Raw genomic sequence first — 144179 nt, 5'->3', positions numbered from 1 at the left:
GAATATTGCGCGAAGAAAGTTGCTGGAATCAGGCACTGCGTGGGCTTTAGCCCAGAGTTGTCATCGTCGTCCGTTAATTCTATGTTCAGCGGCTGCCGGCAATAGCATACCTACCGTCCCAGTGTCACAGTTTGAACGATTTCATAAATCTTCACTTTATGGAACCATGTGAACTTCATATACGATCAAGATATATTCTGCATGTCCAGTTTCCGGGTCTAAATTATGAAGGGGGCCAACGGTGCGACAAAACTGTATAATCACAGTGGTATTTCTTGGCCCTTGAAGCCGACACGCATTATAATGTCACTTTTTTTTGGCTTTGGAAATTGGCAGCAGTTGACAGTGAATACTGATGTTACTGAAAGACAGAGTTAGAAAGAAGGGAAATGCAGGAATGACAATATTATTTTACTGAATTGTCAAAGAGGTCGTCATGTATTGTGGACATGCCAACATTCCTGTATATGCGCTTGAATAAGTGTTTTGTATAAAACAAAGAAAATGTGGTGCAGCCACCCTTATACAAATGAGGTGCACAGTGGAGAACAATGTGGCCTTCACCGATTGCAATAATTAATCTGAAACGATACGTATAAACTTATGCGATGTGAATAAGTACAAAAGCTTAAGCGCACGCTAGATAAAACTGGGTGTTTCTTACTGCAATACAGTTTGAATGAGTGAATTCTGTGGTTTTACGTGCCAAAACGACGATTTGATTATCAGGCACGCCGTAATGGGGGCCTCCGGATTACTTTTGACCCCCAGTGGATCTTTAACGTGCCCCCAATACACGGGTCACGGGCCTTTGTGCATTTTGCCCCCAACGAAATACCGCCGCCGCGGCCGGGATTCGATCCTGCGACCTCGTGCTTAGCAGCGCAACACCGTAGCCGCTAAGCCACCGCGGCGGTTTAAACGCTGAAACGCAAGGCGCGAAGAAAATTACACATAGAAGGAAAAGAGACCGGCCAGAGCATAGACAACAGAATGAGGAAAGATAAGATGTTAACAATAACAAAATTGTACATGAATGGTTGTAAGCGTATGAATTGGATTAGCCACGGTGGCTCAGTTGCTATGGCGTTCTGTTGCGAGTCAACACGAGGTAGCATATTGAGCGCTAAGTGACCTTGTATCTTGTTATCCTCCTCTGTGTGATTATTCTTTCAGGGGTTAGAAAACATTATTTGGTAAGTACCCACAAGGGCCCACCTTTACTAGGTTTGCGCATTCGCTTGGTTTATTCGTTAATCTTGACCCTTTTTTTTTGCTTTAAGGTAGCAAAAAGTCAAGCGATGGGATCTACAGAACGCCGGTTACAATGGACGGAAAAACTTTATTATTTATCGAGGGAGGGGAAAAGGGGAATAAGGGAAGTGGTTGGGTGAAAGGGTCCTTAGTCCAAGACACCAGTGATCATTGCTACCCTCTGCGCCTGGTCCAAGAGGCCCCTTTGGGCCTCCAGCTCCGGCTGGGCGAGGAGGATCTCCCACGGCTCCCTACTGTAGGTAAGTATGTGACGCGAGTTTGCTTCCTGTGGTCTATTCGTGCATTCCCACGTCACATATGGTAGTGTGGGATTCATGTGGTGTGCTCTTCCTAAGTGGGGATAGGTGTGTGTTTGTATTCTTCTGTATGCGCGGGCTTCTTGTACGCCCAGTTGCCGATGCGGGGGGGGGGGGGGGGGGGGCAGGTGCTCTCGTGTGCGACGTTAGTGCTCGAGGATGTCTCGGGCCGTAATTGGGCTATCTTGGCAAGGGCTGTGGTTCCTTGCTCGGTTTGTGAGTTCCCGAGCTAGGGAGTGTGCCCTCTCATTGCCTGGGATGCCCTCGTGTCCTGGACACCATATGATTGCATGTTGTTCTTGGAGTGTGTCGCCTAGTATTCTTAGCGCGATTCGTGGCACCGGTTACAATGCTGGGACAGTCCGCATTGGCATATGGACGGCTGGATCTTAGTATGCATCAACTTCTTTCACTTGCCAGATGTTTTCCCTTTAGATAATATATGACAAATGAACTATATAAAAAGAAAACAATAAAATAACGTCCTATGATTGCTTGTCATATCCCGACTGAGATTTTTTTTTCGTCCGAGAAAAGAAAACTCACTAACAGCAACCTAACAGGATCCACTGTTTCCTGACGCTATGCAAGTACATCTGGACCATGTGTCAATCCAGTGAATTCGCGTCGCAGCGAATTTCGGTTTGCGTTGGCCCTTGTTGGTTTTTAAAACCAATTTTTATTCGCGCACCCTCTCCCTTCTTTTGTTGACCAAGGCTGTTGCTGCTATCTTGCCAAATAGCTCATGCACAGGAAAGAACGTGACCGATGGTGGGATCGAACTTCGATAAACACCACCTTCAATCAACATCGTACAATAGGCCGATGGTGTAACCTTTAGGCTACAATCATGTGCATGTTCCTCTCGTGCCAAAGGTGACTATCTCCGTGAGGCAATTGGTACGTGCCTCACGTCGCATAATACGTGCACGCCAGTTTCGATTAGGTGAAATGCGCAGGAACGAAACCGGAAAATAACAGACAACCTAACCACTGCCTTTCCCGTCGTACTTCTGTCTGCGTACGCATCTCCTCCCCATTTCTAACAGCGGAGCTGTTTAAGCCGGCCGTTATTCCGTTAGCCGTCCACAAAAAATGGGGGCCGATCCTGGCGGTTGTGCAGAAAGGGTCCAAGCGCAATGGCACATACCCCTGTGAACTAGCGAAGCTGAGCCTTCCTAAGTCTAGCTAAGCATGGTTGCGGCTACTTAAGCTTAGTCAGTGATCGATAGCCAATTGATATCCAATCAATAGCTAATCGACAATCAATAAATAATCAATAAATTCCGGAAAATGCTGAGGGTGACCTGGTATTGCTTAGCCTAGCCCAAGTACGTAGCCAATACCTTGCCATAGCCAATCGATAGCCAATGAATAGCTAATCGGTAATCGATCAATAGTGAATAAATTCCGGAAAATGCTGGGGATGACTTGGTAGTGCTTAGCCAGCCCAAAAGCCAGGACTAGCTAGGTGCCCATCAGCTCCGCTGTCTCTTTAGCATTGCGCCTGCAGTGCAAGCTATGCAAGTTTTTTTTTTGTTTTTTTTTACTTGTCGAACATCAAGCATCGCCTTCGTTCTGGTGATATCATTGCATCGACGTCTCAGTGTGCACAAGGTTCACTGGTGTGCATTCGCAATGGCTGCCCGCTCGCATTGTGGCATAGCTTGCGAATGGTGTTGCACCTTAAACAAAAAAACAAAAAAAAAAATCAGTGAACGACATTATACTCCTGACCTGTGCGGTGCATAAGCATAAACATTGCATGAGATGACACGTCACATTGCATGTCAAGGCGATTATACGTATCACATTCAGCTGTATTTAACTACCTGCTTCAAAAAAGGTTTACATAGATTCCATCGCGTGCTTTGGATCTACATAATTTCTTGTCGTCCTGTTTCGGCATCACATTTAGCAGTATTTAACTACCCGCCTCAATAAAGTTTGACATAGATTCCAACGTGTGCTTTGGACATACATATATTTTTTGTCCTGTTTCTGCGACATACTAAGGCAGCGTCAGCGTCTTACAGAGCAGACGTTGCCCTGTACTTTCGCTCCCGGTATGAACACATGTCATTACCTACTTCCTTGGTGCCTCGTAAATGCACACTTGCGGCGGCTGAGTCTGCCATCAACGGCACAATTACAAATGAAAACGTTGGAGGGGTCTATTTATTGTAGGTGCCCGAGTATATGCATTACGCACGTTACATTTATTACTGTAGGACATGGGACGCAGCGTTTATAACCGAGATCATTGGGTGTTCGTTAAAAGCAAAAGATCTTAAAGCTGTGGCAGCAGAAACACACAAAGAGAAAGGCACAAAGCGCAGCACAAGTATGACGGACACACCGGAGCTATACGTCGCTGCCTTATTTACTCAAGTGTATTGACTACGTACGGGAATTAGGATTGCCAGAGGAGTACCGTTCGTTTTAAATAGTTATCTACGAATGCTGTTGCAACAGAAATTACACAAAATAAGCACTAAACCACTATTGTTTTAGTGGCTTATGGCGTTGAGCTCCTAAAGCCAAGAGGTCGCGGTTTCAATTCGCGGCTGCGGCGGCTGCATTTCGTTGGAGGCGAAATGAAAAAAAAAAAACAAACAAAAAAACGTGCGTGCACTTAGTTGTGCGTTAAAAAACTCAGGTGGTCGAAATTAATCCGGAGTCCACAACTACAGCGTCCCTTAGTCATATGGTTTTGGTGCGTCAAACCCCAGAATTTAATTTTAGTAATTAACAATGACAAGATAAGATGTAAAGTTGCTATTAATGAAAAAAAATTAGGTGCCTGGTTATCAGAAAAATTGCAACCTTGCTTAAAATGCATTGTTATACTTTCTTGGAGAGTCAAGTAACCATACATGTTCTGACAACATATTATTCATTTATAGCTTTTTTAAACTAGCTGAATGCGCGTGGTTGCCTTTTCCGCCTAATCCTTTTGCCATGCTGCTACAGCCTGGAACAACCTTACCGTTTATGTTTATGGAGAGTGTTACTGCGCAATTTTCCCAATTAAACATTGTTGGCTTTTGTTCAACGTACTTATTTCTTCGTGTATTTCTAGTTTGCCTAATTTGGGTCTATGTATTTTTTTATTCTTTAACACTTTCCTCGTGTGTTTCCTTAATGCGTTCAGTTATGCATTATGTGCATTATGAATTTCCATAACCTTCATGTAATACCCCTATCAAGGGGCCTTTCAGGTATTAAAGTCAAGTGAACTACGTCAGGTAGCGAACTAATTAGAACTTTTTATGCTTCAATGCAATTTTTAGGCTCAATGTTAAAATTTCTTTTAAGTGCAATCTTTCCAGTGATGTGTTCGTTCTTATAAGCGCGACACAGTGCGAAACTTCTGTATTTCGATGGAGGCGAAATGCAAAAACGCGCGTATGCTTGCATTGTAATGCATATTAAAGAATTCCAGGTGGTCAAAATTAATCCGAAGCCCTCCACTACGGCGTGCGTTATAATCAGAACTGGTTTTGGCACGTAAAACCCCAGAAAAAAGAAGAAACTTCTGTGTGCGCCAAAAGTGTGTGGCGCAACAGGTATGAGGGACCTGTTTAATAACTGATCAATAAGTACATGAACGATCTCGCTTAATATCTACCTATATTTTCAGCGCTATTGTGCATTTTGCTGTGTGCCATATGACAGTATAGTCCACTTGTCCTACAGGTACCAACCAGCCTTTCACTTATAGTCACTGACTATAATGAATTCTGCAGGAAGCCTACATGTGCTTTATCACGCCTTATAGAAATGCAAATGGGAAGTAACAAAGCCTACCACACTGCAAAAACTATTACACCCTTAATTTGCTTTTAAGGGTGTAAATTATTTTACAGTGCACTTCAAGCGCTTAATTACTGAAACATGGATCATTAGTCAAAGTATAAGCGGGCAGAATACCTGCACCGCACGTCTGCAAATTGATGACACCAGCGTTACACTCAGTGAAGCGCCTGAAAAGCGAAATGCACAGTAGTTTTTCTTGACCTGAAAAACGAAATGCCCAGTATAATTTGTTTTCGTGAGTCCGTTTTCATTATGACAGTAGTACATGTATGAGGAGCCTCTACAGCAGTACGTCTCGCACACGACATTTGGAGTGAGGCCGTGCCGTGCAGTCATAGAAATAAAACTACACAGTTTGCGCCGATAACACGGTGCCGTAGATTTTCGCAATGGCCCGAGAAGAAAACGCCTTGAATGTGAGTGGCGTTCAAAGCGTCGTTCTTCGTGGCAGGCATTCCCTTAGCCGCCAACCGTGAGGACTAATATAGAGAGATAATCTTGGTCGGCCGTTTGCCAGTCGCCGTAAGGACGTGGGCGAAACCACGACGGTTTGCACACTAGACAAGAACACTATTAAGAACTACATGTACGGAAAACGCAATCCGGCATTACATCACGAAGAGAATGAGCAACGCCGTCGAGCACTTCTACGACAGCATTTCGCCTAAACACAGACAGTGCTTGAATTAAAAGCGCGTCTAAAGTTTAAGGGGTACATTTAGGATAGGTGAGCAACGCCGAAGGCAGATTAAAGCTGAGCAAACGCGCACAGAGAAGAACGAGAAGTGATCATGTGCACGCAGAGCGATCGAGCCTTGAAGTTAGCATGAATGTGCGCCACTGCCTAAACCCAGAGCGCTGCATATGCTAAGCATTTAGAAAAGCCCTTCACCTTAGAGCTGCGCAGCCGATATGCCTTCGAGACCTGAAAAGTGTATAATCTTTATTCGACAACTTTGACAGGCACAAGGAAACAGAAAATGGTCTTGTTGTCCCCCTTCATGCTCCATTCCACGTTGGCGTCCACCTGCGAAGTAACATGCACAGATCTGCGGGTTAGTGTCTATAAACGGACCTAGAGATAAATACACAAGTGTATTTGTGCTCTTCCCTCGGACGGATGAGGAAGTTGCGGCCAGTAATAGAACGAGGAAATCTGGTCGCAGCAGAAGTGCACAATTGCAACACAGGCACAAGTACGGGTGAATGCAATCTGACTTATTACAGCTGGGATTTTGAAATGGCATGAGATGCGTTTTTTATCACCGCTGGCTGGACTGAAAGCTAGTAAATGTATACGTTTTGTGAAGCAGACGAAATTAGTAAAATTAGTTGACTCCGCAAATGGACTGATCACTCGAAAATATCGCCAACAATGTCATTTTCGCAATGCCGATTTCACGCCAACGCACTTCGTTAACGCAATATGTGTAGTTTTCTGGTTTTTAACTATGTGTGTATAAAAAAGCCAGAATGAATCACACGTTAGTCGATCAACCCTAATGTGGGATATTTAAAATTTGAGTGCGACCCGATAACGACCATTTTACAACGCAGTGACACCAACTTCATCGTCACGACCTGATGCCACAGCACCTCATAATGCCCCTCGCAACAAGCTTTTGTTGTAATTATATTGTGAAAAGGTTCATTGAAGCAGAATGGGCTGATAAGTAGGTGTAAACATTTTAATCGGCTTTTTGTCAGTCAAACTTTTTCTTTTCAGTCATCGGAATGTTTTTGCTTGCTTGATATAGCTTTGCGAACATAAGTGAACATAACGTTTGAATATACTTTGACTCTAAAGAAAATAAATCGTTACACAAGAGATCATTCACTTCATAGGGTACTTACTGTTCAAACAGCTTAAAAAACGTTGAGTACCGGCATTTTCAAAATGAATGTCGTATTAGCAACCTCACACAACTATTGATGGAAAATAATCTATGCGTTTACGGATACACAGTTATGTGAATTAGACCGTTTATTTTATCATTATTGCCGTATTAGACTTATTATTCGACGCATGCTTGTTTTTCTAATAGTGATTTAACAGGAAGCCCTACCTTCAAGATATTGGTCTGAAACATTTTAAAATATATAGGTAAAAAAAAACATACGTGGAAGAGCTTGGAGCCTGTTTCCTACGAGCAAATTTTTTTTATTATCCTGGGTATCCTAAGAGTCAATTGACTATTTTCCCGCAATTGTTGCTGCTATTATTATTATTATTATTATTATTATTATTATTATTATTACTATAATGAGGTAAGGATGTCTTCCATCAAATGGATTGCTTCTCCCCAGAAGTTGCTTACTGGGCACCAAAAAACAATTTCAGTTCTTTCAGACTACGTGAAATTGAGCCCTGTTAAATCGGGAGATCAAGCGATATTCGCGGTGCTCTCTTCTTGCAAGCACAGACCTCAATCGAAGCCGACATGGGCCGCTATTTTGTAGCGATGCCTTTCTGGTGCTAATGACTTTTCGCGCTTATCGCGCTTTGTCAGTGGTCAGAGCGACGGTCCACTCGCGTTATCAACGGGATCAGCCGGCCGTGAGGGGTGGATGATAAGAATAGTACAGAATAAGTCATAAGGCATCGCTACAATATACCGGCAATGCATTATGAAGAGTAAAAAGAGGGCAAACAAAGGCGTGACCCAGTTTCGTTACGCGAGGTCAGTGAAAAAAAAAAAAAAAACGTAGTCGTACCGAAGGAAAGCTGGAGAGGACATTCAGCGTGGACTTCAGCGTGTAAGGTTTGCCGACTTCCAATGGGCATGTGAGGCCGCTGTTCTTGCAGGCATTCTTGCGGAAGCCAGGGAATGGCAGCCACACCTTGTTGCTCAGCTCGCCTCGGAGCTTCATCTCCAGCTTTTGGAAACTCTCGGCTGCGCATGTCCAGAAAAGATATATGAGATCATTAGAGACTCATTTCAGCGCATGGGTCTCACTCGGCTAAAGCGCTGATCCCTGATGCTTTTGTTTAGAGGGTAATAAGAAAGCTGTCATGCGTACACATAAGTAAATGCAGCCCAACAAAACTGCTACAGACTATCTCGATAGTATTAGACTCAAGTCAGGTGATTTTTTTTTCTGTTCCAGTACTGAGCACACGCATGCTGCTGAACACGACTACTTATGATAAAGACTTTTCTAACTTTGTGTGCACTAAAAAGCCTTTTGCGAGAGGGGACTTGGTAACCACGGTCCAAGTAATTTTTGAATTGCAAAGGGGCGATTCTAAAGAGGCGCATGGCAAACATCCAATTTCATGAACACAGCAGGACTCAGGAGAAGTGAAGCGGCGTTTCCTGCACAGAAAAAAATTTGTTTATGCGACTACCAGGTCGACTCTTGTGAATTAATGTATCTATGTGTCGCGGGAGATTCACTGCTATGTTGAACTTTATTAATGGGGGAAATTTTCTATACCAATGATTGCTTCGCTTTATCACCGTCGAACCACTTCTCCGCAGAACAGTGGGCAGACCTTTTTGTTATAAGAATTGGGATATCACACAATAATTTACTTCGTTTAGGGCCTCTTTGGCGAGTCTATCGGCCTCCTCATTACTCTTTAAGCTAATTTGGCTAAGCATCCACTGAAATACAATATTATGTCCCTGAAATGATGCATCTTGCATGGTTTCTGCAATGCAGGGAACTATTTCTCCATTCTTGAAAGCTGCTCGCGGATTCATGACGATTTGAAGCACCGATTTGCTGTCGCTACAAATGACCCAGTGTCTTGCTTCTGTTCTTTTGCAGATCACCTTCACTGAGCACTTCAAAAACAGCACGCAGCTTGGATGTTGTTGAATAAGATCGATGTCACAGTTTTTGCAATCACTTTTCACAAAGCTATGTGGTGAAAAGGCAGAAGCTGAATATTCTTCAGTACAGGATCCATCTCTATTTGCCGGTATTTTTCCACTTTCTCTTGTATACGAATGCCAAAGCACCTGCTGTACAGCCAGAAAGTCACCATGTCAACTCTCTTGCGCATGCCGTTTATATCAGGGATGACAATCAGGTATGGAAGTGTCCAAAATGGCTTTGATGGTGACCATCGTTTGCAGGTCGGTACAATTTCTCGGAATGCCTATACACTATCCTAACGGCGTGTGCCAGTCCGTCCTACTAGCTCTCCCGATATAGGATAACCATCATACAGCGTAAAAATTTTAAACAGATGTCTGGAAGTTTCTCTTGCACGTAGTACTGCCAAAAAAGTAGTTGTGGAGCTTCCCCGTATACCAGGTGACTCTAAGTAGAACATGGTACCGCATAAGCATATCCGTAGTCTATATTTGCCACGAGCAAGTGGCGCCTTCTTTCACTGGATGCTGGAAAGCGATCAAGCACGGGCAACGAGTAACTCACCATGGCACGTATCTGCGTGCCTTGGTGAGCGTACACATCATACAAGAAAGGGAGAAATAAAAGAACTAAGCTCGACAGTAAACCCAAGTGAGTCAATATTGCTCAAGTTCCTGGTTCAAATGCAATGCTCCTAACTTCATTGCTTGACTTTGTGCCAGAACTCTTCCACATTGTAAGAGGTGCCGTCTCATTAATATTAATTGCTTACGAGGAAGGATCGCAGGTTGCTTTCGTAAGATCGAACAAGCGTGCCAGTTCACCACTTAAATTTTGATAAAAGCTACACGTTGCAGCTTTTGACCTTGGTAACATGCTTCTGAAGTGAGTATCGTGAAAATAAAACATCGCAAAACAAAAGAATGGCCAAGAGAAATAATCCAGAATCGTGCTTCACAGGAATTCCTAGCCTTCTTAAAAAAAACCAAAAAAACCATCAACCTCGAAATAATAGGCTGGTTAGTTCATGCTCAATATTATAACGTTAAAACGTATTTGTGTTTGTATTTGTAATTTATGAAGCACATAGAAAATTATAGGTAATCTGGGTTTGCAGGGGTATGTCTGCAATTACATCTTGAGCAATTTGTTTCATGAAAAGTGTTTGCCGAGACATGCGACAATACAGTGAGGGTTCTGAGCCAACAATACAATGCCAATACGCCTAGCGGACTGTTTATATGTTCACGTAGTAGCGTGCTTTATTGCAATAGTAATTCTATGAACATTCCAGGCATATTTTTGCCGTCACCGTGATGTTGCGCATTTAGTCCAAGTGCGCTAAGAATTAGCACTTCGCGCGCCGTACGCTGCGGGTGTTAGAGAAAGCTTACGAGCGTGAGCCGAGAAGGATGGCAGCTTGATGCTGGCCATCTTCCTGCGTGCCCAATTTTGAAGGTCACGTGATTAATCCCACGTGTTAGGGGAGGAGAGCGCTCGTCTCCTCGTTTAGTCCTGTCGTGGCTGCACGTGGCTCTACGCGCGGCTTAGTGCAAACGTGGCGCACGCGCCGTATTTCGCAGGTAATCTGTGGCGGCTAGAAAGTTTCGGGTGAGCCGAATTGGTTGGCCATTTCATGCGCATTGTATAGACCTTTTCACAAACCGACGTTTGAGTGGCGCCATTGCCCGACACGGGCGACGTCTAGAGTCAGAACATGTCATGCCGCCACTTTAGACTGTGAGCCTTGCGAGAGCAGGCCCGCCACACTTCGGTTGTGCGATCTTCGCCGCGCATTATTTCGATTGCTTTCTTCCGCTTCGCTTGTCTTGTGCCGCTTGACTTGTTACATATTTCACGTGCTCGCGTGAGCACTCAGTGTGGTGTGCCATGGCAACAGCAAGCCCAGCCAGTGGATGTGGTGTTTCGTCGTCGGTAGCCGCGGCAGCCGCGTCTGCTTCGTCGAGACCTGGCGTGCTAATGAGCGGTATATTTCATTGTTATTGATAGGCACATGTGACCGTATCGTCGATTGAATCTGATCACCATTACGTTTCGCGGTTGAGGGTTGCCTCATTTAGCGAAAGCAGGCGCGTACGTAGCTGTCGGGCAATGCTTGGAACCAGGCGCCGGCGGCCCGACGACGCGTGTCAGTGGTTGGTAGATATGCGGTGGTTACTCCATACGCTTCCGACGCAACTGAACAGCTCAATCATGCAAAATTTATTAGATCTGGTGCAGTGCAGGGTGCTTATAACCAAATGTCAAAGCATAAGCGTGGCGATCGAGCAGCGCATTACCTGCAGCGAACCTACGCGCGACAGTGATCACAGATGCCAACGCCACTGATACAGCCCACGTGCTAGATTTTTATTTTTAGTATTTAGTATTTATTTATTTATACATACTGTCAATCCCAATAGAGATTATAACAGGACTTGTTATAAAGATATATTTGTTTACCTATTTTTTTACGTTTGTTTACCCGGAATGGCTTTTCTTTCGAATGTCTGAACTTGAAACAAGCTTCGCTCACGGTGAACCTTAACGTAGATCGTGCGCGAAGTTTGTATTGAAGATATGGCGTACGGCAAGAATTGTTCGTGTGCGCTATCTCTGAAGCGAAATAAGCCGATAATATTGCAGCGTTAGGGCTATCTCTGCTCTTTCTCTTGTTTCCCTTACACCGTCTCACTGTGCTATGTTCATAATAAAGCAATGTTGAGGCTTAACAATTGTCGAATAAATGCATGTGCATATGACTGTAAACCACTACTGACCGTGAGTGAAAAGCGCTTAGTGGTCAGCGAAGCGGTCACTGCACGCACGTAAGTATTTCACTTGATCGACTGTGCGAATAATTTATTTTTTTCGTTACTGTTATTCTTGCAAGCATGATGATATTGTCGGTGTATCAATGCGAATATCGTTTTTCACGTTCTTACTTGCGCGGCCTCATTTAGCGCGTTTCTACGCCACGCACCGTTAGCGCATTACGGTTCCCGAACTGTAGCACTGGAGCTAGGCCGCGCTGCTGAGGTTGACACGTTAGTTTTTGCATTCTCTTGCTGCCCAAGCGCATAGACAACGCTCAAAGATGGGTGAGCTCGATGCAGCACCACACTGTTGAAGTTATTAAGTTTATGGGCAGGGCCGCGCAGGGTGCATGTGAACGCAGAGATCATGTTTTGGTGGACACAGGGTCTGCATACATCTTCCATAGGACATGATTTTTACAGATCGTTGCGAAGTGTATTTATCGACTAGTTCTCTCGCAGAGTGCTTCAATTTGTCTTATACCGGTGTCAAACGGCCAGTTTTCATAACGATCGAGACCAATTTGGATCGGAATGTTCGATCGCCATTGGCTCCCCTCCGCAGATTGAGCAAAGAAGCCAATCGCGACCAAGAAATTTGACCCAGGTCGGCCTCGATCACGATCAAAAGTGCGCCGTGTGACCCCCGTATTAGGCACTACAATGAAGTCATGTTTGAAAGAATAACAAACGTAGCCTCTTCCACTACATACGAGAAAATATTGCATCGAAGAGCTGACAATTCTCGCAGCCTATTGGAAGTTGTGCCGAAAAAGGCTTACCAAAATGCGTTATTTTACTGCTGTGTGCATTGGTTCACATTAGACTGAAATTCCAAGTCCTCAGGTGATGTAGGAAACCGGCGAAGCGTGAACATATCACATCGGCAGTGGTCTCGCGGAGTGCTGTGTTGTGGACACACTTAGTCCCCAAAATCGTTATTTTCCGCTGTTTGTTCGTGCACCCATAAACTTCACAGTACTGGCCTGTAGCCTTTTGATGAGTATATATATGCCATTATTTTCGAGCGTAAGTTATTCGTGACAAAAATAAACGGAAACATCGAAGGAAAGCTACCACTCCGCAATGCAAGTGCAAGGCAAGCTCACAGTCCAGATCGAACAGGCAACACTGGCACATACTCTCCACGCCAAGCCGTCGGAAGCGCCCTCGTGAAAACGTCTATTCCCGCGCAGCTGCTGCTGTTAGAGGTCGTGTAATCTAATTTGCGGAGATGCGGTGAAACGAGCGACAGCACGAAGCGCTCGCTCCTCGATGCTGGCACTCTTCATCACGCCAGCGTTTTTAGCGAGTGCTTGCGGTCATTGCCGGTCATCTAGCGAGATATGTTCATTTATATCTGTGTTTGGCATCATGCTTGTTAATTTAGTTAGTATGCGAATGTTTCCTGCTATTTATACGGCCAATGAAACTAAGAATCTTAGTTCATGTAATTGCATAATACTACTTTGCTATATCGCTATTAATTCGTCGCCTCTTGGGCAACACTGCGACTTTTTTGTTGTGACGCCATGTCGTGTTTTAATGTGAACATACGAAAACCGAACATATGCGAACATACGAAAGTGAACATGGTAGCTCAGTGCGCGACATCACCAGAATTTTTCTTCCAGTATTTCTTGTTACGCTATTTTACTTTTAGCACTCAATGCAGTTCGTTTTTCTAGTCGAAAATAATAGACAAGCAAAGTATCCCACGCCTTCGAGCTACGGCCAGTGAATCCCTGACATATCTAAAAAAAAGAATTACAAGAGATCTTGGAAAGCATAAATCATCTGCCGCTATCGCTTTTTTTTTACGCTGGTTCGCTACTCACTAATGCACAATGTATTCGTGCAGATAGCGGGGAGTGGAGTGAGGACGAGGAGGCCTATACTGCACTTGCTTTAGTAAAGAAAGCAAGATGCCGTCACGATCTGGTGAGGTGAAGAGATTACACGCACAGATAGAAACCACCTACTGTAGCAATTACGTCTGTATCGCTTCACAAGAAATGAAACTGGAGCTTTCAGTCAAGGGGTATACAAACCGGCGACAAAGTCAACTTCAAGCTTGAGTGGCTTGCCCTTCTTGAAATGGCACGGCAGTTGTGGGCAGGGCTCAATCCGGATCTGCGAGAACTCGCCTCCTGCAGGTGGACAAAAGAACGTGCTCAAGTTCTAGACAAACCCACACACGTTAGAGGACTTCGAACGCCTGAGCCTCAACCCTGTGCGTCACTGCCGTATGGAGCAAGTTCTTGGTCAGTTTATCGGTGCCGGTATTAGGAAGAACTCTGAGCCGGAAACAAAAAGCCGCGAATAGTCATGGCAACCTGTATGAAATGTATTATAACCTGATACTTCAAAGAAAGCCATGGATATGCTTGAAATTACGGTATTTTGAGTACGGTTGCTTCTTTTAAGTGCTGGAGTTTGGGCTACTGTGCTTCTTTTATCTGTATTGCTATCTACTTTTTTTCTATTTTTCCGACTCGTTGCGGCTCACGGCAAAATAGCACTCTATGAGTGCTAAACTGCCTGTTATTAAGAATTGCGCTTACTACCACAGATATAGACTCAGCATTTGTATTATGAAGTCCTAGCCAACTTATTTCTACCTCCAGTTATTCTCCCCCCCCCCCCAGTCGAGATTTGATATAACTTCATTAAAAGATTTCTGATTAGTGATGCCCACGTTCTGTAAACATGAATAAGTTTGTTTCCAAATGCACGTTATCAATAGGCCAATTTCCCTATTTCTCATCAAGTAGTCGCATGCGCAGTTTGCACCATACTGCCTCCTCTGACTGCTGTGCAATTTGATCCGCATTACAGAATCATGATAACTGCATTATCGTGCTTTGTTTTAATATATGTCTGCGTTTTTAATTTGCCTTTCATTGTATTACTCTTTTTTAAAAGTACGAGTTTAAAGCAAAAGCTAAACCTTTAGGTGGCACCGGCTGTTCCTCATCGCATGGCGTAAAAAAAAAAAACGCAAAAAAAACATCGCAAAACCCTGAATACAACCAAAGAGCATGAGCACATGCGACATGCGATGTGCTGCACGTGAGCCATCCTCTATGTTTTACCTTTCCTGGGATCTTACCTTACTCTGCAGCAGCAGATAAATGCACATATTAGCCTCACGCAAACCAAGTCAGTTCACCTGTCTTATTGGCAATAAGATTTTTTTGTCAAATAAAATTATCTCACTATTACCACAAACAGGGATAAGGGGGGGGGGGGGCAGGTGCTTGATTATTACTTCCTCCCCACCCCCTATGTGGGATGTACCTATGGCTTCAAAAAAGAGGGCAACAAGAGTGATTGCCCTATAGGTCATTGGCACTAGGCGTCCAAGAAACCGCAGCTTTCCTTACTCGTGGAACTATCCTTACTTTCTACTCAGGTGATACGTCGAGAGGACAAACCACATGACCAGTAAGCGCGAAATAGTCAAAATGCAACCTTTTTGCGGGCAAAACACCAAAGAGACGTGTGTTAGGCTTTCTTTCACGCAATAACACATTGTCGCAGGTTTGCACCGGCGCCTATTGGGAGCTTCCACTTCAGTCACTGGACGAGAGTGTGGTCCCGCTAAATGATCACAGGACAAAGATTTTGTAAAAACACGCACTGGCAAGTTGTTATAGCAACCGTATTAACTAAGGCTGCCGGCAAATGGAGTTCAGTTCGTATGCGAAGAGAAAAGCTTTTTGACATTTCACATTTTTCGAAACATCGGAGCACGAATGTTCGACAGGTCCCACTCACCACGAGGCAGCTTGTATAAATACTGCAGATATACTGTACGTACATTCGCTATGTAGGTAGGTCGCCGCACTTGGAACAAAGCGCGATACCGGCATTTTCGTGACGTGGCTGTGCGAAATCGCGGCTCTTGGACTTCACACTTGTTTGTGGAGTTGTCAGTCTGTCATTCTTGTGAGTCTTGAGTTTCAGTTCCTAACATCGCGGTGCTCCAGTCTTGCATTCCACCCATCTCTCTGACAAAACTGGCGCTCAACTACACACCATATTTTTTTTATTAGTCGCAAAATCACACGAGAACCGTACCCTTGCGCCTTGTCTCGGAAAATTTTGAAAGGAGCTTTTAGAAGTTGCTTTGCATAAACGATCTAACTGCTGTCCATTACGATTTATAACGCGGCACATTCTCATTCTTATGTCGGCCCCGTGACGAGCACTGTGTGAACAAACCGTAAAATGGCATGAATTAGAAACGATAAATCGATATAGACTTCCAGACATTGTAGAGCGAAAGTTCTTTTGACGACATTATCTCGGTAGAACCAATATTGCTCATTACAGGACAAACTCAAGTCCAAACATCCCTTTCTGAATTTCGCGCCCGAATCGCATCTAGGGAAGTTCCAATGGGGCGTCACGAATACCACTATTTGTGTAGCAGTTTACAGTCCATTCTGTACAGCAGAAGCTCAGAAAAGCTGCTGGCATGAACATTTTGTTAAATTTCAAACGCAACGTCGATTTATGCTATCAATAATCAATTCGCAACCATTAGCGAGGCCTTGTGAAATTGATTGGGTATAACGTCCCAAAGAAAAGGTGGTTGCGAGATATACGCCATAGCGGAAGTCCCCGAATTTATTTTGGCCACCTAAGGCTGTTTAACGAGCGCAAAAGCTCAGTGCATGAGCGTATGGTGGTGGTGGTGTGCTGTAGCTACATGCGGGATTAGCCTGGCGATCGAGGCCGGCTATTGCTCCGCGCCTGAGCGTCTCTCATTGTCATTGTCACCATCTGTCGAGCAGTTCAGTCTCTCAGAAATGTGGGAAGAAGGCGTGAAGCTTCCTTGCGGGTTATGGCAAATCCTTCGGGAAACGAAAGGTGTTGAAGACACCGCAAAGGGGAGGCATTTCTTTTCTAAGTTCTCAGGTAGAGCGTCGATTTCACCCCGGTAGCTCGGGAACGACCACATAGAGTGTTCGATGTCTGCTGTCTCATTTCACAAAGTACAGAGCGTAGGATCTCTACGTCCCGTCTCGAATAGCCATGCAGGGGTATATGCAGAACCTGTGCTTACTCGATGCAGTAGCGAAGCTTCATCTCGACGAAGCCACCTGGTTACGCAGAGTACATGTGGCGGAACCCAAAGCGATACAACGTGAGCATGGATGTCCGATTTCGTGACTTGATTGCTTTTCGGTACTTTGACTTTAGGTGGATGTAATAGCGTCACCTTCGTCATTTCCAGCAATGCCAATGTGAGAGGGGACCCACTGAAACTTGAAGTCTTTCATGAATGACGGTGAATTGTATGGGAACTTGCTTGTTAGATTAATTTCTTCTACAATCTCACCCATTTTAAGCCGCATATTTAATCTTATTGTAAGTTCCGGTGCTTTCGCTACCAACTCAAGGTTGCGAAGGTCATACGTGTCTGGAAGAAAGGTGTCAAATGTTTATGTGAAAATTACCTCTCGATTTCTGTTCCTTCCCTTCCTTCACAAAGTTCTAGAGGAATTTACCGAAACAACACTACACAAGTGCTACACGAAGTGTAACATATTAACTTCTCAGTTTGGTTTCCACTCAGGATTGTCGACTGACACTGCCATCGCATGTTTCCCGGATAACATTAAATCTTACATTGATCATGGCGACATTTCAGCTTCTGTATTTATAGATTTTTCTAGGGCTTTGATTCTATTGATCATGACATTCTTTTTTGAAGCTTGAGTGTTAAGGTATTGTTGGGCCAGCGCTATCTCTGCTAAAAAGCTTCTAACGGAAGGCCACTTGCTGTTGTTGATGATTATTTTCTAATCCCTCATAAATTATTAAAGGTGTTCCCCAAGGATCTATTTTAGGAACCCTTTTGTTCTTAACATACAATAATGACTTGCCTTATTGCCTTTCTTGCTCTAAGTATATTTTATATGCAGACAACACCACCATCTTTGCTCACAGCCCTCACCTTAATGATTTAATTTCCATTTTACAAGCAGATTTAAATTTCCTTGTGCAGTGGTGTGCATCAAACCAGCTCTCCATTAACCCTTCTAAATCATCTTTTATGCTTTTTCATTCACCAACCAGGAAAAATATGTCGCCTTGTCAATTCATCAACAACCAGGCTCTTACTTCATCTAATAATGTTACTTTTCTCGGAGTCGTTGACACTCATCTTCGGTTTCATGAACACATTGCGTCAGTCTGCATTACAATATCTTTGGCATACGTGCCCTCCTTAAAACCTGATTCTACTTCCGCCTCCATGTCCTCACAACACTATATTACGCCTTTAAACACAACTATTGCATCTTATCATGGGGTCATACACGCTCCGTTCACCTCTACCCATTGATTAAACTCCAGAAACTCCAGAGTTCGTATTATTAAATTGGCTCCACGGTTTTCACCTTCCTTTCCCAATTTTGTTGATCTTAACATTTTGCCTTTGTCTAGCCTTTATTTTTATAATATATGCATTATATTTTTTAAATTTAAAACCATGTCCTCACTTTCGTTATTTTCCCACATCATGTGCTCTCTAAACCAAATTCTACTCACTTCGCTACCCATCGTAACTTGCTCTTGCCTAGTATCTGTACTAATTATGGTAGATCCACTTTTCTTTTTTCTTCAGTAACATTTTGGAATAGTTTACCCACTAATATGGAATATGTAGCTTGCTTGCAAATGTTTAAGAAAATGCCTTAAACAATTTCTGTTTTCAAACTCTAAGTAATCCCATCTACCAGTGAACGTTATTCATACACTTATTATTTTCTTTTGTAATATATTTGCTCTCTCGTTTCCTTTGGTTTTTTACTTTGTAGTTTTACTCGTTTTACTTGCACAGGAGGTCCCGCCAACGGTGATTAAAACCATGGGACCTCTTTGTGTATATGCACAACTATATATCTATAGTTTCTAATGTATGTAATAAACTTGAATTGCATTGAATTGAATGGTAAACCGGGACAGAATTATTGCAATGCCTCCTTCGAGTCAGTGAGGGATAAGACAACATGTGCAGGCATTTTCTTTGGCTTTCTTAAGACAGCAGCTATTGCCACATCCTCGACAGCCGTTGGAGACCACTCGGTCCAGCCGGCCAGAGAGAGTAGCTCTCAAAGAGGGTATACAAAACGCAGCTGCGCAGCGGTCGGCATCGGCTTTGACGGAACCATCTGTGCCCACTTGGAGGTGATTTCGGTAATTAGTGGTCAGGTGTTCCAGAACGAGGGACTTTGCTTCTGCAGATGAAACAGTATTTTTCGAATGCAGTGTCGGTGTTCTTAAGCTGCAGCTAATATCTTTGATCGCCCAGGGCGGGTCTAGCTTTTGCCTCTGTCTTGAGCAGTGCTACCCTAAGGTGCTCGGTGTGTTCAGCGATGCATGAAAATGTGAATGTGCCCTGCCACCTATACGTTGGAGAAGGGCTTTGCCGGGTAATGACTCATTTAGTCGTAACAACTGAGTCAAGAGAGTTTGAGAAGCAGGAATTTGGAGTGGGCATGACTCAGTATGGTACAACACCTCTTTGTTCGAAGCTGGCTGAGGAACTCCTAAACATAGTCGAAGGCCTTTCCGGTGAATTGCTTCTAGGAGCTCGTACTGGCTGAACGATGGCGACATTATAGGAAGTTGGAATAGTATCCTTCTGGTAATCAAAGCTGAATGTAAGCGTACAATGGACGTCGGGGGCGACTCTAGCTCATGCCAGCGATCCGCTGAAGCGCATGGATCATCTGTAATGATGATGTCGTAACGTTGTCAACAGCGCGACGCAATTGTAGCCTGTGGTCCCGAGTAATGTCCAGAAATCGAACACTGGTGACTTTTCTAATGGAGTAGCCACCTAAACTCAGCTTCAAATATGTAGCTTTTCGTTTGATCCCGGGAAATAAAAGAAATGACGATTTCTCCGTTAATAGCCGTAGGTCAAGTGTTGACAAATGGGCTGGTAACTCATATGCAGATTTGAACCGCACACATGGACATCTTCACTGAAATTCGAAGGCCTATTACGCTTGGGAAACTATCCATGGCAATGTTAAAAACTAAGAGAGATATAACACTTCCCTGTGGCATGCCGCAAAAAATACGTACTTCGTCACCTAAAAATGTTCACAAGACGAACGTGTACGCGGCGATCATTCAGAAATGTGTGAATAAAACGCAAAAGATGTCCATTGACGCCTAGCACTTGTAGCCGGCTGATAACGGCTATTTGAGACACACCATTGTATGCCTTCAAAACATCCATAAAACCGGCAAGTGTTGGGAAACCTTCCGTACTACAGTGTCCTACATGGCTAAGCAGGTCCGACACGTTATCTTGAGCGCTTAGAAGCTGCCGAAACGCAGTCATACACAATGGGAGTTTCAGGGCCTGTTCGACCAGGTGAGTCTTGGACATGCCATCTTTATTAGCTTCGCTACACAGGAGGTCAGCGACACCGTTCTGCATGAGTCCGGAGCAGCTGGATATTTTCTTGGTTTGAGCCACTGGCATGACCCATGAAATTTTCTATAAGTGTGGGATGTCGCCTGTGACCAACACTTGATTAAAAATTAAAGCAGCTGACGTCGTCGCTGCATCGGTATAGGTGCCGCGTCGATGTGAGCATCTGGTTAGTGATTAGGTCTCGTCCCATCGCATAGCGACGTCGGAGGTTGCTCAAAGCTAGCTCCAGCTCTCTCATGGTCAAAAGAGTATCCATCGAAGACCATAGTATCAGCGGAAATGGGTTGTTTGTGTCAGCTGACCTGCACGAGCGCCCAGTTAATCATTTATGGTAGTGAACACGACAGTGCGTGCCACTCGATGCGGGCACACCCCTATGGCGAGCTGCTAGCGCACTCTAGTAATTTGTGGGTTTAGCAGACGCACTCGGGCGTCGTGTGCTACCGTCACTACTGCACGGAGTCTAAAAATGACGGAACGTGCGCTCTCGTGCGCAGGCGCATTGAATTACGGTCTAACCGTAGACTGTAGGAGACGACACACGAGCGCAATCGATGAGTATCCGTTTAGCCTACAAGCTACAAAAATGCGCTATAGCCGCTCGTCATAGTGCATGGTCTGCCTGTACCGAGCGGCAGGTACACCCGTGTTCATTGTTTTTGTGACAGTGAATGTACATGGAATCCGCCCACATCAGAAAGGAATTGTAGCGGTTAGGGATAGAACCTACGAACTTACATTAGAGCCACTTAGCTACGGCAGTGGGTTATCAAAATCAGGCTTCACAGGGAAGCTTGTACAGAAATTTAGAAACGGCATTACCACTGGCGTGTTTAGTTTTCATGTTTTTTTCTGTCATAACGAGCCTCCGCTCCAGGTAAAACACAAAATTGTATTTCCAAAAGTGTAATCCACCGATATAGCTTACTGTTAGTTTTATCGTTTGGCTGCCTTTCTATAGAACGGCCGCTGTAAGAAAACTCGCATCACGGACTCGTAACGCCACTCTATAGCTGACAAACTCCCCCCGCCTCTCGAATCGTCGTCTACGAATTATCGGCCCTCCCATGAAGTTCCGACTACCAGAAGGTGTCTCCCACTACAATGCAACATAATTGTGTCGCTTGTGGCTGGCATTCACAAGGACCCATTCATTCTGATTGTGATTTTGCATCTTCCCTCGCTATGACGACAAGCACCTTCTACTCCGTACCACGTTAGATCACACCTACTGGATTCAAGGTAATTCACAGTGACAAAAGTACTCGCACTGTTGCCAGCCCGAAAAGCGATACGCAGTTCCTGAAGTCGACAGACCTCAAGGAGCGATCATAATTTCAATGTGCCTCTCCGGATGAAGTGACACCCTTAGTGTTTTCTTTTTATTGTGATAGCAATTATATGGCCACTCCAAGCGCATTTCTGCTGTCGGCATCGCCGTCGCCGTGAGGTTCCGTATAAAGTCCGACGGCGATAAAATCGTCGAGGCACGCCGTGCGCTGTGTGTGCGAGTGAAAGCGTAAGAGGGTGAGCCGGCAATCGCGGCTCAATGTAGCGCACGTGAGGGAGGAAGGCAGGCCGGAAGCGTGCGTTCTCTCGCGCGCGAGGCACTGGGTCGACGCGACGGAGAGGAGGGGTGCGTTCCGCTCCGTCAGCTGTTGCTCAGAAAGCGACCGCGCGGGCGCCGTATCTTGAAAACGATCTGCGATGTGGGTTGAAGTGCGCGCCCGCGCGGGCCTCATCTTCAAAGCGATCTGCGATGGGGACAAAATGCATGCGCAAAGTGCCGGTAGCTTCGTATGGGCTATGCTTTGACGTTTAGTTCGCGCTGAAGCGAGACGAGAGACAGCGCGAAGATCAATTTGCCCACTGCTGCTGGCGCGCTTTCTCATTCCGGCGTTTTCACAGCGAGTTTCCGCGGTCATCGAGCGAGATGTGTTCATGTTTACCTGTGCGCGCGTGACACCGTGCTTGTCTATTTAGTTAGTAAGCGAACGTAGCAATTTGGTCGTGCGTCGGCTTAACGTCCAAGAATATCCTTCCATTTTCTCTATCTCAAGTGATCCTTTAAAACACTCACGTTTAAACTGTTATAGGCAAGTTTGTTAGAAATGGCGGCTCTGATGTGGCAATAGTCTTTGTTGCAGCCAACAGCCACTTTAGCCAATCATGCCCCCACTGTGTACAAGTGAAAATTATGCCACTGCGGTGCTACTGCCTTGGGTGGCTATATACGATGGTACCCTGCGGCTTCATCATTTGCTAGGTAGATACCACAACCGGAGCTACAACCGATGCCACAGCCGGAGCCACAGCCGGCGCCACAGCCCGAATAAGACCGGCAAGTGGTTGTGATGCTTCGGTCTCTCACAGATACCCTTCTTATATTCTTAAGCAAGTTGCATACTCTGTCAGCGCGAAGTGCAGTACAAGTGCTGGATGCTCTTAATCCAGTGTTTGCAAGTCTCGAGTAAGCCCCATGGCTCACCCGCCGCCTCCTATTCGCGCAACGACCACTGGCCTTTGGTTCATCCCAGATGTCTTGATCACACGTTACCAGCTATCGGAGTTTGGTGTCAGGGCGCTTCGCTGCACACACAATACTCACTCTCTTCCTCTTTCTATTCCCCCACTCCCTTACCTCCAGTGTAGGGTAGCAAACCGGACGCTAATCTGGTTGATCTCCCTGCCTTTCCTCTCTTTGCTATCTCTTTCATGACACGGTTGAAAGCAATGTTAAGCACTACAATTCATAGCTTTTAAAACTTCGTTTGACGTATGGTTGGTCTGATGAAAACAGCGCAGTTACCATAATGTCATATATATATATATATAAAGGGTTAGGAGCTTGAACACCACCACCACTGACCTTGGCTTGCGAAAGCTTACATAATTTTATACCATCCACGCCACTGCGATGCAGTTGTAACACAAAATGGAATGAGTAATTACTCATTGTCATATAATTTCATTAGTGGTGCTAAGGGTATGCGGATTAGCTGTTACCGACATCATGCATATGATAATGGTGGCGCTGTAATTTAAGAACAGCAAACCCGGAGTTTATCTGCGTATTGGTGACACGCTTGGGAAATCATGTGAATTATTGTAACGTTAAGCCAAAGATTTTTGAGACCAAATAGGTAAGGCTTCAACCAGTTTTTGCGGTCAACCAGAATCGGTCACACGGCGGGAGTGTTCATCACTTTCACGGCGAGTATTCCGCAATAGCTGACCGATTTCTGCATGGGGCCATTGTATAACTGTGTAAACGTTTCGTGGATGGCGTAATGATGCGTTAACGTTAGAATATCTTAAATGCTACACATAGCTGTAATCAGCATTATTAACTACAAGAATATCGGTACTGAGACAACGTTTCACAGAAGTCAGCGCTAGGGAATGTGATAGAACTGCTCCACATAAAATGTTCGTGCGCACAGTGCGCGCAACGTTCTTGGCTACAAGCAATACTTCGGCCATCCGAGCAAGTATATACACTTTCCGCTCGTGGATTTCACCGACGTTGGCCAGCGTTAGAATATTTTGCCGCAGCCCGTAGTGGACAAAAAACAAGCCGTTCAATATATGTATGCTTAGACCACCGGCGACTGCGGTAAAAGCACAAGCAGTAATTATGCAGACTCTGCAAAGCATTGATCCCAACGAAACCGGTCCACATCAGTGTTGAAAATTGTCACGCTCATCAATTCAGCAACTTGTTGCTCGCCTAAGTTGGCCGGAAGCACTTGCAAACAAGTGATTCAGCTCGAGGTGCGGAGACACACAATGAAACGCGACATCAAATTGTCGCCTTTCCTTGCATCTACGCGCCCTCTTGCCGTTTGTGGCCTTCGCTCTCGGCGAAGAACCGCCCGGCTGCGTTGTGGCACTCGAAGTTTTCTCGTCGCGAACACAGTTTCGCCAAGAGGGGGCTGAAAGTTTCCGTGAACGGACGCCCCACAACCGCGGGAAACCGCGGTTTCCTACTTCGCACAGTGGCATATATGTAGTACATTAAGAGTGCCTATGTATTTATATACGCACCGCATTTCTGGTGTTCAACGACGTCGAACACCGCCAACGCGAGGCCAGCTGAGACGGCGAGCAGCAGGGCGGCGAAAATCCAGCGTCCGTCAGCCATCGCGACTCACTCGCTTCTGAGCTAGCGTCGTCCTTCGGTGACGGCCACGGCAAGCAGTCGTCTAATACGCGAGGAGTCACCGCCGTTGCCGCAACGGCAGTCGATTATCGGCCTTTGAGCGGCGGGCATGCAAGGAATACGCGAAAAGAAATAAAAGAAGCAGTGCACGCACAAAAAAAATACAGAAACAACAACCAAAGAAAAAAAAAAGGGGGGGGGGGGGGGGAACTGCTACTAGTGTTCGCTCAGGTGACGGTCCACTGCGCGTGCGCCGAACGCTAGCGCGGTGGAACCAGTTTCCCATACGATGCCTATCGCTTGCCCCGAAGCTTTGCTGCTTCTCTAAGCGTCTCGCGTGTCGGAGCTGAATCAGACGCCCTTTCTCCCCTTCTTTCACGTTTTCTTTATTCGTCCGTGCGTTTGTTCTACTGTTTCAACTTCTCGGCTTTTCGTTCGCCCGCCTCGAGCGGTGAGTCACTGTATTCGTATTCCAGTTGGGCGAATGAATGCGTTAATCTGAGATGCCAGCAACGAGCCGGAATGCGGTCGACCACTTGATATCTCAGCTGGGGCGAAGATGATGGTGCTTGCTGAGAGCGCATCGTGTGCCGTTGAACTGTCAGTGTCCTTACGTGGACAACTCTTGCGACATACATCTGCGGGCGCTGTAATAAGCGGAGAGGACTGAATCGCCTGTAAGAGGTGGGCCATCAGAGGGGCATCATCCTTTACTAAAGAGCCTGTACACTCTGGATGAATTCTCGCGGGTCACTGTTTTTGATGAATAAAGCCTTAAAACAAGGTGCTTTATAAAAAGGATCAACGACCAGTCTGACGCTTTTTAGTCCGATCTATACGTGTTATTTTCAGCTTGGTTGGTTTTATTCGGGAACTTTTTCTGCCATTATTTATTCTGCTGAAAGCGGCACATAAGGTGTTATCGCACTGACTCTGACGCCGTTTCTGCTCAAGTATAAGAAGAGCAGATTGAGAATTTTGATGAATCGTATAAGTAATACCTGTGATATTGTGCTAATCCCGTATTGAGGGTATAAAAAATGTCTGAGATTTTACGTGCAAAAATTGTTATCTGATATCAGATCACACCCACACTCACACTATGGTGTGTAGTGTGAGTGTGGGGGGTGGGGCTAGGGGCTCCAAATAATTTTTGACCACCTGAGGATCTTTAACCTGCACCCAACGCATGGTTCACCAGCGTTTTCGCGTTACGCGCCCATCGGAATGCCGCGATCGAACCCACGTCCTCGAGTTCCGGAGCGCAACGCCATAGCCACTGCCGAGGCGGGTAATGCGGTAGAAAAGAAAGAGGCAATACCGGGCCAGCTTTCCCATTAACCTTTAGGCACAGGAAATACGAGTATCTGTGACAAATTTGATGGGAAAAATTGGCGGGGCTACGAAATATTGCAAAGAAATAACCATAATATTTGCGATCGCGTTTGATTCCGTATGAATGCTATGTGAATGTGGTGCGAATGAATCAACGGCTTACTAGTGTTTTACTTTCTCTCATTCTGATTACCTTCCTTTAACTATTTGGAGTGCATAAACGCAATGCATTACAAAATGTCACAAACTGTTCAAACGAGGTATTCTCTCTCTGTCAACTTTGTTCTTAAAGCAAAGTGAAAAGGCACAGAGAGTGTTGAGGCTGTTCAAGACGAGTTTGTTATTCTTGCTGCAACGGCAAAATTTTTCCTGTTTATATTTATTCTAATTACTAAGTTAAGGCTACAAACCGTTGCCATTATATTCCGCCAGGGTCTCCTATATTTATTTTCAGCTGAATAATTTGAAGAAAACCAAGCACACTGCAGTATAGGCATACGAGCACAAGCAGTGGGTGCTCATAAAAAAAAAGAAGAAAAAAATACTTGACTTTGACCACCAGCCGACTGCTAGGCAGCAGTTTTCTTATAGGCTGCGAATGCACACTTTTGTCTCCGTAAAATCTGACAAATCTAGTGGTACATGCGAAGCTGGCTGTGCAGAAGCCAATATAGATCTTGTAAACTCAAATTGGAGGCTCTCGAACAGCCTTTGTTGAAAAAACACGAACAATTTCTTTTTTTTTTTTACTTTCCGTAAGAAGAGCGTGCTTCTTAGTAGCTATCGTGAAAGCTGACCTTGACGTTGCCTCATTTGGAATGTAAGAGCCCTCTTACACCACGGCGTCGTCGTCACAGGGAAGGGCGCAATGCAAATGCAGGAATGCCACGCCGTGAGCGGACTCGGCAAATTTTACGAGATGCATGGGCGGGATGACTAAGTGAAAGCTAAGGGAAATATACAGCACACTTTGACACGTTCGTAAAGTGGCCTTGGGTCATGTTTTGTGCGCTTCATGGGCGCATAGGCGAAATGAGCGGAAATTTTGCTGTTGCCCGGCTATCTGCAATCGCAACAATGCTCCTCCCACAGCGATGAAACACTGGTGTATTAAAAATGCTCGCTGGGTGGGCATTTGCAAATGATCACCCGTAAATAACACTAATGGTTCCAGCACAACCGCGCACTACTTTAACAGATGTATCGCGGCAACTGAGCCCCTTCTCTCCCTTTGTCCTTGCTGCGACGTGCCTTTTCCCGGGAACGGTTGGACTCAGCAGAATTTTCTGATGCCAAGATTCTCGAGCCACGGTTGCATCCATCGCTGCAGCGAAGAAAGCAACTCGATCGTAGCTGCCATTTCGAGTAGCCCCAGGCGTTTTAAATGACCGCCTGTAAACGCGCTGTGGAACCTCTCGCCGTGTGGGGGGTATTCATTATCTGCCACAATACCTTCAGAGGCGATAGCCTCTCAGAGGTATAGTTTTCCGGGGTAGAAGGCAGTGGTGGCAATCGCCAAAAATGTTGCCATCATCACAGAATCAAGCGCTTCTAAGCAACGCATCTATAAGCGGCGATTACATCAACATTCCATGCCGTCGTGGTATGCCGATCGTACACAGCACTGCGCAGTAGCACCGGTGAATACGATACGAAGGCATGTAATGATTTGTCAGCCGAGGAACTGTGGCAATGGAATAGTACAGATGATTGGAAAACACGCACCGCCGTTGCGTCTGATAATTGGGGTAATTAACGAAATTGGGGTAATTAACGCTGAAGCTTGTTTATTGGTTTGTTTTACAGCGATTAGCTGGTCTGGTGTCAAGATAGAGACAGCTAAAGAGTTATGACAAAAATTAAATAAAAAGCTGCTGAAGCATTTGCGTGCCGTTGACACTCGTAAAAAGAGCCCGTTGCAAGGAAAACATCACAAGTTGTAGCGTAAAAGATACATTTTCTGTATACTACTAGAGTGCAAAAAAAAAAAAAACGTTTGAAAGACAGACTACAAGCAAAACTTACCGGTTCATGCAGAAAAGCCAATTGTTCCACGCGCTCAGGAAGGAGACGCTCCTTTCGCGAAACAACAGAACATCTCATTGTCGGTCAGTCTTCGGCCGAGAAAGCGAAAACAAAGCTTGCAATGCCCATTTTGTATCGGCATTGCTTCAAAAACATTTGTCATTGTCTCACATGTGATAATTTGCGGCAGAGAACAGTAATCAGACTAATCATCATACCATATGAGGGAAGCAGCGCACTGAACAGGACGAAGCGGAGAGCACACATGGAAACACGACACTCGCTGCCACTCGCAACTATATTTCAAAACATATACTTCATATTTATATTTCCGCGCACCCTCTGGCGTCAAAGATATGCAAAACAAGATTGAAAGCGCGTTTAAATTTCTATACCCACGCACAATCGGGCGTCAAAGATGGCAACATATCTAACATGGTGTGTTCAATCGTTGCCACCCCTAACACATTTCTTTTTATTATTGACAAACTTATTCTAATGCTCTCCCCAAAAGGTGAGCTCTGGATGGCTCCAGATGGTTCACTGATAAAACACTCTCTTTCTTTTGTTAATGTGGAAGGCTTCTACTATATCCCTGGTTAGTTGATCCTTATCGTGAGAAAGAACTGCAGTGTCGCTGAAAAGCGGCAAGCAGCCTCATTGCGAACAATGCCCTTTAAATTGGGAATGAATGTTTCCCCCCAGTGAATGTTTTTGTTCCAAATGTCTTGTGTTTACATACCATCTTGTTTGGCCAATGTATACTTTTCCACAAGATAGGGGCAAATAGTAAACAACGGATGATCTACACTTGACAAACGCTAGCCGTATGCTTTACCGCGCACTTAAATCTATTTACTTTTATTATTGGTGAAACTCCGGCCTGGCACATAATTTACTGAGCTTGTTAAGTGCTGAAAAAAGTTGGCCATTATAGACGCCTTTCTTACTGTTTTAGTTTTATTAGTTATTACAGTTAGCACGAGTTAAGTCGTAGGCACGGTTTGAGCGGTGAATTAAATTTTATGCGTAAGTGTCAAATGACCCATTGAGCGAAATGCAGCTCCACTAACGTGAAACCTGAGGATGTGCGAAGTATGCAGTGATGCACCTCTAATGGGCTCATACTGCCTTAAGCAATGGCTCATAACCCCGTAAACGCGGCATCCCCATTACGATGACAGAAGAGCAGTGAAATTCTACGCTGGAATGATGAGTGGCAACGCAGTCAGTTGTGGAAGACGACCACAACGACGAACGCGGGAGCAGTAGCACGAGCGCGTGCCGAGCGCGAGCACGGGCCGCTTGCTTACCGTGACGACGACAGGAGACGCCGACAGCCCGAGCGCATAAGGTGCTTCGCACCTAAAAACTACTCCTGCACCGTACCTGCTACCCACGTTCTTTAGGTTATGCGCAATCTTGTGCGCATATATTATTGACACAATTTTGTGCCTGCTGTCCTTCTCTCTCTTTTTTAATATGATCCTTCTGAAAGTCATTGCGCACAAATCGAAGCAACTTACAGGGTGGTCTACACAGCCCATGTGTTTGTATCAGGCAATATTTAGCCTGATAACTTGTTGGCTGAAACTTTCATTTAGTTTTTTTTTTTTCGGGCACGACTTAGCTAAGGCACGCTGACACGAAACAGCTATGCCACTTTTTACGACCTTTGAGTGTGCCGAATTGTAGCTATTCAAAGGCATTTCCGATCGCGGGCTGTATGACCAGCAAACGTGCGTTGGTTCACCCATACGGTATGATGATTAGTCACCAACTCGCCCACCTTTCAACATTCCAGAGAGTAATCAGACTTTGCAATTCGGTTGCTCCGAAATGTTTCGTTCGTTTGGAATACTCATAAATACCGAATAGTTTCTTCTCGAGTACGATTACTTAGTGTGTAACATTCGATTCATAATCGAAACTTCGGATTTTCACCCTGCCCTACTTTGAAGCTATTCCCACAGCTACTAAAGTGCTGCACAAATTCGTGCAGCTGTACTGGCAGCGTCTGCTTTAAAATGGGCCGCTAGGTGCCTAGTATGTTGCTCACAGCCTGTTGCTCACAAAAATGCTAGAATGAAATAAATGTATAGCAAACCTGAATAAATCCAGCAGGTGAGGTGACTATTTGTCAGCGCCCCATTTCAAAGGGGATGCCAATAAATCATCATCATCATATTCAACCCTCTTTCTTACTACACAGCGGAAACCTCGTGGACACACTTCAAGCAATCGCGTCAAAACCGGTGTCCAAAGCTGCGACATGGCCTCCATGCCTACTTGTTTGTGCATCGCGCTGTGCTCACGAGATGTCCCGGCGATGCCACACAGATGCTCATGCGTGCACGGTATGAGCTATTTATTATTTATTATCTGGGTGTGGTATTCATTTCGCTGTTGACGTCAAAGCGATGACATGCACATGAGGAAGCCGATCATAAAAATGCTCAAGCCGCAACTCGATGTCGCCGAGTCGCCGTGATTTTATTGATCGTTTTCAAAAAAGTAAACGATCGGGAAGGTGGTGCTGCGAGCAGCCGTCCCGATCAGATGCACGTTCGCATCGCTCCGACGTTTTTGAAGCTTCGGGCCCGGAAGTTCGATTTTGGGCTAGGCTCCCAAAGATGGATGGGCCGCCACCTGCATGTTTCTCGGCCCCCAGGAGGACAACGTTGCAAACGTTTCCACGTCGACGACTGGCCCAGAAAAACTAGCTGGAATCATCGGACACGCCCGCTGCCGGTGCCAACATGGCTTCCGAACAGCTGCAGCAAGACGTACGCTGGGGCAGCATTGCTTCAGAGCGGCGGCACAGATAACGTGACAGAATCTTCCGAAGTGCTTGACGCTGATGCGAGCATGATATATGGGGATGACGAATCCAGTCAAGTGGTTGCGGCGATACCTGTTTCCAATCTCTTTTCTGTTCTTGCCACGGAAAACGTGCCTGGAAAGAGCCATTCTCAGGTAGGATCTTGCAATTTCCCATCTGCGAAATTTGCCAAGAAATCAAGGAAATCGTTCGGCGCTCCCCAGATGGCTCAACACAACGAACGCCTCGTGAGCAAACAGCACGGCGGAAAACTTAGCAGCTCCAACGCAGCTAAAAGCACCCGCAACGCGAATGCACTTTTTCGAATGCAGGGTTGCGCGTCAGCTTCCACGGCCACATTGTCAGACTATGTCACTTAGCTGATAATGAGCATACTGTAGAGGATGATTGGCAATATGTTCGGCGAGAGAACAAAACTACGTCCGGCGATGCAATCAGTGTAAAACACACTGTGATAATTAAGCTCACTCCGCATGGAATACTAAGCACCTTGCCAGCACACTGGCTGCACTGAGCCATTGCCGATCAGCGACAGATAATTCATTTTCACTCTGGCTTTCAAGTACGCCCTCTTCAACGAAGCAATCAGTTTGCTGTTTACGTTTCGTACACTCATGCTGGGGACCGTCTTCTCGGATTTCAGTGTCTCATAATTTCCGGAAGGGAAACACCAATACAGGCTTATGAAACAATTCGCCCGGGCCAGATCCGCTGCACCATCCATCGTGCCAGCGGGCTTACAAGGGAACAGCTTAAGCCAAACCCAAGTCGTACTCGTGCAGGATAGTGAATGCCAGGCTCATGGGTAAGAACGGAGCAGCTCTTATCACGTTTGAGAGCTCTAAACTGCCACGCAAAATCCACCTATACAGCACTCTCCTACCGGTAATACCTTACCACACTAACGCTGCCATACGTGAGACCTGTCACAAAATCGGGCGCCACAAAAATTGGTGCCTGGTAATCGACCAACATCGATGCTCGCTCTGCGGTCATCCTGCACATGGCAACCTCGAGATCTGCCCGGCAGTACCCCTATGCCGCAACTGTGGAGATCAACATGTAGCCACAGACCCGAAGTGCCCTGCTCGGCAACTCGCTACTAAAACCGTGACGAACGGCATTCTGTGCCGTATCCGACTGTCACGACGAAAGGAGCGTCAGCAACAAGCCGAGCTTCGTCGAGGCAACCAAACGTTTACACCGACTACACGAAAGAGCCCTGCCAGTACACAGCCGTTATCCTCGGAGCAATATGTGTTTCCTCCCAAGGACTTTCCTCCGATACAAAACCAGCCACTGTCCAAGACAACAGATAGTAGGCGTAAAGCTAAGGGGCAAGACCTTCGCAAACGATCCACCGAACCTGAGAGCTTTTGTCTAAGGAATGGCACTCCTTCATCTCCACAAACAACACCCTTTGAAGAACAGGTGACGGTACCCAAGTACAAGCGCGCACATAGGGCCTATGCTGAAGCCCTCTGCAATACACGACAAGCTGCAGAAATGCATCCTGATACTGTCATCTCTCGCACCGTACGCTTAGACATTGACCAGCTAAGTCAAATAGTCGGACTAGTTACTACCGAAGTTATCAAGCGCATGCTTCCACTCTTGGTAACGCCGCAGATTTCTCGAAGGCAAGAGATCGGATTTGGGCGCTCATGAGCCTCAATTCCGCGCACCTTCCAGTTTAACAATGAGGGTTACGGTGCGAAACATCATGACATTTTGCTTTGGATTCTACTGCTTGGTTCTTACAATCGAACTGCCGGGGAATCCAGCGCTAACAAGCAGAACTTCAGAGGAGACTGTCCATCACGCCCACGCTTCCGATAGCTATCTTAATTCAGGAGACTGGCTCTAATAGCCCTAATCTAGTAGAGTGCAAGCCTTACTGCACCCCTTCCGTTGAACACCAACGTCCTGGGCGAGGATTGCAAAGGGCCCCTTCAGTAGCCAATGGGCAAGCATGCGTTCTTGTCCTCTCACGTGCGGCTCACACAGAGCTTGATACTTTCGCGTGGTGCACGCACACGCAGGAGGTAGCGGGAGGGCGCCTAACCCTCAACGGTGACCAACAAGCCTTGGTGTTTTCGGTTTATGCCAGGTCCTTCAGAACTATACGACATATCAAGTGGATATATCTTGGGTGACACATTACTTAAGAATGCATCCACAGGATTGCGTTATAGTTGGGGGCGCTTTCAACGCCACGCACACATGCTGGGGCTATCACCGGTCACATGCTCGGGGAAGAAACCTATGACAGCACATTGCCAAAGCCAAACTGACCATTGCCAACAAACTAACATTACCCACTCGCCTTGGCGAACATGGAGACCAACAAGATACTTCTGTGGACCTGACACTTGTTTCTCATCCCAAAGAACTCGTATGTACGCGGGCTCAAAATGTCGCGGGCAGCGACAACTACCCAGTGGTTGTGTCATAGACCCCTCGAGGGCGACAATCTAGGGAACTTCAACACCACCATCGCATATAGGAGCACGTCTCATGGGACTATTTCCGGCAAGCGTTCGGTGACGACCATGTTCTTCCCACATTAGACCAGATCATCAGTCAAATTGACAATGCTGAGAAAAAAGCTACACCAAAGCTTTCAGTTAAATTCGATGCCCCGAAGCCGGACTCCCATCTTTTGAGTCTGTGGAATTGTAGGTTTTGTGCTCTCAAGGCATATCGTCGATCTGGTCGCACAGCTCGTCGTAGGCGCACGCTTTTTCGCATTACTCAGGAGGTTGAGCGGTATACCATGCAACTCGCTCTCCGAGAATGGCAGCTGCTGTGCTACTTGCTTAATGACACAGGTAACTTATAGAAGGCCTGGCGCATATTTCGCGCTATCCTCGTACCCAAGCGACCAAATGCACCCCCCCCCCCCCAACGCATAGCTCTGAAACTGAACGTTTCCCCGGCTGAGCTAGCCGTACAAGCAGGGAAGGTCTTTTTTCCCCAACCTGAACATGTGGGTGCCTTGCCTGCGGACCGCCCATCAGACACATCACACGAATACGACCTCCCTTTCACGCTGGACGAACTACAGGCAGCACTGTATGACTCCAACCACAATAGCGCCCCAGGACCGGATGGAGTACATCCTTCAACGCTTCTGAGCCTTCCCGAATCGTATAAACTCGCCCTGTAGAAAGGGATGAATGAACACTGGACCAACGGTGATCTTCCCCCAGCTTGGAAGAAATCAGTGGTGATACCGATTCCAAATTATGGCAAGCCAAGTCGGTCATTACAAGACCTGAGGCCGATTTCCTTAAAGCCTAACGTTTGTAAAGCGATGGAACGCATGGCTCTAAGTCGACTTGAATGGTACATAGACAAACACAATATCATCTCCCCTATGCCAGTAGGATTTGACCGAGGGCTCTGCGCGCAGGATATTCTCAGAAGGCTTCATAAGGACGTTCTCGCATACTCTAACAGCGCACAGCTCCGGGTAGTTGCTGGAGTCGACGTCAAAAAGGCATTTGATTCCGTGCCACACACTACTATACTTCACCGACTTCAGGCAGTAGGGATAGGTGGGATCCTGTGCCGTTCCGTGGAAGCCTTTCTTGCGGACAGAACATTCGCGGTGATGGTTGGGGATAAGCTGGGTGAACCGCGGCTGCGAGCCGAGGCCGAACGCAACCTTAGACAGTTTTAGTATAGCGTATAGCAGCAAACACAAAGAGAGCGTTAGCGTTAGCGTTGCGTGCTTCACACTGCGCGTGCGGTCTACGTAAACGGTGCTGGAGCTCTTACGTACGTACGCTATTTTCGGGATTTAGCGTTCAACGCTAACGCACACAAAGTACGAACGCTAACAAATAGCGTTGTCGAATATGGCGGCACCCATGGCTCCCGCTTCACCATGAATTCTCGTGATGGCTGCGCTCTCGCTATCGTTGAAATGAGCTTTCGATTCCTCTAAACTCACCTGTGATTCTAGTTATGAGCGCATAGCGCGTCCAATTTCTGAGATCGTTTGCGGCAGGTGTCCCTAAGCCTGACGAGACGCGTCCGCATAGAAACAACAAAATAGTTGCTGATGGATTTCCTTGGCTTGGATACGTTTGCCACGAGGCACCAGACGGCGCCCTGTCTTCGATCGTCTTCCTTACGTTTGCGTTCCCGTACGTTAAACTAAAAGTCTTGAAGGGAAGCACATCATTGTGTCCCGCAAAGCTTTAGCACATCATTGCGTCCCGCAAAGCTTTTACGTTTACACCGACTACACGAAAGAGCCCTGCCAGTACACAGCCGTTATCCTCGGAGCAATATGTGTTTCCTCCCAAGGGCTTTCCTCCGATACAAAACCAGCCACTGTCCAAGACAACAGATAGTAGGCGTAAAGCTAAGGGGCAAGACCTTCGCAAACGATCCACCGAACCTGAGAGCTTTTGTCTAAGGAATGGCACTCCTTCATCTCCACAAACAACACCCTTTGAAGAACAGGTGACGGTACCCAAGTACAAGCGCGCACATAGGGCCTATTCTGAAGCCCTCTGCAATACACGACAAGCTGCAGAAATGCATCCTGATACTGTCATCTCTCGCACCGTACGCTTAGACAATGACCAGCTAAGTCAAATAGTCGGACTAGTTACTACCGAAGTTATCAAGCGCATGCTTCCACTCTTGGTAACGCCGCAGATTTCTCGAAGGCAAGAGATCGGATTTGGGCGCTCATGAGCCTCAATTCCGCGCACCTTCCAGTTTAACAATGAGGGTTACGGTGCGAAACATCATGACATTTTGCTTTGGATTCTACTGCTTGGTTCTTACAATCGAACTGCCGGGGAATCCAGCGCTAACAAGCAGAACTTCAGAGGAGACTGTCCATCACGCCCACGCTTCCGATAGCTATCTTAATTCAGGAGACTGGCTCTAATAGCCCTAATCTAGTAGAGTGCAAGCCTTACTGCACCCCTTCCGTTGAACACCAACGTCCTGGGCGAGGATTGCAAAGGGCCCCTTCAGTAGCCAATGGGCAAGCATGCGTTCTTGTCCTCTCACGTGCGGCTCACACAGAGCTTGATACTTTCGCGTGGTGCACGCACACGCAGGAGGTAGCGGGAGGGCGCCTAACCCTCAACGGTGACCAACAAGCCTTGGTGTTTTCGGTTTATGCCAGGTCCTTCAGCACTATACGACATATCAAGTGGATATATCTTTGGTGACACATTACTTAAGAATGCATCCACAGGATTGCGTTATAGTTGGGGGCGCTTTCAACGCCACGCACACATGCTGGGGCTATCACCGGTCACATGCTCGGGGAAGAAACCTATGACAGCACATTGCCAAAGCCAAACTGACCATTGCCAACAAACTAACATTACCCACTCGCCTTGGCGAACATGGAGACCAACAAGATACTTCTGTGGACCTGACACTTGTTTCTCATCCCAAAGAACTCGTATGTACGCGGGCTCAAAATGTCGCGGGCAGCGACAATTACCCAATGGTTGTGTCATAGACCCCTCGAGGGCGACAATCTGGGGAACTTCAACACCACCATCGCATATAGGAGCACGTCTCATGGGATGATTTCCGGCCAGCGTTCGGTGACGACCATGTTCTTCCCACATTAGACCAGATCATCAGTCAAATTGACAATGCTGAGAAAAAAGCTACACCAAAGCTTTCAGTTAAATTCGATGCCCCGAAGCCGGACTCCCATCTTTTGAGTCTGTGGAATTGTAGGTTTTGTGCTCTCAAGGCATATCGTCGATCTGGTCGCACAGCTCGTCGTAGGCGCGCGCTTTCTCGCATTACTCAGGAGGTTGAGCGGTATACCATGCAACTCGCTCTCCGAGAATGGCAGCTGCTGTGCTACTTGCTTAATGACACAGGTAACTTATAGAAGGCCTGGCGCATATTTCGCGCTATCCTCGTACCCAAGCGACCAAATGAAACCCCCCCCCCCTCCCCCAACGCATAGCTCTGAAACTGAACGTTTCCCCGGCTGAGCTAGCCGTACAAGCAGGGAAGGTCTTTTTTCCCCAACCTGAACATGTGGGTGCCTTGCCTGCGGGCCGCCCATCAGACACATCACACGAATACGACCTCCCCTTCACGCTGGACGAACTACAGGCAGCACTGTATGACTCCAACCACAATAGCGCCCCAGGACCGGATGGAGTACATCATTCAACGCTTCTGAGCCTTCCCGAATCGTATAAACTCGCCCTGTAGAAAGGGATGAATGAACACTGGACCAACGGTGATCTTCCCCCAGCTTGGAAGAAATCAGTGGTGATACCGATTCCAAATTATGGCAAGCCAAGTCGGTCATTACAAGACCTGAGGCCGATTTCCTTAAAGCCTAACGTTTGTAAAGCGATGGAACGCATGGCTCTAAGTCGACTTGAATGGTACATAGACAAACACAATATCATCTCCCCTATGCCAGTAGGATATGACCGAGGGCTCTGCGCGCAGGATATTCTCAGAAGGCTTCATAAGGACGTTCTCGCATACTCTAACAGCGCACAGCTCCGGGTAGTTGCTGGAGTCGACGTCAAAAAGGCATTTGATTCCGTGCCACACACTACCATACTTCACCGACTTCAGGCAGTAGGGATAGGTGGGATCCTGTGCCGTTCCGTGGAAGCCTTTCTTGCGGACAGAACATTCGCGGTGATGGTTGGGGATAAGCTGGGTGAACCGTTGCTGCGAGCCGAGGCCGAACGCAACCTTAGACAGTTTCAGTATAGCGTATAGCAGCAAACACAAAGAGAGCGTTAGCGTTAGCGTTGCGTGCTTCACACTGCGCGTGCGGTCTACGTAAACGGTGCTGGAGCTCTTACGTACGTACGCTATTTTTGGGATTTAGCGTTCAACGCTAACGCACACAAAGTAGCGTTGTCGAATATGGCGGCACCCATGGCTCCCGCTTCACCATGAATTCTCGTGATGGCTGCGCTCTCGCTATTGTTGAAATGAGCTTTCCATTCCTCTAAACTCACCTGTGATGCTAGTTATGAGCGCATAGCGCGTCCAATTTCTGAGATCGTTCGCGGCAGGAGTCCCTAAGCCTGACGAGACGCGTCCGCATAGAAACAACAAAATGGTTGCTGATGGATTTCCTTGGCTTGGATACGTTTGTCACGAGGCACCAGACGGCGCCCTGTCTTCGATCGTCTTCCTTACGTTTGCGTTCCCGTACGTTAAACTAAAAGTCTTGAAGGGAAGCACATCATTGCGTCCCGCAAAGCTTTAGCGTGCGGAACACGCTAACGCTAACGCAAGCATTTTACGCTATACTAAAACGGTCTTTTATCTCCCTTCGTTTACTGGACTCAGTCGTTTGCATGAAACAAACAATCTGCATACTCGACATGTTAATTGACGAGGATGGAGGAGCCAAAAGCTGGCTTGGTTGCACAGTTTTCAGTTGCCATCAGGACTTACACCTTATGTACCGTCTCTCTGCGCGTGTGTGGGGAATTAAAGAAAGTGGGCTCCGTCAGATAGCCCTAGCTCGCGTCACATCAAAAATCCCATACGCATATCTTTACATGCGACTTAACGCGACCCAATTCCTTCAGCTTGAGCGCATGAATGCGCCTGGTTACTGGCCTACCACTGTACTGCCCTATTGCTGACCTACACGCATGTAGCAGAATCAATGACCTGCAGGATGTGACCGAGCAGCAGTGGACGCCCAGCGTGTCCGTCTCTCCACAGCGGCGGCTGGCCGTCAGATTCTGCGGACATTAGGCTACAATGTCTATAATCTAGAGCTGCTCTGATCACCTGCCCCATCAAGGGAACTTATCGATCTAGTAGATGGTATGCGACTACCAAAAACATGAGTTCCGCTAATCCACAAAGGCGTAAAGCTGCCGCAAAACGCCACGCGAAGATTTCATGCAAGCTATCCCAAGAAGGGGCCATTCAACTACACATAGACGCCGCTCAGTATCTAAATGGTGCCTGCATAGCTTGTCATGATTCCGAGTCAGATACAACTGCAGTCCAGCGGCTTCCCGAGGAACATACTGTCACTAATCTTGAACTCATAGCCATACGCCTTGCCATCACTCACATAGTAGAAAGACAGGATACCGCTCCTTGCACCTATTAAGTTTATACTGACTCGCAAGCAGCCTACACCGCCTGTCGCTTAGGGGGAGCAGACTATGCCATTCTCAAGACCATTCGTGCTAAAGTCCGTCGCCTGCGGGGGGAGGGCTACACCCCAATTGTCAAATTGATTCCTGCACTTGAAGGAATCACTAGAAACGAAAAGTCACACGAAGCCGCGCGCACTGCAGCTCTTTCCGCACCTTTGTGTGGATACACTGTCGTTTCCACTTTCTGGGCCCCTGCCGCCTTTGAAAACTTGATGTCGCCCCCTATGGATAGGGCCTTGACATGGCACCGCGCACAGTACTACCGCCGGAACGTTCTCCAGCATTTTGCCAACCCTGAGAACCTACATCGCCGCCCACCCAGCACATTTCGAAGGATAGAGGTGGTTCCTTCTTCGCCGAGCCCAGACCGGCCAGCTTCTGTCACCAGCAAGGCTACACCTCATAAACTCGCACTCATCATCATCATCATCATAATCAGCATCATCGTCAGCAGCAGCAGCAACAGCAGCAGGCTGCTGCTGCTGCTGCTGCTGATCGCAGGGAGAGGCCTTCATCCTCCAGTGGACATAAATATAGGCGGTGGCGGCGGCGCCGCCGCCGCCGCCGCCGCCTATATTTATGTCCACTGCAGGATGAAGGCCTCTCCCTGCGATCTCCAATTACCCCTGTCTTGCGCTAGCTGATTCCAGCTTGCGCCTGCAAATCTCCTAACTTCATCACCCAACCTATAGCTTTCTGTCGTCCTCGACTGCGCTTCCCTTCTCTTGGTATCCATTCTGCAACTCTAATGGTCCACTGGTTATCCATCCTACGCATTACGTAGCCTGCGCAGCGCCATTTTTTTTCTTAATGTCATTTAGAATATTGGCTATCCCCGTTTGCTCTCTGATCTACACCACTCTCTTCCTGTCTCTTAACGTTAGGCCTAAAATTTTTCGTTCCACCGCTCTTTGTGCGTCCCTTAACTTGTTGTCTAGCTTCTTTGTTAACCTCCAAGTTTCTGCCCGCCTGTGCTACCTCGATGACGTTATTGTCTCTTTTCACCAACTTTGCCACGCACCTCGAGCGTCTCGATCTGTACCGCCCCCCTCACGCAATACTCCTTCTGGAGCCTGTGAGGTATATGAAATAAATAAATAAATAAATAAATAAATAAATAAATAAATAAATAAATAAATAAATAAATAAATAAATAAATAAATAAATAAATAAATTCTTTCTGCAGCCCCAACCTCGAAGAACAGTTATGGGCTGTCCAACGGGCCCGCGACGCGACGGAGAGGCTCGGCCTTTCTGTCCCGACGTGGGAGCGGCCTGCTGCGCGCTAGCACGCGCCATAAAGGACACTAATAAAGTTCTTCATCCATCCATCCATCCGCAAGGCTGGGCTTCAGCTTAGTTCATCAAAATGCCTCTTCGGCCGCCGGCAACTAACTGTGCTCGGATACATCGTCGATTCTTCCGGCGTCCATCCCGATCCAGAGAAAGTTCGCACCGTCAAGAATTTCCCCGCGCCGGACCTGGGTCAACGACGTTCGAAGCTTTGTGGGCCTCTGTTAATACTTCCGCACTGGTAGCACTTTTGTTTTCAGTGACAGTGGTAAGCTCCCAGTCAGGATTTGGCAATGCTTGCCATATGCATTCCAACCCAATTTTATTCTTATGTAAATTTCCTTCTCACGACTCGCGCTCATACCCCATCTCCAAGTTACCGGCATGCCCGGCCAGAGGTACGGACGAACGTCTTCTGTGGAGCTGCTCTGCCTTTGACACGATCCGAGAAATGAAACTTTCACTCTCTGGGCAGGAACCGACCTGGCACCCTGCAGCATTTGCTCGACCCGCCATCCCACATCGGGCCCAAGGACTCACTCTAGCTTTGGCGTGCTTTTCTGGATTTTTGTCAGGCAAAAAAAAAAAAAAAAAGGCCTGGCCGCCTCTTTACAGAGCCGACCTCGGGACCACTCCATCTCGAGGAAGAAAACACCGGTCCCCCTGCCTCACCCTCATATGGTACCTCTTTTCTGCCCCAAGGTTTTACTTATTAAATGCAGAATTGAAGACGTTAACAAAAGAAAAGGGATCTGGAAGAAGCCAAAGTATGATGATAGAAATGGTTGATCAGGTTATATTTCCTGCGCAAAATGTGTTCTCAGCGAAAGGGTTTCGCATATGTAGGGATATCTTTTACGGCGAAGCTGTCAGTAGAAAAAAATGCGGCGAAATGCGTTGAACTAGAAAGCGTGCCATGGTAAGTGCCCGCGTGACCGACAATTATAAGGGCCCGAAATTCAGGGCTGGAGAACTAGAAGTCTGATCAGCATGAGACTTTGCAGGAATACGGAGGACCTTCAAGAGTCCTGTACTGACATTAATGTGACGTTGACATCTTAAAATCAACATGTTATGTACTGACGTGCAGTCGAAATGATCGACATTGGTTTAGACCTCTCTCAGGAACGCATGCAGATGCTCGACTTCGCCGAATGGCACGCGGTTATAGACTAGCCTCGTGAAACTCATTCCCGTTCACGAACACACGCTCACACACAGAAACCCCTAACTTGTAGCTCTGTCTTCCTTCTGGACTGCCTTGGTGTAAACATATTAAAAAAAGAACCTCTATATAGCATATCGTCTGTGGCTAGGTATGTCTAGAAATATCACATGGTCACATCGATTTCTTATTGGAATGACAGAAAGCCCCGCCAGTCACAACTACGGCTGTGATGAGGAAATTGTAAATGTTCTGTATTTGCCAACATTACAGTGTGGAGAGAGAGAGAGAGAGATAGAGAGAGACGAAAGAAAGACAGGGAGGTCAGCGAGAACAGAAAATCCAGTTTGTTACATTGTACGGGTCGGGTGAGGGACAAGTGGAATATAAGTAATAGACCGACACCATGTTTTTAAACAGCGGTAGACACCGTCGATATATTTTAGGTCTTATATAGCGACCTCGCATAGCTAGGCTCCGCTCACGTTCGCCGCCCCCGCTTGTACGCCAGAATGGCTTTTTTTTAATAGGGTTGGGGGTGGAGGGTTTTCACAATTTCAATATGAAGCGCATGGTAGCGGGGGCGCCGGATTAATTTTGACTACGTAAGCTTCTTTAACGTGCACCTAAGGAAACATTCTTGCATTTCGCCCCCATCGCAATACGGCCGAACGAGACGGTAGGCCCAGCTCGCAGACCGCCGCAGTGACGGCCGACAGCGCACGGGTGGCGGCTCGGCGGCGGAGTGCCTACCATGCGAAACTAAATTCCGACGGTGTAGGTCTATAGAGGCAAGCTCTGTGTGCCGGGCTAGGGAAACTGGACAGATGCCCACTGTAAAAACAAAAGATGTTAGGAGAGGGGCGACAGCGCAGGCATCTGCGCTGAAGGCAGCCAGCGGGATAGCTCGCTTTCTGTAGTCTACGGGCCTGTGAGATAGTCTGTGAGAGTGATGCGTGTCGCCTCAGACATTAAAGTGGAGCTTTCTGTGCATGCGCAATCACGCAATACACCATCACATAAAACATGTCCATGTAATGTCGGCTTATAGGCATCTCTGAGGCACACAGACGTCTCAATGGAATAGCGAGTGGTATTCAGGGTGTTCGAGGTGTTAACGCATGATATTCAATATTTTTTTAATATTTGGTCAGTACTCATTATTGGGCCGCTGGGTCTCTGCCTATAGTGTTGGCCGATCCCCCAGAATGAGCATGTTCTACTGTGAAACAACGGGCATAGAAACATTAAAAATATTTAAATATTTGTCATACTTCTCTCTGCATCGCAATTCTACCCTCGACAAGCGTCATACCTTACCTTCGTCCTCCTAACACAGCGTTAAATGTAGAGGCGACGAGGACGCTACTGCTGCTACTTCGCTAACTACAAGCTTCGCGTCATTTATAATGCTACATTGCGTGTTGCATCTGCATGGTTTTTTGCTCTGGTTTACGTACCCCCAATAGTTCTTTCCTTCTCTTCTTGGATGCCTTTTCTTCCTTGCTCGCACGTGGGGTCACAGACCGGAACCCTTTCTGGTTAACTCGGACTTTTTTTTTACTTCCTAGGTTAATCGTGTGCTTCACACGAAATTAGCAAATCCAATAGCACTCACTGGAATGCTACTACTCATGCAACAAACAAAAACGCATCACCGTGAAACTGTGGAGGAATTGAGTAGGTAGCTTTCTTCAGAGATTACGACTAAGAAGTGCCTCCGGCAGAATCGAAAGCGGAGAAATCTCATGGCTGGTAAGGTGCTGGCAACGTTTTGAAGCGAAGATCAATAGCATCGTGCCCAAACGATGGCCTCAGAGATAGGACGGCGTGCAGGACTGATGAAAAAAAAGTAGCTTTCAAAATATACTGGGAGATTGAAAAAAAAAAACGTGGAGCTTTCCGGGGAGTCGCAGGACGAAGATAGGAGGCGGCATTGAGGTTGAAGGTAGGTGCTCAGAGAGGAAACGGGCAAGCTCACATGTACAACTACAAATCTATGACGGAAACTTCATCACAGTAGGAAAGATTAACAGATCAGATCAGATCGGCTGAACTTTCGAAGTTCATCAATAAGCGATGAGCAAGTGACAGTCAGTACGCTAATATTGGAAGGACTCACGAAGGACTAAAGAGCAGAGAGTGCATGATGTCAATGAAAAAGAGACTATAAAGGCATTCGCAGGAACAAAAGCTTTTCGCCTCATTCGTGTTTGTCACGTTAAAATAAAGAAGCAGCATTATGCTTCACTTTTTTTTTTTTTTGCACATACTGGATAGACCGAGGTAAAGAGGTTGCGGAGGTCCGTAGGGCCATCACATTATACAATCTCGCACCAGGTTTTGTTTCATAGTGAATAACAGTGTGAAATGACGAGAACGAGAAGGCGACAAACACATGCGCTCAGTGTCGCCTTCTCGTCCTCGTCATTCCGCGCTGTTATTCATGCACTATGAATCAGAACCAACACACCAACAAGCCTTAACTAGGTTTTGCTCTTTCCCACAATCAATTACAACTAAATTTGTACAGGCGGCAAAAGCGCCGATTTTGAAGAGATCCGTGCAACACTCTCCAAGTAGACTGTGAAATGCGCCGGCGATTGAAGGGCATCTCCTAGCGAATCTCTTGCAACAGACAGTTTTTGAATGAGCCTCGTGAGGTTTCAGTTATCGGCAATCAAACGGCTGCCCGGCCACGAAAGGGGAGGGGGGGGGGGGGTCATCGTCACCTTCCTCTTCTTTTCGTCGTTTGTACTGCACGCGAAGTTAACTCGTATGGCGATGGCTGTGTTGCTCCATTCGTCATCACACTGATCTTTAGTGTAGGTCTGACCTCTAATATCAGTCCTACACGCCATGCGATCTCCGAGGCCATCGTATGGGGTCGATGTTATTGATCTCCGCTTTAAAATATTGCCACCGCCTTACAGCCATAAAGTTTCTCTGTTTTCGATACTGCCGTAGGCACTCCTTAGTCGTGACCTCTAAAGAAAACCGGTCAACAGCCGTAGTGTGCAAGGGTGCGTAACAATAAAGAAAAGTGCAGCTTATTTCGAGCACTTGAATAAAAGGACAGATGGTGCTTCTTTTTTTTTCTAGTTTTTTTGCTAATTACAGGTTCATTTCTGCGTGTAGGTGTATAATATTTGGCTCAGGTATCGATATTGTGAGGGGCATCAAATAGATGAATCAAATAGTCACGGTGATAGTCATCTTCTTCGTTAGTCCAAGGAGGTGGCTCGTAACAATATAAACACTCTTTAGCGAGAAGGATGCTTTACTTAGAGTCAAAAACCTCCACAAAAAAGTCCCGAGCATACCAGCAGTATTGGTGTTTCTTTAACGCATAACACACTGAATTCGACATCACTGTGTAGCTTTGAGGTTGCTTATATTATAATAATGAGACGCATTATTTGATGCGCACGCTTATTTATTGTGCCTTGACCTTCCACAAAGCGGCGGTGGTGCCTTCTAGTGAAGGTTTAAAAGTTAACATTGTCGGAGGTCGTTGGGAGAAAGAGAGAAGTGTTATAAGAGAAAGGCTGTCAGATTTCCTTAGTATACTAGCAATGTGACGGTGTAGGTTTTCTTCTATGTCTTTCTGGTCAAAACAAATAATAACGACTTAATGCTGAAAGAGACAAGTATCTTCTTTGCCTGTATAAACTGTCTGTCAGTTTTTTTTCTTCGTAAGTTGCCGAATTATGGCATCAATTGTGTAATGTGCACAGAAATGCCAATCTCTTGTTTTATTTTTTTAATCACTAATATGGGTGCTGGTACACTTGCGCTGCGCTGCCATTTTCCGTGTTGATTGCCATGCCTCAAAACACTTTCACGCCATCTTAGTCGCTTTTTTTTTGTTTGTTCTGAGGTCCATATCCCTGTACTGTAACGGGAAGGAATGGACTTGAAACCTGTTATTCAGGCTGAACCCGACTGGCGTCACTACACGACGGAAGGGGAGAAAGGAGACTGAAGGCTTAGTAAACCGACATACAGAATCTACTCACATCAAGCACAAATACACGCGCAGGGGGAGTCCTTTGTCCGGCAGTGGACCTAAAATAGGCTGGTGACGATAACTATGATTGTCGGAATATACGCAATGTAGGGCGCGCAAACGAGCTGTAGGTGTGATTATAACGCTTCTTTTAATATAAACATCTAAGGAAACACATTTCTCTCCTGACAATACTAAAAGGTCATGCCTCTAGGGCAAGCCATTATAGCGGCCACGTAGCATTACCCAGGTAGGCAAGAAGACAGGCAGGCAGGCAAGCATACGAAAAGCGTCGGATGAACAGCTTGCTTCTCTCGCAGTAAAAATTCTGCAGCACCACGTAATCTCTCTCCTGGTGCTAACGTACCAGCTTCCACCCAGAAGGAACCCCGCGAGGTTTGTGTTCTCCGCAAGTAATGCCCCCATCGAAATGCGGCCTCCGCGGCCGGGATTTGATCCCGCAAAATCCTGCTCAGCAGCGTTACGCCAGAGCCACTAAGCAAATGCGGTGGGCAGGTAACGCTATCCGTGCATGGGAGCTTTGAAACCGGAGCTTTTATTTGAAGCCAGCGCCATGCCGTGGCTGCAGACGTATCCTGATTGGCCTTTTGGTTCGGAGCAGGATGTCGGCATCGAACAGCAGGTCGTCCCGGTGGTTGCAGCTCGACACACTGAAGTTCGTGAGCACCTTCGCCAACAGTACTTTCAGCTCCAACATGGCGAACTTCTGGCCTACGAATTCATTGAAAAATAAAACACTTAGCACAGCACCTACACCTTTGTACGGAACACCTTTGGCTTTGGATCATCGTCACAAAAATGAAAACAAAGAGCAAAAATAACAGGCTCAGTAAACAGTTCTGCCAAGACAGGATAACGCGAGACCGAACTCTTGAGTGCAGGACTCTTGCCTTCGCATCACATTACCTGAACACGTTGGTGACCTTACACACCACGTACTATATCACGTACTACAAACAATAACTGAATCGTTATGGCACTGCGCACTTTATGGGGTGTTATACACAGGCTATAAGCGTACTTTTGCCCGGTGTTGAATAGACCCGCGTACTACGATTGCGTGCCGCCGTTAAAACTTCCCTGGAGTATTTTTCAATAAAACCTTTCATATCAGCTACCCCCTTTCTAGACAATATTGACTGACTTATTGGGTGTAATGTTCTAAAGCAATACAGTGGTTATGAGACGCTGTAGTAAAGGGAGGGGGGCTTCGGAATAATATTGACACACTGGGCTTATTGAACGTGCGCCGAATGATCGGCACAATAGCGCTTTCGCATTCCGCCCTCATCGGAATGCCGCGGCCACAGCCAGGAACCGAGCCCGTGACCTCGTGCGGAGCCGCACATCACAACTACGGAGCACAGCACAGTCTTTGTACAACACAGTCATGCACGAGTTTTAATGAGAAGCATTCTTTGCCTAATTGTAGGCACTTCGCGGTAGGCAGGTCCTTGTCTCGCCTCGTTTTATAGCAACGAAAATAATGTGCGCCCGATGGTGGAATGGAACCTTTGCCACCGATTACAGGAGCTCGCCGCTGTATTAGGCCATAATCGCACGCATGCTTCCCCCGTTCCAAAGCCAGCCAGCCAGACATTTTAAACAATTGGCGCGTGCGTACCGTGCTCCTTCCGCGTATTTCCTCGTGACACTTAGCCCTTAGGGGCACAAAGCGACGGCACGTACGCGCTCTCCACTATCCATTAGGCAAGACGGGCAGGAATGAAACGCGTCACTGTCCGTCACTTATAACACCCAGCCGTATGACTGACAGTTGCCTATGTAACGGCGCATTCGTTCAACTTACATTGGAGGGCACTAAAAGCGCGGCGCGTTAGCGAGGCAGTCCCGTGGTATTTTTAGAATTTCGCGCACTTTAAAGAAAGGCTGGAAAAACATTATACAGGGCATTTATCTTAGCACAGGTGAAATAATCCGATGTTTCTGAACAAGCGTTACAACTTTTGCATTGAAGATTTTTCGCTAGAGTTAATAATTAAAAAGTTAATTAGGTAATTTTTGTTAACTACCCAGCTTGGCGGATTGTAAAAAAAATATCATGACGTGGTCCACACGGTTCAGAACAATACTGCGCCAATAGGACACGCGTAGCACCTATGTTTCTATTTTTAATGGTTGGCTCAAGTTAGCTGAAACACCCTGTATGTGCGAGGTTCGCCGTTGCCTATATACGACCGACGTGTCGGTTTCTGGGTCGCACATAATATCGCAAAAAGGATCTAAAAGTACCACTCCTGGTACATTGAGCTTGTATGAGGAAGTCGGCGGTTACCGGTGGAAAATTGGAAAGGCGTCATGTCGGCGTTGCACGGTGGTCATGCTTATATTTTCGTCAATATGTCTGCCTCGAAAATCCGCTTATCTCGAATTTTTTCCAGTTTTTACTACTTTGAGTTAACGAGGTATATATATATATATATATATATATATATATATATATATATATATTGTGAGACAACGTTTATGCAGTCACTCTCATTTATTCTCTCCAGCGAGAGCCCACCACCAGGCCCCAAAACGGTGATGATGAGAATGTACAGAAGAGAATATGAAGCGTATGAATAATGCTCACACTAATTTCCCCGCGCGCGCAAGCAGCCAGCCAGGCCGCGATTTAGCCAGGTGGGAGGCGCCTAAGGAATCGTTTGAGACGCGCAACGTGAACGATCTCCGAACCATAATGACGATGGTCGGAAGAAACTTCGATGGGAGTAACGCGATAGTTCACTGGGGATGTGTGTTCATTAATAATGTACGGACCAAGGAAACGCCATTCAAATTTCTTACACAAACCGGGTGTACGAATGGGCGTCTTCATCTCCAGCACTTCATCTCCAGCACGAAAGGAGACGTCTCGACGAGAGATGTCGTAACGTTGCTTGCGGTCTAGTTGACTGACTTCTGTGTTGAAGCGAGCACGCTCACGACATTCGTCAAGTCGTGAGACGAACTGTTCTGGTATACCGGCTGAGGTGTTAGTTGGGGCAGTTAAAAAAGCGGCGTCGATGGTGAATGTCGGCGAACGGCCGTAAACCGGCCGTATAGGTAGAAAGGTGAGTACCGTGTAGTTCGTTGGATAGCAGTGTTGTGAGCAAACGTCACAAACGGTAAAAGTTTGTCCCAGTTGTCGTGGCTTGGCCCGATATACATTGATATCATATCTGTTAGCGTGCGATGAAATCGCTTTGTTAAGCCATTGTCTTGTGAACTGTGCCACAAGCTCTGAGTACTTCTTCGATCCGTTGGGACATGAAAATCTTGCCGCGATCACTCAACCGTACATGAGCTGCCCCATGACGCAACACAATGGCATCCAGAAAGAAGCCGGCAATGTCTGAGGCCGAACTAGAGCGTAGAGGTGCGGTCCCTGCGTACCATGTGAGGTGGTCGACAGCTATCACGATCCATCGATGACCTGCTGACGTTATGGGCAGAGGTCCGACCAGGTCGATTCCAACGATGGCAAAAGGTGTCTCGGGACATGGGATGGGCTGTAAAAGGTCAGCAGCAGGCAAAGTCGGTCGTTTCCGCCATTGACACTGGACGCAAGAAGCGACGTACTTGGCCACGAAGGTAGACATGCCCGCTCGAAAGAAACGGCTCCTAATGCGGTGGTATGTTTTGTGGAAACCCAAGTGGCCAGCAGATGGGTCGTCGTGAAAGGCTTCAAGGATTTGTGTGCGCATTGAACGTGGAAGAACAGGTACCCAGCGGTGGCCGTCGGTGTTGTAAATGTAGCGGTGCAGCACATCGTTGTCGAGCTTAAATAGTCGCAGTTGTCGACGTAATCAGGCATTTAGTGCAGAAATAGTACCGCACAGGCGTTGGATGATGCTGCTGCAGTATGGATCACAACGTTGACACGAGGTGAACTGAGTTCCGCGATTAGAAGATGACGTGTCAGTAACCGCTAGAGGTAATAACGTAAGTGGAGACTTAGTATCATTATCAAGTGGCGAGCAATGGAGAGATGTGCTAGAAGTTAATAGTGGCAGGGGGCAGTGAGACAGAACGTCGGCATCTTGAAGCTTTTTCCCAGACTTGTAGACAACGTCAAAATCGTACTCTTGTAATCGGACCACCCAGTGACCAAGGCGTCCAGACAAATTTTTCATTGACGACGACCAGCATAAGGCATGGTGGTCGGTTATGACTGTGAAGTGGCGTCCATAAAGATATGGTCGAAACTTTTGTATGGCCCAAACTACTGCGAGGCATTCCTGCTCTGTTATCGAGTAGTTCTTTTCGGCAGCCGTTAATGCGCTACTGGCATAAGCAACGACTCTTTCTCGTGTAGTGGTATCACGCTGTAGAAGGACAGCACCGATCCCATGGCCACTAGCGTCGTTGTGCAAACAAGTTGGTGCGTTCTCATCGAAGTGACGGAGGACAGGGTCGGTTGTTAGGGCTTGCTTAAGGGCTTGGAAAGAAAGCTCGCAGTCGTCTGTCCAAGTGAGAGCAGTGCCCGACGTCAGCAACTTGTGCAGCGGTGACGCCTTGGCAGCAAAATGACTGATGAAGCGACGGAAGTAGGATGCCAGGCCCAAGAAGCTTCTTAATTCTTTTTGATTTTCGGGGCGAGGGAAGCGAAGCACGGCAGCAACCTTGTCGGGCTCTGGTGGAACGCCATCTTTACTGATAAGGTGCCCCAACACTTCGATGTTCTTCCGGGCAAAATGTCATTTTTTGTGTTGAGTTGGAATCCAGCGTTGGAAATGCATGTGAAAACTTCGTCCAAACGCTCAAGGTGCTGACGAAACGTTGTAGAAAACATAACGATGTCATCTAAATAACACAGACAGGTCTTCCGCTTAAGGCCGCATAAAAGTGTATCGATCATGCTATCGATATTGATCCTGCACCGTACCTGCTACCCACGTTCTTTAGGTTATGCGCAATCTTGTGCGCATATATTATTGACACAATTTTGTGCCTGCTGTCCTTCTCTCTCTTTTTTAATATGATCCTTCTGAAAGTCATTGCGCACAAATCGAAGCAACTTACAGGGTGGTCTACACAGCCCATGTGTTTGTATCAGGCAATATTTAGCCTGATAACTTGTTGGCTGAAACTTTCATTTAGTTTTTTTTTTTCGGGCACGACTTAGCTAAGGCACGCTGACACGAAACAGCTATGCCACTTTTTACGACCTTTGAGTGTGCCGAATTGTAGCTATTCAAAGGCATTTCCGATCGCGGGCTGTATGACCAGCAAACTTGCGTTGGTTCACCCATACGGTATGATGATTAGTCACCAACTCGCCCACCTTTCAACATTCCAGAGAGTAATCAGACTTTGCAATTCGGTTGCTCCGAAATGTTTCGTTCGTTTGGAATACTCATAAATACCGAATAGTTTCTTCTCGAGTACGATTACTTAGTGTGTAACATTCGATTCATAATCGAAACTTCGGATTTTCACCCTGCCCTACTTTGAAGCTATTCCCACAGCTACTAAAGTGCTGCACAAATTCGTGCAGCTGTACTGGCAGCGTCTGCTTTAAAATGGGCCGCTAGGTGCCTAGTATGTTGCTCACAGCCTGTTGCTCACAAAAATGCTAGAATGAAATAAATGTATAGCAAACCTGAATAAATCCAGCAGGTGAGGTGACTATTTGTCAGCGCCCCATTTCAAAGGGGATGCCAATAAATCATCATCATCATATTCAACCCTCTTTCTTACTACACAGCGGAAACCTCGTGGACACACTTCAAGCAATCGCGTCAAAACCGGTGTCCAAAGCTGCGACATGGCCTCCATGCCTACTTGTTTGTGCATCGCGCTGTGCTCACGAGATGTCCCGGCGATGCCACACAGATGCTCATGCGTGCACGGTATGAGCTATTTATTATTTATTATCTGGGTGTGGTATTCATTTCGCTGTTGACGTCAAAGCGATGACATGCACATGAGGAAGCCGATCATAAAAATGCTCAAGCCGCAACTCGATGTCGCCGAGTCGCCGTGATTTTATTGATCGTTTTCAAAAAAGTAAACGATCGGGAAGGTGGTGCTGCGAGCAGCCGTCCCGATCAGATGCACGTTCGCATCGCTCCGACGTTTTGGAAGCTTCGGGCCCGGAAGTTCGATTTTGGGCTAGGCTCCCAAAGATGGATGGGCCGCCACCTGCATGTTTCTCGGCCCCCAGGAGGACAACGTTGCAAACGTTTCCACGTCGACGACTGGCCCAGAAAAACTAGCTGGAATCATCGGACACGCCCGCTGCCGGTGCCAACATGGCTTCCGAACAGCTGCAGCAAGACGTACGCTGGGGCAGCATTGCTTCAGAGCGGCGGCACAGATAACGTGACAGAATCTTCCGAAGTGCTTGACGCTGATGCGAGCATGATATATGGGGATGACGAATCCAGTCAAGTGGTTGCGGCGATACCTGTTTCCAATCTCTTTTCTGTTCTTGCCACGGAAAACGTGCCTGGAAAGAGCCATTCTCAGGTAGGATCTTGCAATTTCCTATCTGCGAAATTTGCCAAGAAATCAAGGAAATCGTTCGGCGCTCCCCAGATGGCTAAACACAACGAACGCCTCGTGAGCAAACAGCACGGCGGAAAACTTAGCAGCTCCAACGCAGCTAAAAGCACCCGCAACGCGAATGCACTTTTTCGAATGCAGGGTTGCGCGTCAGCTTCCACGGCCACATTGTCAGACTATGTCACTTAGCTGATAATGAGCATACTGTAGAGGATGATTGGCAATATGTTCGGCGAGAGAACAAAACTACGTCCGGCGATGCAATCAGTGTAAAACACACTGTGATAATTAAGCTCACTCCGCATGGAATACTAAGCACCTTGCCAGCACACTGGCTGCACTGAGCCATTGCCGATCAGCGACAGATAATTCATTTTCACTCTGGCTTTCAAGTACGCCCTCTTCAACGAAGCAATCAGTTTGCGGTTGACGTTTCGCACACTCATGCTGGGGACCGTCTTCTCGGATTTCAGTGTCTCATAATTTCAGGAAGGGAAACACCCATACAGGCTTGTGAAACAATTCGCCCGGGCCAGATCCGCTGCACCATCCATCGTGCCAGCGGGCGTACAAGGGAACAGCTTAAGCCAAACCCAAGTCGTACTCGTGCAGGATAGTGAATGCCAGGCTCATGGGTAAGAACGGAGCAGCTACTATCACGTTTGAGAGCTCTAAAATGCCACGCAAAATCCACGTATACAGCACTCTCCTACCGGTAATACCTTACCACACTAACGCTGCCATACGTGAGACCTGTCACAAAATCGGGCGCCACAAAAATTGGTGCTTGGTAATCGACCAACATCGATGCTCGCTCTGCGGTCATCCTGCACATGGCAACCTCGAGATCTGCCCGGCAGTACCCCTATGCCGCAACTGTGGAGATCAACATGTAGCCACAGACCCGAAGTGCCCTGCTCGGCAACTCGCTACTAAAACCGTGACGAACGGCATTCTGTGCCGTATCCGACTGTCACGATGAAAGGAGTGTCAGCAACAAGCCGAGCTTCGTCGAGGCAACCAAACGTTTACACCGACTACACGAAAGAGCCCTGCCAGTACACAGCCGTTATCCTCGGAGCAATATGTGTTTCCTCCCAAGGGCTTTCCTCCGATACAAAACCAGCCACTGTCCAAGACAACAGATAGTAGGCGTAAACCTAAGGGGCAAGACCTTCGCAAAGGATCCACCGAACCTGAGAGCTTTTGTCTAAGGAATGGCACTCCTTCATCTCCACAAACAACACCCTTTGAAGAACAGGTGACGGTACCCAAATACAAGCGCGCACATAGGGCCTATGCTGAAGCCCTCTGCAATACACGACAAGCTGCAGAAATGCATCCTGATACTGTCATCTCTCGCACCGTACGCTTAGACAATGACCAGCTAAGTCAAATAGTCGGACTAGTTACTACCGAAGTTATCAAGCGCATGCTTCCACTCTTGGTAACGCCGCAGATTTCTCGAAGGCAAGAGATCGGATTTGGGCGCTCATGAGCCTCAATTCCGCGCACCTTCCAGTTTAACAATGAGGGTTATGGTGCGAAACATCATGACATTTTGCTTTGGATTCTACTGCTTGGTTCTTACAATCGAACTGCCGGGGAATCCAGCGCTAACAAGCAGAACTTCAGAGGAGACTGTCCATCACGCCCACGCTTCCGATAGCTATCTTAAATCAGGAGACTGGCTCTAATAGCCCTAATCTAGTAGAGTGCAAGCCTTACTGCACCCCTTCCGTTGAACACCAACGTCCTGGGCGAGGATTGCAAAGGGCCCCTTCAGTAGCCAATGGGCAAGCATGCGTTCTTGTCCTCTCACGTGCGGCTCACACAGAGCTTGATACTTTCGCGTGGTGCACGCACACGCAGGAGGTAGCGGGAGGGCGCCTAACCCTCAAGGGTGACCAACAAGCCTTGGTGTTTTCGGTTTATGCCAGGTCCTTCAGCACTATACGACATATCAAGTGGATATATCTTGGGTGACACATTACTTAAGAATGCATCCACAGGATTGCGTTATAGTTGGGGGCGCTTTCAACGCCACGCACACATGCTGGGGCTATCACCGGTCACATGCTCGGGGAAGAAACCTACGACAGCACATTGCCAAAGCCAAACTGACCATTGCCAACAAACTAACATTACCCACTCGCCTTGGCGAACATGGAGACCAACAAGATACTTCTGTGGACCTGACACTTGTTTCTCATCCCAAAGAACTCGTATGTACGCGGGCTCAAAATGTCGCGGGCAGCGACAATTACCCAGTGGTTGTGTCATAGACCCCTCGAGGGCGACAATCTCGGGAACTTCAACACCACCATCGCATATAGGAGCACGTCTCATGGGACGATTTCCGGCAAGCGTTCGGTGACGACCATGTTCTTCCCACATTAGACCAGATCATCAGTCAAATTGACAATGCTGAGAAAAAAGCTACACCAAAGCTTTCAGTTAAATTCGATGCCCCGAAGCCGGACTCCCATCTTTTGAGTCTGTGGAATTGTAGGTTTTGTGCTCTCAAGGCATATCGTCGATCTGGTCGCACAGCTCGTCGTAGGCGCGCGCTTTCTCGCATTACTCAGGAGGTTGAGCGGTATACCATGCAACTCGCTCTCCGAGAATGGCAGCTGCTGTGCTACTTGCTTAATGACACAGATAACTTATAGAAGGCCTGGCGCATATTTCGCGCTATCCTCGTACCCAAGCGACCAAATGCACCCCCCCCCCCCCCCAACGCATAGCTCTGAAACTGAACGTTTCCCTGGCTGAGCTAGCCGTACAAGCAGGGAAGGTCTTTTTTCCCCAACCTGAACATGTGGGTGCCTTGCCTGCGGACCGCCCATCAGACACATCACACGAATACGACCTCCCCTTCACACTGGACGAACTACAGGCAGCACTGTATGACTCCAACCACAATAGCGCCCCAGGACCGGATGGAGTACATCATTCAACGCTTCTGAGCCTTCCCGAATCGTATAAACTCGCCCTGTAAAAAGGGATGAATGAACACTGGACCAACGGTGATCTTCCCCCAGCTTGGAAGAAATCAGTGGTGATGCCGATTCCAAATTATGGCAAGCCAAGTCGGTCATTACAAGACCTGAGGCCGATTTCCTTAAAGCCTAACGTTTGTAAAGCGATGGAACGCATGGCTCTAAGTCGACTTGAATGGTACATAGACAAACACAATATCATCTCCCCTATGCCAGTAGGATTTGACCGAGGGCTCTGCGCGCAGGATATTCTCAGAAGGCTTCATAAGGACGTTCTCGCATACTCTAACAGCGCACAGCTCCGGGTAGTTGCTGGAGTCGACGTCAAAAAGGCATTTGATTCCGTGCCACACACTACTATACTTCACCGACTTCAGGCAGTAGGGATAGGTGGGATCCTGTGCCGTTCCGTGGAAGCCTTTCTTGCGGACAGAACATTCGCGGTGATGGTTGGGGATAAGCTGGGTGAACCGCGGCTGCGAGCCGAGGCCGAACGCAACCTTAGACAGTTTTAGTATAGCGTATAGCAGCAAACACAAAGAGAGCGTTAGCGTTAGCGTTGCGTGCTTCACACTGCGCGTGCGGTCTACGTAAACGGTGCTGGAGCTCTTACGTACGTACGCTATTTTCGGGATTTAGCGTTCAACGCTAACGCACACAAAGTACGAACGCTAACAAATAGCGTTGTCGAATATGGCGGCACCCATGGCTCCCGCTTCACCATGAATTCTCGTGATGGCTGCGCTCTCGCTATCGTTGAAATGAGCTTTCGATTCCTCTAAACTCACCTGTGATGCTAGTTATGAGCGCATAGCGCGTCCAATTTCTGAGATCGTTTGCGGCAGGAGTCCCTAAGCCTGACGAGACGCGTCCGCATAGAAACAACAAAATAGTTGCTGATGGATTTCCTTGGCTTGGATACGTTTGCCACGAGGCACCAGACGGCGCCCTGTCTTCGATCGTCTTCCTTACGTTTGCGTTCCCGTACGTTAAACTAAAAGTCTTGAAGGGAAGCACATCATTGTGTCCCGCAAAGCTTTAGCACATCATTGCGTCCCGCAAAGCTTTTACGTTTACACCGACTACACGAAAGAGCCCTGCCAGTACACAGCCGTTATCCTCGGAGCAATATGTGTTTCCTCCCAAGGACTTTCCTCCGATACAAAACCAGCCACTGTCCAAGACAACAGATAGTAGGCGTAAAGCTAAGGGGCAAGACCTTCGCAAACGATCCACCGAACCTGAGAGCTTTTGTCTAAGGAATGGCACTCCTTCATCTCCACAAACAACACCCTTTGAAGAACAGGTGACGGTACCCAAGTACAAGCGCGCACATAGGGCCTATTCTGAAGCCCTCTGCAATACACGACAAGCTGCAGAAATGCATCCTGATACTGTCATCTCTCGCACCGTACGCTTAGACAATGACCAGCTAAGTCAAATAGTCGGACTAGTTACTACCGAAGTTATCAAGCGCATGCTTCCACTCTTGGTAACGCCGCATATTTCTCGAAGACAAGAGATCGGATTTGGGCGCTCATGAGCCTCAATTCCGCGCACCTTCCAGTTTAACGATGAGGGTTACGGTGCGAAACATCATGACATTTTGCTTTGGATTCTACTGCTTGGTTCTTACAATCGAACTGCCGGGGAATCCTGCGCTAACAAGCAGAACTTCAGAGGAGACTGTCCATCGCGCCCACGCTTCCGATAGCTATCTTAATTCAGGAGACTGGCTCTAATAGCCCTAATCTAGTAGAGTGCAAGCCTTACTGCACCCCTTCCGTTGAGCACCAACGTCCTGGGCGAGGATTGCAAAGGGCTCCTTCAGTAGCCAATGGGCAAGCATGCGTTCTTGTCCTCTCACGTGCGGCTCACACAGAGCTTGATACTTTCGCGTGGTGCACGCACACGCAGGAGGTAGCGGGAGGGCGCCTAATCCTCAACGGTGACCAACAAGCCTTGGTGTTTTCGGTTTATGCCAGGTCCTTCAGCACTATACGACATATCAAGTGGATATATCTTTGGTGACACATTACTTAAGAATGCATCCACAGGATTGCGTTATAGTTGGGGGCGCTTTCAACGCCACGCACACATGCTGGGGCTATCACCGGTCACATGCTCGGGGAAGAAACCTATGACAGCACATTGCCAAAGCCAAACTGACCATTGCCAACAAACTAACATTACCCACTCGCCTTGGCGAACATGGAGACCAACAAGATACTTCTGTGGACCTGACACTTGTTTCTCATCCCAAAGAACTCGTATGTACGCGGGCTCAAAATGTCGCGGGCAGCGACAATTACCCAATGGTTGTGTCATAGACCCCTCGAGGGCGACAATCTCGGGAACTTCAACACCACCATCGCATATAGGAGCACGTCTCATGGGACGATTTCCGGCAAGCGTTCGGTGACGACCATGTTCTTCCCACATTAGACCAGATCATCAGTCAAATTGACAATGCTGAGAAAAAAGCTACACCAAAGCTTTCAGGTAAATTCGATGCCCCGAAGCCGGACTCCCATCTTTTGAGTCTGTGGAATTGTAGGTTTTGTGCTCTCAAGGCATATCGTCGATCTGGTCGCACAGCTCGTCGTAGGCGCGCGCTTTCTCGCATTACTCAGGAGGTTGAGCGGTATACCATGCAACTCGCTCTCTGAGAATGGCAGCTGCTGTGCTACTTGCTTAATGACACAGGTAACTTATAGAAGGCCTGGCGCATATTTCGCGCTATCCTCGTGCCCAAGCGACCAAATGCACCCCCCCCCCCCCCCCCAACGCATAGCTCTGAAACTGAACGTTTCCCCGGCTGAGCTAGCCGTACAAGCAGGGAAGGTCTTTTTTCCCCAACGTGAACATGTGGGTGCCATGCCTGCGGACCGCCCATCAGACACATCACACGAATACGACCTCCCCTTCACGCTGGACGAACTACAGGCAGCACTGTATGACTCCAACCACAATAGCGCCCCAGGACCGGATGGAGTACATCATTCAACGCTTCTGAGCCTTCCCGAATCGTATAAACTCGCCCTGTAGAAAGGGATGAATGAACACTGGACCAACGGTGATCTTCCCCCAGCTTGGAAGAAATCAGTGGTGATACCGATTTCAAATTATGGCAAGCCAAGTCGGTCATTACAAGACCTGAGGCCGATTTCCTTAAAGCCTAACGTTTGTAAAGCGATGGCTCTAAGTCGACTTGAATGGTACATAGACAAACACAATATCATCTCCCGTATGCCAGTAGAATATGACCGAGGGCTCTGCGCGCAGGATATTCTCAGAAGGCTTCATAAGGACGTTCTCGCATACTCTAACAGCGCACAGCTCCGGGTAGTTGCTGGAGTCGACGTCAAAAAGGCATTTGATTCCGTGCCACACACTACCATACTTCACCGACTTCAGGCAGTAGGGATAGGTGGGATCCTGTGCCGTTCCGTGGAAGCCTTTCTTGCGGACAGAACATTCGCGGTGATGGTTGGGGATAAGCTGGGTGAACCGCTGCTGCGAGCCGAGGCCGAACGCAACCTTAGACAGTTTTAGTATAGCGTATAGCAGCAAACACAAAGAGAGCGTTAGCGTTAGCGTTGCGTGCTTCACACTGCGCGTGCGGTCTACGTAAACGGTGCTGGAGCTCTTACGTACGTACGCTATTTTTGGGATTTAGCGTTCAACGCTAACGCACACAAAGTACGAACGCTAACAAATAGCGTTGTCGAATATGGCGGCACCCATGGCTCCCGCTTCACCATGAATTCTCGTGATGGCTGCGCTCTCGCTATCGTTGAAATGAGCTTTCGATTCCTCTAAACTCACCTGTGATGCTAGTTATGAGCGCATAGCGCGTCCAATTTCTGAGATCGTTCGCGGCAGGAGTCCCTAAGCCTGACGAGACGCGTCCGCATAGAAACAACAAAATGGTTGCTGATGGATTTCCTTGGCTTGGATACGTTTGTCACGAGGCACCAGACGGCGCCCTGTCTTCGATCGTCTTCCTTACGTTTGCGTTCCCGTACGTTAAACTAAATGTCTTGAAGGGAAGCACATCATTGCGTCCCGCAAAGCTTTAGCGTGCGGAACACGCTAACGCTAACGCAAGCATTTTACGCTATATACTAAAACGGTCTTTAATCTCCCTTCGTTTACTGGACTCAGTCGTTTGCATGAAACAAACAATCTGCATACTCGACATGTTAATTGACGAGGATGGAGGAGCCAAAAGCTGGCTTGGTTGCACAGTTTTCAGTTGCCATCAGGACTTACACCTTATGTACCGTCTCTCTGCGCGTGTGTGGGGAATTAAAGAAAGTGGGCTCCGTCAGATAGCCCTAGCTCGCGTCACATCAAAAATCCCATACGCATATCTTTACATGCGACTTAACGCGACCGAATTCCTTCAGCTTGAGCGCATGAATGCGCCTGGTTACTGGCCTACCACTGTACTGCCCTATTGCTGACCTACACGCATGTAGCAGAATCAATGACCTGCAGGATGTGACCGAGCAGCAGTGGACGCCCAGCGTGTCCGTCTCTCCCCAGCGGCGGCTGGCCGTCATATTCTGCGGACATTAGGCTACAATGTCTATAATCTAGAGCTGCTCTGATCACCTGCCCCATCAAGGGAACTTATCGATCTAGTAGATGGTATGCGACTACCAAAAACATGAGTTCCGCTAATCCACAAAGGCGTAAAGCTGCCGCAAAACGCCACGCGAAGATTTCATGCAAGCTATCCCAAGAAGGGGCCATTCAACTACACATAGACGCCGCTCAGTATCTAAATGGTGCCTGCATAGCTTGTCATGATTCCGAGTCAGATACAACTGCAGTCCAGCGGCTTCCCGAGGAACATACTGTCACTAATCTTGAACTCATAGCCATACGCCTTGCCATCACTCACATAGTAGAAAGACAGGATACCGCTCCTTGCACCTATTAAGTTTATACTGACTCGCAAGCAGCCTACACCGCCTGTCGCTTAGGGGGAGCAGACTATGCCATTCTCAAGACCATTCGTGCTAAAGTCCGTCGCCTGCGGGGGGAGGGCTACACCCCAATTGTCAAATTGATTCCTGCACTTGAAGGAATCACTAGAAACGAAAAGTCACACGAAGCCACGCGCACTGCAGCTCTTTCCGCACCTTTGTGTGGATACACTGTCGTTTCCACTTTCTGGGCCCCTGCCGCCTTTGCAAACTTGATGTCGCCCCCTATGGATAGGGCCTTGACATGGCACCGCGCACAGTACTACCGCCGGAACGTTCTCCAGCATTTTGCCAACCCTGAGAACCTACATCGCCGCCCACCCAGCACATTTCGAAGGATAGAGGTGGTTCTTCTTCGCCGAGCCCAGACCGGCCAGCTTCTGTCACCAGCAAGGCTACACCTCATAAACTCGCACTCATCATCATCATCATCATAATCAGCATCATCGTCAGCAGCAGCAGCAACAGCAGCAGGCTGCTGCTGCTGCTGCTGCTGCTGCTGCTGCTGCTGATCGCAGGGAGAGGCCTTCATCCTGCAGTGAACATAAATATAGGCGGTGGCGGTGGCGCCGCCGCCGCCGCCGCCGCCTATATTTATGTCCACTGCAGGATGAAGGCCTCTCCCTGCGATCTCCAATTACCCCTGTCTTGCGCTAGCTGATTCCAGCTTGCGCCTGCAAATCTCCTAACTTCATCACCCAACCTATAGCTTTCTGTCGTCCTCGACTGCGCTTCCCTTCTCTTGGTATCCATTCGGCAACTCTAATGGTCCACTGGTTATCCATCCTACGCATTACGTAGCCTGCGCAGCGCCATTTTTTTTTCTTAATGTCATTTAGAATATTGGCTATCCCCGTTTGCTCTCTGATCTACACCACTCTCTTCCTGTCTCTTAACGTTAGGCCTAAAATTTTTCGTTCCACCGCTCTTTGTGCGTCCCTTAACTTGTTGTCTAGCTTCTTTGTTAACCTCCAAGTTTCTGCCCGCCTGTGCTACCTCGATGACGTTATTGTCTCTTTTCACCAACTTTGCCACGCACCTCGAGCGTCTCGATCTGTACCGCCCCCCTCACGCAATACTCCTTCTGGAGCCTGTGAGGTATATGAAATAAATAAATAAATAAATAAATAAATAATAAATAAATAAATAAATAAATAATAAATAAATAAATAAATAATAAATAAATAAATAAATAAATAAATAATAAATAAATAAATAAATAAATAAATAAATAAATAAATAAATAAATTCTCCAGCCCCAACCTCGAAGAACAGTTATGGGCTGTCCAACGGGCCCGCGACGCGACGGAGAGGCTCGGCCTTTCTGTCCCGACGTGGGAGCGGCCTGCTGCGCGCTAGCACGCGCCATAAAGGACACTAATAAAGTTCTTCATCCATCCATCCATCCGCAAGGCTGGGCTTCAGCTTAGTTCATCAAAATGCCTCTTCGGCCGCCGGCAACTAACTGTGCTCGGATACATCGTCGATTCTTCCGGCGTCCATCCCGATCCAGAGAAAGTTCGCACCGTCAAGAATTTCCCCGCGCCGGCCTGGGTCAACGACGTTCGAAGCTTTGTGGGCCTCTGTTAATACTTCCGCACTGGTAGCACTTTTGTTTTCAGTGACAGTGGTAAGCTCCCAGTCAGGATTTGGCAATGCTTGCCATATGCATTCCAACCCAATTTTATTCTTATGTAAATTTCCTTCTCACGACTCGCGCTCATACCCCATCTCCAAGTTACCGGCATGCCCGGCCAGAGGTACGGACGAACGTCTTCTGTGGAGCTGCTCTGCCTTTGACACGATCCGAGAAATGAAATTTCACTCTCTGGGCAGGAACCGACCTGGCACCCTGCAGCATTTGCTCGACCCGCCATCCCACATCGGGCCCAAGGACTCACTCTAGCTTTGGCGTGCTTTTCTGGATTTTTGTCAGGCAAAAAAAAAAAAGGCCTGGCCGCCTCTTTACAGAGCCGACCTCGGGACCACTCCATCTCGAGGAAGAAAACACCGGTCCCCCTGCCTCACCCTCATATGGTACCTCTTTTCTGCCCCAAGGTTTTACTTATTAAATGCAGAATTGAAGACGTTAACAAAAGAAAAGGGATCTGGAAGAAGCCAAAGTATGATGATAGAAATGGTTGACCAGGTTATATTTCCTGCGCAAAAAGTGTTCTCAGCGAAAGGGTTTCGCATATGTAGGGATATCTTTTACGGCGAAGCTGTCAGTAGAAAAAAATGCGGCGAAATGCGTTGAACTAGAAAGCGTGCCATGGTAAGTGCCCGCGTGACCGACAATTATAAGGGCCCGAAATTCAGGGCTGGAGAACTAGAAGTCTGATCAGCATGAGACTTTGCAGGAATACGGAGGACCTTCAAGAGTCCTGTACTGACATTAATGTGACGTTGACATCTTAAAATCAACATGTTATGTACTGACGTGCAGTCGAAATGATCGACATTGGTTTAGACCTCTCTCAGGAACGCATGCAGATGCTCGACTTCGCCGAATGGCACGCGGTTATAGACTAGCCTCGTGAAACTCATTCCCGTTCACGAACACACGCTCACACACAGAAACCCCTAACTTGTAGCTCTGTCTTCCTTCTGGACTGCCTTGGTGTAAACATATTAAAAAAAGAACCTCTATATAGCATATCGTCTGTGGCTAGGTATGTCTAGAAATATCACATGGTCACATCGATTTCTTATTGGAATGACAGAAAGCCCCGCCAGTCACAACTACGGCTGTGATGAGGAAATTGTAAATGTTCTGTATTTGCCAACATTACAGTGTGGAGAGAGAGAGAGAGAGATAGAGAGAGACGAAAGAAAGACAGGGAGGTCAGCGAGAACAGAAAATCCAGTTTGTTACATTGTACGGGTCGGGTGAGGGACAAGTGGAATATAAGTAATAGACCGACACCATGTTTTTAAACAGCGGTAGACACCGTCGATATATTTTAGGTCTTATATAGCGACCTCGCATAGCTAGGCTCCGCTCACGTTCGCCGCCCCCGCTTGTACGCCAGAATGGCTTTTTTTTAATAGGGTTGGGGGTGGAGGGTTTTCACAATTTCAATATGAAGCGCATGGTAGCGGGGGCGCCGGATTAATTTTGACTACGTAAGCTTCTTTAACGTGCACCTAAGGAAACATTCTTGCATTTCGCCCCCATCGCAATACGGCCGAACGAGACGGTAGGCCCAGCTCGCAGACCGCCGCAGTGACGGCCGACAGCGCACGGGTGGCGGCTCGGCGGCGGAGTGCCTACCATGCGAAACTAAATTCCGACGGTGTAGGTCTATAGAGGCAAGCTCTGTGTGCCGGGCTAGGGAAACTGGACAGATGCCCACTGTAAAAACAAAAGATGTTAGGAGAGGGGCGACAGCGCAGGCATCTGCGCTGAAGGCAGCCAGCGGGATAGCTCGCTTTCTGTAGTCTACGGGCCTGTGAGATAGTCTGTGAGAGTGATGCGTGTCGCCTCAGACATTAAAGTGGAGCTTTCTGTGCATGCGCAATCACGCAATACACCATCACATAAAACATGTCCATGTAATGTCGGCTTATAGGCATCTCTGAGGCAGACAGACGTCTCAATGGAATAGCGAGTGGTATTCAGGGTGTTCGAGGTGTTAACGCATGATATTCAATATTTTTTTAATATTTGGTCAGTACTCATTATTGGGCCGCTGGGTCTCTGCCTATAGTGTTGGCCGATCCCCCAGAATGAGCATGTTCTACTGTGAAACAACGGGCATAGAAACATTAAAAATATTTAAATATTTGTCATACTTCTCTCTGCATCGCAATTCTACCCTCGACAAGCGTCATACCTTACCTTCGTCCTCCTAACACAGCGTTAAATGTAGAGGCGACGAGGACGCTACTGCTGCTACTTCGCTAACTACAAGCTTCGCGTCATTTATAATGCTACATTGCGTGTTGCATCTGCATGGTTTTTTGCTCTGGTTTACGTACCCCCAATAGTTCTTTCCTTCTCTTCTTGGATGCCTTTTCTTCCTTGCTCGCACGTGGGGTCACAGACCGGAACCCTTTCTGGTTAACTCGGACTTTTTTTTTACTTCCTAGGTTAATCGTGTGCTTCACACGAAATTAGCAAATCCAATAGCACTCACTGGAATGCTACTACTCATGCAACAAACAAAAACGCATCACCGTGAAACTGTGGAGGAATTGAGTAGGTAGCTTTCTTCAGAGATTACGACTAAGAAGTGCCTCCGGCAGAATCGAAAGCGGAGAAATCTCATGGCTCGTAAGGTGCTGGCAACGTTTTGAAGCGAAGATCAATAGCATCGTGCCCAAACGATGGCCTCAGAGATAGGACGGCGTGCAGGACTGATGAAAAAAAAGTAGCTTTGAAAATATACTGGGAGATTGAAAAAAAAAAAAAAAAACGTGGAGCTTTCCGGGGAGTCGCAGGACGAAGATAGGAGGCGGCATTGAGGTTGAAGGTAGGTGCTCAGAGAGGAAACGGGCAAGCTCACATGTACAACTACAAATCTATGACGGAAACTTCATCACAGTAGGAAAGATTAACAGATCAGATCACGATCGGCTGAACTTTCGAAGTTCATCAATAAGCGATGAGCAAGTGACAGTCAGTACGCTAATATTGGAAGGACTCACGAAGGACTAAAGAGCAGAGAGTGCATGATGTCAATGAAAAAGAGACTATAAAGGCATTCGCAGGAACAAAAGCTTTTCGCCTCATTCGTGTTTGTCACGTTAAAATAAAGAAGCAGCATTATGCTTCACTTTTTTTTTGCACATACTGGATAGACCGAGGTAAAGAGGTTGCGGAGGTCCGTAGGGCCATCACATTATACAATCTCGCACCAGGTTTTGTTTCATAGTGAATAACAGTGTGAAATGACGAGAACGAGAAGGCGACAAACACATGCGCTCAGTGTCGCCTTCTCGTCCTCGTCATTCCGCGCTGTTATTCATGCACTATGAATCAGAACCAACTAACACACCAACAAGCCTTAACTATGTTTTGCTCTTTCCCACAATCAATTACAACTAAATTTGTACAGGCGGCAAAAGCGCCGATTTTGAAGAGATCCGTGCAACACTCTCCAAGTAGACTGTGAAATGCGCCGGCGATTTAAGGGCATCTCCTAGCGAATCTCTTGCAACAGACAGTTTTTGAATGAGCCTCGTGAGGTTTCAGTTATCGGCAATCAAACGGCTGCCCGGCCACGAAAGAGGGGGGGGTCAACGTCGCCTTCCTCTTCTTTTCGTCGTTTGTACTGCACGCGAAGTTAACTCGTATGGCGATGGCCGTGTTGCTGCATCCATCATCACGCTGATCTTCAGTATAGGCGTGGCCTCTAATATCAGTCCTACACGCCATGCGATCTACGAGGCCATCGTATGGGGACGATGTTATTGATCTCCGCTTTAAAATATTGCCACCGCCTTACAGCCATAAAGTTTCTCTGTTTTCGATACTGCCGTAGGCACTCCTTAGTCGTGACCTCTAAAGAAAACCGGTCAACAGCCGTAGTGTGCAAGGGTGCGTAACAATAAAGAAAAGTGCAGCTTATTTCGAGCACTTGAATAAAAGGACAGATGGTGCTTCTTTTTTTTTCTAGTTTTTTTGCTAATTACAGGTTCATTTCTGCGTGTAGGTGTATAATATTTGGCTCAGGTATCGATATTGTGAGGGGCATCAAATAGATGAATCAAATAGTCACGGTGATAGTCATCTTCTTCGTTAGTCCAAGGAGGTGGCTCGTAACAATATAAACACTCTTTAGCGAGAAGGATGCTTTACTTAGAGTCAAAAACCTCCACAAAAAAGTCCCGAGCATACCAGCAGTATTGGTGTTTCTTTAACGCATAACACACTGAATTCGACATCACTGTGTAGCTTTGAGGTTGCTTATATTATAATAATGAGACGCATTATTTGATGCGCACGCTTATTTATTGTGCCTTGACCTTCCACAAAGGCGGTGGTGCCTTCTAGTGAAGGTTTAAAAGTTAACATTGTCGGAGGTCGTTGGGAGAAAGAGAGAAGTGTTATAAGAGAAAGGCTGTCAGATTTCCTTAGTATACTAGCAATGTGACGGTGTAGGTTTTCTTCTATGTCTTTCTGGTCAAAACAAATAATAACGACTTAATGCTGAAAGAGACAAGTATCTTCTTTGCCTGTATAAACTGTCTGTCAGTTTTTTTCTTCGTAAGTTGCCGAATTATGGCATCAATTGTGTAATGTGCACAGAAATGCCAATCTCTTGTTTTATTTTTTTTAATCACTAATATGGGTGCTGGTACACTTGCGCTGCGCTGCCATTTTCCGTGTTGATTGCCATGCCTCAAAACACTTTCACGCCATCTTAGTCGCTTTTTTTTTGTTCTGAGGTCCATATCCCTGTACTGTCACGGGAAGGAATGGACTTGAAACCTGTTATTCAGGCTGAACCCGACTGGCGTCACTACACGACGGAAGGGGAGAAAGGAGACTAAAGGCTTAGTAAACCGACATACAGAATCTACTCACATCAAGCACAAATACACGCGCAGGGGGAGTCCTTTGTCCGGCAGTGGACCTAAAATAGGCTGGTGACGATAACTATGATTGTCGGAATATACGCAATGTAGGGCGCGCAAACGAGCTGTAGGTGTGATTATAACGCTTCTTTTAATATAAACATCTAAGGAAACACACTTCTCTCCTGACAATACTAAAAGGTCATGCCTCTAGGGCAAGCCATTATAGCGGCCACGTAGCATTACCCAGGTAGGCAAGAAGGCAGGCAGGCAGGCAAGCATACGAAAAGCGTCGGATGAACAGCTTGCTTCTCTCGCAGTAAAAATTCTGCAGCACCACGTAATCTCTCTCCTGGTGCTAACGTACCAGCTTCCACCCAGAAGGAACCCCGCGAGGTTTGTGTTCTCCGCAAGTAATGCCCCCATCGAAATGCGGCCTCCGCGGCCGGGATTTGATCCCGCAAAATCCTGCTCAGCAGCGTTACGCCAGAGCCACTAAGCAAATGCGGTGGGCAGGTAACGCTATCCGTGCATGGGAGCTTTGAAACCGGAGCTTTTATTTGAAGCCAGCGCCATGCCGTGGCTGCAGACGTATCCTGATTGGCCTTTTGGTTCGGAGCAGGATGTCGGCATCGAACAGCAGCTCGTCCCGGTGGTTGCAGCTCGACACACTGAAGTTCGTGAGCACCTTCGCCAACAGTACTTTCAGCTCCAACATGGCGAACTTCTGGCCTACGAATTCATTGAAAAATAAAACACTTAGCACAGCACCTACACCTTTGTACGGAACACCTTTGGCTTTGGATCATCGTCACAAAAATGAAAACAAAGAACAAAAATAACAGGCTCAGTAAACAGTTCTGCCAAGACAGGATAACGGGAGACCGAACTCTTGAGTGCAGGACTCTTGCCTTCGCATCACATTACCTGAACACGTTGGTGACCTTACACACCACGTACTATATCACGTACTACAAACAATAACTGAATTGTTATGGCACTGCGCACTTTATGGGGTGTTATACACAGGCTATAAGCGTACTTTTGCCCGGTGTTGAATAGGCCCGCGTACTACGATTGCGTGCCGCCGTTAAGACTTCCCTGGAGTATTTTTCAATAAAACCTTTCATATCAGCTACCCCCTTTCTAGACAATATTGACTGACTTATTGGGTTTAATGTTCTAAAGCAATACAGGGGTTATGAGACGCTGTAGTAAAGGGAGGGGGGGGGGGGGGGCTTCAGAATAATATTGACACACTGGGCTTATTGAACGTGCGCCGAATGATCGGCACAATAGCGCTTTCGCATTCCGCCCTCATCGGAATGCCGCGGCCACAGCCAGGAACCGAGCCCGTGACCTCGTGCGGAGCCGCACATCACAACTACGGAGCACAGCACAGTCTTTGTACAACACAGTCATGCACGAGTTTTAATGAGAAGCATTCTTTGCCTAATTGTAGGCACTTCGCGGTAGGCAGGTCCTTGTCTCGCCTCGTTTTATAGCAACGAAAATAATGTGCGCCCCATGGTGGAATGGAACCTTTGCCACCGATTACAGGAGCTCGCTGCTGTATTAGGCCACAATCGCACGCATACTTCCCCCGTTCCAAAGCCAGCCAGCCAGACATTTTAAACAATTGGCGCGTGCGTACCGTGCTCCTTCCGCATATTTCCTCGTGACACTTAGCCCTTAGGGGCACAAAGCGACGGCACGTACGCGCTCTCCAGTATCCATTAGGCAAGACGCGCAGGAATGAAACGCGTCACTGTCCGTCACTTATAACACCCAACCGTATGACTGACAGTTGCCTATGTCACGGCGCATTCGTTCCACTTACATTGGAGGGCACTAAAAGCGCGGCGCGTTAGCGAGGCAGTCCCGTGGTACTTTTAGAATTTCGCGCACTTTAAAGAAAGGCTGGAAAAACATTAAACAGGGCATTTATCTTAGCACAGATGAAATAATCCGATGTTTCTGAACAAGCGCTACAACTTTTGCATTGAAGATATTTCGCTAGAGTTAATAATTAAAAAGTTAATTAGGTAATTTTTGTTAACTACCCAGCTTGGCGGATTGTAAAAAAAAATATCATGACGTGGTCCACACGGCTCAGAACAATACTGCGCCAATAGGACACGCGTAGCACCTATGTTTCTATTTTTAATGGTTGGCTCAAGTTAGCTGAAACACCCTGTATGTGCGAGGTTCGCCGTTGCCTATATACGACCAACGTGTCGGTTTCTGGGTCGCACATAATATCGCAAAAATGATCTAAAAGTACCACTCCTGGTACATTGAGCTTGTATGAGGAAGTCGGCGGTTACCGGTGGAAAATTGGAAAGGCGTCATGTCGGCGTTGCACGGTGGTCATGCTTATATTTTCGTGAATATGTCTGCCTCGAAAATCCGCTTATCTCGAATTTTTTCCAGTTTTTACTACTTTGAGTTAACGAGGTATATATATATATATATATATATATATATATATATATTGTGAGACAACGTTTATGCAGTCACTCTCATTTATTCTCTCCAGCGAGAGCCCCACCACCAGGCCCCAAAACGGTGATGATGAGAATGTACAGAAGAGAATATGAAGCGTATGAATAATGCCCACACTAATTTCCCCGCGCGCGCAAGCAGCCAGCCAGGCCGCGATTTAGCCAGGTGGGAGGCGCCTAAGGAATCGTTTGAGACGCGCAACGTGAACGATCTCCGAACCATGATGACGATGGTCGGAAGAAACCTCGATGGGAGTAACGCGATAGTTCACTGGGGATGTGTGTTCATTAATAATGTACGGGCCAAGGAAACGCCATTCAAATTTCTTACACAAACCGGGTGTACGAATGGGCGTCTTCATCTCCAGCACTTCATCTCCAGCACGAAAGGAGACGTCTCGACGAGAGATGTCGTAACGTTGCTTGCGGTCTAGTTGACTGACTTCTGTGTTGAAGCGAGCACGCTCACGACATTCGTCAAGTCGCGAGACGAACTGTTCTGGTATACCGGCTGAGGTGTTAGTTGGGGCAGTTAAAAAAGCGGCGTCGATGGTGAATGTCGGCGAGCGGCCGTAAACTAGGTAGAAAGGTGAGTACCCTGTAGTTCGTTGGATAGCAGTGTTGTGAGCAAACGTCACAAACGGTAAAAGTGTGTCCCAGTTGTCGTGGCTTGGCCCGATATACATTGATATCATATCTGTTAGCGTGCGATGAAATCGCTTTGTTAAGCCATTGTCTTGTGAACTGTGCCACAAGCTCTGAGTACTTCTTCGATCCGTTGGGACATGAAAATCTTGCCGCGATCACTCAACCGTACATGAGCTGCCCCATGACGCAACACAATGGCATCCAAAAAGAAGCCGGCAATGTCTGAGGCCGAACTAGAGCGTAGAGGTGCGGTCCCTGCGTACCGTGTGAGGTGGTCGACAGCTGTCACGATCCATCGATGACCTGCTGACGTTATGGGCAGAGGTCCGACCAGGTCGATTCCAACGATGGCAAAAGGTGTCTCGGGACATGGGATGGGCTGTAAAGGTCAGCAGCAGGCAAAGTCGGTCGTTTCCGCCATTGACACTGGACGCAAGAAGCGACGTACTTGGCCACGAAGGTAGACATGCCCGCTCGAAAGAAACGGCTCCTAATGCGGTGGTATGTTTTGTGGAAACCCAAGTGGCCAGCAGATGGGTCGTCGTGAAAGGCTTCAAGGATTTGTGTGCGCATTGAACGTGGAAGAACAGGTACCCAGCGGTGGCCGTCGGTGTTGTAAATGTAGCGGTGCAGCACATCGTTGTCGAGCTTAAATAGTCGCAGTTGTCGACGTAATCAGGCATTTAGTGCAGAAATAGTACCGCACAGGCGTTGGATGATGCTGCTGCAGTATGGATCACAACGTTGACACGAGGTGAACTGAGTTCCGCGATTAGAAGATGACGTGTCAGTAACCGCTAGAGGTAATAACGTAAGTGGAGACTTAGTATCATTATCAAGTGGCGAGCAATGGAGAGATGTGCTAGAAGATAATAGTGGCAGGGGGCAGTGAGACAGAACGTCGGCATCTTGATGCTTTTTCCCAGACTTGTAGACAACGTCAAAATCGTACTCTTGTAATCGGACCACCCAGCGACCAAGGCGTCCAGACAAATTTTTCATTGACGACGACCAGCATAAGGCATGGTGGTCGGTTATGACTGTGAAGTGGCGTCCATAAAGATATGGTCGAAACTTTTGTATGGCCCAAACTACTGCGAGGCATTCCTGCTCTGTTATCGAGTAGTTCTTTTCGGCAGCCGTTAATGCGCTACTGGCATAAGCAACGACTCTCTCTCGTGTAGTGGTATCACGCTGTAGAAGGACAGCACCGATCCCATGGCCACTAGCGTCGTTGTGCAAACAAGTTGGTGCGTTCTCATCGAAGTGACGGAGGACAGGGTCGGTTGTTAAGGCTTGCTTAAGGGCTTGGAAAGAAAGCTCGCAGTCGTCTGTCCAAGTGAGAGCAGTGCCCGACGTCAGCAACTTGTGCAGCGGTGACGCCATGGCAGCAAAATGACTGATGAAGCGACGGAAGTAGGATGCCAGGCCCAAGAAGCTTCTTAATTCTTTTTGATTTTCGGGGCGAGGGAAGCGAAGCACGGCAGCAACCTTGTCGGGCTCTGGTGGAACGCCATCTTTACTGATAAGGTGCCCCAACCCTTTGATGTTCTTCCGGGCAAAATGTCATTTTTTGTGTTGATTTGGAATCCAGCGTTGGAAATGCATGTGAAAACTTCGTCCAAACGCTCAAGGTGCTGACGAAACGTTGTAGAAAACATAACGATGTCATCTAAATAACACAGACAGGTCTTCCGCTTAAGGCCGCGTAAAAGTGTATCGATCATGCTTTCAAATGTTGCAGGAGCATTACATAAACCGAAGGGCATGACGTTGAATTCGTAAAGTCCATCAGGCGTTGCAAAGGCTGTCTTGTCCTTGTTCGCTTCGTCCATGGGTATTTGCCAGTACCCAGATCGGAGGTCTAGACGAGAAATATTCAGCGCCCTGGAGGGAGTCAATGGCATCATCGATTCTTGGCATCGGATATACGTCTTTGCGCGTGATCTTATTAAGTGCTCGATAATCGACGCAAAATCGTACAGAGCCGTCTTGCGGACCAACACAACCGGAGACGACCAAGAACTTGACGATGACCGAATGATGTCTCTTTTAAGCATTTCGTCAATGTTGTGCGCAATGATTTTCCGTTCTGCGGAAGACACGTGATACGGGCGGCGGCGTACAATAGAACTGCCTTCGATTTCAATGCGATGCACTGCGACGGAAGTGCGCGTCAGAAGTTTGGAGTTAACGTCAAATAAGGCGCTGTGTTTTTGCAGTAGATCCAAAAGGTCTTTCTGCGCAGCAGTCAGTTTGGGATTTACTGCGTCCTTTAAAGCAGCGGCAGCAGCATGATCATCAGTTGTGGTAGACAAAGGTGGTGATTCGGTGTGAAGAGGTACCAAAGAAAGAGGTTCGGTGTCAGTAAAGCAAATCACAGTGGTGCCCTGGGAGAGCACAACTGGCGAAGTAGTAGGGTAATGAACAGCGACGAACGCTCTACCGTACTGAAAACGCACCAGGCTAGGAGTAATGCTAAGCCCACCAGAGATGCCGTGACTGCTGGGTGCAAGGAACACATAACCATTAACAATAGTGTCGGAAGTCAGCGTTAAAACATGCTCATTGGCCGCGGGAATGAAACAGTCGGTAGACGTGACGAAACGTGGGCTGTGAGCATCGACAGCGGACGAAGATTCACTGTCCATCATATGAATAGTGCGCTGAGGACAAGAGATGAAAGCTGAAGCGGAGGACAGGAAGTCCCATCCAAAGATCATCGCGTAGGTACACGAAGATAGCACCACGAAGATAGCGCTGGCAATATATATATATATATATATATATATATATATATATATATATATATAATGAAAAGAAAGCAAACCACGGGGCCCGAATTTTGTTAGTCATAGCATAAGAAGCCAACAAACAATGACACCATGTCCTTGGCGTCATTGTTTGTGGGCTTCTTATAATATATTTATCTCTCAAGGCCGCCCCAATTTTAACAAATTTCAGTTAGCAACGTCGAGAGGGTATGCCCTTTTAATAACATGCGTATTTACGGCACTTCGCCGTAAAGTCTTTGATGCGCTATATCAGAATTTTGGTCAGGTTTAAAACACTGCTATAAAGCAGCAGGTAAGTTACGAATAAATGCCGTAAGTATACATGTTATAAGAAGGGTGTACCTTTTCCACCTTGCTAACTGAAGGTGACATTAGGGCAGCGTCGTGAAGTGTAATCTTTAAAAATTACCAGATCCCTCAGTTTAATAATTTTTTCTCGCGGTATGTGCTCTGCATGGCGAACGCTTTTCAAAGGCTTTATTGAAGCAAGTTTACATGTTTCTGCGCAGGAATGTTACAACATATTGCCTTATACGTTGACGATGTGGTCTATTCCTTCCGCATTGGCGGCTATACTGCGGCTGGGAGGAGACGATTGAACACCTCCTCTGTGGCTGTCCCCGTTACAGTGTGACAAGAAAAGTGCTCTTGACTGCACTTGACAAACTGGACGATCACCTCTTGACGGAGGAAAATGTTCTAGGAGACTGGTCCGGACCGGTTTTGGCACTTGAGGCCTTAAATGAGTGGCTCAGATGCTTAAGGACTTGGTTGTGTGACCGACTTTGAAAGTTGTTGCGTGTTGCATAGCGTTATTGTGTGCATTTTTTCTACACATTTTTTATCCCGTCTATCGTATTTTATTCTCTTTACCCCTTTCCCCAGCACAGGGCAGCCATCCAGTATTACAATGGCTAAAATTCCGGTCCTTCCGTGTCTTTTTTGTCCTCTCCATGAAAGATTGCATGATTTCCTTTTGCTGAGCCCGCAAAGCCGTTTGTTTCGTCAGTATATTGCATCATGCTTCAGCCACTAAAGAGAAACATGCGTGCGCATAATATCTACGCAAGATGTGTGCTGGTGAGAGTAGGTGCGAACAAAGACTTGCTTGAGTCACTTAGTGTGAATTGTCGAGTGAGGTCTCTAAGTGTCTAAAGCGCGGTACTATGCTTTCAAAACAATGCAGAATTCACATGAAGATGAGCACATAACGCGTTAAGCGTTAAAACTGCAGCTGAGTTGAGACGGAAAGGAGAGGGGGGGCTTGTTGAGGTGTCCTCCACAGGTAATACGCACCGTGGAACGGCCAGTCTACATGTCTGACACTATTACTCAACACGGCTGAAAGAACGCGTTCAATACCAGTACAAGGTACGTATGTGTATACGGGCCGGAAATATATGGGAACGTGCTTTTGAAAACGTCGTTGTGTAGGAAACACTGCCGGTGCCTGTTCATTGCAGTGGACACCGATCAGCCTATGAAACGAACGGCGCCCTCCCCCCTGAAATCATATTAGAGCGTTCTCGTCATGTTGAGAAGCCTGATTGATTGATTGATTGATTGATTGATTGGGTTTAACGTCCCAAAGAAACATGGGGGCTATGAGAGATGCGCCGGTGGAGGGCCCGGGCTAATTTTGCCGACATGCGGTTATTTAACGTTTACTCAAGGCATGATACACGAGCGTTTTTGAATTCTGCCCTGATCGGGAAACGGCCACTGTGACGGCGACTCGAATCACTGACTTCGGGGCAAAACTTCACAGTCACAGAGCCATCGTGGTGCCGTATGTTCAGAATGCAATACACACCAATACACACCACTACTAAATACTAAGGGTATTTCAACACAAAGTACTGCAGAAACAAAGATGTCTAAAGTGGGAGTCACGTAGCAAACCTACGAAAAATATGAGGCTGCAGAACGCTGAACTGAATGAATCGCTTTGCTTTTGGTGATGTTATTAGTTGACTATTTTAATACCAGTGCATTTTGTTTGTGCTAACAGGCTGCCCCCAAGGCCGAGATAGGAATAAACCACACACTTTCGCACTTGTTTTGTCGTCTCTGCAAAAGGTGTCTATGTAATTCTGGATAGCTTAAAGGTAAAATTTTGAAGGTAGTACAATAATACGCGTTATTTCTGGATAACGATGCGTGATACGAAATCTGTAAATATAAAGCTACCGCCTCGAAGAGGCTTGTGACCTCAGTAGCTTCCTATCCTCAATGATGATACGTTCTGTGGAAATTGTACGTACTTCACAAACAATTATTGTTTTATACAGGGTGTCCCAGCTATCACATAGTACGATTTAAAAAAAGAGGAACTTTATTATTTTATCTTATTTACATTTTGCGTGTTTTTTATTGTAGACTTAGTATGTTTGTGTATCTGGTGGTATGTGTGTGTGTATGTGTGTGCGTGTTATATGGGGAAAGTGAATATAGCCCTTCTATACTAAATTGTGTCTTCGGTATAGCCGGCTATAATGGAAGCCTACCTTGCCATTTGTATGGAGATGTTAAACAACAAACAGAACAAACACGTTCCCAACGTCGGCAAAACATCAATGTCACGAATGTGCGAAGCAGGATGCGAGAACCCCTTTGCGAAATCCTCGACCACGCATTAAATAAAAGCAAACAGGTTTTTTGAAAGAGGAAGGGCATGTGACTACTGTAAGGCAACGTCTTTGGAAACCCTCCGGAAAAGCCATGGTACGCGCAAACGTTCACGGTGGCTATTCTTGGAAATTTGCCATAAGAGGCGTTCGGAATGAATTCGACTTACTGCTTTAATTTTCGTTTTCTTTCGTTAGACAACAGCAAGGTCAAAGGAGGCTGTTCATACAGCCTTATCACAGAATATCTACTGCGTTGAAATGCAAAGGAAGCTGCAAGATGGCCTAATACCAACGATTATGAGTAGTGCAGTAGTACTTCAGTTTAGAGTGCAGTGCCTTGAATGCGTGTCCAGCAAAACGTACGGCATAGTGGTAAACTGAGCTGTCCAACCGTCATGCACCGAAATTAATTATTTTGGTTAATAACTTTAAAAAATGAGGGACGCTTTACATAGCAAATAACTTACACACTGAAAGGATTTCATAAAACCCGCATGTGTTCGCTTATTCACATCTATGAGTGTAGCTTGACGATGAAAGTTGATGCATGCTATACTAGCATGCTTACTGAAGCTTCAAGCACGTGCACTAAACAGAATATGTGTTTTTCTGGGCAAATGCTGCATCGCTTATGAACAGCAGTTTCAATAAAGTTCACGGAAAACTTAGCTTCGACGTACGCCCACCGCCTAACAGCGATTACAATACGTCATTGCGCGTATATAAATAAGTGGCTCATTGAGTAGGCTTGATAACTTCATTCGGGAGCCCCTACTTGAAACACTAGGTGCCGTTGGCAGTGTTTCGTCTTATGGTTTTACGATCGGTGGCATAGAATTGTACCATCAGGCCCGCTTTATGTGCAGGTCGTCACGAGAAATGCGGCAACGGGAACACGATAGCCCTCATGGGTGTTTTAGGATCAGCAGCACATTGTGAGCTCTTTCGTAGTTCCAAGTCATGCTGTTTCATTATAAAAACACAGCCTCAGTCCTTGTTTTGTTTATTCCTCGACTGAACCAAGCATTTAACTTGTCCGCGATGAGTAAGGCGCGATGAGAACCGAGCGCTATATTTTGCTTATCTACATACTTTTTAAATGGCGTGTTTTTAAAGCGAAGCTTTCTTTGGCTTTTCCCCTGGGTTTGGCGATCGTAGTCGTTTTCTCGCAGGATATATATCGGGATAAATATACACAAATTGGGCTACTCGGTGTGTGCTGATTGCTGTCTTGCGAGTAGACCAACTGGGTTCCTTGTATGGCCCGTTTGGTATCCACCGCTGGTTATGTGCCCGAACATATAAGTTCGCTCCTGGGTATGTGCAATTTGTAATGTGCCACTGGGTGTGGGCCAATATTTATTGCGATCGCGCAGAAAGGTGTGTCACTGTGACACAAGGGGTGTGAAGACCTGGGGCCATATTCTGAAACTTTCCACTTCGGCGATATTTCGTTTTCGCTTTCAGGCGCGCGCTAATTGGCTGGTTGAGCAAAATTGAATGATGTCGGGCTCAACCAGCCAATCAGATCATCCAATTGTGCTAAAGCAGCCAATCATCACGCGCCTAGCTGAAAACGAAAAAGAAATATTGCCAAAGTAGAACGTTTCAGAATACAGCCCCTAAATGTATGAAAGCAAATTTTTTTTGCCTCCTTCTCGGTATTTTGCGTTCGTCGCCGTTTCTTCGCCTAGTAGGTCTCGTGATCACCGAGAACAGCTGCGCCTACGCGTGCAGTGTCAGTGAGGGCTTAGTAGTGGGTGCGTGGCCATGGGGACCGAGGGACATTCCAACTGCCGAGGCAGTGGAAGCCAAGAAGAGGCGTCTCGCTGAGCCGGTACGTAAATAGTCTACGAATTATTCGGCGGTTCTGCGTGCAAAAACCCCGATATGAGTATGAGGAATGCCATAGTGGGGTGCTCCGGGGTAATATTGACCACCTGGGTACACGGTACACGGGGGTTTCGCATTTCTTTCCCATCGAAATGCGGCCGCCGCGGTCGGGATGCGATCCCGCTCTTTCGGGCTTAGCAGCGCAGCGTAAAAGCCACTATGCCCCCAAGGCGCGTAGGCACTTGGACGTTATGCCGCGAAGCAAGAAGGTATACTTGTGCAGAAACGAATTATGCAGATATAACGAACATGTAATTTATGGGAACGACACCATAGACAACTCGCGCACTTACTCTATAGGTATGTGCACCAAGGTAAACGCGAACATTGATAAGCGTAATTAAGCAAAACATAATATTGTTGCACAAGTCGGAATGAATCTGCTAGCCCATTTCCAACTTCTGCTACGAGAGGCCGATGGATTATCGTAGCCACGGACTATCTCACGCGCTACGCCGAAACCAAAGCTCTGCCGCGGGCAACGGCCAGTGAAGCAGCTCGATTTTTTATAGAGAATGTCGTACTGAGACATGGCGCCCCCACAGTATTAATAACTGACAGAGGAACTGCATTCACAGCCGAGCAATTGGGCACAGTTTTATGACTTAGTGGCACATCTCATCGGCTGGCAACGGCGTACCCTTCGCAAACGAATGGACTCACGGAGCGCCTCAATAAGACACTTGCGGATATGCTTTGCATGTATGTTGATGTGGAGCATAAAAACTGGGACGAGATATTGCCATATGTCACCTTTGCAATACGGCTCAGCAAGAGACAACGAGGATGACACCGTTCCACCTTCTCCACGGTCGCGATGTCACAACCATGCTCGACGCAATGTTGCCGCATGAACATGGATGCGATGGCGTCGAAACTGATGCTGACTGCATTACTCAGAGTACTGAAGAAGCCCGACAACTTGCACGCATACGTATTCGTCGGCAGCAGGAGTATGATGCATTGCGCTATAACCTTCGCCACCGAAGTCTCCTACGAGCCTGTAGAAAGAGTTTGGGTCTGGACCACGGAGTAATTTAAACAGGAGCGTCGACTCCGCCGCCGCGCAACGTATTCGCTCGGGACAAACCGTGTAACGCTAAATTATACATCGCGTAGCGCCATCTGTCGAGGCGCGTGGAAAACACTCAACATCTTGCTTCCATGTGCGCATGCGCTGAGTGGCGGAGACCGGCGGCGACAGCGGGGCAGAACCGGCAGCGCGGCACCCGTAGAGCGTGTCGTCGGCTACAAACGTGGACCCTCGGCCGTCTCAATTTAACAGCAATAAAACACAAGAAAATATATGCGCACAAATAATAAAAGCGCAAATAAACATGCGGTAGCGCTTTTATGCACGCATACGAAACATTTTTAGATGTCTTTAGAGGAAACAGACGATAAATGATGCTGTAGAGAAAGACACAACAGAACTACTTGTTTTTCACTCCTCTACGTCTGCGCGGAAGCGAAGGTGCGAAATTTTCGTCTTCCTCGCTTTGTTTACCATGTCTGCAGTATGTTTATTCATGCCTGACGGAACAAGGTATCTTGATACTTGTGCGTGATGAGACTAAGCAACAGGACAGTGTTTTGTTCCCGGCTGTAACCTCGTTATGGGAAAGGACGCGAGAACTTTTCGCTCTTTGCTTCGCCATCTGATCTTCAACTACTGCACCAGTGGCGTCAAAAAATTCCCGAAATAAGCGAGCGCTTAAAGCAATGGACAAAATACATGCGCGACACTTCCAGAAGCAGCTTATTTTTGATAGTTGCTTCAGCAAAGACAAAGGCGATGTCCTACTAGATGTAAAATAAGTGCCTCGACTTCGAAGCGGAGCCGTTCTTTCAATTTGTTTAGGGAAGCCTGGCGTAGCTCAATGATGCTGAATGCCAGGAGGAACCAGAAGACGCCAATGCGGAAGGACGAGAGGAGCTCAATTTAAACTTGTCTACAACTACACACAGTGCAGGTGCCTTTCCTTGTCCAGAGACATGCCGTAATTTAGAGAGAGAGAGAAAGGGAAAGAAAGACAAGGAGGTTAGCCAGTGTAAATACCGGATGGCTACCCTGTAAATTCTCAGCCTTGCCTTCGAGATTATTCTCCCAGTTATGCAGACACATAATCAGCGCTTCTCTTGTGAAATAATGAGCAGGAAAGACTGGCAGGAATTCCCAATTATTATGTTTAATGAGAATGTGGCGATTCTGCTCGCAAGAGAACCGGGCGACACGAAAAGCACCGCGAGAAACAAAGAAGCAAGCGAAGCATCTTAGCACTTGATGCGTGCTCAGATAAAAAAGAGTGATAAACGTCAGCTTTTGCATAAAACTTCTTTTCGCTGTCGTCTGTCATTGCTTGAGACCACCCGAACTGCCGTTATATCGCCTTACCATTTGCTATAGTTTTTCTTTCCGTCTTAGTTTCCGTAATTTGTTTATTTTCTGTTTCTGTGCCTTCTAAAGTTCCATGTAGGCCACCTGACAAATGCCCTGCGTTTGGCCTGTATAAAATAAATTAAATAAAATGATACATCACTTGTTTCTCCTGCTAACGTCACTCCGTGAACCGCAATAGCTATGTGCGCTACAGGCGTCAGGGCGTGCGCGGAGCAGGCAACAAAACGGATAGGCAAGCAGGAGATGCGAGAGAGTCCCCGCGCCTTTGCTCCTTCGGTTTGTTGGGCCTGCCTCTCCGCTGCAGAGTTTTTTTTTTTTCATTCGTAGCACCACCTGGCGAAGACGCTGTGAAGCAGGAACCGGCGTTTCAGAATGTGTCCCTTCCAGACGAGTGGAGTCGGCGCTCCTGTCTTATCTTTCTCCGTGGTCTGGACTCCTCTTCGCCGCCGTGGCCTTTCAGAGAAACTACGGAGGTGGTACTTCGGTCCGTATAAAGTCATCCGACGTCTCTCTGATGTCAACTATGAAGTCGTTTCCGATAGCCCACATTCCTCAAGGCGTCGACGGCATACACCGGAGATTGTGCACGTCGTCCGGATGAAGCCTTATTTGTCCGAATGAAATCACTGCAGCATATGCGTGGACAGATCCTGGCGTCGTAACCATAAAGCATCGGGACGATGCTTTCTTAGAAGGGAGGCAGTGTCACGACTAAAGAGGACAACGAAGGGAGGGACACGAGTGCAAGCATCTCTTTCTCTCCGAAGAAGATAAAGTTGGCGCGCACAATTATTGTTGGGCCTTGAATATAGAGCTTATGTTTGTTGTCGCACCACCGTCGTTCTGTATGCTGTTCTTCGCATCTGGCGACAATATAAAGCTTCGCTTCACATAGATTCCAACAAGTGCGTTAGATTCGCTTAATTTTTTTTCAGTCCGTCTACTCGTTAACTGTCTTTATACGTCTGCACTTGACTTGCAGTTCTCTGTATGTCTCTGCGTTTCTATGCTGCATCTGATGCACTGTCAGATTCTGCTTCCTTTGAGTCAAACATCATAATATCGGTCAGCTATTGCTGGACGCCTACCAAAAGCATATGTGTGAATGATATACGAGGAGTCGATTGATCTCTTTGGGGAACCAACCACACATTTTCGTCAACCAGTAAGCGCATCGGGAAGCACCTACCGCCCGGTTCGGTGTGCTTGGAACATAATAGAAGCGTAAAAAGCTACAACGTCTTTTTTGTTACCTTCCAAGCTTTGCTCTTCATGTTGGAAAACTGGAAACATGAGTGTTGAAAATATACATTTCCAATGATCATGCGTTCATCATCCCCCCACTTGATCATCCAACAAATTTACATTTTTATTGGTGTTTCAACATGGCCGTAACTACAGGAGCCATTACCACTGCATTGAAGACACACAGATGCCGCAGACAAAGACGACGCCCCATTCACTAAAGGCTGTTGAACTTGCAAGCTATCTCCAGAAGCTTTTCAAAAAGGCACGAATGTTTTCTCTTTGTACGTACGTGGTACATCTTGCTCTGCACTTTGAGGTATGGCTAAGCGGTTATAGACACTATCAGCGCTAGTTAAAAAGACGAAAATTCTACAAAAAGTCCTTTGTGCTGCTAAGGCGTCTTAATGTCACACAGACGTGTTGTTGTGAACAGTTGCGATTAAATAGATAATTTATCTTACGATAGCACAACTGATGTAATATTGTTCCTTTAATATACTTTGGTACTGAGATATGACCTCGGACTGACCTATGCAGTTTCGAGGACCGGCCGAAAAGGGCACGAAGGCGTAAGGGTGGCTGCGGCTGCACTTTTCGGGCAGGAACCGGTCCGGGTCGAACACCTCAGGGTCAGGGTAGTGAGCGGGGTCACGATGGATGCCGTAAGTGAACACGTAACATGTGCACCCTTCAGGAATGGTGCAGTTCCCTACGGGAAGGAAGAAGACGCATGAGCAAGACACGTGGGAAAACGAGACAATGTATTGATCGTAAAAAGGGAGAGGCTCAGCAAGGACCTAGCCGGTGTAGAGCGGTACCCTAGGGATGCGCTGTGAAATTTCCTAAAGCACTTGTTCATGTGTGCATCGAAGTTTCCCAGCATGAAACGTACATACAAAATATTAAGTAAAAAGAGTACCTGACGACATGAATTCCCTAGATTTAGGGAAATTTCCTTAGGGTTGGCATCACTGGGCTCCAGGCTCCTCGCCGTCGCAACGCGCTGGCTCAGTGCCTGCTATATGGCGCAAGGCCTTTGCACTTGGATCCATGACGTCATGCTACCGTGCCCGACTGCCACGAAATCTAACGGGGATGCTCCCGATTAGGCTGCTGTGATTTTTACGTAAATTTCTGTCCAAGCAGCATGACGTCATAAAGCAGAGTGCATAAGCCTGCGATGTAGGAGGCGTTGGCTGGGTGCCCGATTCTGGCTGACGTAACAGAACGTCGTCTCGAGGGGCGCGGCTTTGCGCTCACTGCAGCCGGCCAGTTTCGGTTTCGCGTGCTCTGCTAGCCGAAATTCGTCGTGCCACAGTTGCGCGGATACTCACATTTTTTTCAGATCGAAAAGTTGACATGACTCGTACGGAGTGCTCGCTTCAATTTCCCAATTAGAATCAGTCCGCTCATAGTAAACGTTTAAAATGTAATGAATTAATTTTTGTTAATCAGCGACTAATTATCACGTATCACCTGTCATCCCGTGTTCGGCACCACTGACCGCATGTCTCTGAAGGAACTACCATTTTATTTCCAAATGGATATTTTTAAATATTACTTAATATCATCGTAGAAACACCCGGTATACGATAAGGCCTGTGTTCCTCCATGAATGTAAACATGGGAAAGTAAACACAAGTACTGTTTAAAATACTTGTTACAGGTCTTGATAGAGAGAAAAACGAACTAGCACGTACGTATCACAGCAAGACAAACGGCAGCATTTCATTTTGTGTGTTGATGAGTCCATGATTTTCGACAGAAGAATTAGTTTCAGCACAGAGAAAGAATGGATTTCTCTTCCTCCGTGACGGACAGCGGCATCAAATAAGCAATTCCTGGCGCAAATTGAAACTCGCTCTTTGCTGTTTAATCAGCCGTTCGAGGTGTCTATGATGCAAAAGCAATTACTCCATGCAAACATATATAGGATGAGAGCGCAGAAGAGAAGAAAGCGAAGGCTTGAGGTACCAATCTTTAGCGGCTCAGTCAACGATCTTCCGACCCAAGGCACAATAGTGAAAATACGCATCGTTTCCTGAAAAGGAGAAACAAAGGGTGTAAAAAACACGCAGCAACACGTAACTGCAAAATAGAAGAAAACTTTCACATGCCCCGTTTTACTGGTCTTACTTTTGCTCACGAAATGAGTTCGCGCACTCGCCACAGTAAATGCCAGCAAACAACTTTCTCTATTTGAATACTGCGTTATCAAACTCACACATTTTCAACAGAAAAGCGCCGATGATAACCTTAGGATCAGTGCGGTGCAGGCGTTCACGCTTCTATGTGCAGCGATCGCCCGTCCTTCGCTCAAAATGTGGTAGAAAGCAATCTGTGCCTATATGGATGGACATTGTGTTGTGTAAAGAACGGCATATGTGCCTCGCTGGCGGACTACATAGAGATGCGCGGTAATCTTCACTTTCCCTTGGCACTGAAGACTGACAGATGCTACTGAACAATTAAATTGGTCGAAGGATTGGTGCACTCGTTCCCGAGCTGAACCGTGTCTCGGCCTGTCGATATGCAGCATTCCAAATTTGTCAGCTTGGCGAGCTTAAAAGTGGGACAACTGACTCTGGCGCTCCGCCATTCACTGCCGATGTTTGGCGTGACTTCTACCCGTGTTCTTGTTTCGTGATCGAGTATCTCTACCGTCCTGAAGTTATCTTTTAGTATAGCAAAAGTGATAATAAAGATGTTGTTTTAGAGATTCCCTCTTGCTTTTGCGTTTCATTCTTCAGATATGACTCTTTCTGATACGTTGGACACATTGTGGGGCAAGCTCTGCGTGCTGTAGGAGAACATAACTTCACAACAACTCGAGCAAGGAGCTTTCGTGTTCGTATGTGTTAAGATGCCATGGTAACATGTGCAGAAGAAGATAAAGCTTTCTTTTCATCGCAGCAAGACGTTCGTTTGCTTTTCCCGACAATTTTTGGGCTACTAATGCATTACCAATATCTTTCTCGTAGACATTATGAGAAGTATGAAGTGTAAAATTGTCGCATTCCTGCAACCTTTTATTCAATAGTTCTTGCCTGCATGAGGACCTGCTGTCTTAGTTACCTTACAGATATTTTGGGCGATTTACTTTGCCTACAACAGTTTGCCATTTACGTTGTCTCGTATTAATTTTTTTTATGCACTGACGGTCAACACGTAGTTCTGTGTGATGTGGTCCGAGACAAAACACAAACAATTCTATGTCTACATCCATCCCAACATACGCTGAGAATGACAAGTTTTCTCTTTTTGTTTGTTCGGCAGGCTAAAATCGGTATAATTCACTCCAGAGCTGTTCAGGCACTATCGATGTCCCCTTTTCATTAGCCGTCTATTGAGCCACTTAGTCCTTGGTGTGAAAGACCGATACGGAGCCTTTCGTCATCTTTTTCTATTTATTTTTTTATTTCTGAGATTGCACGTGCCAAAACTACGATATGCTTTTGAAGCACGCCGTAGTGGGGGACTCCAGATTAATTTTGACCACATAGGATTCTTTACCGCGCACCCAATGCAGGGAACACGGGCGTTCTCGCATTTTGCCCCCATCGGAATGCGACCGCCGTTCCTCCTCTTTCGTTTACGATAATTTATTACTATCATTCTTCTTTTCTAACTGATGGGGCGCAAATTGCAAAAACAAAGCTAATGAACCGTTTAAGTGCCTGCAGTGTGAGCCTCTTTCTTCGTACAGTAGGGTCTCTGTCGAATACAATAAATGTATCTTTGTGATGGACTATACAAGAACCACGATGAAATTGGCGCTACTTTACAGTGACACCTTTCACACGCATTTTTCTAGCGATGCCAGCGAGTTGACATGATTCTAAGTACCTTCAAGACACGGTCGAGATAAGTCAGGTTGGCAACGTGGCTTTTTGTGACGTTGCTCGCTGCCCGCTTCCCGAAGACTCGGTCTAGTTCGTCGTGCACCCTTCGCTGAACGCCAGGGTTGATGGCAAGTGCGAAGAGAGTCCACGTAAGCGTCTGAGCCGATGTGTCGTGACCCTGAAATCAACGTTATTGACAGTGTGAGGCGTTTCTCTTGTTCTTTTTTTTCCTATTTTTTTTCTGTATAGCACATTCGGTTTGCACCGGTTTCTATAAATGCGCTGTCAAACATGAGGTAAAAGTTCAGTTTCTAAACTTACTTCTTTAACAAAACGCCGTTTAATGCCTTGCGAACACACCGGCTACAATTCCTAAAGCGCAATATGTGCCATAAGTAATCAGAAACTTAATTAGTAAATTCATCTATTTATCATTTCGATTTCTCGAGTAAGTAATGTCCATCTCTTCGTGTAATTTAGCTCAAGGAATAACACTGAACTATTAATCACAGACGACATTTAAAATTTGGGTGTTTGGTATAGCTTAAAAAAAAACTCCCCGTATTAATTTGGAATTGCGCCATTATTGCGATGTTTACAATGCCAGTAATTTTGACGTGTTCAGTATGCCACTGCCGATTATGAATCTAACTGGTCATTAGCCTAGAAAGATTGTTTTCGTTGTAGCAATGCCAGTGAAAATCAGTAGTACCTTTTTTTTAACAGCGAAGCTGTCTATCGCAAGGATCCCGGGATTTCTGCGTGGCGTAACGTCGGCAGAAAACTATCATCATCTATGGCTCATAACCCCGTAAGGCAGAGAGGCTACTTGCACTCAGCAAAGTGAAGCGAACAGTGCATACATTCTTTGGAATCAAGCACGCAACATACAGAAGAGCATACGTTTAAAAAAAAGAACAAGTTCAAAACAAGCCTCAGAACCACATAATTGATAAGGTGCTACCCTGCACCTACATGCAATGCGAAGCACGTAGCGCTCCCCGCATACGTTTCCAGGTAAAGATTACTGTTGCGCAAGCTGTCGCGGCGACGGCAGCTTGACTGTAACATACGAAACTGGCAGTGACGTAACTACATTTTCGTACATAAAAGATGAGCCCGCCTAGCAAGTGATTTGTGTCGTGACAGTGCTACGGGAAGGCCACGTGTAGTGAGGACTCCCGAAGAGCCAGCTGAGGCGCGGCAAATTTCTCTAATCTCTGGTCCACCCTTTGTAGGTGCACGAAGTAGCGGCGCAAAATCAAGTCACAGGCTGTCGAAACGTCTTAGGCTAATAATTAGGTATACTGCATGTTAATGTGTCCACGTGAATAACTTCAACCTGCGTCATAATTGGTAATCGTTTGAATTGTCGTTTACAGCTTCCCTGTCCAACCACCTTCGCAGCATAGATTGGAGAGCATGTTTTTTCTCTCGTTTCCTTGTCTTTATTTTTTTATCGCTATGCGGCTGTGAGCGCAGAGATAACGTGCCACATGACTTCACTTGATATCTCTGTTCCCGTCACGTGAAGGAAAATATTGGCCAGGAGCGCTACCTTAACCTAGCCTCGCCAGGCGAGTCGACAAGTGCCTTTCGAACGGGGCCCGAAGGGTACCGCAGTTGAGAAACATATGGCGTAATTTATGACAGTCGCACAGGCTTTAAGCAATAGGAGTGGCATGCGGTATCTGCGCAACGCAGAAGGAAGCAAAATGGAGATGAAAGCAACTCGCTGGAACTACGGGAATGCGCTCCGGTCTGTGACGTTAGGTTTTATAACGTCGATAGCACGGCCAACCAAAGGCTGAGTGGCAGGCACTTGAAGCGAAGCGGCTTTCAAGCAGATTTTGCGTGAAGCTGCGTGCTTCTCTGCGTGTGCATCTGAGGCGTGCCCCGGTCATTATAGCGGCAGAGCGAAAGCTCAGCTCTTCATGGTCTTCCCGCATCCCTTCCGGTATCGCCCCCTATCGTTAGCGCAAGTGCGAAGTGCACGTGTGTGACTATAGGACAGCAGTACTAAAAAAAAAAGTCTGGGGTGTTGTGTGCCAGAACCACAATGTGATTACGAGGCACGCCGTAGTTGGGATGAAATTTTACCACCTGGGGTTCTTTGACGTGATCCTAAATCTGAGTGCACGAGCGTTTTTGCATTTCGCTCCACATGGAAATGAGGCCGCCGTAGTCCGGATTGAAAGTGCGACCTAGAGCTCAGCAGCGCAACGTCATAGCAACTAAGCTACCTCGGTGCACATAATCTAAGCTGCAAGGATTTCATGGACAGATTTTATACAGGTATGCAATACGTTTTCCATGCAAAGAGCGACGATTGACACGTGTAGGTTGTATTCCAGCGCAGTAATTTGTCCTCTGCGTCAAGCAAGCATGCTCTGTCGATTTCAGTAGTATAATTTTAACTATCTCGTTGGCTTTAATTTACATAGTGGATAATTCGTTGAAAGCGCACTGAACAGCGCAGAGCGCGGACCTTGTGGAACGGCATGCCGCACCCGCAATAACGTAACTGTTGTCAATTCGTTTTTTTTAAGTAGGATGAGCTTGCTTCCCGTTACCTTTTTGCAGGCAAAGTAGTTCTGACTATGCAGTTTCAACAGTTATAAGCTTGCTAGCTTACACTAATCAACTTTTAAGTTAAGAAATCTAAGCATGTCTTCAAATGCATCTCCTCAGTCTTTAAGGTCAATCCCATTCTGTAAACCTTATTAAGTGGAATGGTGCCTCAAAATATCCATCAGCAAATGGGGCACCTTATTGCATTCATTTTGGAAATTTGTGTGTTGCCCGCCTTAGTGGAGACGCGACAATGATGAGCGATTCGTTAATTATAGGCACTGGGTCCCGTAATCTGACGCCAGAACTGACAGTAATTTTCGCACTGGCTGAATATAGAAAATCTGCATATATATAAACAAAGCGGCGTATAAATGCCGAGTGTTGGCAAGAACAGCAGGCGCAGCTTTCCTTTCAGGTATTTACGGCTTTGAACATTATCACGAGAAAATACATTTCAAAATTTACGCCGTAGTACGCACTTTGTCTTCCAAGGAAAGTTGTGCCAGTTTTGCGTCTCCCATCTTGTTTGGTTTGTTTGATAGTTTATTTGGGCCAAACATGACGGAAGAGACGCCGCACGCGAGGCCCATTCACATGAGTCGCCAAGTACTGAATGAAACGCTGTCGATAAATTAGATTCCGGGGTTTTACATGGCAAATTTACGATATTATTGTGAGGCACGCCGTATTTGGGTTTACAGAATAATTTTTTTTACCACCTTGGGACATCCAGTACACCCAATGTTTGGTACAGGAGCGTGTTTGCATTTTGTAGCCATAGGAAACAGGCCACCGCGGCTTGTACAAAACCCGTGACCTCGAGGTCAGTAGCGCAATTGAGGCTAAAGCCACTGAGCTAATAATAAACGGTCAGTGACACCATCAGTATATTGTTGTGACTGAAGCAAGGCTAGAAACATTGAGGAAGGTGGGGAGTGGGTGGAAACAACTATGCAGAAAATTTACACTGAAGTGTATACATTTATAATGATTTTTATCTCACATTTACGGAGCATGCTTACTGCCTGACATTTATAATGATTTTTATCTCACATTTACGGAGCATGCTTACTGCCTGAGTCAATGCCAGGTTAAGGTTCCCAGAAAGCACACTCGCCGTCATTCTTATCGTAATACTCCCAACGTTTTGTGATGGTTTTGTGGCATTGGGAAGGAAACCCGCACTCGTGACGTCCATCTGTTTAGTAGCTTGCAAACGGCGCCAGAAAACACGAAGGACAAGCAAAGGAACGTCAGGGCAATCACAAGGCGCACTAAGAACGTAAAATTTATGTTTTTCATCCCGCAGAATAAATTCTGGCTAACAAACAATAAACGTCAGATACAAATCAACACAAAGGTATAAACAAAACGAAAAAGAAAAACAACTTTGGCAGATCCAACGTACATGTTGGCATCTATGTGAAGCGATGCTTTAATCGGGCGATTTTTACTAAGTTCCATACGACAATTGCGTTTACACTCATTCTATGCCGCCTACAACCCCCTACAACCCCCTACAACGTACCTGTTTACTATCACAATGGTCCCAACTTTAAATCATACCATTTCTTTATTCACTACGCCTCCCACATCTATGCGGAAATTCAAACATCAAGTCATCCGGATGCACAACGTGAGGCGTCTACGCCGTGTTCTCGCGAGAACGAAGGCGACGAATGATGCTTTTCGAGAGAATAATAGTGATGGCAAGTGCATGCACAGGCAAGCACACGTAGATCTAGTTACATTTAGGGATTATGTACCTATTGTGTCCTAGTGGCACATACCCAACTCTGAATGGATGTGCACCCAATGGCACATTGGGCACATACCCGATCGATAAATCAAAGAAAATAAGGTAAATAAATGAATCGTCGAATACAACATGCTATTCCAGTAACAGGTAGGTCTCCTTTAGAAATACTTATGAACCGACGTTACGTGTTGAGGTTTCATGCAGGAAATTTTTATTTATTACGCATAACAGTGGTGATCTTACTGACACTACTTTATCGGTCAGCGTTCAGAGGTTATATAGGCCCGTTTGCTGGTACGTGCGGTCAGCGCACATATAACCTTTGTATATATATATATATATATACAAATATATCCGCGGAGATACCGAACAGCGCAGCAGAAGCCAGCAGCGGACACGCGAAACCCGGGATGGTTGGCAAACAAAAGTGTTTTAAAACTACCGAGTGTTAATGACACATCCCGCTAGGAGACGCACGTCCTTCTCACATCAAAGCAGAGAGCACGGAGCCACAAGATTCTTCCATCCTTAGTATCTCTAGAGATTCTATAATTTACCCGCCGCGGTGTCCCATGCAGTGGCTATGGTGTTGCGCTGCTGAGCTCGAGCTATAGCGTTAGGATGGAAAACTGGGTCTGTTAGCATACGCAGAGGGGAACGGCGCGTAGACGACGACACACATGAGAGAGATGCACCCACAATGCGGCACTTGAAACAAAATTTATTCCGAGAAACCGGCACCATTCGTACACAGAGCGCTGTCACACTACTTCAGTGCGCAGTGGCGTTCTAGTGAAGAAGCTCTTTTGGCGATAAAGACACCGATGCACACACTTACGCAACAATCGCCTGCTTCAGCGATTCTTTTTGACTCAATTAGTAATCTTAGTCATCTGTTTCGCGCATGCTCTGTGGTCGCCAGAAGCCATTACAAAGGGGTATGACGATTAATTGAGGCAAAAAGAATAATTCAAGCAGCTGATTGTTGACTGAGTGTGGCATTGGTGGTGGATTATCGCCAAAAGAGCCGCTTTACATGAACGTGACGGCTCAGTGGTGAACTGTGACAGCGCTCTGCGTGTAAATTGTGGCGGTTTCTCGAAATAAATGTTGTTGGAAGTGGCGCCTTGTGTGTGTGTATGTCTCTCATGTGTGTCGTCGTCTATGTGTCTTTCACCTCTGAATCAAGGTCGTGTGTTCGGTCCTGGTGCAGTCACCACCAGTTCCTGAACGAACACATGAGGTGCATAACTTCGCTCAAAAATCTGCGCTTATTCGAAAAGAACGGCTCACTTTTAGGCATATACGAATTAGCTGTCTCGACTTATTCTTTGGGCAGTCTCACTTTTTACATCTCCTGAGAGCAATGTGCGGTGTTGCAGCATCCCACTTCTCCCCTTCGACGAACAAAACACCTTGCCCACTAAGAAAAATTGTTTAAGGAAACTTAAGGAAACTTACACACTTAAGGAAATGCCTTTAAGGCTGTTTACGTGCCAAAACCAAAATATAATTATGAGGCACGCCATAGGTGGGGACTCCGGATTAATTTCGACCACCTGGGGTTATTTAACCCCAGGTGGACTCGGGAGTGCACTGTACTCGGGAGTTCTTGCATTTCGCCTGAATCGAAATGCGGCCGCCGTGGCCAGGGGCTCTATAATGAAAAACTACTGCCCCAATCTGCTTTTATTCCAACTCCTGACGTCAAATTTACGTAAACACTGACGCAAGCATCGGGTGGTGACCCGCATCGTTGTTTGAAACACCCAATCAGACACTCTTCTCGTTTATAGGAGAACTTTTGTTTGATGTCAAAGGGAATAACATTGACTATATTGACTGGTATTTCTTATATAGTTAGCTAACAAGAGGTGAGGAGCACAGAGAAATGGAGAGGGTTACGTTGGGGCCGAGCTAGCCCAGTTAAAATAGATAACCGGATGAGGACGGTGGTGCCGGCGTCGGTGATTGGCACGCTTCCGCTTGCTTAGCTTGCAGCGGCTAGTCGATAATCGCGACGGCGTGCAACGGAAGGTTAAGAATGCCGCTAAAACGTATCCTCCGCGATGAAGAATTGGAAAACGATGTCATATACGCGTCGAAAGGCTTCAGCAACGTTATACTGCCATGTAAAATGTTTTATTGTACGCAAATAAATTATTTTTCACTGGCAGCTCCGAGTAACTAGTGCCAGTGCGATCGGTGGCCAGACATCTTCTGTTCCTCTCGGAACGGAGTAGTCGCCGGCTATTAAAAAAATACAGTTTTATTTCTCATATTAATGTATATTTAATGCGTACGCGTCACATTTGAGTTGTGAGCTTTCGTGGTTTTGTGACGACGCGGGACAGAAAGGCGAAGTGGGCGAAGCCCGAAAGCTTTTGACCAATAGCGGAGGGCAGATGGCTAAAAAGGTGTGGAATCGGAAATAACTGTTTCTTTTGTTTGGTGTAATAATGGATTAAAAACAAATTATGGAACCACGATATCAATAATGCATAATCACTGCGTACGCGTCATATCAGATAGGGAGGTTTTGCTGTTTTCTTGACGTCGCGTGGCAGACAAGCGAAGCCGGGGTAGCTTGAAATATTTTTGACCAGTCGTGCAGTGCTGACTGCGGAAATGGAATAGAAACAGTTTGGAATAGCTTTACGTTCTAGCGCCCCAGCATTCAATCCCGCGACATCTGGCTTAGCAACGCAACGCCAATGCCACTGCGCCACCACGGCGGGTCACACAATTGTGTTCGCTCATCTTTCTTTTTTGTAACTTTCTGCAGATGTGTGCCTTCGGTTTATTGCTCGTCAGCCAGCATTTATTCTGCGTGATCAATTATAAGCTTTCAGTCGTTAGCCTTGTGATGACCTTGATATTTCCTTGCTTGTCCTTCGTGTTCTCTGGCGCCGTTTACAAGCCATGAAAAATTAACTAGCCCGACAATACATTTTCAGGTCCACTTACTAAGCGCACTTTTTCAGAATTTTTGTCTGTTGAACAGTATCAAACTTAATAAGGATGTGAACTAGCAACAACTGCTTTTGCAGCACCGGTGCGTGATTTGTGTGCGTGCGTGCGTACGTGAGTGCGTGTGCGCGCGTAAATCCCGGCACCTAGTTTTTGAGTGCTGAATATGCTATCAGTTTTCACTGAAATGCATATATATGGCATGCTTCAGTTTTGCCGCATGTGAAAGCAATTGTTCAAGCATGCCGACCCTTGTTCCGTCTCTCTCTCTCATCGCAGGCGCTCACCGCGAACATGAAGGTGTCCACTTCCTGCCTCATATCTTCAATGCTAAAGATGCCCTGGCGGTAGTAGCGCGACAAAAGGTCCAGGAATGCTGGTCGCTCGGCATCAGTTCCGGTGACTGTACCCTGGGTACCTGGAGCCGGCGGCACCGTCGACGCCTTGCCGTGAGAGCCATCGGAATCAAGGAAATGCTCCTCCGCCTCAGCCCTTGCAGCTAAGCGCCTGGCTGCCTCGGATTTCTGACGCTCTACTATCACCTGTTTTGAGCAGGAAGAAGGTCATGCCAAGAACAGTTAACAGGAAGAAGGCCAAGAACAGTCAACACGACAATTCTTTTTTTTTGTTTCGGGTCACGCGCGCTTCTCAAAAAAAAAAAAAAAAAAAAAAACGTTGCAAAATCCCGGCCTGGGGGCTTTCGTAACAGTGTGCCTGACAATCGCCACATATTCTGACGTTTCTTTTGGTGCAACATTTATTTGGAGGTTTTCATTCGCGCTTCCCGCGATGAACTGAGACGGCGTGCCGACTCTCGTGATGTAGAACAATGAAAGTGTCCTTCCTTATTGCGATTTTGTGCGTTTTTTTTTCCTTTTTTTTCTCACGTCTATCGCATGGGTGCTCAGGCATGTCCCAATTATCTCAACTGCTAAGTATTTTTTTTATTATGAAGTTGGCGGCTTATAATTCAAGCCGCCTTGCATCAAGGTTACGTTCTATAATGAGCCATGAACGGTTTTTATTCTTCTGCTCACCTTTTGATCTTCTCAAAAGGGTGACAAATGCACTCGAGAGTGCTACTGCTTGCACTGCTTGATTTCACAGAAGATTGCTATTTATTTATAATTCGTGGTGCTTTCAAAAGTCAAAGAAAGGTTTGGTGTTTTTATTCGATATATAGTTAGCTCTTTAGTCCAAAAGAAGCCCTATAGTTGAGTCATATATAATAAACTTTCTCATTTACGATAGAAAAAGGAAGCATGCGAGCACTGTTCGCTTCTGTCGCTTTGTTCTTAGATAGTATCTGAAAGAACATAATTTTCAAAAAGACCATGGTAACCATAGTAGTAATCTGACTAGTTGGAATTTTATCAATGTACAGGTGAAATATCTGAACAGTGATCTCCATGTCTTTAACTGGCTATAAACGTCTCAAGGTTATGTCTCATCCTCGATACAAGCGCTCGTTTCTATCCGTACGGATTCCGCCTCAAGCGGGTGTGTGTTTCCATCGTTCTGCTGCGGGATTGCGCTCTCGATGGGCGTGGAAGGTCTTGTTAGCGATGGCTGCAGCTTTGCTGGCATCGTAAAGGAAGACTGACCATTACTGTTGTGCCGTTAAATGTTGTGACCGCGATGCAAACACAAATGGGCATTTACCACACGTTAAACTCTAATGCTTCTCGAGGAAACGATAAGAAAACAGCAGATGGCAATGCAGACGCGCCGACGCAAACGTGTTCGCGGTGGTGCGATGGCACCCCCCAGGTGTTTCAGTTGCCTATACCAACAACCAAAATATTTTTCTCAAGAAAACACATACGCGCTGAAGCACAAGTGTCCTGTATGTTCTACACCTGGCCTTACTTCACCTTGGTTGTGAAGCAGTGTAGCCTCTTGACAACCTTGGCGAAGATGGCACCTCTCGCCGTGGCCCAGTACACCATGTCGATCCAAGTCCACGGCTGCAATACTCTTATCATGAAAAGCTTGATGGCGCTGCAACGGATCATGGCAAGAAAGCAAAAAAAATAAGAAAAGGACGCGGGCCGCCCCGCACTGTTTTCTGATCACGCTGCCTGCTTCCTTTTACGGAAGACGACTCTCGGTCAATCACGCGGCGCCAAATCTCGGGAGTCAGTAAACATACCTACTGATACAGCGTCGAGCGCGCACTCTTTTCAGCTCTTTCGCGGGCTGCGTAGAAAACACGTGGGTAGCTATAACTTATAGTCGGGTACAACTTTAGAAGGCAGCGGCATTTGCCCCCTCAAAGGCGGATGTATACAAGCCTCCACCAATAGGTGCGCACTATAGATTTGCGTCATGAGTCGGACGGCCGGTGTCCCCGCCGACGGATAACATCGCAGCCCGCGCTTCAATCTGGGGCGAGACACGTCAGCGGGACTATTTCTTTAGTCGCGGAGGCAGTCGGCTGCTGCGCTTCGGTCATCTGGGCGGGGCCTCTCCTGTGTTCTTTAGTTGTACCCGACTATAGACGCCACGAGCGCTCTTCTTCACGTCGGTAAATTCCTATTTTGATGAAGACGTGTTGACGGTAATGAAGTTGTCCTTCGTGAAATGGCTTTGCGCTGACGCATCGTCTTAAATGCGCGATAGTTTGACGTCACCCGTGAGAAACCGTTGCTCGTAGGCCCCGTGAATCGTAACGGCGATAAATAGTGATGTGGGAAGTGATGACTCTGGTTTGTATAAAACTGGCAAAGAATGCGTATGTGGCGTGTTCTGAAGATATTAATTACACCCTTTCTATGCTTATACCAGAAGTGGGAGCACCAGCAGGCTAATTTGCAGCGGGTAAGTTGTATATTTTACACAGGTGTTACATAGGCGGCCAAGCAGCATGAGTGCAGTATCTGCATTTTACACGCGTATTCTCTAATCCAGACGCAAACGTCCGCCTGTGTTACTAAATACGTGTTTCTGTCCTGCGCATGCCTACCACAGCATCATAAAGGAGGAAAAAGGATAAATGAGAGGCCGGGAGGTTAACCAGGGCTGGGACTGGTTGGCTGCCCAACTGCGCCTAAAGCATCCGAGGAGAAAAATGATAAAATATTAGTTTTATTGCGGAAAAAACCTTTGCCTAATTGCAGAAGAGGAATTGTCGAAAGAGAAATATTTTTACCATTCATAGGTTGTTTTAGCCTGGGTCTGTTATGCGGCGCCTTTATCGCCCTGTCAGGGACCCAGCATTGTTACGTTGAGCAAACAGCATGCAATTGTATGCCGAATCCGCAAGGTAAGCGTAGTACGCTATATGCTTCATGAGTGAACTATTTCATACAAGCGAGGAAATGTGCATCGATTGCAATCGTACAAGAGCGTGCAACAAGATTGCGAAAATAGACAACGAAGAAGCAGATCAGCCGAGTGTCCGAACAATGAAAGAAGACCGAGAAGGCAAGAAACGCATGCGCAGTACGAGCGCACACACGAGGGAAAGAGAGAGCGAAAAAAAAAGAAGCATTATGAAAAAGTATGGTGCGCTTAAAATGGAGAAGACTCAGTGTTTTCTGCGTGACAGCAACATAGAAATCGTAAATCGGCTTAGTGCCGTGTAAACCGTATAATAGCGTATAATAAATGTATAATCCCGGTCACACGGACAATCTTCAACAACTATCGCATCTAAGGCCTTCCAAAACCTCAAACGCTGTCGAACTCGAAGGAGTTGTGTCGCTGCTGCTTGGTAAACCTGCAATGACTGTAGAGATGTTTCAGTAACATCACAACAAGCGCCTGTTGCAACACCGTCGCCATGAGGACACTTCATGTGAAGGACTCAAGACATTCGGGGATATGTACCGGCCTAAAGAGGTGACATCACTTGAGGACTGAGTCCGACCACGAGCTAACGTCAATGAGACATTCAAATCACTGTGGAGCTTCGAGTGCGAAGTTTACAAAATGAGCCATACTTAGCTCCATTCCCCTTTATCCACTTCCCTAAATAGGTCTGGAGCCATCATTTAAATACATTATTCTCTCTCTCTCTCTCGAAAGTGAACGGCCCTGAATAATATTCTAAATATCTAAAACCGCATTCTGATTCCTTTATAGTGTTGGTAATGTAATGATCGAATAACATAAGGTGGCGTAACATTTTTAGTTGTGTATGTCGTACTCGTGCATTATTCTGGTCACCATTATTTCAGCGCCCTCGCAACATTAAATTTAAATTTGTTTTAATTTTGCCACAAGCCGTGGTGGCGAATGGCAACTTAATTAAGGCTACGGCCCGCAGAGTTTCTATCAAGGCGTGACACTGACGCTCTTCGTTGATACATGCAAGAGAATACATTATTTTTACAAAATAAATAGCTCCTTGGAAATAATTTTTTTCGAACGCGTTGCTTACGGAAGAAACACGCTGACGACGAGGGTCTTCCGCTCTCGCAACTCGAAGCCCTTGGAGATTTCGCAGGCGTACTTTGTAGTCGACGACTGGCTAGTTCATACTGAAGAAGTAACCTACCACGATCTGTCTGGAAAGAGAAATGGGACATATGCTAGGATCCTACTATTTGTGCTGCCTCATTACCCATCATACTTGCATTTTCCGTAGTAGGTTATTTTGTGATTTCGATGGACTTCCGCGCAACGCCTCATCCACACATCAAGGTTCAAGCTAGTGTCGTGGCGAACTTCTTTCATACGCATGTACTGCCGTGTTGAAGCGCTAATTGTACCCGACCCGCATGGCTACATTGCACTTATATGCTCCCCATATACGAAAAGCTGTGTTCTGGAATGAAATGAGTCATCAAGCTTCTCTACATTGCCATGTCCCTCAGTACACGAGACTTGCCAGGAAATTTCGAGACGAAGCTCATCGCTTAAGGATCTGTGCTGGCCACGTGAACTCAAAGCGAAGAAAAGAAGTAAACAGCACTCCTCAGCTTCTACCAAGTTGCTCCAGCGCCATAATGTATGTATGTGGGCAAGTAATAACTTGTTTTCTTTCCCAACAGTTACCGAGAGCTGTCCTCTTCCTAAAAATAAAGGTTTTATTCATTCATTATATTTTAGACAGACTCTGGGGTCGTTCGATGTAGCATGCGCACCAATGCTTAGCGCAGGTACGCACCAGGTACGGGTTTTGGTATTCTTCGTCTTTGACTTTGAACATTGCTGCTAATTTGCAGCAGCAACTGTGCAGAACCGCACAAACACGCGAGGAGGCGCAGACCAGTTCATGACGTTGAGTGGTTTTTCTTTGTAACTTCAAGGGTGTTTGTAACTTCGAGCGGGTGTTTTCCTCAGTGATTCCAGTAAAAATTACCCAAGAGGCGGATTCTGCAGCGCATGCAGGAAACTTACACAAGTTAATTACAATTTGCCTCCTACCCTCTTAAAGGAAATATGCTACTTGGAATGCACCTCTATCAAGTTAATTCCTAAGAAATAAACTCGAATTAAAAAAAAACTGTTCTCGACATAGATTACCTTGATGGGAGTACTTTAAGGAACAGTTTAAGATCTTATATCCACAGAAAATAGCAGTAACTGTCGATGTTGATGTAGAGTAATAATAAAAATACCCGAAACAAACGCATCAATTATAGGCGACGCAGAATTGTTTTATAGAGCGATCAATGTTTTTCTAGACAGTAATTCCTTGTAATATTTGTATTAAGCCCCTGCCATGTAGTTACGAAGTATGTCAAATGAAGTGCACTTTAACAAGGATTTTTGAATAGCTGGTTTGATACCCAGAACACAATTTAGGGCAATATATGAGTGTTTACTGGTTTTAGTGATTGAAGTGCTTGTTATGTTCGTCCTTGGAAGATGAGCCGCACGTTTTCAACAGTGCTCAGATGGCCCGATACTTATCGCGTCCACTGAGTCGCGATGTTTTTGACAGAGCACAATATTTTGATACGCAGGTGAAAAGTCCCACAAATATCGGCAGCGCTTTCTTAGCCGTTTGTACGTCACCATTCTTAGAAGAAAAACTGAAAACCCCCGCAGCGGTCCTATCTTCTGGCAGTGTGCCATTTTTCCATGCTGACTAATCAACCTATACATCGTGTGGGGTGTATCTCTAGAATAAACACACTTTGTGTGAGTGCCGCGCCTCCTTCGCTTCAAAAATGTAATTTCAAAGTTACCACCGAGCAAACGTACCGGCAGCTGGGAGCTTTCCCACAAACGTTTGAGCGAAGAGAATTTGCTGGGCCAGGAAGCTTGAGCCTACCAAAGAGATCCAGACTTGGGCCTTACTCCGGTTGGGACAAATTACTGCTATTTTAACCTCCTCCTGATGCTTTTTCTGAAAGTACTTGCATCTGTGCAGGTCCTTATACAATTCATCGTGTCTGGAACAACAAAAATAATTTAATTTAATTATTTAAAGAAACTTTGGCTTTCTTGGTTTTCCATCACCATGACCAAATAAACGCGTATAAGTGTTCACCGGGGTTTCTAGCCTTTCACTGTGGTGATGTGAACCGCACTTAAAAGCGACAAGCATCATTGGAAGAAACAGCAAGCGCAGGCAAGACGTGGAATTGTTGTGGCTAAAAAAATCTTGAGCCCTGACGATCTTTGTGAGCGCACGATCTTTATTGTTGTCTGAAATGAGCTCGATTATTACGCGTGCGGTAGATAACGTTCATCGGGCTATGCGGCTCATTATCATTTTTTGTTAGTTTTAGTTGCTTTCTACTCATGCTTTCTTTTGTTTTCAGTTTGCTCTATCGTTGTGCTACGCCAGCAGATGAAGCATCTATAAAATGTGTTCCAGTTCAACAATATCTGTTTGTAGGTTCAGCGCTTGCTTACGTCTCATTCCGTACTTTGTTCCAAGTTTCACGCGGTGGTGTTCCACACGACATACACTCGTCACATGTCGTTGCTCTAAGTCGGTCCCGGTAGTGCACTGATACACACGGTTGACGTTTTTCATATTTTGCCCTCCACCTTTATCTCGCTACAAGAACATCCACTGAGCTTTCAAAAAAATAAAAGATTAATATTGCCAGTAATGAAAACAAGCATCCCCCTTTCATTTAGCAGCCCCTCTGGCTCATACATCTTAAGGAAGAAAACATTCCTTATGGAATCGAACCAAAAGTTTCGCTATTGGAACAGCTGAGGTATAAACTAATATTATTACCAGAATACGTTTGACTGCCGCTTCGAGCGACACGCCAGTTTTCGCGGCGCCGTTGAACGCACAAGCAAAGTGAGTCGGAACGCAAGGATCGGGCACGACTGGCAGGCTGGCTCTGGTACGTGACCCGCGGCACGCGTTGGTTCCGTTCCCCATTGTTGTCTGCGTCTCCACTCCGAGAATGGACAGCGCCGTGAACAAAGGATGAGTGTGGACAGCTGAACCGGCGTCATTAGAGCATGCGTAGCGGCTTACGCCGGTTTAACGAGTGATCGTAGGAATGTTGGCACAAAGAGAGAATTGCTGGAAACCGGCTGACTACGCGTTACTGCTTGACAGAGAGAATCAAAGAGAGAGAGAGAGAGATTTAATGCGCCTAGCTGTGATTTTGTCTCGCCCTTTATTTTTTTCTCACTCTTTTCTTGCCGGCGACACTCCTTTTTTTTCTGTTTCGTTAATTTGGCGCGTTGCCATTCTCTCCGTTTCCGCGCTTCACCACAGCTGGGCGAATCCGGTTGCACAACATCTGTAGCGGAGCCGCATTGAATTACGCGGAAAGGCCCAGCGAACAAGCTCTCGGAAGCGCCCGTCAAAACCTCACGACTGAGGCGAGACATTCGGGTCCTCATATTTCACGCGCGAAGTGAGTGAGCAAGGCGCAATGAGAGCGCAACTACGTTCACCGTACGTGAAGTTTAAAGTCCGCCAAATAAGCTACGCTGAAGCTGTTGTGGTGCACGCTAACGCCATGTTAACGTCCCCTTCTACTTCCCATTTGTAAGACAACACTGCGGCGTGAAGGACAGGGACAATGGGATGAGGGGGGGGGGGGGGGCGAGAAGAGGGGGAAGGGACATCGAGATCAGTGCTCCTGAGCACCACTGCTCAGGAGCACTGATATACGACATTCGCACTGGTGACGTGTTCATTTCAATGCTCACAAAAGATACTCGGGGAAAATAAAAAGCAGGCACTCTGCTGACCCCAGCCTTATCTTTAACTCGTAAGACTTCCCGCACGACACTTCATACAATACGAAGGTGCTGAAACGTTTAGCTTCATTAAAACGCCTACCCTTGTATAAAAGCTTACATAGGACGACACCGTGTAGTGACCGACGCACCCCGAAATAAGAACATTGCGAGAGCATTTTTTTTTCCACCGAGGCTGGCGACAGCCTAACACTGTTAGCTGCAACTATCACAATGAAAATTAGTCGTGCCAGTGAGCAGAATATGACAATATGGAGTAGATAAGGTGTGGGGAAGACTAAAAAAGGTCAGCTGCATTGTGCCACGTTCTTAAAGCAGTAAGAAGATTGCAAGGCTGTTGCATAGTCAGTGGTCACTTCGAAGCTGTCCATATGCCCTTAGCCTACACGCTTGGTGACATGCCGTGTAGATAGCATTACTTCCTCAATTGCTGTGAAGGTCGTAGTGCATAGAGAGGTGGTACGTTTTGATAACCGAGAAAAGAAAAATTACCGATAAAACACAGAACCATTTATAGAACACAGATGTATTCACGGACGACAGTGGTCTCAAAACAGTGTGTTAAATGTTATATTGTCACGAGCTCTTCCCATGGACCATGGCTGCCGCGCAGACAACCCCATGGGAGGAAGAGGAGAACGACGTGAGCCAAGCTGCCTTGGGACCGCGCTTCAAATTGCTTCAATTTTGCTTCAAATTTTAAGATGCTATAGCATGAAAATTAATATTAACGATTATAATTCATTTATTATCTCATTCTTAAGTAAGAAAATCCCATTTAGGTATCCTTCATTTTTCTTCCCACTGCCGCCCGATTCATGGCCAATCCCCCGTAGTGGGTTGTGCTATTTCTATGGGCACCAAACCAAACCAGACCAAACCGCGCTCGAAATGCTCTTATCAACCAGATTCATCTGGTTCGACCTCAAACACCTCGTGTGTAACAATATTTTATGTTCATTGTTTATTTGAATGTCTCGCACTTTTAAACACTGAATAACTAATTCACTAAAGTTTTCTCTCCAGCTTGTACAAGCAACATTTTTTTGTGAGAGCTATCATACAGTTTCATTTCGCAAGCTTTTTTTTATGATAACGCGCGTAATTTTCAGTATTACTGCTGCTGGCACGTCGGGTCACAACTTGCTCATGTTGCATACAGAGCTTGTCCGGACGGGCCACATTCCGTGAATGCAGGGCATACTCAGAACAGAATACGCGTATGCTTCCAGAATGTCGTGCAAGTGAAAGTAGTCTGGCGCCTCTTGCATTCTGTCCCGACTAGCTTCGTAAATAGAGTTTCTCTTTCACCTGCGGAAATGAGAGAGATATTTGTGACGTAATAGCTCCCAATCGTCGCAAATGTTGCTACCACATAACGTTGTTTTCTTAACAAGGTTCGTTCTACCAGCTCCATCCGCATCACAAGTTGCCTATACATGTATACACTCTCGTTTCACGGATAATTCAATAATTCATTCAGAATACCTTAGAAAATTTGCACCATATAATTAATGATTTTCATTTGAAAACTTGTTGCGTTAAAAGTCTGTCCAAGAAGTTTGGATTAGAAGTGTAGCTGTGTCTAATTAACATAAAAATGAGTTTTGACTGCTGCGAGTTTATTTAGAGCAAAGCGCATTTCATCATTGTTTGCAAGGGCCGAGTGTTGCTGTGCTGACTCATGCTCTCCGCTCCTGCTCTTTGTCCCGGTATACACCTGCTGCCCTTGCTGGTCTCTATGCGTTTGAAAGTTGTCGCTCCATGTTTAACATGAAAGAGGTACATGATAAAAACATTGCTTCTCTTGCCTATGTTTGATGTTCAATGTTTTGATTTTATTGCGCAATTCTGAAAAAAAAAGAAATCACGAATGACCAAGAATAAATGGGCGCGAGTACTTTGTTGCTGCTTTCTCGTGTGTAGGACGTCTTAGCAAAATTACGAATTAGGTGCGTTTATGACTTCACCACCCTTCCCGGCTGCGGCGGGCGCATTTCGATAGGAGTGAAATGAAAAAAACGCACGCGTACTTTAACTGAGGGGCACGTTGAAGAATTCCAGATGATTAAAAATTATTCCGGAGCACCCCACTATACGGTGTTTCTGATAGTCCCTGTGTTACTTTCTCAGGATCGAAATCTATGAATCAATCATGGTTTCGCCACACGTCCAGACGGCAGACTTATATGCATTCCTAACAAGTGTTGCCGAAATTTAAGGTACCATTAAAAAAATGTATTCCGAGAATTCTTTAATGCAACCTATGTCAGAAATTTTCCAGTATTTAACTCGTAAGAAATCGTTTATTCAACTTACAATACAATGACTTCAGATTTTTTTTGAAGTAGTCTTCACTATCTACGTAACATTGCAAATGTACCTCGAGGGAATGAAAACAAGCAGAGAATGCGTCATCCGCGGCGTTCTTTAGCACATTTTTCACAGCAGTTGGGAGTCCTGCCATATCTCAATGACGCTCCCTTTCCAGCGGCAATTTCACAAGCGGGGAAAAAAAGAAAATCCCACAGGACAGGTCCGCTGAAATGAGGATGTGGTAGAATAGGAACATGATATTTGGCCAGATATTATTGGACTTACTTAGCAATGTAGAGTATACCACTGTCCAGATGTAAGAAGTACCACTGTCAAGATGACCAAAAAACCAGGCCGGTATCGCCGAATCGCATGGCGCAAACTTTCTAGCACGTCAACAGAGAAGTATTTGGATTACTGTTTGATCTACAGGCAGATACGCATGGTGCACAATGCTTCTAGCGTCACAAAATGCAATCACCATCGTCTTCGTTTTTGGTGGTTGTCGCTTCGCTTTTTTAGAGGAAGACGAACGGTGACTTCGCAGTTGAGCGCTTTATCGCTTCGTTTGAGGGTCGTAGTGGTCACACTGGCAGCATCAAATTTCATCTCCGGCAATGATGCTTAACCCAAACGTGGTATCACTTCTAGTCATTTCAAGCCTGAAGCAGCAATTATTCGTCTGATTTCTTTTTATTAATTGATCTGTCAGTGTGCGAGGGATGGCTCTTGCATTGAGTTTCATTTCCATAAATTGTTGGGAAGGAAGTGAAGACACACACTGCTGTTTAATTCAGATCTTCGGATATTATGCGCACAGTAACACGGTGATTTTCATGCATTAATTGCGTGTCTCGTTCTACATTTGCAGCTGATTGACATTGACGTGCGGCCGACTCTAAGGTCACCCTTGTACCGTATCTCCGCCATCCCTAAAACTTTAGTGCCATTCAAAAACGCGGCTTCTTGATGACGCTTTGTCACCATACAAGTACCGAGTGAGACACTTCCTCCGAGGGACATACAAACCGTGTCGCGATATCCGTGCACCATTTTGGAGACAAATAGAACATCCAACTTCGAATATCCCCTCAAGGACTTTCCAAGAATACTGTAGCGTGACATGTTGTCAGGTACGAGTTTGTGCTGCTGTGGACAAAATGACGTTGGGAGGTGAAGAGGAGGTTGAAGTGTCCCTGGGTCTCCTGTCCTGCTGTGGTTATCCTCTCGTCGCGTCGGGCCACACCGAGTTCTTCGCCAAGTCACCAGCCTCACATATGAGATATCACCTGTGACTTCGACGTCTTGTACCCCACCAGGAACTGATATCGAGCACGTTTCGCGACTAAAGCCCTATAACTCGCACACTGATTCGACACCCTAAGAAGCATCGAGGCGATGCTTCTGCCGCCGGGGTTCAATGTTACATACGAGTTTGTGCCGCTGTGGACAAAATGACGGTGGGAGGTGAAGAGGAGGTTGAACGTCTCGGAGATCGGTAGATGGTGTAACCCTGGCCATTGAGCTACAACCTTGTAACTGTATATCTTGTAAATACATATATTTTCTCCCCGTAACATTTCTTGGCCCATATGTGAATGGCTGTCGTCCAAGAGGCTTTGTCTTACAGTTTTCTCATGACAGAATATGTTTTCCTACAATGTGCAAACTAGAAACCGAAGCTATCCGGTCTTCAGCTCATGTGTACATTGTATTTTGCGTATTTTCTGACGCAATTTACTTTTCCTTGCAGTTAGTTTAATAGGCCACATGTTCCATGTGTGCACTAGTGCAATATGCCACTTGAGCAATATGTCAATGTCCTGGCAGTGGATCTCCACAGGATGCCCTAGCCTAACCTAACATAGCCTAACCTAACCTTCCCTAGCCTAACCCTAAAATGATTGTTAACTCACTGCTTGGAATTTGTGCCCACATGTCACACGTGTAACGTCCAATTAAACGTAGAAACAAGTCGAACCGTGGGGGGTTGCTAAACATAGCTCTGCCGCCTAGTTAATTTACACAGGAGCCCTTCGAAGGCTGTCTGCTCTGAGCAGATACAAAAGGACTCAATGACACCTGTTTCTTGAATTTGAATATTATAGAAATAGACATGAAAAATCAATTCTGGAACTTTTCTGGTGATGACAATGCTAACATCACAAGCACAGAGTTACATTTTCTCACCACCAGCAGCGAGCAAGCATGCTTGTCCTTGGTCGCAGTTCTTTTTTTGTTGTTGTTTGTATGATGACATCGACTGGCCTAAGTTTGTACATTATACTGCGAAAGATGGGCGAGGATTACGCCTGAAAAATTTTAGCTTCCTGGAAGGAAGCTATCCTCTCTTGACTTCATATTTCACACTGCAACACTAAATTGCACTTCTAAGCTTTTGGAACTTGATAAATATTATTGCAACTTAATGAGAAAAAAAATTGACGTTTTACGTGCTAAAATGACGATCTGATTATGAGGCACACCGTCGTGGGCGACTCCAAACTAGGTTTCATCCCCTAGGGTTTATCTGGGTTTATGTGCATGCGACGCACGGCAGACGAGCGTTTTTACATTCCGTCGCCACCGGAATGCGGCCACCGCAGCCGGGATCGAACCCGCGACCTCGAGCTCAGCAGTGCAAAACGATAGCCAATCATGGGATACTGGGAGTGGTGCCACTTAATAGGCCTACAAGCCAAATTTAATTGCAAGTAAGTTAATAGCTTAAGGCGGCCTGGCATATTTTTTCTGAGAGAGGAAGCATTTGGCTGCCGCACAGTTTTCCAGCCAGCGCACACAGTTTATAAGACGTCGCTGCCTTGCAGGTGCTGACCTACGCGATTTCGGAGCCGTTGGCGCGCTTTTACCTAATTTCATATTGCAGTGCACATTTTTTTCTACATTGCGGCGGCCGTATTGTGTTGCGGGCGGAATGCAACAATGCTGGAGCATTGGGTGCACGTTAGCCCCAGATGGTCAAACATAATCCGGAGTCCCACACCATGGCGCGCCTCATAATCAGATTGTGGTTTTGGTGCGTAAAACGTCACAATTTAATACATTAATTATTGCCTTTCTATATCGCATGCTGCCTTAAAGGAACGAACAAAGCCCAATTCGGCCTAATTTCCCATTTCTGGGCTAGGGGGTTATACTACGGACATTAAACATGCTCAAACGAACAGAGCACACGTAAATCAGAGAGGTCACGTGCGAAATCGCGACAGAGTTAACTTTAGTAAAATTCGTAAAGAATTCACGCGTTTACTGCGTTCTGTTAAGAGCTCAGTGTTGTCTCCATTTGCACGTTTTGGCGGAGCCACTCATGAAGAGTGTCAACGGATTCGCGCGTATATACGTCCCGCGCCTACGAACAACCATGACCTATTTTTCCCTCGTAAATGGACGCGTCGCGCGGAACGTTACGTGCTGCGCGGTGATTGTTTGTTGTCCTCGACGCCCTTTTCTTTACTTCCGCAAAACCATCAAGTCACCTTGCTATAGTTGACACGCCCGCCTTCCAGAGTTGGAGCCGCCGCCAGCACCCGCAGTACCACCAGGCGGGGAAAGAAGTAAACTGCGTTCACAGATTCGTAAGGCATCCATCAAGTGGCGCTGTCTGCACGAGCTAGTGGGCTGGTTAGAGAAAGCGAACCATTCGCTGGCTCCCGCATGTTTGGTAAGAATAGCGCTTTCGTCAGTTCACCTTCTTTCGCGTGAATCGTTAGAACCGTACTTTAACCAGCCAAAGCGTGGTTCTGACCAATCACGGGAGGGTAACTGAACAGTTCGCTTTCTGAAACGTTACAGTATTGCGCCCCACTGTTGCGGCAGGGAGGCCTAGTTACGGTAGAAGCGAGGGAACTCCATCGCACGCTACGGTTACGGCTCGACCTACTCGGTTGCTTCTACGCAACATGTAACTGAGCGCAACGTGCCCCTGGGGCAGGGACTAGTGGGGCATTAGGTGATAGAGGGAAGGAGCTTCGCGAGCAGTGCAACTTATAGGCACTACTTTTAGGTTCTTCTTCACTTGACCACTGCGTTTATCGAGTATCATATTCTGGTGAACGATCAGTTTCGCATTCCATTCTGCTCGTCGTCGTCATTGGCTCGGGCGCCGGCGCACCACCGTTATCGCTGAGATGACGAATAATTAGCAGAATGTGAAGTTAACTAGATCATTTAAAAAGTATGGTCCAATATGTATAGGTACTATCCTAAAATCTGTTACTACCAAATAAACTGGAAACATGGAAAAAATGCCAAAGTTTTACCCGAAAGGCGAAGCATCACTTGCGATAGCAAATTAGTAGAGAGTTATACGGAGTAAGGATAGTAGTTTTATCAGCTGTATAAACTTGGACATGCAGCGACACCAGCAACGCGCAGAACTGTTGTCGACGCCGTCGGCGTTTTCCCCGCGTTTGCACCGAACGCGCGCGGCGTTGGTGACTATTGCCGGTGCCTCTGGGGGCAGCTCGGAGGTTTTCGACGAGATCAGAACGGGACACTCATCGAGAAGCGTCCGAAGTCTTTACCACCTTCTCGCCTCGCAACGTTTTTAATAATTACGCATTTGGTGCCGCAGCTAAACGTCGCCTCCCCTCCCTCCCTCCCGACCCCTCACGGCCTTTCGCGCGACGGAAGAAGTCGCGTTTACTATATATATATATATATATATATATATATATATGGTGATCGTAAAGAAGGAAATATACGCTTAATTCTGCAGCCCTTCAGGGAGCACGGCGCAGAACGCGCGTTTGCTCTCCGCTGTGCGTTCGCTCCCCTTGAAACCGCGAGTCCGTCGCGCGCTTTCTCTCGCACATACAGCATACGGCGCGCGGCGACGATTTCATCGCCGTTGACGTCATACGGAACCTCATGGCGACGGCGACGCCGATGGCAGAAATCCGCTTTGAGTGTCCATATAATTGCTATCGCAATAAAGTGCGCTTATCACTTGCCTGTGGTTTATCTATTGGCAGATTTGCAGAGCCCGAGTGCTCATTTTGTAGGTACTTTTGCCACCCTTCCTATCAGCATCATGAATCCCCAATCTAAATTTATTTGTTGTGACAATAATGATTAGTCCACACTGCCATATAATAAGCCCCATATAATTAACCTTTGACGATATCTAAGTCATTGCGAAAATGCAAAGATGTACGCGCTAGAACTGAAAGGAAGAAAACAAAGCTAGAGAATAAATTCCGGGGTCTGACGCACCAGACCCACAATCTGATTATGAGGCACGCCATACTGGGGGACTCCAGAATAATTTTGACCCCCTGGGGTTCTTTAACATGCACCCAAATTTAAGTACATGAGCGCTTTTACATTTCACCCCCATCAAAATGCGACGGCCGTGGCTGGGATCGAACCCATGTCTTCAAGCTCAGCATTTCAAAGTCATGTCCACTACGCTACCACGGCGGGTCTCGCAAAGAAGGCATGATTTGGTGTGCTCATTAGTTTAGGCACAGAAAGCATGATTGTGTCCTCCGGAGACCCGAACACAACTATGGGATATAATCGCTCTTCAGGGTGGTTTTTATTGCGTCCTGTTATGTTATGAACTTGAAAACAATTTCTTTATTTAAATAGCATGGTATAAGATGCCAAAACCTAAGTGTCCATGTACGCGAAAAAAATCTCCGTCATCTCCTTATGTTTGCTATGGTAAAAACTGCATTTCATTGCCTAAACGACGAGATGAAGACGGAAATACGTCTATAGTACGTTGCCATGTTGCCGCTGCGTTAGGTATTTTCATGCAATCTCAGTGATTTCGAAACATACCTCAAGGTTGCTTTCGGTCATCTGGGACGACACAAGTGTCTAGATCAACTGAGTGTCAAATTTCTCTAATGCGGATGATAAGGATATGATTAAACCACTTCTTTACAGTTACACATGCACCGTACTTGATACCCAGAATGAATATTTTGCGTAATCTCTTCCGAGTGAACTTCAAAACAACGTTGAAGGCAAGGAGCAATGTACTGTACAAGGGGTCTTAGGAGGGTATGAACTCAAACATGCCCACACTGACCCCCCCCCCCCTAAAAAAAGCACAACTTTGTGCAATACTCACGTTTCTAGATCCCTTTCGTACTCGAACACTGCACTCGTACTTTCCTGGGAGTGAACCTTGAGGCCCATGGCTGTTTCTGTGACAAGGAAGCGCAAACATAATGTAAAAAAATCATGTATAGCATTCTCGTCGTTAAATATTGTGCCCCCGAACCATTTGTGTGCACTGCAAAATCCTTTCTTTTATTCGCTACTGTATCTACATGAAAGCGATATGGTCGCCATTTTGCGGCGACATCTGTAGGTGCATCGCTTCGTAGAACAATACATTGTTCTGAATCAAATTGTCATCATAATAATAACTTGTCCATTAAGCGTAATTTTGGTACAGGATCAGTAGAATTAAACCTCATATAACCGCGAAGATACTGGGTTCACTGTATAGGTATTCTGCTGGAGAGTTCAATACAGCCACAATTAGTGAATATCAAGTTATGCCAAAATATCATTTCTTTATGTGCCAGCCAGGCTGGTTTACAAAAGCGATGAAACTTCACAAGTTGCTCTTTAACAGTGTAAAGCAGCATGTTTCCGTCGTTCATTAAATTACTGCCTTTGAATTACTGACCGAGTTCATTGAAATGTGTTGTAGCTTCTCAGAGCGGTGACAAGAGCCGCGCTAGCAATAATCGAAGCAGACAAGTGTGCAACCATGGCCAACTTGAACGAGAAGAAAGGGAACCGAGGGTCCCGATTTTTTTATTAATCATATCATAAGAAGCCAACAAAAATTCATGGCAACACTGAGCCCACTGCGAAAGATGAGTGTACATAAAAGGCAGACACGCTGTGTTTGATCTTCTTTGTGAGCCCTAGTGCTCATTTGTTTCGTTAATCGGAGCAGGCAGGTAGACGTGAACGCAACGACAGGAGACGCATTCCGAGGGGAGATGGATTAGTGCTATCGGCGTGTCTCATTATCCCATAGTGAGCTGCAGACACTCCTCTTTTCCTTCACAATGAGGAATCTAGAACGTCGTGCTCAAAGCACTGCGACGCAATTACTTTACCATAAAAAAATTGTGTGGACACTCGCACCGTCCTCTAGACATCCTCTAGACGGCGTCGTCTAGACGCAGAAATCTTCATGGAACAAGGTTGCTTCATGTTCGGCGCTTGTGAAGACGCTTATGTGAAAGTAGAGGCAATCTTTCTCGAGCAAATAGACCAGGTGACCCATGACTGAGTCATGTAACCGCGAATAGCGGATATTTGTAATCATTTACGGAGAAAAAGAAGTACAAAGTTAATACGGCTAGCTTCCAACTCATTTGGTATGATTACCTGCAGTGTGAAGTTCTATTCACAACGAACGCACTGAAGATAACAGTGGCGCACCAATTCAGAAAATAGTATGTTGCCAAAGCTATTCCCAGCATGGTGTTATACGTCCATTTAGAGATGAAAGCAAGAATCACTTTAAATATATCAATCGTGAATCGAGAACGATAACGGGCACAGCGTCGTTGCACCATGACACTAACCTTTCCCTAAGAACGCAATAGCGTCGCGATCTTGTCAACGAAGACATTGGCATAATCAATAGGAGACGTGAATGAATTTTGGAGGTAAGTGTGCGGTCGTGGCAAGGGGAGAGAGCTTCTGCTGCGAGAAGGGTAGCTAACCTCCTGCGACCATCGGCTACCAATACTTCAGTTACTTCTATGCGATTACTAACAAAACCCGTTTAAACATCGTGCATACCTCATGCACTTAAGGAATTATGCAGTGTAAGCAAAGCGTTTGTGAGACGGCAAGGCAAAATGGCGTGTCACAATGCGCAGTGGGTTTTGGCGACGAGCGTGTACCAGAAACATGGACGGTGGCGGAGCTTGTAGAGGAAGGGGAAGTTTTCTTCAGCCTTAAAACATGTTGAAACACATAAGGCGACATGCTGACATGCGCCACACGTGTCATACAAATAGAAAGTTAACAAACATCTTTACTATAGATATAGAACCGCTGAAACTGTATAATGCGGATTCAGCATATCTGGCTTAGAATGAATGACGGAGCGGCTGCACGGACTTCTTTTTCAGTCATAAACTTCTACATTTATTGTCAGCCAGAAAAGCGCCCTCTCTCACTTTTAAGTAAATTGCTGCTATGTGCATTAACAAGTTATGCGTGTGTTTCTTGCTGATGGGCAGTGCATCGGGCCGGCACGGGGGCAATCGCACTCGAAACCAACCATTGGACAAGTAATTTTCTTTTTCTGTGGACCCACAGTTTCCATTCGGCAAGCCGACAACGATATGCGAAATGACGGGATGATAGGCAAAGAAAGCTGCGCTTTAAAATTCTTGGGTTGGACAGCACTTTACAGCTTCCCATATGGTATTGTAAGAAAACACGCAAACGGCTCTGGTGAGGGGCCCTTGAAGTGCCACACGTGGCGATGCTCAGCGTGTATGCAGGCCGACAAGATATACTCTCTGGAATAGAATTTATTCTCTTTTTCATATGAGAAGCAACGTAAAATTGTGCGCGATGCTTAAGTAGGAGTAAAAGTAGTCATAAGCTCACAAAACACCTTCAATAGGACCGTGCCTCGTCTGCAAGCGGAACTGTCCATAGGATTTGTAGCATCCGGTGTTCCATATCTGAACCCGGTATACATCGCCCGTTATACAACCTGATCAAAATACGCATGTTTATTTAAGCTTCAAGTTTGTTATTGTGATAGCAATTGTATGGACACTGCAAGAGCATTTCTGCCATCGCCATTGTCGTCGTCGTCGCCGTGCGCCCTATTCTGTAAGTGCGAATGAAAGCGTGCGACGGTGAGCCGGCAATCGCGGCTCTATATCGCGCACGCAAGATAAGGAAGCGGCAAGGAATCGCACCGTCTTCTAGTCGCGCGCCACGCTCCGGAGGGAGGGTAGTAAGGGGGGAGGGGGCGCGTTTTACTCCGCGCCGGCCGAGCGACCGCGCGCACCCGCTTGATTGCAAGGCTCCGAGGTGTGACGATTCTCTTATGGCTGCGATGCCCGGACCACGTGTAGTGAATTCCGATTCACTTTGAGCGGCCATGCTCGGACCGCGTGCAAACGCATGGTAATCGGCATGCCTGACGATCTCGCTCGTCAACATTAATAGACGTGTCAGTCGCGAGGGTCAGAGACGAAATCTGTCGTCCCGCCCTGCAATCCTTCCTACCCGTTGAAGATGTTCACCCCGCTACGGTCACCCACCATCTCTACTTCATGTTAAAAAAAAAAACAACGTACAGCGTGAAATGACAAGGACTGATAGAGACGACAAACACAGCGCAGTGTTTGTCGTCTCTATCAGTCCTTGTCAGTTCCCGCTGTACGTCGTTTTTTACCATGAATTAACAACTAACCCAAGCAACCACCCTCGTTCAATTCATCTCTACTTCGCCTGGTTTGCCCTGTCCTGCAGTGGGGGAGATGAGAGTGCCCGAATGGTGAGGGGTATAAGAAAGCCAGCCAGCAGCCACGTGGAGAACACTTTTGCTTACGTGCAGGTGCATTTCTTATATGTTTTCTTTGTAGCACACCACTCACCCGTAACCATGTATTAAACTTCTGTTATTTGTTTTTACGTCGCCTCGTCTTCCCTGCCGGACCCTCTCCGATGGTCAACCTAGTTCGAGCTCCAAGCAGACGCTGTTGAAGGTACCCCCAAACCCCTCCCGTAACAGGGGGTAGGGAGTGTAGGGAGTGGGGAGGGCACGTACTACGCCGCGTGCTTTCACTCGAGCGGCTGTATCTTGAAAGCGATCTGCGGCGGGGGCAGAGTCCTTGCTCCCTGCGCTGTGTTTTTGCGGCTTAGTTCGCGTTGATGCCAGTTGTGGTACCAAGGTGAATTCGCTCGCTGCTGCTGCCGCGCTCACTCACTACAGCGTTCCGACAGCAAGTTTCCGCAGTCATCGAGTGAGATGCGTTCATGTTTGCTTCTGTGCGCGCAACACCATGCTTGTTAATTTAGTTAGTATGCCTATGTTTACAAGTTTATACGGCCGATAAAACTACTTTCCTTACTTCGTATAGCTGTCCACTAGTTCGCTATCGCAATCGATGCTTCGCCTTTCAGGCGAAATTGAGACATTTTTTTTTTCAATATCGGGACACAGAGTTGGTCTTACACGAATAAAGGCAAAAGCTTGCGGGATTTACACCCCGGTAACATGGCAAGTACAGTGTACATATATCTGTATTATGGCACATGAGTTGTGCGGAATCCCACAAACTGTAGAAAGGTCGATGAAAGGGAAAATTCTCAACTACCCGAATGTAGCCCGAAGCTGCAAAGGCAGCCGACACGGGTTTCTCAGAACGACAGCTTCGCAGTTGAGGAAAACCAGACAAGGACCTTTTTTTTACGCTACTGCGAAGCTTCTTTCGAGAAGCTCGTATGGGCTTCTTCGTGCTACATTCGGGTGTGTGGCAATTTTCGTTTCATGTTTGGATTACTTAATTATTCATTTGCTTAGTGCATGAAAGCAACCTTTAGGACAATTGTGATAAAAATACAACTCTTGCACTCGGTTCTATGTGGTAATGCACTAAATGAGCACATCTAGCATACTCATTAGGCGCGCATGATCACAAAAATGCACGCGTTACCTCATTAAAGGGGGGCTACCCAATGTAAGCCACGCCCTCCTTCATTCCTATACACGACACGAATGCCTCAAAAGTAATATCAAGTCCCGTTGCTGCAAGTCTCGTCTAACCTTCTTTGGAGAAATGCTATTCCTTGTGCGAATGGTATACCAGTGCATGAGTAGGCATGCAGTGTTTTTCATCGTTCGGTGCCATTTTAGCAACCTTCTTTCAAAAAGTCTTTGTAGTGGTTAAGTCGGTAGTTTGAGTGGATGTGGGGCCGTCAGGGCACTGATATTTCTGGCAACTTTCGCATCTACTCAATTACTCAATCTACTCAGTCTACTGAATTAAAGAGCCTCACCGCAGATTGTGGCCAGGGCGCACCTCGAGAGCGTGGGGAACAGGTTGACGTACGTGTTGTTTGCCAGCTGGCTTAGTTCCTGAACAAGCCGGTCGCCCTGGTCATTAATGATGGACAGGAAATTGTCCAGCACCCGAAAGTGAAACGCCGGCGTGAGGAGCTTCCGGTGTTGCCGCCAGCGATCTCCATAGCTGCGTGGAGACGTCGCGCGGCGCAATTATTTCACGTACAATAGAGTTCTAGATTAGGGGACGCAAGAGGAAAGAGGCTTGTGTCGCACCTGCATACGCAAGCCCCCACTTGGGTCCCAGAAAAACCCAAAAGGGCTTTGGGTCCTTGGGTGCGCACTTCGCTTGTATCCCCCGAATATAAAGCTTTTTAATGACACGACTAGCTGTTTGCTACCTTCAGGAATACTTTCGTCTTCAACTTTCGCCGTATTGTAGGCCACAGTTTAAAGAGGGGTCGTTGCCTGCATAGCCGAGTCCTAAAGTTGTCACGAAAATAAAAAAAAAACCTTATAACTTGATTCAGAGATATGTCATAGGCAAATTCACCGCAAACATCATCAACAACATTAATAACAACAACAACAAACAGTTCTTTCTTCGACCTTGTTCATGTGGAATATTAACTGCATTTTACTCTCTTCAACGAACAATACGCGCGAAGGTTAGTTTTAGATATCAAAGAATGGCTTGCTCTCACATTTACAGACCTGATAGCTTCATTTTCAACATTCTTTTATTTAGTTATAAAATACTGCAGGCCCTACTTTGGGCCCTAGCAGAAGTGTTAATAGTTACAAGTTACAGAAATTATACAATAAATATAGATCAAGTACAAAGTAAACTAAAAACGGCCACACAAAGCTACAAAATATGAAGTACAAAGTAACTAACTAGAGAAATGATTACAGAATTTATACAAAATAAGAATAAGTAATTTAATGAAAATATGACGTTTTACGTGCCAAAGCCATGATCTGATTATGAGGCACGCCGTAGTGGGGGACTCCAGAATACTAATTTGGACCACCTGGAGTTCTTTAACGTGCACCTAAATCTAAGTACACGGGTATCTTCGCATTTCGTCCCCATCGAATTTCGGCCGCCATGGCCGGGATTTGATCCCGTGACCTCGTGCTAAGCAGCCCAACACCATATAGCCACTAAGCAACCACAGCGGATAAGATCAAGTACGAGGTAAAACAAGCACAAGAGCAAAATGCAAGAGAGACTTGTAGAATATAGCTAGGTTAGAGAAAAAGTAAAACGACACATAGAACACACCAATGTAGGAGAAGATACATAGCCCATTGCACATGAGTAATGAAGCTACAAGGGACCATATCCCTTGCTCTAAAAAGTGCGTTTGGTTTGTTTCGCAATTAACTTTGACTTTTGCATTGCACCATCAAGTATAGCACCTGTTTTTTCTCGTCGCCGAAATAACGTTTGCTGTTTATACGCAAGTGACGCACCTGTCCACGTACAGAATAAATTAAAATTGAAATAGCACTGTATGTGATGTCTTAAAAGCAGTCTGCTATACACTAACTGCAGTTACCAATTTTCTGCCATTATCTCGATCAAAGCGCCATCTGCGCACGCGCGCCAACCTCAGTGCGTAGGCACGTGTACCTCGGGCCACGCATTCCAGTATATAGTGTATTGCGCTTATGCTAAATAGTACGCTCTGAAGCATAATTGTGCCTCAAAGGCTTACTGATTATTTTACTGGTGTGCCGCGTGGTCGTGCATCTATCTGCACGACTTGTAAAGCACCGCCTTTAATACTTGGCCGAACACCTCAGTGGTACTCTTCTACCGTACAAGTGAGCCGGTGACCGCAACCAGTGAAGTGGTTGGAATCCTTCTGCCGGAAGATTTAATTACAAATTTTAAAGAGCATTCCCATCAGAAAGTGACAACAGATACTGTCATTTGTGGCGGAAACTGAGCGCAGGAAACTATTGGCCCAAAAGCGTTATTACATTCAAAGGATTGCTTTGACTAAAATCAGTGAAGTCTTCTGAACTCCCTCAAGACAAGCCACAAGGCTTCCGCTTTTCTATCTCGCCAGACACCTACCTGGTCAGCAGGCCTCCCGAACCAAGCCACGGGTGCATATTGTCGTAGATAACAGACTTCTTTAGGTTGGACGTACTTGAAAGCAGAGGCTGCAATAACATTTGCATATGCATGAAATTCCAATGCATGAAAACTCTAAATTAAGGTGCGCATGTAGAATTACAAAAATATGCAACGCGCTAATGCTGATTATTACGCGTGCTTTGTTTTGCGTGTTTTGACGGCGATGCCCTTTTTTCACCGAGAGAGAGAGATAATTTATTTGATATTTATTTTTCACCGAAATGTCACTGTTATCAATTTGTCGCTCGGAACATAGGCTCTGTTCTCGACACGCATGGTCGCTGCACGGCCGCTATTATCTGCCATCTTGACTCTCTCACTAGCTATCGAGAGGTCACGTGTTTTGAAATTTGTGCCGGGAAACGGAAGTTTTGCAAAATGGAATTTCGCGTTTTCATCAGAATGACAAAACGTGACGTGGAGCTCCAAATTTTATCGACTAATACTTTTTTGTGGTCCTTTCCATCTATATTGCGACGTGAGCACTTTAAAAATAAAGTGGACGGTAGCATGCAGAAGCCCGTGCAATCCATCTGCAATTTCGCGAATATGTGGTGGCGTTTCAAGCTGCCGGCCTGTCAGCTTGTTGATTGGCTGAAAGAATATCCCGTGAAGAGCGTCATAGGAAGGGCCGTTTTGCAAACGTCAATTTGACGTTGCGTGACGTTGCGCTGGGCCGCCATTGCAGAGATTTTCCGCCACAATTTGTGGTGCGACGAGCCGCGCTAATTATGGTAATGAGCGGCCATATGCAATAGCGACAGAGAGGCATGCGTACCGCCGCATTTTCCCTGTCATTTGGGGCCATGAAAATGTTTTGTTCACAAGAAGTGCTCATAGCATTTGCATCGCTCTCGGGTGGTGTTGGCATTTGTGTTTCGAACCCTCATATTTATAAAAAACACGTTTATTTGAAATAATATTGGTTGAAACTAACAAACTTTCTGCAACTTCTTGCACTTTTTACTACTGCGTTTGTATCGTAATCAATATTAATGGCTTTTCGCCTCATCAAAGGCTATGACAACGGCGAGTTTTTAATTACAAAAAAAAAATGTACGCAAGGCGGCGCCTTGAAGTTCCCTTTCGCGGTGCGAGTAAGCAGCGGAGGGAACAAGAGATGGCCGCGCCGGCGCTTGCGTCGCGCAAGCGGATACCTGTGGCGCGCTCAACGCTATCGATGATATTCGGCCACTTGCCAGCCAGACGAGTCGGGCTGAGTCGTTTGAGTTTCACGAGATAGCGATAACGCGGCCGAGAGCGTGCACTCACCATCACTGGTAGGTCGTGCATAGAGTAACATATACAAGGATAAGAGAGGGCACTTCCATAGGTCCCTGCGGCCGATTTTGGTTCGCAGCGCACCTAGCGGGTGTGTAATCTACACAGACTCAGAGATTGGGCCGCAGGAACACTAATCTCGAAGGCTATCTTCTGGTGATTAGAAATATTAAACGGCCTCCAAGATTGCTTCCGTGCGAGTGCTCGTCCCGGGGGCTATATTTCGATTTTTTTAACGCGTTGCTTGCATGCATCGAGTAGCTTCGCGTAAGCTGTACCGCCAGAGCAGCAAGCACACGATGCCACTGTTTATGCAGACATTTTAAATAAACGTGACAAGTGTTGGAAGAGACGAAACAATTTATTTTCAAGTCATATCCCCAGTAAGCACATGCACACTTTTTTTTTCGCAATGCACAGAAAGATGCACAGAAAGATGGTTGCACTGCAAAGTGCACGACTTGAAGTCACGCCTCGAAGAAAATAGCGGAATGTCCGGAAGAGCCGCGATCCTGGACATTCCGCCGTTTTCTTCGAGGCGTGACGTAGGCGCGACGCTTACAAAATGGCGCTGATGGCCCCGATTTGCTTTCGTAAGGTGACGCAAATTTGACGCTTCGCCTAAGAAACTAATGTAGGCATTGAGCCTAGCGTTCTTGATAAAGCCAAACAGTTTTCCTCCCCGGTAAAAATAAAGCAGCTAGCTCAAAGCGTACGATTATTCTATACAAACCGTTTCTCGCTTCCGTCGTCTGCATGCGCACATCATAGAGAAAGAAATTCTGAATTTCTTTCTCTATGCGCACATGCTGTCGTCCGCTTCATTAGCTTGGATGCGTGTCCTCGGAAACGGAACGAGTCATCGTATATTGGCGCCCACGCGGTTGCTTTCTACCTTGGGACAACATAAGTGACCTACCAGTGATGATGAGCGCATGCTCTAGGCCACGTTATCGCTATCTCGTGAAACGCAAGTGACTCAGCCCGACTCGTATGGCTGAGAACCGGCCGAATACCATCGATAGCGTTGTGCGCGCTACAGGTATCCGCTTGCGCGACGCAAGCGCCGGCGCTGCCATCTCTTGTTCACTTCGCTGCTTACTCGCAGTGCGAGAGCAAACTCCAGGGTGCCGCCTTGCGTACATTTCCTTTTGTAATTTAAAAGCTGCCGCTGTCATAACCTCTCATGACGCGAAAAGTCATTAATATTGATTAAGATACAAACGCAGTAGTGAAAAGTGCAAAAAGTCGCCGAAAGTTTGCTAGTTTCAACCAATTTTACTTCAAATAAAGGTGTTTTTAATAAAAATGATGGTTCAAACCACACATGCCTACGCCTTCCGAGAGCGATGCAAATGCTATGAGCACGCGTTACGGACAAAATATTCTCACGGCCCCAAATGACAGGGAAAATGCGGCGATACGCATGCCTCTCGACCGCCATTGACTATGGCCACTCATTAACATAATTCGCGCGGCTCGTCGCACCACAAATTAGGGCGGAAAATCTCTGCAATGGTGACCCAGCGCAACGGTACGCAACGTCAAATTGACTTTTACGAAATAGCCCTTCCTGTGACGCTCCTCACGCGATATTCCTTCAGCCAATCAACAAGCCGACATGCCGGCTATCGTGGAACGCCACGACATATTCGCGAAATTACAGATGCATTGCACGGGCTTCGGCACGCTACCGTCCACTTTCTTTTTGAAGCACTATAAAGACGCAATATAGGTGCCAAGGGCCACAAAGAAGTATTAGTCGATAATATTTGCGGCTCCACGTCACGTTTCGTTATTCTGATGAAAACGCAAAATTGCATTTTGCAAAACTTCGTATCCCGGCACAAATTTCAAAACGCGTCACCTCTCGACAGCCAATGAGAGAGCCAACATGGCGGATAATGGCGGCCGTGCAGCCACCATGCGTGTCAAGAATAGAGCCTCAGGACGCGTGTACTGCTGCGTACGACCATTTTTAATGTCGCGGATTTTGTAGCAAAAAATTGGCAGCCGATCCGCGAAGTGTATCTGATGATGGAGCGAAGCTTCTTGGACGATTACGGCTGCTTCTTGAGCTTTCGCTTCGGGGTCTTGCTGCCGTTGCCGGCGTGCTGCTGCTTCTCGTGCTCGTAGCTCGGGGTTAGCTTCGTGGCGTTGCCGTTGGGCTCCCGCGTCTCGTTCTCGAACTGTAGGATCTGAGTCACGACGTTTGCGCTTACGTTCGCGATCCTCCAAACTGCAGTGCTAAGTGTAGCGACAGCGGCGTGGCGCCGGTGCGACACCTGTGCGTGGTCGGTATGCGCGCTGCGTGCGCGACGGGGAGATACGACGACGACGGCGACAACGGACATCGTGAGAGCCTAAGGAGCTTCGCTCCTAAAAAAGTCTGGTGTAATCAGATTGCGCGCAGGACACGAATGCTGTTGTACGTACGTACATTCTCGAATGTAAGCGAGCGCGAGTAAGTACTGTAGGACATACTGTGATGCTTGTAAAAACTGCGGATTGACTTGAGCTGCGAGTTTAGATTTTCGACGGCCGACGACTTTGTTCCCCGCTATCGTTTTGCTTTGAGTGTTGCTTGCGTTTCTTGACACAAGTTCGCCGAAATGAAGAGTTATATTCTTAACTACCCCTCTTGGCAGTGTTTGATCATTCGCCGTCACTACAACGTGACACAATTTTTTAAAGAAGATGGCGTATCCTAACCACGCAGCTGTACCCGCCTAGGATTCCTGCATTGAAAATGCTTGGGAAGTGAGCAAGAGCGAAAGAAACCAAGATTGATGATTACGTACTAACCTCGTGCAATATGTATGTCTCTGACGAAGAATGTCTTCCTTGTCGTTTCGAAACGCGCTGTTATAACACGGGCTGACATCTGAGCAATAGACAAGACCGCGGAAGCATTCTAATTGATGCAGTAATTTCTTTCAAAGTTGTTTCTCTGGGAGCCATAACATTCCTTCAAATTTGGACGATCTCCGTAGACTTGCGTATTGGTACGTCACACAAACTTCGCAAGAGGCCCTCGGGCTGCAAGGAAATGTACAGCTCTGACGTGCTGTGTTTGTCCCCCTAGACGTATTGAATTTATTCCCGTAATAGATTTGCGGTTCGTTACGTTTATACTCATTCGGGCAAAACGTTGCTTTCCTACCGAAGCCACCACGGTTTTCGGGTAGCGGCTTTTAAGTGCTCAGGTTCTTGACGTTCTAAATTCAAAGACTTTAGCCAGACTTCTTGAGTGTTGCTCTGCGGATTTTTCGTGTACTTGTTAATGCTTATGATCAATGTTACGATGGTGTTGAACATGCTGAGAATACATTTTTATTCTCCATCCTTAAATCTAAATTCTCACTTACACGGCACTTAATAGAAAGAGATCTAACTTTACCTAACAAACTCAGCTAATCTAGAATTGAAATTATGTTAAAGGGAATCAACTTCAGTTCAGCATCTTTCGTAATAAATGAGCCGCAATTTTTTGAACACACTCTTTGACAAGGTTGTACAACAACCTGTCCTTCTTTAGTTATTCCAAATAGACCACATTATTATTGTATTTGGACAACATCCAACGACTTACCTCTGCTGTCTCCGCCGTGCAAAGGAACACTATTGGGTTAAATCCTGCGTATATCTTGAAAACTCCCTTCGGCCGGTGGACTTCACTCAAACCACGAATCCATTGGAAAAAGTCTGCGAAATTACGAAAAAAACCTGACCCGAGTCTTTGGATCCTCCATGATAAACGCGCGTATTATTATTATTATTATATTCGGCGGTTGCACGTGCAAAACCACTATATGATTATGAGGCACGATGAAAGCCCGTAATAGCTCTCTTGTCGGAATCTGTCTAAATGATCTACATTGGGCGGTTGGACGATCGGATATTATTTTTTTGCACTTATTTGACCTCGTAGGCAAGCTTCTAATTTCAGAACCTGTGGTCCTTCTGGAAAGTCACCCTCTCGTCCACCTTCAAAACGTTTTTAGTCTTTTAAAAATATTACGCATCCCTTACGCTATTTGGCTTTTTTTTTTGCACATTTGGTGAAGCGAGTCAGGTGCACTGCACTTATCAACCACAAGCGGGTTAATGAAACTATCTCAAAGTGCAGCCGGCTATGGTTTTTAGAAGCACAGTTCTGTAAACACAGATCTCTGGGCTGCGCATTGCAAGGCTTGGTGATTTAATTAATACTGAAGTTCTAGTGAACGGCAAAGAAAGAAAGACGAAATAAATATTACGTATCTCTCATTTTGAACATTTGATAGAGTGAATCATGACGCACTGCCTTATCAGCCATATGACAACCATTGCTCGCAGTACAGAATGAGACACTCCCAACAGAAATATCAAACACAGAAGAAATCAAAGAGAGAACAACGTAGAAATAGCACATGTAGCTTTACGGCAAGTTTCCATCGCATTCGACAAAAGAACACTAATATTCTTGTCACCTACGACAAATTCCAAAGGCCTGAAACGCGCTTGAAGCCAGGTAAATAATTAAGCCGGAAGCTAACATAAAAAAAAACGGATTTTGACTGCTACTATTCGTTCTACTACCCATAACACTTAAAGTACGCAGTAAAGCGAAAGGCAAGAAAAAAGGCGCTCACCCACTGTGTTTCCGGTTCGCCTAGGATTTGTAGACAGGGAGTGTATAAAGTAGCGCGGCGTGAAGAGCACAGCCCAACGGCCTCCTGGGCCAGGAATGTCTTCGAGGGCCCTGAACAGCCGATACTGGTACCAGCACCATGAAATTAACTTGGCGGCACCGAAAGCGACGAGCAGGGCCGCTACGGCTCTACACGACATCCACAGCCACAGCGAATAGGTTCGAACCGACGCTGCCGTATTCAACATAGCTCCCCAAGAACGGCTTCCCAGGCTCTCTTCCGGGCTCACAAGTAAGATGAAGCGCATCGGAGCAGACTAACTTCATCGCCACCGTAGCGCCGCGCCGAGAGAGAGAGAGAGAGAGAATAAACATCTTTATTATGTAAATGCAGCTTTGGAGAGGCGTCCTCATTCCAGAAGCCGAATAGGGAAATGAGCCTGGGACTACACTGCCATGAAAAGCCGGAGACTGCTCGTCGGCTCACGCATACCAGACGACACAGGGCCAAGCGGTGACGAATGGTTTTCTGTCTCGGTTTGTTTGTCTTTCGCGGCGCCCGTTTTTTTTTTTTTTGGTAGCCATAACTTGCTCGGCACGGTACAAGAAGATCGGCTAATGGAGTAAGACGGCGTGACGGTCAACACACGTGCATAGCCGCCCGTCTGAGGCGTTGATACGCGTTGACGGCACGACGACGGCGCTTGGCCTCTCGCCAGGATTGCGCACTTTACTGCTCTTCGCGCCTTCCGCTCAGCTCTTAACTCTTTCAGCACGAAATCTTGGCCTAATGCCAAGGAATGGCTTGAAAGGAGCAGAAAAAAAACTAATCTTGAACATTGCGTTAGATAGTACAGCCGATGGTGCTGCGGCACGATTTATTCTTTCCCGTTGTCACGTGCTCCGCAAGAAGATGAAGGTACGTGAGTGGCCATATCCATGCCGAAGGAACCGAGTCAAGTCGCTGTGTGTGTACAGAAGCTCCCCGAGCGGACACAGAGTGCAAACACGACTGGCGGTATTTGTTCTCTGGCGAGAAAGAGAAGAGGAATGTTTGCTTGCAGCCAGAGGATATTTTCCGTCAACCAGACTGTTTCCTTACCACGAAATCTTCCTCTCCTGCACGCAGTCGTACGGGTAGCGTACAGGCAATCATACTGGTTTTCTTGATCACTCACAGTGGGTTGTGCTGTTTTTCGTAGTTTTTTTTTTCGATTTCAAGTAGTTCTCACCGGCCATTCATGGCCGTAAGAAAAACATAGAATCACTTTGTTGCCAAAGACGGCAGAACGCTCTTTTCAGGCTTGCTAGTGGTTTTCCTCCGAATGTCCGAACTTGTGAGAAAGAAAAATGACGCTCTGGAGTTGTTATAGACAAACAGACGACATAAAAAGTAGCCAAAAGAAAGATTATAAATGAAGACTGCGTTCACAAGCCGGAGATCTGATCGGGCGCAACGCAAGCATATTAGAAGAAAAAAAAAAAAACTTGCGTCACATAGAATTCTTTCGTTGGTGGCCTGTTACTTTTAGATTTAGAGTATCGGATGTACTCTGAAACCCGTTGTAGGCCAACAAATACGTTCAAGTTCTTGAGTGCGGTGCTTCGTAATTTTATTTTTACACTTAACGCACGGTTTGCTAGGGCTTAAGAGTAGACTGGTGCCAATTTTGAAAATAAATTCGTAGGAGCTGCCGGCTTGCAGTAGCATTTGCCGATCATTAGCTTAGCATTCGCATCCCAGTCTAGGGTCACAGGTCCTCTTTTTAGGTCACTAATTATACAGTGTTTTTTCGTCCTTTTTTTGCTTTAAATGGTTTCCTAAGTTTGCATGCGCGGTTATTCGAGCGTCTTGGTGTATCGTACACTGATAGCTTATCCATCAAAACGAAGCCTTTGACGTACGTTCGACTGTATCTCCTGCACGTGCGGTATTTTTTTTTCTTACCTGCAGATTGCTCTTTTTGCAAGGTTTCTGTTACTTTAGCCCACTTATGGAGAAGGCTCTCTGGAAAATGCGCCTGTACAGCACGAACTTTCCTTAATTTTTTTTAAAGTGCGCCGTTTGATATGACCTTAAAATTGGATAATAAAATAAAGCAGTTGGAACCGCCTTTGCTGTACGAGACTAACCACAAAAAGCTGCCAATCACTTAACTCGTAGAAGGGGACTTAATGGAAGTAACCTACACTGGTTGCACCAATCGGTAGGTACTCATTTACCATTCGCATAAATAAGAAGTTCCCTTTTTTAGAAAATAAACATGTGAATACAATGTTGCACTTGTGTGAGGCGATCTAGCCGGAGATGGCTATCGTCTTGGCCATGAGCTGTAGAAAATTGATTATAAGATGGAATGCACCTTGTGGGCGCATTGATGAACACTTCAGAGAACCCTCTATCTCGGGGTTGTTCAGACAATAATTGCGGATTACTTACAACCCTCCGTTTTATTCCCACTCCATTCCGGAAATTGATTTATCCCTGTAAGTCCAATCCTTCTAACTCCTCGTAAATGGTGCCATTTGGACCATTCCCACTCCCGGAGTGGCCGAGCTGGTCCATTTCGTTCCACCGATTTCATCAATTGAAACGTTTTCTACGGAGTTGTTTACTACTGGCGCACCTAGCAAAAAAAACAAACAAACATTTTTTTAAGTATTAACAACGAACAAATAATGCTACGCACTACGTTTTCGCTCAAGGACAAACATGCCATGTGGCTTTGCATCCCTTCAGGGTGGTGTTGCCTGTAATCTGTCAATTAGAGTAAAGAAAAGTACAAAACAACATTCCACCGTGTTCCCCGTAGTGTGTGAGCGCAATTATTTCACGAAAAACAGCAGGCGAGCAAAATTAAGTTGGTTGTCGTCAACAACAATGCTGCTGTCGCAGTAAATGAGTTTTCAGCCGATGGAATCGCTGAAGTCTGCTGGCTTTTTGTTTTTTACATTTACTGACACATCAACGCGCACCATTTTCCAACACAAATCTCCGACCTCCTGTTATCACGCCTTCTGGATACCCTACAGGGGGCGAAAAAACGTGCCACGCTTTTCAAATCACCGTGGACTCAAGCAGTGTGCAACCGTTTCTGGCCTGCATCCATTTTTCGTAGGGCAAGCACGCTCTTACCTTATTAACTCTTTAACTTAGTTGAGCAATTAGCTAAAAGTTGCTGTATTTAAATCCACTTCACCAGTGTAACGAAGAAACGTTTCTGTGTGATCAGAAGTGCGGAACGCGTAGAATACCATGTTTATAATTTCCCGCGGAAAAAGTAGTCGCTTATAGGTAGATTGTGAAAGCGTCACATTGACTAAAAATTGAGAAATGTAATAAATTCACCAAGTCTAGTTCAGCCTAATTCGCAAATTTACAGGATTTGTAGGCTTTTTTAAAATCAGCATTTGACGCTCCGGGATTATTTGCCCCTTCCATTCCAACTCCATTCCGGAATCTCTGGCTCCCATCGCTGTCTCATTCCGAGTTTGCGAAAATTTGGAATGGTTCCAGAATCATGTCAACTCCGGAGTTGCCACTCGACATCTCCGGTTCCGACATTTTCGCGGGATGGTTAGTCAGGGAAAAGTAAAGTTTCGTCGCGCAAGAGGCGCTTACAAAAAAAAAGGAGGGGCGGGGGGTAAGGTCAATGAAGAAAGGAGACAGCACAGTCAACGACAGGACTTCTGCCAGTTTTTCGTTTGTTGTATGCATCACCTTGCCACAGGAGGTTCGTCTTTAAATGTTGTGCACTCGCATGTTTCGTGTTGAGTACATTGTATTAAAGTAGAATCACCCCCATCCCAAGGTATACTCCAAACATTTACCAAGCCGCTGTTGGGAAAAGTACTAGCCACGCAAATCAGCACGTAGAGCGCCCGTGCTGATTTGCGTGGCACGAGTAAGAGACGCGATCCGGCAATCTCAACCAATCAAACGTCATGAAAGTCACGATGTTCATCCGGCCACTGACGCGTTTTGTCCTCGCGTGCCCTTAAACATTCTATACAAAATAAAAGTCAACGAGGCAAATAGGCAACGTATACAATATATATAGACAGCGGGCGTATTTCAGGATCGGATCTTTTTGTTGCAGGGCGCGGGTTCGATCTACCACAGGCAATAAAAAAAATTGAAAGTGTTCGCTGAAACACCACCGCAGCCAGCGTGCGGCTGGTGGTGGTAGAAGCGACTTTACTTAAAACTTCAAATGCTGGCCTCAGGACCCAGGTTCGTCTCGCGCATCTCCTATATCAGGACATTTATCAAGGCATTTCTCCTCTATATCAGACCAATGTCTATGATATAGGTTCACAGTTTCCATTTTTATTCCCGCCTCTCGGGCATGGCTGAAAAACTTTCCATGCCGGCAAGCCATGCTGAGAATGAACGCTTTTGCTGCAATAACGCATGGTAAGCCGCGAAAGTGACATGCTCTTTAGGAATTCGTCAAGTGAGGTGATACATCACCATGCAGCATAAACCGCCATGATATTCCATACCACAACACTCTTGTTCTGGCTTGTTAGCCGGGAAGAGAGTTACGAACAACGCAGTGGAAATCCCAAAAGTGATGGGCCAGTGCGTATACTTAACTTCACTTATAAAGCAGTATTTCTCTGCTTGCCGGCATTCGGGTACCCACCCCTCATGCTAATAGGTGGGATAACAAGAACGCCGGGGTGACGAGTTCACAGAAAGCTGTTATGTCAAAAAAATACTTTTGGGAGTATGGGCTCACAATTAGTTCGTAGTATACTAAGTTGCATGGTCATGCAACAGTACAGAATCTGGATTTGCACAGCGTGATTGCGCCTGCGACGACGATTTATCACCGAATATTTCTTTATTTCCCTCAAGAAAGGAAGTCGGGTATAGGAAAAGCTGCAGGGGAACTACAGTGTAAAGGAACCTTAGCACCGAAACACATTAAACATGGACCTACAGTGTAAAGAAAACATATGCGCTAAGTACTTGTATTATCACTCACAACTAGAAATGTGGGAAGCCAGATTGAGAAACACTTTGAAAGGACATTACATTTTGTGTGACCGCATACCAACGACAATAATTAAACCAACTACATATTCCTAGACACAAGCAGAGTTCGGTTCATCATAAATAAGCATAAGACTGTCGTTCACATAGTGTCACTAAAAAAACCAGTACTTGAACTTCTAATATCAGTATGGTGATACAAACGTAGCGCGCCGAAGAACCTTTGACTAAAATAAGTATAGCAAATCTGGAGACAGGAAAGAAACAGAAAAAAAAGAAGAGGCTACAATAATTTGGCTGCTGCATGCTATCGAGCAAAAATGTAGCCGTCTCCGATGCTCGTTCACTAACCAGTGGTGTTGCGAAACAAGAATGTCACCTGCAGCATAATTATTTGGAACGGAGGTGACAAAAATGGGTGAGTAGGCTTACCAGCAGACATCTCAAGCGGTCAGTATACCGTCGTCACTTCTATATAGCCATCTTCCTGTAGGTTGCAATTGCCACAGTTATCCTATTCATTTCGCATTCGAGTATTTTTTACATATTGGATGACCAATAAAGAAAATATCGACAATTTGAGACAATTTGATTCATATTCCAAAATTTATTGTTTCAATTTCCTTGACTCGTATGCATGGTATGGTGGTACTGGCAAGGTTGATTTGATGCGCCTGAAGGTAAAACTCAAAATACGGCAACCATCCGCACGTTCTGGTTTGTAGCAAATGACACAGTCAAATGAAGCACTAGCCCAGGGTTATGTACTTTTAACGCTCTGCCTAGCGTTACGTCCAGACGGAACGATGACCTTGGCTAGGCTTACGTCCGGACGTAACTATAACTACCGCTAGAGTTACGTCCGTCCGTTTATGTACTATGACCATCCGTTGAGTTACGCAACAGGCAACTCGTAGCCATTGGCCGAGTTAACCTAACCTAACATTTTTGCGAAGCGAAATCCATTCTACTTGTACTCGTAAACGACTTCCTTGCGAACCGACTCGCGGATGATGAAATCTCTACAAACAAACAAAAATCCAGATTAACAAAAAAGGCGACGCAGAATCGACCTTCCCATTCCCGCAATTCCATAGTGGGAGCGTAACGGCGTAACCGCTAGACCGCACTCAGGCATTTTTCCTTTGCTTTATTAAGTGGGCACAAAACTTTCTGAAAAATGACGCACTACAGAAATTTAAGGTGACTGAAAACATTCAAAAGTCAGGAAAGCACGTGCATGCGTCCAATAAACACATCCAGTCCGGCGGTGTTTCTTGTGCTGAGTACACACTGAGAACGTAAGCAGCAGATTCGCGAAAAAAACGATCATGCGCCTCGCGGTGATTTAGCATGCCCGTCCCACATTCTACTATCCACACAGGGCGCGCAGATCACACCAGTAAGCTGGCACCGTATACCGCCGACAGAACGTGGCCTAAGCCTAAGCCTGCACAGCCGTCAGTGGCATACGGCACCAGTTTAGAAGTGTAATCTGCGCCCTCCGACTTCACGTATCTCCAGCGATAGCTATAGTCATGTCTGGCCGTAACTCTAGAGAGTGTTATGGTTACGTCTGGACTTAACGCTAGACACTCTGTACTTTTAATTCTGCACGGTACCAAATTAACGAATAAAGCATTCACACTTCGCGCAGCTGTCATTTATACACCATATATGCCATCCGTATACAATCACAACATTCAGGTAGAAATTGCTGAAACAAATCAAATCGTGCGACACTGTCAGGCGACTTGTGTGATTATGGGTCTTCCGGCAAGCCCAGTGAATGAGAGTCATAAACAATGAAAGTAAGGCAGGTCATACATAAGGAATCCTCCCACTGCACACGGCAGTGGCTTACGCTTTGCCTTGTCGGCTATGTTTATGCAACGTAGCAGACGACATCCCGAAAAAATCGGCATATCAGCCCGGGCTTGCCAACAGCAAGAGAAGGCAACAACGGAAAACTACATACATACTGCACCATCGGTGACAACGTCTTCGGGCTACGTAGAAGGCGCCGTGAAGAACACACTTTGGCAACACGGGCGGTCAAAGGGCCCACTGTCCAAGTCGCACACAACCGCTGGGTCCAATCGCACGGGCACGCCCATCACGCACCACGGTCGTTCTCGCACGTAGTCATCCGCCGAACGTGGCCGCTGCCAGAATACGCCCACAAAGTGAGGCTCCTCGTCCGGGGCATTTTCCCCGATAGCGTCAAAACCACCGAGGAACGCCGCAATGCCGCTGGTGTTGTTTGTGGTGCCGTTCGCCATTATGAGCTGCACGTCCAACGGATCGGTGTTGACCGAGTAGTACGGGAAGACCGAGCAGCTGCCGTTGCTCAGTGGGCCATCCCTGCTTTCGGACAGCAGTCGCAGAGGAGTCGCTCGAGCAGCAGCAGCAGCGACTGCGGTGACAGTAGAGGGCGTCGCGCAGGTCGTTGGCGCGGCGTCAGCCGGCGAGGCTTCCTGCTCCTGGCTGTTCGCTCCTCGAGGTCCGTGCAGGACCGCTAGGCTCGCAGCGGTGGTAATGTCGACCGCTTCGACGAGTCCGTTGTTCCGAGTCGGCGAAGCCGTCGCGCTGGAAGTCGCTGGCGGCTGACGGAAACTGTACGCGTCCTCCGCCCGGTGAAACAGCTTCTGCCACAGCCTTCGAAAAAAGCCCGCATTCGCGACTTTCGTTTCCATAGCACAAAGCAAGACGACAGCGCTACGGTGGGATTGGTGGCTAGGAGGCGTCTTCGGGCGCCTTCAATAATGCTATAGCGAACCAGTTACGCACGCCATACCGGAATTCGACGAAGACGCAGTAGCCAACAGCATGAGTTGCGCGACCCGCGGCTCATTTAGGGTATTAATGGGCGTTGACGAAGTTGTCTTTCCAACAGGGTGGGTTCAGTTCGGTTAGTTTCAGCACACGATAGAAGATGAGCCGAACGTCGGAACTCGAACGCTGGATGCACGTTTTGCTTGGAGATAAGTAATGCTGCAGCAACACTATCAACACAAGGCGTCGTTCTCTCCAACCAACCCTGACCCGCACAATGCGCTGAAGATAAAAAAAAAATCGCATTTGATAATTGGCGTGAAAGTTTCGGAGTGAAATACCCGAAATATGTCATCTTAATCCCTGCTTTTACTGGGGCATACTTAACTATTCTTGAAACGGCTGGTCTGGCTGTTAAGAAGCGACAAAAGAACGACACATGACATTCTAATCTCTTTTCGTGTTACAGACTTGCGCCTTACAGGCTGAACCGCGTTGTGGCGTGCAGTACTACTACGCGCTTATGATAACCATTATCATATATTTGCAGCATGAGCTGGCTATCTTAAATAAGATAGAGGATAAACGTATCAGCAGCACCAAGACTAAACGACTGATACGTGACTGTCGTCGCTTTGTGTATTCGGTCGAGAAGAGGGGTCCTTGTGCTGTCGATTTTATTTGGCTTGATTAACACTTATACTGGCGAGCCACTGATTAATTTCTGCTATAGGGGCTTCTTAACGCGCATGAAAAGCACTATAACCGAGTCTTCGTTTCTTTCCTTTCTTTTTTCTTTTGTATTATATATACGCCCGAACTGATATGCGGTTGCGCTGCGGTTGGGAAATCGTGCCCGCGACCTCGTGCTTAGCTGCAGAATGCCAGAGCCACTGAGTCGTCGCGGCGGGTCATTCGCATAATTGTTTTGAGTAAAGATTGTACTGAGCAGAGGTTCAAATACCTTCGAGCAGCATTCTTCAAGTTCTTTGCTTTGCGGCCTATCCTTCGCTGGTACTCAGTAATTAAGAAAACGCCAGCGTGAAGTGCACTTCTTGGTCCACGCGATTGCCGTTGTGTACACTTATGACTATATATTGAGCTAGAAGAATAAGGAGATTAAGTGGCTAGAAATATCAAGTCCCTCAAATCCCCTTATTCTTATCACTCATTGCATGGCAATAGCCTTGAATTTGGCAGCTTTGATGCCATGGTTTAGTAGAATACGAGGGTTTTTGGCCAGTTCCCGGCTCCTAAGTTCTCGGGTTATGCTTTCGGTTAAAAGGATCGTTCCACGTCCACCTCCTTTGGGCGTGAGCAGCAGTGGCTAACACTCCTAGGGCTAATCTTGTTGAACCAAGAAGGTGGGCGGAAGGATGACCGCCGCGGTAGCCTAATCGGTAAAGCACCGCATGCGTAATATGCGGAAGATGTGGGGTCAGCTTCCACCGGCGGCAGGTTGTCTTTTCATCCACTTTCATTTCCGTTTACTTGATAATTTCTACATTTGAATTAATTATAACAATTAAACTTCACCCATGCTTTATCAGATGTCATTGTCTATCACTACGTATACGGTTGTGTTTTTGACTATTTTGGCCATTCTGCTGCGCAATATTGACGCCACCACTTTGAACAGCTGTTTCTTGAAGAGCCAGATACAGAGCAATAAAAATGAATGCCTCTTTCTTAAATATGGTTGAAAGCGAAGCTTTCGGCCATGCAAACTGAATGAAAGTCAAAGTCCAAAGCCAACGACCACGCAACGAACCCAAGAAATGCTGAGCGACCCGATGCGATGCATGTGATTTGATTGCTTGTTTAGGATTGCATTTTTTGAACGTTGAAGTTGAATGAAGACACATTCCATTAGGTTGCATGACCTTTATTTTAGATCATGTAGCCATTGATTACGCGCACACACTCACACTTTCACGACTGCGTGCCGTTGCCGATACACGGGATCGGCCTTACGGGCACGATCGCGCTCGTGCTTACGTTCGCGTACGGCACGAACGCCGTGCGCTGCACCCGCGGCCTATCCATGGTGACGGCCGGGAATGCATTGCGTGACGCGCGTAATGCTATGCAGATATACACAGTTCGTCTGGGTAGCGTGGCGTTGCGGTTCCCATTGTTCTTATCGAATTGGTACAACTGCGAATGTAAACTGTAGTGTTCTACGATTGTGTGCGCAGATAGTTGCATTGTGTAAGATGGCTTTCCTACAGTGCGCTTTCGGCGCTCACGGACGAATCAGTGAGACATAGAAAGCTTCGCTTTAAAACGATTTCGCGAACGCGTTTATAGAATTACTATGCTCAAGTTGCTTGCCGTCGTGCGGCTTTCATCCTTCATACTGCCTCAGGCTGTAAACCATGCGGACGCGCGCTGCAGTTTGTTCATACTGCTAGACAAAGGCAACCCACGAAGCGCCGGTTTTCATTATCAAGAAATTAAACAAATGTGTATGTCCTACGACTGAGTACACAGACATCGGCACACTGATATCCAGCGACCTCCGAGTCTAAAGTATTCTTATAAATAAGAACCAAGTGACGTTTTTCAGTTGTATGAGCTCTCAGGATGCTGAGAATGTGAGAGTCGTTAGCTGCAGATAATAACCATTGCCATTATTGCAGCATTTTAAGATACTTCTTCACGTAATATCGTAATCAAGACAATTCGCCCAGTGTTGTCTCACAAGCACGAGCACGCGCATACACGCACAAACGCACATACGCACACACGCACGCGCAATCATACATGCACACACATACATGCGAAAACACACACATGCACGCACACACGCGCGCACATACACACGCGCACACGCGCAAACACGTATACACACACACACGCACACACACACGCACACGCACGCGCGCATACATGCATACACACACACGCACACCTACACACACTCGCACGAACAAGCGTGCACACACACGCACGCACGCACGCACGCACGTACACACACACACACACACACACACACACACACACACACACACACACACACACACACACACACACACACACACACACACACACACGCGTGCATGCACAAACACCCAAACGCCCTCCTGCGCGCGCACGCACGCATGAGAATTCCGACGCATAATGTTTATTAACAAAGCACGGATCATGGAGTGCAGACATTACTTGCCCTCCATGTCGACTTGCCAAGCAGCGGGCATATAGCTTGCAGTTGAAAGAACAACTCTCAAAACAGTTATGTTTCCACTCGCAAAGCAATAATTGACAATACACCCCACATACTTCAGATGCTAATGTGGCTGCATTAAATAATATTGTCGAACGGTTCATGCATGGAACACAAATTATTTTACGTCTGTATTTATCATCCTTCAATGAAATTAAATGTAGTGCAGCCGAATGTTTGGGCATTTTACCAAACCTTAAAGCGACCCTGAAACGATTTTTACGATTTTGTACAAACGTACTGAGTCGTTAGAGTAGGTCCTTCTGATCATTAATTGGCGTATCTAAGCGCTCCGCGTAAAGCGTGTAATTTATTATAAGGTTTTAAAAAGACACATCGCTACCAATCGCAGCACGCCACTCAGCTGAGCTTTTAGCAGCCCCTGACCAGGTGACGTGGTTTGACCATATGACGTCAGTGGGGTGAGCTAACCGATTGGCTGCCCAGGGCGCGTCATCAATAATTTTCGGCACACAGCGAGTGTCGTCTGCTTGTGTTACAACATGCTCCGTGTTGACGCGAACGGCGCGGTCTGTGATGGTCTCGATATGTCTTTTTGCAAGCACCATGGTTCGCCCTGGCGTTAATGGCTGCGAGCGCCCCTCTGCAAGGCAAACATGCGAGCGGAGTGGCTGCAGCGCTGGTTGTCAGTATCCGATCCGCACGGATCGGATACTGTGTCCGGTACGGGTAAACGCAAGCGCAAGTTTTGTTGAACTTTGAGCCAGCAGGTGGCACAGAGCTCAACCAAACAAAGAACTAATATGACCGTAACCAGGTATATTCTACTTTGCTCCAGGTGTAAATTTTTGGCAGTAGCGCAATGTTTTACACTTGGTTACAGCAACATTAGCTCTTTCTTTGGCTGGTTAAGCGCTGTGTCACCACGGGGCTGGACCGTGCAGACTGATTAATTAAGCCGCTCACGTACGTCTACGCTAAAGCTCCTTCATCAGGGGGCTTTAGTTTAAGCCTCCACCCATCTGTCAAAACGCCCAGCTCGCCTGTGGTTACCGGAATACCGAACACAATCGGCGCTGCGACAGAATGCTCGCAACGCACGCTGCTTCGATAGCTCTCGCTTAGGATCGACTGCCAGGAGGCTGGCGGATAGGTTGTAGAGGCTTCGCGCGCTGGCTCCAAGATAACCGGAAGTAGACGACACGACGTCACATCATGACGTAGCGTAAGTGAAGGCGGAGCTTAGCCCCGATCACTAGGCGAACGAGTTGAGAGAAAAAGCATGGCTAGGGAGGAGGGTAACTTGTAATCGTCCGTAGCTCTTTTAATATGAGACACTACACACAAATTGTGGTGCGAATGTTTTACTGTAGTTGTACCCTACGCGTCTGCTAAATTTGTCTAAACCGTTTCAGGGACCCTTGAAGTTAAACAGCTTCAGCCTAAGAACCAGATAAATCGACTATTTTCTGCGATTCCCAGCATGAATTATCTTATCCCTCTTGTGCCAGCAAAAAGGTTGTTTAACTCATAATAAATGCATTTGAGAAAGCGATCAAATCGGAATAATTGATATATAGCGAGGAAATCGCGCTATTATGATGATTAGTTAAACCCGTTTTTGCGGACAGACCACGGAGTAAGATAAGACAGGAGCGCCGACTCCGCCGCCGCGCAACGCATTCGCTCGGGACAAAACGTGCAACGCAAATTATACATCTCGTAGCGCCATCTGTCGAGGCGCGTGGAAAACACTCAACAGCTTGCTTCCATGTGCGCATGCGCTGAGTGGCGGAGACCGGCGGCGACGGCGGCGACGGCGGCGCAGAACGGACAGCGCGGCACCCGCTGAGCGTGTCGTCTGCTACAAACGTGGACCGTCGGCCGTCTCAATTTGACAGCAATCAAACACAAAAAATATATGCGTACAAATAATAAAAGCGCAAATAAACACGCGGTAGCGCTTTTATGCACGCATACGAAACATTTTTAGATGTCTTTAGAGGGAACAGACGATAAATGATGCTGTACAAAAAGACACAACACAGAAGTACTTGTTTTATTGCGATAGCAATTATATGGACACTCAAAAGCAGATTTCTGCCGTCGGCGTCGCCGTCGCCGTGAGGTTCCGTATGACGTCATTTGGAGATGAAATCGTCGCCGCGCGCCGAACGCTGTATGTGCGAGTGAAAGGGCGCGAGGGGCGCGTCTTTCACGGGGAGTGAACGCACGGCGGAGAACAAACGCGCGTTCTGCGCCGTGCTCGCTTAAGGGCTGCAGAAGTAGGCGTCTCTTTTCTCCTTTACAATCACCATATATGTAGAGCAAACGCGCCTTCTTCGGACGCGCGAGAGGCCGTGGGGGAGGGGGAGGGAAGGGAGGCGACGTTTAGCTGCGGCACCAAGTGCCTATTTATATCAGAGGCTCCAGCAACAGTCACCAACGCCGCACGCATTTTGAGCTAACGCGGGCAAAACGCCGATGGCGTCGACAACAGTTCTGCGTGTTGTTGCTACCAAAGCCGCTCACCTTACTTCGTATGACATTGCTGTGTTGCTATCGCATTCATTGCTTCGCCCTTAGGGCGAAACTGTGACATTTTTTCACTCCTCTACGTCTGCGCGGAAGCGAAGGTGCGAAATTTTCGTCTTCCTTGCTTTGTTTACCATGTCTGCAGTATGTTTATTCATGCCTGACGGAACAAGGTATCTTGATACTTGTGCGTGAAGAGACTGAGCAACAGGACAGTGTTTTGTTCCCGGCTGTAAATCTGGTTATGGCAAAGGACGCGATAAGTTTTCGCTCTTCGCTTCGCCATCTGATCTTCAACTACTCCACCAGTGGCATCAAAAAATGCCTCAAATAAGCGAGCACTCAAAGCATTGGACAAAATATGTGCGCGACACTTCGAGAAGCAGCTTATTTTGATAGTTACTTCAGCAAAGACAAAGGTGATGTCCTACTAGATGTAAAGAAAGTGCCTCGACTTCGAAGCGGAGCAGTTCCTTCAATTTGTTTAGGGAAGCCTGGCGTAGCTCAATGATGCTGAATGCCAGGAGGAACCAGAAGACGCCAATGCGGAAGGACGGGAGGAGCTAAATTTAAATTTCTCTTCAACTAAACACAGTGCAGGTGCCTTTCCTTGCCCAGAGACATGCCGTAATGTAGAGAGAGAGAGAAAGGGAAAGAAAGCCAAGGAGGTTAGCCAGTGTAAATACCGGCTGGCTACCCTGTAAATTCTCAGCCTTGCCTTCGAGATGATTCCCCCAGTTATGCAGACACATAATCAGAGCTTCTCTTGTGAAATAATAAGCAGGAAACACTGGCAGGAATCCCCAATTATTATGTTTATAGAGAATGGCGATTCTGCTCGCAAGAGAACCAGACGACACGAAAAGCACCTCGAGAAGCAAAGAAGCAAGATAAGCATCTTAGCACTTGATGCGTGCTCAGATAAAAAAGAGCGATAAACGTCAGCTTTTGCGTAAAAACTTCTTTTCGCTGTCGTCTTTCATTGCTTGAGACTACCCGAACTGCCGTTATATCGCCTTACCATTTGCTTTTTCTTTCCATCTTTGTTTATTTTCTGTTCCTGTGCCTTGTAAAGTTCCATGTAGCCCACCTGACAAATGCCCTGCATTTGGCCTGTATAAAATAAATGAAATAAAATGATACATGACTTGCTTCTCCTGCTAACATCACTTCGTGAACCACAACAGCTATGCGCGCTACAGGCGTCAGGGCGTGCGCGGAGCAGACGACAAAACGGATAGGCAAGCAGGCGCCGCGACAGAGTCCCCGCGCCTTTGCTCCTCTCCGCTGCAGAGTTTTTCATAAGTCGTAGCGCCGTCTGGCGAACACGCTGTGAAGCAGGAGCCGGCGTTGCAGAATGTGTCCCTTCCAGACGAGCGGAGTCGGCGCTCCTGTCTTATCTTACTCCGTGGGACAGACATAGTTTGATCAAAATAGAACATCTTTATAATTACATTTCGAAGCTCACCCTAAATTTAATTTTGTGCTTGCGAAGCTTATCCGACCTTGGTTTACCGATGGATGTTTCGACACCATAGTTTTCCGTTTCCGGCTCTGTATTGCCTTCATGAAACACTTTATCCTACATTCAGCATACTGTTATTCTAAAACGAACTTGACGTTGCGCGCATGAGAGTACCATTTGTTTGGCTGTCCGCAATAAGATAATCAAATCAACTGAATAAAAAGTGACCTATGGTATTTGAACGCATGTTCCTAAGGCTAAGGGAATTTAAATCCACGCACAACAAACACATTACTCATGTAAGTGCCCCTAGTTCACGGCCTTTGAAATATTTTCTTGAAACCAGCAACATTCCTGGCAAATGATTATTAATTCCTATGCGCCTACTTAACATAAAACTTTGGGTATCACCCGATGTGTCCTAACTTTTGTTCTCTTTGTGTGGCTTTATTATATATTTTTGATATATTGCGTGTGTTAAATACCTTTTAAAACATACTTAAGACACACGCACAAACACCCACGCAGACGTTCTATCGTTTTCAGAATGTAACTCTACCGATCAGCCTTCAAGTGGTTTCAAAAGAGGCGCGATAATACGTTTGCCGCTGCCTGGCGGCACCACGACGAATGTGTGGTTTCAACAAAGCTTTGCTAGATGGCGCCAGCATACGTGCGCCTTTGAGTGGCATGCGTTGCGGACGACGGGTGGCGGATGAATTCTATCACCGTGATTGTAACCGTGGCGCGGACGATGTTTGTCTATGGGTACCGCGTGTGTGCGAATATTCTAAATTTCGAATGCGAATAGAAAAGTCCGTGTTATTCGATTCGAGAACTGTCGAGTGTTAGTTGCTTTCGAATATCGCGGATACCAACGCTTATTGAATTACGACCAGAAAGAGACACAACAATGAATATAGAAGTGTTGCGAATGATTCTGCTGCAAGAAAGCTGTGGTTACTGCGCAGAGGCATGCGCTAATCTGAGAGAACGCACGGGGCTGATACTTTCCAATGATTTCTCATTTCTCAATAATTTTCAGTCCTTCGCAATAAGAGTGGCTCGCCTTTATAGGTATCCTATATGCCAATTTGATGTCCCGATTTATTATTTTGGAAGTCTCACCATTTTTGCGTACCTTGAGGACTTTGAGTTGCTGTAGTATCACACATCTCTCCTTCAATGCACATACTGCACGTGTATCACGTGGCGTGCTCTGATGTTTCATTGCTGCCGTTGTCACGGCGCCCCGGATAACTGAAAGCCATTGTTCCATTTCGAATATTTTCAGTTGTCCGGACGCCCAGTGGCAAATGGAATTGCATACATGTGTCAAACAATGCATATGTGAGCCTTAATTCTTTCACCACAAGGACTCCGCGTAAATGTGACACCTCACCTTGCTAAGAAATGAGAAAAGATTCGACATTCGATTATATATTTGGTGGTCATCTTTCTCGTATTCGATTCCATTAGGAAATGTCACTATGTTCGAAATGTCACTAAGGTTGAATTAACGCTCCCATGCAGAGAACTTGTTATGTGGGTCATCTAAGAACGGCACCCAATCGCCCCATGTACACGCGAGTGAAATGTTCTTAGCAGCAATGTCGCCACACGCCACCGGATGGCCTATAAGCGCAAAATTCCTCGTGAAAGTGACTTCACCGCAAAGGCGCTTTCATGAGAAAGCGCCTTTCCCATGAAAGCGACATGAATAAAGTTGTCAGTGCCTTTCAAGAACGGATATCAGGGAGACCATTTGCGGTCTCCCAATGGAACTCCAGTACGGTTACCATTGCGTAAGCGTGCCATTTTAAATAATAGGTCTCCGCGTGCAATAACTGTTTCGCGAGAGACAGCACATTCCTTCGCGTAAATGAGACAGTAATTTACTTATTACAGAGCAGTAGGTGATTTTATTCAAAGAACCACATCTGCGTACTTGTAGTTGCGGCCGGCGAACAAATGGCAATTAAAAAAAGACAACTTTATTCTGCCAGTTAATGGCATGCTGCTCTTTGTTAGGGGAAATGAGGAATTAATACGAATAAAGGGTGATGTCCCTCCGAGAATTTCTGTTTTACGGGCGGAATTCCACAATGACTACAGGATTGGTGTAGCGTTGGCTTGCGGCATGGATGAAATTCAGTATTCATACGGCGACACATTTGCACGGTAGAGTGACCGAATAGCCTCTACGATGTGGCGATTCCACACGAGACGCTTCATTGTAACGCTTCATTGGGCAGGCGCCCGTGTTGTGCGACCGGCATGTTGTGCGACCGGCACCCGAGTCGTGTTGATTACCGCGGCAACATATGCATGTGTTCGCCACCTGGCGAGTACGTCTTCTGTATTAGGACTACACCAGCTTTCGTCTTAGGGATGAGGACTCCACGTGATAGTCCTTTGGGCAGTCCATTGGGGATAGCTCGAACAGTTGAAAAAAGGAATATCTTTCCTTGATCGAATTGAGTTTTCCCTCCGGGTCCTGTAGAGAGCGGATGGGTGTGAAGCCGTGTTTCTGTTGGGATCGGGGGTTCCGTAACGTGATTACAAAGGCGTGAACGGCACCATTATCGATGCTACCCGCGTGCCCGGGCACTCTGTCCAATGGAACGTCAACTCTAATTTTGGAAGTGGAGTGCGCAGCAATATTTTTAATCGTTTCGGTCACCGACCTAAGCCGAGTAGTCGGGCCGAATTTGCGAAGCGTTTCAAATGAGTCCCTGTATACCATTGCTCGCGTGTTTGGCGTCAGTGAGCTTTGCATAGCTTGCTGTGTGATATATTTCTCAGCCATGTTTACTGTGCGCAACTCAAGCTGAAATGTCGTAGGCATGTCCTGGTCTTCGTACAGATGTAACCGGCCATGTGTCACATTCTGGACTGGATGGTGGATGGCAGTGCTCGCGCGGTGGGTGGGAGGCTGCCAGGCAGCGTCGGTGAAAACCACACCGACAGTACTCTAGCAATTGTTGACACGAGTGACAGAATTGATCAAAATTATCTGAACTGCTCGGAGCCCAAGAAGTGATCGCGTGATCTCGCTTGAGCTCGCGCCGGAGTGTATTACACAACCAAGCCTGGTACAATTCCTCGCGAGGGCGTCTTCATTGCAGTTATCGGGGCTTCCGCTCGCCCATTACAATACGCGATTAGCATGAGTCTCTTTTATTCTGGCTCGAAATGCACTTTCTAAACTGCTATCAGTGAATTCGCTGCGCATGTGCACCATAGTATTCCCGAGGGCTACACTAACAATTCGATACAAAGGGAACAAACGCGCTAAACACTACATAACGGACAGCCACGCAAGGCCTTTTACACGCACAAATAAATACTCATGATTCATTGTATGTATAAGTTACACGGGTGTCTACAAGCTGCATAAGAGAGAAGCAGTATAACTTCGCCACTGATATTAAATGCACACGTCGGCGTGACCTCACCACAAGGCTCGTATGTTCACTTAAAGATATATTAATCTAACAAGGCCGTAATCGAGGGGTAGTCTGCAGTAGCCAGTGCACTAACTTGGAAGATATGGGTAATTCCCAAACAACTAGTAAGCGCAAACAAAAAGCGTCAAAAAGCACTGGCACCACGCCGGTATATATTCCGATGGACCATTGGGCTGCGCACCAGTGTTCTGTTGACTGACGTACCCTTCAAAACGGCTCTTCAGACGCCCACAGCGAGAGCAGGTAAGCGCATAGGTTGATCATATATGCGACAAGCGTGCAGCAGGGAGTAAGATTCACGAATAAGTTGACCGCAAAGTTGGTCTTTTCTTGGAATTTGCAAAATGGGTCAGGACACTGCTTTAAATTCCTTTGAAATTGAGTTAATCGTCTGCGTGTGTCGTTGAAAAGCAAGTGGGCTCTTTGCATTTGCTTGTAAAATTACCAATTTCAAGTAATGTTTCTTCGTGTTCTAATCCGAGTTCTCTTTCTTTCGGTTCGGGCACCAAGAGAGCGAGCAAGGCGATCACAAGTGCTAACGGACGCTAGCACCACCGGCGTCCAGGGAATACAGGCAGACTTATCAACCACTGACAGTTGTCAAGAGCAGTCTGCAGTTGACCACGACGCGCAGGGGCACGTTCGCGGAACGGCTGCTGCGGCAGGAGGTCCAGAGCGTACCGACCTGTGACGACCGACCGGTGACGTTGGCCATCCTCGACAACCCGCGAACCGTCAACTGGGCGCAAACGTTCGGTGACCAAACTCGCGGCGAACGTCGCTAATCGTGCTATGAACAGCTCGGCCAAGGAGCTGTGCACCGAGTTCCCCGTATACGGTTCCGATATGCAGCGTTCAGTAATGGCCGAGGCAGTGGGCGCGGACTCACCCGGTGGCAGCGGTTCCAGCAGTGCCAGTCCTGTGCACGCGTTTGCGCTGCGCAGCGAGAGGGACGAGGTTGCTCGGCGTACCTGCGTGCGCTGCAACCGTTGGAAGCGCCGTTCCAGGCACTGCCACTTCAGCCCGACCTACTTTATCGTAGGCGTCGGAATAGGCGTCCTGCTGATATCGCTCAGTCGCAGCTACTGGCGCTAGGATTCCCGACGCTCGAGATCGCCTCGCTAGCTCCGTTCTAGCGATCACGGGCCACGAGTCTTAGCACTGCCGCATCTACAGTGGTAGAATTTTAACTTTTAGTCGCATACTTCAACACAATGTCCATTTACTAAATATTTCTATAGTTACTTTGCCTATTGCTTGTTGGCCACCTGCTTGTTTTCTCCAACTTTTAAATGGTCCAACAAATAAAGAATTCCCCTTCTCAACCACTGTCTCCGTTCACTTGCACGTTGTGCCTATCTGTGTGGGGGATGTGAAACTGGTCGAATTGGTATTGATTCGATGGTAATAAGCAAACAGTGCTCTGAAAACATAGACGACGGAAGACATGGACCCAACACAGTGCCTGTGTGGTGGCCACATCTTTCATCGTTTTCGGTGCTCTGTTTGCTTATTTATCTGTGTGCTGCGCCAACTATGCTGCGTGCATGCCAACGTCTTTCGTACGAGCATTTTACCACCAACGCGGTAACCGTTCAACCGAACGCGGCCATGAGTTGAGCGACACCGCACGGAACCACTTTTCCCGTTCTGGCACGAAGTTTCGATGCACCAGTCGAAGTTCACTTTTCCCCAGATCTAATGCTTCTCCTTTTCAGTGGTGGATTAGCTCTATTGATCCGGCCGCCTATCGGCGGTGCGCATTTAGCAGATAGCGTTTCAAATTATGGGGGTTTTACGTGCCAGAAAACCACGATCTGATTATGAGGCACGCCGTAGTGGGGGACTCCGGAAATTTGGACCACCTGGGGTTCTTTAACGTGCACCTAAATCTAAGCACACGTGTGTTTTCGCATTTCGCCCCCATCGAAATGCGGCCGCCGTGGCCGGGATTCGATCCCGCGGTGCTCAGCAGTCCAACACAATAGCCACTGAGCAACCATGGCGGATGCAGATAGCTTTTGGCGCTTCTATTTTCTACGTTCGCGGTTCTGCATCTGTGCGAATGCTGTCTGTCGCGGTGGTGCTGAAGCGAACTGCCTCGCCATGGGAGCGAGCCATACCGTAGCCGCTCGAAGCCGACATCTATTAAAAACGCCTCGGGTACTTAATTGAATATTATGGCAGCACTGAGACAGGTTACATGGGGTCCACAGAGTGGTATGTAGTACAGATAGAATCACACTTGTCTAGAGCAGTCGAGCGGCCGGCTGCGGTAAAGCCCCTATATTTATAAAAGTAGCGCCATCCACTTCCCTCCTCCTCCGTTCCACTATCGCGCTCGGCGCGACCAGCGCAATCGAGGCGCGATATCGACAGTGGCGCCGCCTGCGTCGGGCCTGCCGTGGCAGACGACAGCTAACGCGCTACCAGAGGAAATCCGAGGAAAACTTCGATCGCGCCCTGCGGAGAGGTTTTTGAGGCGCGATTTTGCTTCGTTAGTCAGTAACTGGTCTTAATAATGCCGTTTTGGAAGTAGCAACGCGACGATGCGAGACGGCGCAAATATCAAGTGTGCAACAAGCGTTTGCGCACGCCGGATGGTAAACAAAAAAAGCCTTTTGCCCTCGCCTTGTCGGTTGCGGCAACTTAAGGCGCAGCAGCATGCCACCACAACGAAGTTCTTGTCCCTAACACGTTTGATCCGTTTGTGCGTACAGCACTTTCGTCGCACAGGCCCGAGAATGGCAGTCGGAGCGCGCTGGAAAGAAAAAAATATACAAAAGCGCGACGTGAACTTCCACGTGACACGGATTGGCCAATGGGGGAGCGGAGGAGGCTGGGGCGACAGGATGCGGCTAAGAGAGGGCGAGGAGGAAGCGCCAGGGTGAGCGCGGTGGCGGCAAGATCTAAGAATGGCGCTACTTTTATAAATATAGGGGCTTTAGGCTGCGGGCTGCAACAGCGCCGCGTACCGGCAGTCGCTGGGTTCGAGATATGTTGGATGCAAGCGCCAAAAGCCTGCACGCGGCATGTGCACTTGCGGCCTATCTGCGATGTCAGCCTGTAAATTTGATCATAAGAAATAGTCAGTTATCTTACTTTTTTTTCTTCTCCTTTTTTGTTTTTTGCTTGCTGTCGCTTGTGGAACGACCGCTGTCCGTGGTAAGCGTGGATGTGCAACGGAATGCATGCACTGGCTCTGAGATCTACACATGATTCAAGATAAAAAATGGCAATGATTCATCGGCGTCTCGGTGAATGGTGACGTCAACGCCAAATGGCACATGAAGTGATAGACGCAAACGACGACTGACGCGAAGTAAAACACATTTTTTGCTATGCTATCAGCTGCGGCGCCGGCTGCACGCGACGAAGCAGGCAGCGAATAAGCGCAGATCTCGCCCACCCACGTTCGTGAAAAAAAATGTGGTTGATCCCTCTTATATAGGAATCGGTATAGAACACGAAAGTGAAACGTGTCTTCACAGAAGTAGTGCAATGTTTATTGCACATTGATATATAATGTCTATTGGTGTTTTGTGGCTAAAGCGCCCTTAGGCGTTGATGCACCCACGCTGACGCCTGGTGGCACGTCTCCTCCATCACGACTACCAACGTCGATGACCATGAGCAACCGTCGTGCATATGGAAGCTGCACTACGCTGCACACGCTAGCACAACGCGAAAGACGAAGCACGTAACTGACACACTAATACAACGCGCAAGACAAAGCACGTAACTGAATCGTCACCGAGTCAAATCAGCGCGTACAGCGCGTCGTAATTGCAGCCTCCGCGATCAACTTCAGAAACATTTTCAGAGCTAATTGCGGAGGCCACGCTCCGCTGTGCTGAGTACGGTGAACTCCACCTAGGTGGCGTTGGTAGTGCTTCTTGATGCCAGCGTCCCTTCGAATGCTGGCATCGAGGCGTCGTAGTGCTGAGACCACCGAAGCGTTCACTGTCGGTGCGCGTTAGTGTCATAATGCAGTACTTCTCTTTTCTGCTCGTAGGCGGCGGCACCGCCCCGAGCAAGAGCGCGGGTACACGGAGGAGTGTTAGATATATAAGGCGCGTCTGTGTAGCTCTCTGCAAATGCGTTTGTGGCGCAATGGGTTAAACGCTCGGCGATCTATCGTCGCGGACCGAGAGGTCGTGGGTTCGATTTCCAAATTTTGCATGTTTGTGGAACTTTTTCTTCTGGTTTCTTTCTTTGTATTATGTTCGTGTATGTTCGTGTGACGTATTTCCGTGACGGAAATACGTCAGTGAAGTCTTGGTGGACCCCGGCATAAAACACTTTCGTGTTAAAATCTACAGGCGGATAACAGAAATGGCCGCGAGAAGCCATGCCGCATGCAGGCTTTTGGCGCT

At 46.8% G+C, this 144179-nt stretch overlaps 2 protein-coding genes across 3 annotated transcripts; both read right to left on the bottom strand.

Moving 5' to 3' along the window:
• Positions 1 to 6316: 6316 nt before the first annotated feature.
• On the bottom strand, positions 6317 to 24838 carry LOC119452183 (NPC intracellular cholesterol transporter 2 homolog a-like). Its single transcript, XM_037714515.2, has 4 exons — positions 24546 to 24838; positions 14083 to 14181; positions 8106 to 8284; positions 6317 to 6417 (listed from the first exon to the last, which is right to left on the bottom strand). The coding sequence occupies exons 1-4, from the start codon at positions 24640 to 24642 to the stop codon at positions 6334 to 6336; spliced, it is 459 nt and encodes a 152-aa protein (XP_037570443.1). The 5' UTR covers positions 24643 to 24838; the 3' UTR covers positions 6317 to 6333.
• A 21180-nt stretch (positions 24839 to 46018) lies between these two features.
• LOC119437020 (cytochrome P450 4V2-like) lies at positions 46019 to 122119 on the bottom strand. Of its 2 annotated transcripts, none has more exons than XM_049660222.1 (11): positions 121371 to 122118; positions 120329 to 120441; positions 115393 to 115481; positions 113300 to 113490; positions 108366 to 108441; positions 93685 to 93811; positions 92098 to 92352; positions 84512 to 84685; positions 82640 to 82706; positions 81195 to 81374; positions 46019 to 46223 (listed from the first exon to the last, which is right to left on the bottom strand). In XM_049660222.1, exons 1-11 carry the CDS (start codon positions 121675 to 121677, stop codon positions 46048 to 46050), a joined length of 1755 nt encoding a protein of 584 aa, XP_049516179.1. In that variant the 5' UTR covers positions 121678 to 122118; the 3' UTR covers positions 46019 to 46047. The 2 variants fall into 2 exon arrangements, with proteins under 2 accessions (XP_049516179.1, XP_037560008.1); XM_037704080.2 differs by lacking the exon at positions 46019 to 46223 and adding an exon at positions 67074 to 67278 and having other exon boundaries at positions 121371 to 122119.
• Positions 122120 to 144179: the final 22060 nt, after the last annotated feature.

This window comes from Dermacentor silvarum, chromosome 1 (assembly GCF_013339745.2).
Source record: "Dermacentor silvarum isolate Dsil-2018 chromosome 1, BIME_Dsil_1.4, whole genome shotgun sequence".
NCBI lineage: Eukaryota > Metazoa > Arthropoda > Arachnida > Ixodida > Ixodidae > Dermacentor > Dermacentor silvarum.
This window is presented reverse-complemented; position numbering and strand designations above follow the sequence as displayed.

What these genes read in the sequence shown, in the direction of transcription:
- LOC119452183 (XM_037714515.2), bottom strand. Translation starts at nt 24,642, where the DNA reads ATGGCTGACGGACGCTGGATTTTCGCCGCCCTGCTGCTCGCCGTCTCA. An exon ending in TGAAGTTGACTTTGTCGCCG is followed by an intron (nt 8,285 to 14,082) that starts GTTTGTATACCC and finishes GGACATGCGCAG; the next exon opens with CCGAGAGTTTCCAAAAGCTG. An exon ending in TCCTCTCCAGCTTTCCTTCG is followed by an intron (nt 6,418 to 8,105) that starts GTACGACTACGT and finishes GTTACTTCGCAG; the next exon opens with GTGGACGCCAACGTGGAATG.
- LOC119437020 (XM_037704080.2), bottom strand. Translation starts at nt 121,677, where the DNA reads ATGCGCTTCATCTTACTTGTGAGCCCGGAAGAGAGCCTGGGAAGCCGT. An exon ending in ATCTCGACCGTGTCTTGAAG is followed by an intron (nt 82,707 to 84,511) that starts GTACTTAGAATC and finishes TCTCCTTTTCAG; the next exon opens with GAAACGATGCGTATTTTCAC. An exon ending in CGGTCCTCGAAACTGCATAG is followed by an intron (nt 67,279 to 81,194) that starts GTCAGTCCGAGG and finishes ATGAATTCGTAG; the next exon opens with GCCAGAAGTTCGCCATGTTG.